Raw genomic sequence first — 132,893 nt, 5'->3', positions numbered from 1 at the left:
AAGGCTAGTTTGGGGGCACTTGACTATGGGGGTCCGCATCCCTAGTTTGGTGGGGGGCACTGAGTCTAGAGATACAGAATTTTGTTTTGGGGTGGGGGCTATATTTGTTTCCTGTGGTTTAGAACAGCAGAAACGTATTCTCTCGGAGTTCTGGAGGCCAGAAGTCCAAAGTCAAGGTGTCAGCAGGGTCACACTCCCTCTGAAGGCTCTAGGGGAGGATCCTTCTTTGCCTCATCCAGCTCCTTTGGCTGCTGGCCCTCCTGGGCTCACGGCCGCAAGCCCTCCTGCCTCAGTCTTTGCCTGCCATCTCTTCTTTCCGTCCATGTTTCCTCTTCTGTTCCCCACCCCCCTCTTGTTTATTTTTGAGAGAGAGAGCAGGGGAGGTGCAGAGAGAGAGGGGGACAGAGGATTCAAAGCAGGGGTGGCAGCAGGGAGCCCAATTTGGGGCTCGAACTCACAAACCATGAGATCATGACCCAAGCCAAAGTTGGACGCTCAACCAACTGAGCCTCTTCTGTCTCTTAATAAGGACATTCATCATTGGATTTAGGACCCACCCAGGTAATCCAGGATGATCTCATCTCAAGATCTTTCACATAATCACATCTGCAAAGACCCTTTTCCCCCGGTAAGGTCACATTAGCAGGTTCTGGGGTTAGAACATGGACCTATCTTTGTCTGGGGGGGTGGGGAGCTACCATCAACCCACTACAGGGGTGCTTGAGACAGGCACCCTAAAGTCTGAGTTTGAGTCGCTCTGATTGTGGGGTTCCTAGAGTTTGGTTTAGGATGATGGACCTTGAGGGTCAGCTCCAGATAACTGATTTGGGGATTCTTGACTTGATTTGCCTACTTTGGAAGGATAAGAGTCTATGAGGTTCTAATGGTTAGTAAAGGGATAACTGAAATTTGGGGTCCAAAGGTGTAATTTGGGGATCGCTAAGCTTCAGTGTCACAGAGTCTATCATTGGGGTGTCTGAGGTTGGGGGGCTAGCTGACTAGTTGGTGGCTTAACTTACTGAAACATTCCTAACCCTTATAAATGGGGGTGAGCCCTGAAGGGAAGAAACTTAGGTGTGTATTTTAAGGGCAGCTGATACCAAGTTGGTAAGCATCTGGAACTCTGGATAGTTGTTCAAATGGCTGGTTGTTCGAATGTCTAGGTCAGGGTCACCAATGACTGGGTCCAATGCAACATTTGGGGTGATGGTAGAGACCTGAATGACTAACATCCAGGTGATTTACTGGGGGGGGGGGGGGTCCTCATCCTGGGGTAACGGAAATGAGTCTGGGGAGCCAGATGCCTGGTGTGGGGCAGTCTTAAGCTGGCAGCCCAGATCCCAAGTTGGGATTGATTGAGTCGGGGATCAAGATGGGGGTTGCTCGGTTTAGGGGTGACTGTCAGTCTCATTTCCTAGTTTGTGTTGAGAATGGGGGAGGGTCACATGCTGAACGTTGTAGCAGCAGCTGAAGGCCCATGTGTCCAGATCATGATTTATCTTGGGTCCTCACGTTTGCTTAGGGTTCAGTAAGGAAAGTCTAGTTTAGGTGTGCCAACTTTGGGGCTTCTGATGCCTAACTTTGGGGTACTGAGTCTGGGAGAATATTTATTTTGGGGGTGACTTGAGTTACTGGTGCTCACTTTGGGGTGACTGAGCTAAGGCCCATCTCCTTTATCCTATCATTTTCTTGGGCTGGAGGTTTGGGGTGAATGGGACTGGGGCCCAGAATCCTCATTTTGGGGTGTTTGGGGCTAGGTTAGTACAGTCCTTGTTGTTTCGGAGTCTGGGTTACTATTCATGAGGCCCGGGGTGACTCAGCTCAAAGTAGAGGTCTGCTCGGAGGGGTCTTCAGCCTGCATGGGGATTTCTGAAGGAGGGTGGGGTTCACATACCCGGTCTGTGGGTATCTAGGGGAATCTGAGACCGGGGCCCAGAAATGCTAAAGACTTGGCCACTGTCTCTAGGGTCTCCAGCCCCAGTGCTGACGCCAACGCCGGGTCCCTCCTGTGGGTGTTCAAGGGGACAGTCCATTTTGGGGGTGACCGATTTGGGGGTGACACGCCTGGAATACGTGGGCTAAGAGGCTCCGGCGGGGTGGGAGCGGGGGGCGCTGCGGCGCAGAGCCCGGCTGCGGGCCCCCGGGGCTGGCTGCGGCGGGGGGTTCCCGCGGGAAGCGGAGCGCGGCGGGGCAGCCGGCGGCGGGAGGGCGAGCGCCGGAGTGACAGGAGAGGAAGAAAAATGGGCCGAGAAATCAGAGTGGACGCGCGGGGGGCGCGAGTCCGGGAGCGGGCGGTGGCGGCGGCGGGCGGGGGCCGCGCCTCTGCCTCGAGGGACGCCGCCCGCGCGCCTTGCTGCGCCCCCCGCCCTGGAGGCCGGGGCCGGAGAGCCGACCCTCTCCCCTGATTCCAATCCTGCCCGCTCCCCCCCCGCCCCCACCTTGTTCCCGCCCACCCTTCCCGCATTCCAGGTCCCCCCTCCACAGTTCCTCCCTCCTCCAGGGAGTTGTATTTACTTTCTCCTCGTGCTAACCCACCCCACAGCCTTCTTCTCCCCCCTCCGCCTGCTTTCTATCTCGGTCGCCCGCGTTCTAAAGTCTGCCTCAGCTACCGATCCCCCTTCCCCTCCGCGTCCCGGCCCCCTCCTCCATTTCTAACTCAGTCCCTACATTCCAACTCCCTCTTGCTTCAGGGCCCCCCCCACCCCCAGGATTCCCCCCCCCCCCCACTCCCTGCAAAGGTTTGGAGCGGAAATGGGGCGCGCGGCGGCGGCGGGGGAGGGGCGGCGGGGGAGGGGCGGGGCGGGGGCGGCGGCCAATGGAGCGGGAAGCAGGACAAATGAGGCCCGGCCCGCGCGGCCGACAGGCCCCTCCATCTTCCCATTAGCGCCTAATGGCCCCCCCGCCGCCGCCTGATGAAGATTTATCGGCCCCGGAGCCCCCGCCCCCTCCGCCCCTCCGCCCTCCGGCCTCCCCTCGCCCGCCCGGCCTCCCCCCGCCCGCCGCCCAGACACCTGATGAAGCCGTCAGCGGGGCGGGCGGGGCTGCGGGAGCCTGACCCCGGGACCGCCGGGCAGGGGGCTGGACCAGGCGGCCCCGAGAAAGTTGCGGAGACGCGGAGTCAGGGACCCGGGGAGGGAGCCGAGGGAAGGGTCCCACCACAGCCCCGGGAACCCCCACCCCACCCCCAGCAGTGAATCAGCCCCTAGATCTCCGCCCGAGAGCCGGGGAGGGTGTGGGAGCCGAGGCTTCAGCAGTCAAGGTCTTCAGGAGGATGGAGCTGGGGTGGGGGGCGCAGAAGCAGGGCTCCGAGGGAGAGGTGGGCTCGAGATTCGAACTTCTGGGTCCTGAGAGAGGAGAAGGTTGGGGACCAGGACTCCTGGGTCCCGCGAGGCAGCGGGGGCTGGGAGCCCGGACTCCTGGGCCCTAGGCTGGGAGCTTGGCACTGGGGTGGGGTGGGTGGGGTGGGGGGGGGCTGGGTTGGGAGGCCCCTGATTGATTTCTGTTTACCGGCTGTCCCCGCGGGCGGAAGAGCGAATCGCGCCCCATCCATCAACAGGCTCGCAGCCTCCCTAATAAAAACATTTTACTCCTAAATGATCTCGAACTAATTAACTCAAAGTGTTAATTAAAGTTTGCGCAGACAGCATTGTCATCAGGGAGGGCGGTGGATCCATCTTCCTGAGAGAGAGACAGGGTTTTGGGGGGGGGGCGCATCTGGAGAAGAAGGGAGAGCCCCCCATCCCCCTCCCACACTCCTCTCGGTCCACTGGCCGTCCCCACCTGTCCTGGCAGCCTCCACCCCCCCCCCCCCACCCCCCCGCTCCATCCTGTGCATCTCTGGCTCTGCTCTCTGAGTTTTTCTCTGTTGCTCTCTTTACCTGCCTGAGACTCCCCCACCTCTGTCACTATGTCGGTCTCTGTCCCTGAGTGTTTATGTCTTTTTGTTCCGGTCTCTTGCTCCTTCCCCAGAACAGGGTCGCCCATGTTGCTCCTACTTCCCATGAATGTGTCACCTTTATCATGTGTCTGTATGTGCCTTGGGGTTACGTGTGTGTGTCAGAATCTGTATGCGGACACGCCTATGTCAGAGGATACACGTGTGGATGTGTGTATCAGAGCGTGTGTGTGTGCGTGCACATGTGTGTTGGAGCCCAGAGGCGTGTGGGTGGACGCGTGAATGTTCATGTCCGGGCAGGCACAGGTATGCACGAACCCAGGGCTTGTGTGTGTATCTGGATGTGTGTGACCGGTGCCAGGCTGTGGGACTCCAGCAGGGAGTCCCTGAGACCGCGCTTGAGGAGCTCTGTGGGTCCCTTGGGACAGGGCCTGGGTCTCCTTCCTGTTTCCCTCCAACACGGGCAGGAAGGAGCAGAGCCGCAGGTAGACTAGGTAAGCGGGTGGCCAGGTGCGAATTCCACCGTGAACTCGTGCACGCGTGCATGGGCAGCCCCTCCCTCTGCCTCCGGGACGGCCCATCTCCCCTTCCCCCTCTTCCATAGCCGGCAGCTGGCGGGGCCAGGGAGCTGGGGCCAGGACAGGCCACTAGGCCATGGGCATCCGTGGGGTGGCTGGCTGGGCGGCCCCGGTGTGAGCTCATACATCAGGGCTGACAGGCTCCGAAAGCCCCGGAATTAAAACCTAAATCGAATATTGATCACCCGCTCCGGCCGTGGCGCCCACTACGCCCCCCCCCCAGCTCCCCGCGCTTGCTCCCTGCTCCCCTGCTCTCAAGCGGCACCACTGTCCTGTCTTTCTCTCTGTCTTTTTTTTTTTTTTTTTGCCTCTTCTCTCCCCTGCTTCTCCTCACCCCAGCCCTGCTCCTTCTGGTGACTGGTCTCTGCCCCCAGCAGGTGCCCTCGCAACCAGAGACAGGGAAGGAAATACGCAGAGACTGAGAGAGCTAGAGAGATACGGGGATGCACAGAACAGACCTGGATACGAAACAGTTAAATGCAGACCCCAAGTCAGACCCAGAGCAAACAACACATAGACACAAATCCAGGCAGACAGACAGACAGACACAGGCACACACGGGCACCCGCAGATAAAGTCACACATAGTCCCACCCTTAAAATCACACAGACACTTGCACATAGAGAAAGTTACACTCAGACACAGACAGGCAGACAGACATCCGCAGGCCCATGGAGTTACAGCCACACACTCCCTGCCCCCCTATTTCTATCCATCCTGACATAACAGCCACCCCCTTGGACTCACCCAGCCCAGATGCCACCCCATTCCTGGATCTAGAACCCACACAGAGAGGAGGCTCTCAGACCTCACCCCTCCTGCCCCAAACCAACACTGAGCAGCCCCTCCATGCCCCAGGGTCCTGAGCTGGTCCAAGAAGGGAACTGGAGAGACGGACCCCAGAGGGGGCAAAAAGGGCTCCCCCCCCCCCCCACCGGAGAGTGACAGGGACAGAGCCAAGGTCATGCTGCTTGGGCCGGTCGAGGGATCTGAAGTCCCGTCTCAGACCACCTGTGGGATGGAGGCTGGACAGGGGGAAGAACTTCGCTGGGCCATGTGGGCTGGGGCCCCACCGAGTGGGCAGGGGCGCTGCCCCAGCCCCCACCCCCACCCTCAAGGCTTCCCAGCTGGGGCGGGCGGCGGTGGAGGCGGGCGGGCGGTGGCGGCTGCCGGGGAGAAGATGAATCTTTCATGAGTGATTTGCGGCCGCCTCTTCTCGTCCCGTGTTGTTTAATGTTTCAATTTGGGCGAAAGCAAAACATTCAATCAGGCGGATTAAGTGCGTAATGCGTCTCATCGCTCAATCTGTCGCCTCCGCCGGGCAGCCCGCCGGGTGGGGGGGGGGATTAGGAGGGGGTGGCGGGCAAAGACCCTGGCCAGGGGAGCCCCTTCCCCAGCTTCACTCCTAAGCTGTGCCTTGGGAAGCCCCTCAGCCTGGAACCCCCACTGGGCCACAGTCTCCCCCAATCCCGGGTTCAGCCTCACCCCCCCCCTACATCCCACTTTCTGTTCCATCTCAGGGTGTCCAGTTGGCTTTGGGGGGCCTGGCTTCTCTGTACCTCTCTGTCCACCTGCCTCACTCTGACTGTCTCTCCATGAGTGTCTGCCTGTCTCTATCTGTGTCTGGACCTCCTTATCTGTCTATCTACCTGTCTTCTCTCTGCCTGTTCCTTGGGTTCCCTTTTCCTTACATCTCCATTCTCTAGAGCTATCTGCCATCCCCCGTCAGTCACACTGTCCTATCCAAATGGCTCCTGTCTGTCTCTCCTACTATCTGCACCCAAGTCTCCACACCAGCCCAGCTTTTTTCTCTGTCCAGCATTGGTCTGTACCTCCTCTGTCCCCACCCCTGATTCTGCCAGTCTCCACGTCGTCTCTCTCTCCCTTTCATCCGAGATCTCAATCTTCTGCCTGCCCAACCCTTGCTCCTCTGTCTGCCTACACCTCTGTCCCCTGTTCGTCTCTGTCCCTGTGTTCAACTCTCTCTCCATATCTCTCTGTCCCTGTCTCTCTGTCTCTGCTCCCCTGTGGATCTGTCCCTCTGCTTCCCTTGACCTTGTCGGCTCCCTGTCCCTGGCCGGCCCCATCTCCACGTCCACTAGGGGGCAGCAGGCACAGGCTTTTCTGGTGGGGAGGCTGACAGGAGGGCTGAGGACCTTCCCAGCCAGTCCCACTACCTCTGTGGGGACCGTCCTGTTCGGCAGTGTCCATGCCAACCGGCCCCTCCTCCTCAGGCCCAAAAGTCTGGGCCCCCAGCCCCTCCTCCCTCAGACTCAGAAGTCGGGGTCCCCAGCCATCTTCTCTCTCAGAACCCAGGGGTCCTATTTTCCAGCCCCTTCTCTCCTCTCTTCAGGCAGCCTGTGAGCTGCTGGGGGAGGGGTTGGGGGGGGATGGAGACTTCAGCTGAGGGACTGGCAGGCACTAGCCAGAAATGTTGTCACCACCGCCTGCCGCTGAGACCCATGGGGCTGCAAGGCCAGGGACTCACAGTGTGTGCAGGCACAGAGATAGGGACACACACAGACGGGTCCCGGGAAACACACAAATCATCAGATCCAGTCACAGCAAGGGCACACACACCCCCGACCCGAAACACAACCCCAGGCCCAGGCCGACCCCAGGAGCCTGGATCACACCTCAGGGAAGCTCATGGACGCATAACACACACTCACACTCTGCCTCAACCAGCAGTTTGGGACGGAGACGCACACACCATTCAGAGTGACTTGGGGGGACAGCACAGGCTGGGCAGCAGGCTCTACCCATCTCGGCATGCGTCCTCAGCCCTGGGACCTCTGCCCCACCCCTTCTCATCTGGTCCCTTGTCCCTAACATCAGTGGAGCTCCCCCCCACCCCCCACGCCCGGCTCCGGCTCCCTAACTTCCCCTTCCCGGCTCTCACTTTCTGTGTCTCTTCCCTCTCTGTTTCCCCTGCCTCTCTTGCCATTTTCCCCTTTCTCTGAATTTGTCTTTGTCCACGTCTTCGCGCCTCTGTGGCAAGTCTCTAACATCTGGGCTTCTCTCAGAGACACTCTGTCTCTCTGTCATGCTTTCCCGGCCCCCCTCTCTCTGAGTCTCTCTCGGAACGTCTCTCTCAGTCTCTGTCGCCCCCTGGTAACTGTGGGCTTTCCGGCCTCTCGGTTTGTCTCCGTGTCTCTGCACATCTCTCTGCCCCCGTCTCTCCGGGGGCCCCCCCGCGCCGTCTGTCCTCTCCCTATGTCTCTGTCTCTCTGTCCATCCGTCTCTCCCCCCCCCCCCCCGCCCCTCCCGCCCTCCCCCCTCTCCCTCTGTCTCACTCTTCGCCTCTCTCTTTTCTCTCTCAAGTGTTTTCAATTTTATTCTGAGTGGAATTAACTACCCCTGATGTCAAATTGCCGCCGAAATCGATAATAATATCTTTACAAAAGAGGATATTCTTCTCTCGGAGAACGGCCTCTGAAAAATGGAAAATTTAGTCGAAATTGATTCATTACTTGACACTTTATAGAACGGCTGCGTATTGATCGCACCTGTCATGTCCCATCTCCCCTAATCGAAGCTGAAGGCCGGCTCCGATGCCTGCTATTTTTCATAATTCCACCGCAGCCGACAGCTCCACAAACACCGCCGCTCGCCCGGCCTCCGCCTCCCCGCGCCGGCCGCCACCGCGCGCGCCCTCGGCCTGGCCCCGGCCTCGCGGGCCGCGCCTGCAGGCCGGCCCTCCGCACCCATCTGTCCGCCGGTCGCTGCCGCCCTCCGTCGGTCCGCCCCTCCCGCGGCCCCTCTCCTGCTGTCTGTCCGTCCTCTCCGCCCAACCCCAAGCCCCAAGCCTGCCAGTCCTTCTTCAGGGACCACCCCCCTCCTGCCCCATCTGTCCTTCTGTCTCCTCGACACCCCGCTCCTGTCCGTCCGTCTGACCCCCCACCCCCGGCCCCCTATGACCACGCCCTGGCTGGCTGCTTCCCTCTGCTCTCCGGCCGGCCTCCTGCGTGGTGGTCTGTCCGTCCTCCCCCATCCCCTGCCGGCATTCCTCTACCACCATCCAGGGGGTGGGGGTGGGGAGCGGTGGGGGAGGGGCGGGGATGCTGTCTGCTCCCCTCCCCCCCCAGCAGACTTGCCTCCCCTGGGCTCTGGATTCCTTCCCACTCCCCAACACCTCCGGTGAGGCCTGGCCCAGTTTCAGTCCCCCTCCCCCGCCCTCCTTTCCACACCCCTCTTTACCGCCTTTCTCCTCCTCCCTTCCCTCCCTCCCTGGGTCTCCCCAGGTCCCTGAGCGACAGGCTCTGCCCTCACTGGGGACCCAGAGAGGAATCGGACACAGGTCCTGCCCTCAGGGAGCCTCGAGCCTGGGTTTGCGGGTGGGGACGTCAGCCTGCGCAGAGAAAGTGCTGGCAGACCGGGCGGGGCTGTGTCCTTCAAAGCTGGGGACCGGAGTCTAATACGTGCAGGTGGAGTGGGGGTGTATACAGCAGGTGATGTAGCCAGCTTGGTGGTTAGGAAAACAGGCTCCCCCTCCCCCAACTCCCCCCACCTCCGGCCAGGCTCCACTGGCTCGGGTCCCACTTCCAACACTGACTAGCTGTATAACAGGGGACAAGTGACTTCTGTGCCTCGGTTTCCTCATCAGTAAAATGGAGAGAATGCTAGTGACCGCAGCCACCTCACAGGGTTGTTATTGACCGAAGTCAACGAGTTCATCTCTGTGCAGAGTTTGGTCCCGTGCCTGGCCCCAAGCAATCACCATTGTCATTGTAATTATGCACGGACCCTGTTCAGTCCACCCTGCTCTTGAACTCCTGAGGTTCAGGGAGAGCCGTGCAGGGGGAGGGTCAGGAGGTGGATTCTTGAGGCGGGTGATCCGCTGAAACCCATCCCGGCTCCACTCTCGGTCGCCTTTAGTGGGTATTTCCTGTACCCAGAGACCCCCTCGCAAGCGTTAGTCCCGACAGAGGGGCCTTCTCACTCCTTGGGGGGTTCAAAAGAGTCTAATGGATGTTACAGACCCCAGAGGTGTCCTCGCCTTCACGGGTAATAGATTCAGTCCACTGGCTGTTGCAGGCTGGCGAGGGTGTCCTCTCTCTCTTTTCCAGGGGGCATTAAACACCCTGAGGGTGTTCTCTCTCAGTAGGGTGTTAACTACAGTCGTCTGCTATTGCAGCCTCCCTGGGGATGTTAACTACAGCTTAATGGTCCCCCTCCTGCGAGACGCTTCCTTCGGTCCGGTAGGTGTTGGCAATACTGCTAACGAGCGATGGTGAGCCTTGGTGGCTGTCACGCCCCTCCCTGGGAAGGCTGTCCGGTCAGAACTCTCCCTTCGATTGGGTTCCCCCGTGCCTACAGGACGCGGCACACTCACTCCGGCATCCTCCTCACGGATCCCCGCCAACCGCCTGGGGCTCAGAGAGGGAACGCAGACTGTCCAAAGATGCACAGCCCAAAAGGTGTCACAGAAATCAGGAAGGTGTTCTCCCGGGCTGGGGGGGAGGGGGGTGATTCTGAGCGGTCAGACAGGTGTGTGCGTGCCTGCCTCTGGGCATGACTGTTCAGCCTATCTGGTCCTGGTCACCAAGGGCATCAGAGCTCTCCTGGGGGTGGGGTGGGGGTGGGGGTGGGGGGTGGCGGTCAGCCATAACCTCCGATTGGGCAATGCGAGCCCCTCACAGGTGTTACCTACAGTGGGAGGCCCTGGGTTGCCCTCGCCAATCCCAGAGGCCGGGATTAGAGACAAAGAGATATTTAGAGATAAAGAGTATGAAAGCCCTCTTGGCTGGTGCTCTTTGCTGTCTTATGGGTGGCTGTCACTAACATTCCAAGGATGTTCTACTATTTTCCAGAAGGGTGCTGCGTGCAGTGTAATAAGTGTTGCCTCCCCACAGCGGTGGGCTCTCTAACTGAAGGGTGTAACATACAGTTAATTGAGTTCTTGCTGCTCAGGTGTCCCTTCTCTCTTCCCAGGTGTTCCCTCGTGCATTTAATGGTCATTAAGTACGTTCCAGTAGGTGTTCTCGATGTCCTGACAGTGTTCTAGCTTTCCTGAAACACCTGGAGGGTGTTGTTTCTCCCCTGAATGGCATCACGTGCAGAGGAGGAGTCCTACCTCCCAGGGGGTGTTCTGGAACCTCCTCCTTGGCATTCAGAGCCACGGACCACGAAGGTGCTGGGTGGGTGTTCTCCTCAGTCCGCTGGAGGTCACAGACACCCCAGAGGTTCAAGTCCGGCCGGTGAGCTATCTTCAGGGATGCTGTACACAGTCCAGAGTGGTTCTAGACACTCGGGAGGACCGGTGGCTTTCCAGAGGGGTCTCCGGAATGGCCTAATGAAGGGGTGGAGACACCCAGTGCAGGGGCTTCCTGCTGGCTCCCTGGAAGAGCGTGGGTCCACGTGCAAACAAATGAGGGGATTCTCGTTTTCTAGAGGAACGTTTAGTATTTTTAATATGATCATTCCAAAGTAGTGACGTTCATGGCAAGTGGTTTATTTCGTGCTTGACCCAGGGGGAAGCGGTCCCCCCCCCACCCCGTCCTGCTGTTCCCCTCCCTCGGAGGTAGCGGTCGTGATCGCCCTGCATCTCAGCTGGGCCGAGTGAGGCTCACGCTTACTAGCTCACGTTGAGATGCTGAGTAACTTGCCCAAGTGCCTGGCGAGCGGTGGTGGGGCTGGAGCCTGCTGAAGTTCTCTCAGACCCTCTCGCTCCATCCTTCCGTCTCACTCCCAGCCCCCACCCCCCCTGGCGTCCCTGCCCAGGGGTCACTGGGGCTGGTGAGATCTTGCACAGCTGCCCTGGCCGGGGCATATTCATCTGGGGACTGTTGTTTTGCCCCGAGACCCTCTCCCTCTTGAGGCAGGTGACTCCAAGGGCTGCTGTTCCCCTGAGAAAGGGTCACTGGTGCTTGGGGGTGGGGCAGAGCCTGACCTGAGAATGGGAGAGAAAAGTGGGGGGGGGGCGCAGAAGCAGTGAGGGGAAGGAGGGGAAGGGGAGAGTGGATGACGAAGGCCATGGTCAGGCTAGGCCAGGGAGTCTGGAGGGGAGCTGAACTCTGGGGCTGGGGGCTGCTGCTCTCGGAGCCCTGAGGCCATGGCTCTTGTTATTTCAGCGGGAGCAGATCCGGCCCTTCCCTGTCCCTGCAGGTGTGAGTGAGCTCCTGACAAGGCGTGGGGCGTGTGAAGGGGAGTGTCAGCCTGCCTGCCCCGGGGTTCTGTGCTTGTCAGTGTGTCTGTCCAGATGCCCTGGGCCTGTGTGTCACCCAAGCTTTGTGCGTTCAGAGGTGGAGTGTGACCGTGTGTCGCCATGCTTCTGTGTGTGTCTGTGTGTCCGGTTTGTGGGTCAGTGATTCAGGGTCCATCTGTTTGTGTATGTACTTCTCTGTGTGTGTCTGAGGGTCCAAGTGCCCACTAGGCTGTGTATCCTGCGTGTGTTTGCACCGTGTTACTGTCTCCGCGCGTCCCCATGTCCGGGTGCCTGTGTGTCTGTGTGTCCGGGTCCGTTTCGAGTGTCCAGCAGGGGTCCTGGCCGCGTAGTTGCTCCCTCCACCTCCTGCCCGCCAGTCGGTTCGTCCGCGCGTCCTCCTCGGGAGGGGCGGGGCGGGGAGGGGAGAGAAAGGGGGGGGGGTCTCTCCACCCACCCCGCCCCCACCCCCACTCCCTCAGTCCCGGGATCGAACCTTATTTAGAGTCGCGATTCGACATCTGTTTTCAAATTTGATCAGCTCTGAACTTTATTTTCCGAGTTTGAGGAAAATTATATTCCATCGATCGCGCTCCCGCCCCCTCCCCCGCAGCGCCCGCCGCCGCCGCCTCCATATATCTGCGCGCCGAGCCGGCCGGGCGGCCGCGAGGGCGGAGGCGCGCGGCGCGCCGCGGAGGAGCAGAGGGAGGAGAAGGAGGAGGAGGAGGAGGAGGAGGAAGCGCAGGAGGCTCAGGAGGACGGCCGGCCGCCCGCGCCCCCGCGCCCCCGCCGCCGCCCCGTCCCCGGCGGCCCGCGTCTCCGGCTCTCGGCGCGCCTCTCTCCCGCGCGTCTCTCTCCGCGTCTCGCGGTCTCTGCTCGGCCCCCCTCTCCGTGTCCCCGGCTGTCCCTCCGTCTCCGGGTCTCTCCGTCCGGGTCTCGCAGTGACTCTCGCTCCCGCTCCGTCCCCCGGGGCCCCCGGGCCCCGCCCCCCGCCCCGGAGCCCGCTCCCCAGGACGCCGCCGGGGCCATGGCTGCGGGATCCGAACTTTAAACACTTCTCGCCGGACCGGAGCGGAGGCGCAAACCCCGGAAAGTGAGTGAGCGCCGCGGGCCGGCGCGGGGGCGGGGATGGGGGGCGGGGCGCGGGAGGTGCTCCCGAGGGACCGTCGGAGCCCGGCCGCCGAGCCCGGGGCGGGGAAGACGGGAGGGGTCGGCGGCCCGGGGTGGGGGTGGGGGCAGCGCCCAGCTCTGGGGGTGGGGGGGTGGGGGAGAGGGCTGGAGGTGCGCGCACGGGACAGGGGCTCCGGAGGCGGGGGGGGGGGGGGCGGAGGAGTGTGTGAGAGCGCTAGAGATGGGGGCCGGCAGAGACTGGGGTCTATTTGGGAACCGGGGCCGACGGGCACACCTGAGGGGGTTCTGGACGTGCGGGGCTAGAATCCTGGGAGGTTTTAGAGACCAGGACTGAGGGCTTGAAATTTGGGACCCGGGGGTTCAGAGCCAAGAGACTGGCTATTTGGGGTTGAGAGCTGACAGTTTGAGGCTGGAGTCAGTATGGGGTGTGGACCTTTGGGGCTGTGGTCAGTGTGAAGGTTTAGCTGGGGGTGGTGGTGGTGCTGGGAGGTCTGGATTTGGAGCTGGAGTTCAAGGCTGAGGGTCTGCACACTTAGCTCTGGATATTTGGGGTCTGGATATTTGGTGGAAGGGGGTCATCCGGGCCAATAAATGGGTCTGCACACTTTGGGGCTGGGAGCTCCTGACCTTCCAGGGACTGTGTCCTTCTGGGGACAGGTGGCCAGTATGCTGCATGCCTTTGCTGTCTGTCATTCCACCACCGTCCCAGGGCCATGCTGGGCCACCTCTGCCATCTCCTCCGTGGCTGGGTCTCTCCTTACTGTGTCTCTGTCTCTTCCAGCATCTCTGGCTCCACCTCTAACTCCAAGAATCTGTCTCTGACTCTTTATCTCTGTCTTTTGGAGCATCTCTCTCTTCCTCTTTGGGTCCAACTCTCGGACGATCTCAGAATCTCTGTGCCTCTTTCTCCCCAGGTCTTTCTCAGTGTCTCTCTGTCTCTGCCTTTCTCTGTCTCTTGCTATCTCTCTGTCTCTGCCTCTCCCAGCATCTCTGTCTCTGTCTCCCCCTCGCTGGTTTCCGCTCAGATTAAGCCGGGGACCTAATTCCAGGCCCAGGATCGAATTTTCTGGCAACAAAGGGAAATAGCGAATCGATCGGTCGCTCCGGAGATTAAGAGACAAGCGGCGCGCGGATCTATCACGGCTAAACGGCCCCCCCGCCCGCTCCCCCTGCCCGGCCGGCCCGCCGAGGCCCAGACGCGCTCCGCATCGCCAAGCAGCCTCAGGAGCCCGGCTGCCCGGCAGGCCCGGCCGGCCTCGCTGAGCCCAGAGCTGACTGCGTGAGCTAACTGCGCGCCCTGCCAGGGGCCGAAGCCGCGGGAGGGTTCCCAGCGCCAGCACTGGCCCCTGGGGAGGGGAGGAGAGGGAAGGAGGTGAAACCAAGGCAGTGAATCACCCAGAAGAACCATGCTGCACGCACCTGTGGCCGCAGGTAACACCTTTCACTCACACCTGTGTATCAACACACCCGTCACGTTAGCGTGTCCCCTTCATTTCCCCACATCTGGACCTCCAGGTAACATTAGTCTTCTTATACCTGTCCCCTGCAGGTAACCTGTTCTCTTCATCTGTCCCTGTAGGTGTCACCTATTTCCTGTCACCTGCTTTTACAGGTAACACGTGTCCCTTGCAACCTGCCCCACAGATGCCTATGATCTCTCGGTGACACGTGTCCTCTCTTACCTGCTTCTCCAGGTAACACCTGTTCTCCAAAATCGGCCCCTTCCATTCGAATCCCTGCCTCTGTCCCACGCATGCCACATCGTCCCTTTCCTACCTGCACCCCCCCATTCCCTGAAGCTCTAAACACACTTATTAAACACACTTCTCACACATTCCTGTTCACTTCTGTGTCTCAAACAGTACCTGTCCACCATATCTTCTCTCTCCGCCCCCCGCCACACACACACACACACACACACACACACACACACACACACACACACACTCACTCCGTCCTTCGCACGTAAGCACTCATCCTCTTAACCTGCCCCCTCCCACCTCTCCCGTCCCATACTCCTCCCTTCCAATGCTAACCTTGTCCACCCTCGTACCTGTCCTTCCAGAAGCACTTCCCACTCATGTGTCACCCGAGAACACACCTGCTTCCCACCACGCTCCCTGCCTGCACCTACCGCCCCCACACTCCGTCTCCCATCCTTTGGCCCAAAGATACCTACTTCCCGCTGTCTTTTCCACTTGTCAGTTCAGGTGACTCACCCCAGACGGCAGGTGCACCCACCTACCCGCACCTGTCTCCTAATCGGCACGGCTTGATCGCTCACACGTGCAGTGGGCCCTGGGCACCCTTCCTCGTGTGCCTCCCCCCCGCCATGATGTCTCCTAGAGCCCTTGTCCTGAAAGTCACCCCTCCCCGCTCCACCCTTGAGCTGCTCACGTTGTATCTGGTTCCTTCTATCTCTCTGTCTCTGCTTCTCTTTTGTCTCTCACACCACCACCTTATTCGTACACAGGTTTGGACGGGGAATCTGACCTTGGCCTCAGGTTAGCTACCTGTTGCCCCACACCGTCCCTCAGGCACTACCTACTTCTTTTCCTCCCCCACAGAACTAATTCCCCATGTTTCCCACATCTCCCCTTCCTTGCTGCACGCGGTCACCCCAGCGTCTCTCCATACCTGCCCCTTTCTCACCTGTCTGCCAGAGCATCACCGGCTCCAATGTCCTGTCCACTCACTCCTGCAGCAAACACGTACCGAGGCTTCCACACCTGTCGCCTCCCTGATCTCTCTCTGCTTTTCATCTCTTCAAGTGGGTCTCTGCCATACCCCTGGCATCCCCAGCCTGTCCACAAAGGGAATGCCTGCTCCTGGCCACACTGTTGCCCCACAGACGTGAACCAGCTTCGAGTCCCCTTCTCTCCTTCCCTCTCACTGACGTCCACGTAGCTCTTGTCCCCTCACAGCTTTTTCTTTTTTTATTCTTTTTTTATTTAAATAAACATTTTATTTATTTTTGAGAGAGACCGAGCATGAGTGGGGGAGGGGCAGAGAGAGAGGGAGACACAGAATCCGAAGCAGGCTCCGGGCTCTGAGCGGTCAGCACAGAGCCCGACGCGGGGCTCGAACTCACGAACCGTGAGATCATGACCTGAGCCGAAGTTGGACGCTTAACTGACTGAGCCACCCAAGCGCCCTGCTTTTTCTTTAAAAAAAAAAAAAAAATTTTTTTTTAAGTAAGCTCCATGCCCAGTGTGGGGCTTGAACTCATGACCTTGAGATCAAGAGTCTTATGCTGTGCCGACTGAGCCAGCCAGGCCACCCCCCTTCACGACTTTTACAGACATTGGGTACATACCCCAACACCTCTCAGCCGCCTTGTCTCGGCTGTGCTCGTCTTCACTACCTGCTCGTGCGGCCTGTCACCCCCCCACCCCCATCCCACCCCGGCACCTTGAGAGCCTAACCTTCAGATCCCTCACATCTGTCTCCAGCCTGCTCCCCTCTGGAGATACCTGTCCCTTTTCACAGGACATGTCACCAGCCATCTAGCCCCTCAGGGAACACCTTCCTTGATGAGCTTAAGTAACACCTGTAGCATTTGCTGACCACATAACACTGTTCCCAGGGGTCCCCACACCTGCCCTCTGCATCGTACAGACTCCCTTAAGCCAGAGGCTCTCTGACTTCAGTGTGCAGGGGAAACTCGTGGAGGGGCCGCTGGCACATACCGCTCCGGGCCTCGCCCCAGAGACCCTGGTGTGGCAGGTCTGGGGTGGAGCCTGAGACTGCATTTCTAGCAAGCTCCAGGTGCTCCTGGCCCGCGGACGGCTCCTTGAGTAGCACCTGCCTACTCGGAACGTGTTCCCAGCTCCTGCCCGGTTTCTTTGCGTTTTGGTTTTGTTTTAGATTTTAATCTCTGCACCCAACACGGGGCTCGAACCCACAACCCTGAGATCAAGACTTGCACGCTCTGCTGACTGAGGCAGCCAGGAGCCCCAGCCAGCCGCTTATTCAGGCTTATTCAGCCTTATTCAGCCTGTCTCGGTGACTGGCAGTGTTCTCAGTTCTTTCGAACCACGGTCTCGTTTCCTCCTCACGAGGCCCCCGGGGAGGCAGGTCCTTATTCTTATCCCCAATTTACGGAGAAGGAAACTGAGCCCCGAGAAACGGAGTCGTTTCTCTGAGGTCTCAGAAACTGGCATTCTTGGAGGCCATCTGACTTCAGTCATCCAGGTGTCCTTACCTCTCCCACCTGCCTATCAGGTGACCTGCTTCCTCCACAGAGGCACCTGTCCGCCCTGTCCCTTGGGCAACACTTGTTCCTCCATGACCCAGCAGCCCTCCTGCTCCCCAGCCTCGCGTTCTCCCCCCACTCCTGCCATCGGTCGTGTCCCATCTCCCTGCTCGTACACCTGTCTCTTGGACACCCACTCCCCGGGGCCGAGCTGGTCACTCACATCCTCACTCCCTCCCACCGTCCAACAACACGCTCCTGTCTCCTCAGACACCCCTTGCCCTGCAGAACTACCCATCTCTGCACACCCGGCTTCCCCAGCCTGGTGCCTCTCTGCCCGCCCGCCCTCTGTGTGCTTCCTCTACTCCATCTCTGTCTCCCGAATCTGAGTCTCTGTCTCTCTCTTCCTCCCTCCCTGTCTCTTTGTTCGCTGTGTTTCTCCACCTCCGTCTGTCTCTGTGTCTCTGTGTCTCTGTATCTTCTCTCTTTATAGGGTCTGATTCTTGTTCTCTGTGTCCTGCATTCTCTGTCTCTTTCTCATTCTCTGTCTCCTCCCACCTCTTCTTTCCGTCTCCTTTGTTCTCTCCTCCAAAAGTACAGGTTTTGGGGGCTTGAAGTCCTGACCCACGTTTGAGTCCAGGCCTCCCCACTCACCCTTGTGGGACTCTGGCCAAGTTACTTTTCCTATCTGAGCCTCAGTTTCCGCATCTGTGAAATGGGCATCACGGCACTTGCTACCTCCCAGGTCGTGTGGTGAGGATGGGGTGGTGAGGGAGGCAAGAGGACCTGGGCCAGATGGGGGCTGATCTTCCCTCCGTGGCTTCCTCTCTGCTCCCATCTCTTCCCAAGGGCTGCTGGCCCCACCTGGATGTTGGTGGGAGTATGTGTGGTGGGGGAACGGAGAGAGAGGTGGGCAGAGGCGTCCGGGCCAGGGCTTGGGCATGGGACCCGGTGTGGGGCTGGGGACAGGGATCGATCCGCCTCGGCGGCAGTGCGCGGGCCAGGATTGCATCTTGTCACAATAATTTATTGCTCTCATCCCGTCTGATCGATGGAGTGTGCGATGCCCCTGGAGCCCCGAGCCTCCCCCAGCCTGGCCGGACCCCGGCCCTTCTCTGGCCCTCGTGGGATCCCCTGCAGCCCAGGCACCCAGCTCCCATGGGCCCAGGACCTGCACTTGGCCCCAGGCTCTGGGGCCCTGCCCTCTGTTTCCTGGTTGCCTGTCCCCCTGTGCCTCTCTTCCCTTTTTTGCCTCTATGTTTGCCTTCCTGGGTCTTTGACCCCATTTATCTGTTCCTCATTTTCTCTGACCCTCAGTCACTCACTCCTCCCCCATTTTTGTTCCTCATCTGTTTCTCTGTCCCCCTGTTCTTGTGTCTCAGTCCCCCATCTGTCTGTCCCCCTGCTTCATCCCTCAGTCTTCCTGTCCCCCCCCCCCCCGTGCCCCTGACCCCACGTCTCGCTTTACCACCTTCATCACTGCCCCTTGGTCTCTGGCTTTCTGTCCCTTTGACTCCCTGTCTGTCCCTCTGTTTCTCTGCCTCCTTTTAATATGAGTTTCACTTAAGCCCCGTTTCCTGAGCACATACTTGGTGCCAAGCCCCATGAACAGGACACAGGGTGCCCCCGCCCCTGGCTCTTGGCCATCACGGTCCAGAGGGGCCCTCTTGGACTTCGGCCACAGGGATTAGCTGGCTACACTTGCCTTCAGCTTTCTGTTCCTCCACCCCTCCGGCACTGCCAGATCACAGTCCTTGCCCCTGCACCTCTGTCACTGTCTCTGATACAAGGCAGTTGGCGGGGGGGGGGGGGGGGGGGGGGGGCGGGGGAGGGTGGTGCTGGGGTGTAGGGATGAGACAGGGGAGGGAGCTGGAACTGAGGAGTCTAGGGAAGAGGTTGGGGTTCAGGATGAGGCAGGAGGTGTGACCTGGCCAGGTGGAGGTGAGGAGGAGGGGCAGGGTGGGTTTTGGAGTTGGGGTGGTAGCCAGGAGCTGGGTCAGCCCCCGGGGACACTGACACCCCCCCCAAAGACCACAGCTGGGCATTGTGCTGGCCATGAGCCCACACTTGTGCCTTCCCCTTGCTCCCGCCTCCTCTGCCCCTGTAGCCCCTACAGCCTCTGCCCTCCTTGCCCACTCCTTTGCCTCCGTCCTAATCCCTCAATTTTCCGCATCTCTGCCCCTCCTCTCCTTTCTCCCTGACGGGGTCCCTCCTTGGAACAGCTCTCTTCCCGACCTCTGTCTCCCTAATTCACTTTGTCCAAGCGGCTCTGACTCACTCCCCTTTTCCAGGTTTCCCTAACTCGTCCCCTTCTGTCCCCCTCTGTCTCCCGGTAGGTGTTGCTTTCTGCTTGTCTCTGTCCCCCACCCTCCCTCTCTGGGTGTCTTCTCCCTCCCTCTACCCGCCCCCCACGCTTCCTCCATCTCTTGGGGTCTCTGAAGGGGAAGGCAGGGGGTAGGGAAGCAGCCTGAGCTCTGGGTCCACATCCGCGGTGGCGCCTCCCGCCCTCCCCTCCCCCAGTGCTGTTTGGTAGGCGGGGTGCGTGGCACTGCGGCTCCCACCTCCCCGGGGACGCTCCCCCCCCCCAACTGACACGGTTCCGCGTGCTGGCCACAGCCCCAGGGATGTTCGTGCAGAGACTGGGACTCAGGGAACGAGAGAGACGGAGACAGAGAGATAGACCCAGAGACACCAGCGAGAGGGAGAGAGGGGGAGAGGGTGGGTGTGAGGTCTCTGGTGCTGCCATGGCTTGGTGCCTCTCGCCTTCCCCAAATCGCATCTCAGACACACCTTCTCCGGGCCGGGAGGCCGGTGCCTCATCTGTCTGCCCGCCCGTCCTCCTGTCTCACACAGAGAGTCCGGTGTGTGTGCATGTGTGTGTGCACACACGCAAGCTACTGTAACTCTGTGTGTGTGTGACACTGCGGGGGGGGGTGGGGGCGGGCTTGACGGTTCATGTGGCTGTGACTTGTGTTGCAGCGCTTGCAGACGTGACCTGCGGAGACCTGTGCGTTCCAGGGCAGTGGGGACTAAGCGTGGGAGCGTGAGCCCGTGGGGGCTGGGAGACACCGTCTGAGCCGTGTCTGTGAGCCTGTGCGTGCCTTGTGCGTGTGACGCTCCTCTGCGGGCATCTGGTGTGACTGCCCACGGTTCTGGAGTTGTACGGAGTCTGGACTTTCCAAGTCTGCTGGCCTGTCTCAGTGACCGGGACGGCCCACGCCGCTGCAGGCGAGGAGACCAGAAGGCTTAGTCCAAGGGAGGCATGGGGGGGGGGGGGGGGGGGCTGAGCGGGCACCACCCCAGGAGCCGGGCTGGCGAGTGTGGGCGTGGGACACCGTGAAGGAGCAGCTGTGGGCTGTGGTCACAGCTCCTGCTCGCCCCCCCCACCCCCACCCCCACCCCCACCCGCGTCAAAACCAGCCATGTGAGCCTGGGTGGCGGTACGTTTTGTGTTAAGGAGGTGCCGTCGTGTCTCCGAGCCTGTGGGATTGTGTCCGAGTCAAGGCTGGACGTGAAACGATCCTGCGTGTGCCCCGAAGAGTGTTGAAGGCCCTGTGCACTTGTGGTCGTGTGTCTGCGTGTGCTCTCCACGTGGGAGCTGACGCCCCAGCACGCGTGAGGCCGTGTGTGTGATGACGCGCGGGCACAGACGTGTGTTCCGCGCTGCCCTGTGTGTGTCGCGTGTATTCCGTGGGTCTCTGTCATGGGGGCCTGTGTGCTTCTGTCCCTGCGTTTTTGGGGTTTTTTTAAACTTTTATTTTTATTTTTTTGGATATTTATTTTTGAAAGACAGAGAGACAGAGTGCAAGCAGGGGAGAGGCATCGTGAGAGAGGGAGACACTGAATCCAAAGCAGGCTCCAGGCTCTGAGCTGTCAGCACAGAGCCCGACGCGGGGCTTGAACCCACAGACCGTGAGATCATGACCTGAGCCAAAGTCAGATGCTTAACCGACCGAGCCGCTCAGGCGCCCCGTCTGTCCCTGCGCGTTTCGTGTGCCCGTGTGGAGATGCGCTAGCTCTCAGATGAGCCAGCCTGTTGTGGGGATGATGGCGTGTGGCCTGGAGAGAAGCAGCGAGCGGCGTGTTTGTGTGCCAACGTACGTACACGTGCGCTCACGCACCCCAGACGCAGAGACGCCCCCGCCCGGGGGCAGGCTGAAGCATTTGGTTGATCAGGCAGGGGTGGGAGTGGGGGTGACCTTGGGGGTGGGGGGGGGCGGGCAAGTCCAGGCAGGAAAGCCCCCGTCCCCTTCCTGGCCCAGTCCTCCTCGGGACAGCCGCAGAGGCCCCCTTGGTGCCTGCGGTGAGACCGCCTTCGGGCCTGTGTGCACACAGATGTGGGCAGGCGCGTGTGCGAGCACGTGCACAGGTAGCGTGCGACAGCGGGCGGCTGGGCCGTGTGCGGCCGGAGGGGACAGGGCGCACGGTGCACGACGCGTGCCTACCGGTGGGGGCCTGGAGAGGGTGGTGCGAGAGTCTGCCGTGTGTCCGCGTGTGCACAGATGTGTCCTGCGTGGGTGTGTGGCCTAGGGAGGGGCGTGTCCCCGGCGCGGGTGCAGACGGAGGGTCAGGGTGTATACGCGTGTGTGTCTAGGTGTGAGGTGTGTGCCTGTTGGCGTGTGTGTGCGTGTGTGAGTGCAGGGGCGGCAGCGGGAGAAGGGTCTTGGGCCGCGTCTCTCTCCTCTTTAGACAGAGCCCCGGAGAAGATATGAAATTTAAAAAAAAAATCAATTTTCATTCCACTTGTGCAGATTGTGTTAAGGGGAGGGGGTGCTGGGTGAGGGATGAAGGGGCTGTGGGGGGGGGGGGGGGTGAGGCCCGAGGCGGCTCCCGAGGCGGCCGGAGCAGCTTAGAGAAATCAAAACAACTGGTTAAACCCCAGCCCGGGGGGCCGGGGTGCTGGGGGGGGGGGTGAGGAGACCAGAGGCGAGGAGAGATGTGGAGAGACAGAGACGCCCAGAGACAGGGAGAGACAGAGACGCCCTAAGACAGAGACAAGAAACGCAGACCCTGAGAGTCTTGGAGCTCCAGGCGGAGAGAGGGATGGAACAACAAAGACCTCTGTGAGACGGACCCCGCCAGCCCGTGGGCCTGAGGCCGGGAGCCCCATCTCTAGAGAGACAGAGGCAGACGTAGGCCTGAGACGGTGCCCGCTTTATACACGCAGACACGCGCTGGAGAAGTGCGGGGGGGCGGGTGGACAGACAGTCGGACAGACGGCGGCTTGACCTCCGAGTGCCCGCCTTGCCGCGACACAGCCCGTCACCCACTTGGCCTCTGGGCGTGAGCGTGCTGCTGGGCGGGCTGGTCCGTGTGCGTGTGTGTGTGTGCGTGTGCGTGCGTGCGGTCTCGTGGTGGCTGTATCGGTGCCGCGTGTGCGTCTGTGTCGCCGTGTGTGTGACGCAGGGTCTCTGGTGCTGGTGCGTGTGGCACCATGTGCAGCTGTTGCGTCCCTCGTGTGTGTCCCCTGTGTCCCCGGCTTGGCTGTGCTGGTGTGTGTGTCCGGGTGGGTGTGGCGCCGTGTCGGTGCGCGCTCGTAGGTCCGCGTGTCTGTGTGTGATTGTGTCAGTGTGTGTTTCTGTCCACGGTTGTGTGTCTCCACTTCCAGGTGGGATCAAGGTGGTGTGTGTATCCCTAGACAACCGTGTGTTCCTCTGTGAATATCTGTGAGCGTCGTGGTGTGTGTGTGTGTGTGTGTGTGTGTGTGTGTGTGGGTCACGGGGCGTGTGGCTGTTTTGACCTGCGTGTCTGTGTGTTGCGTATGACACGGGTGGGGGGGGGGTGCCGAGGGTGCCGTGTGGGTCTGTGTGAAGTGTGCCTGGGCCGGATTGTGGGTCTGTGTGACTGCTTGGCGAGGAGGGGAGAGGCAGCGTCTTGCCTGCCCAGCCCCTCTCCCCACACTGCTGCACGCACACGCACAAGCACACACACATTCAGTGCCGTGGCTGCAGGCGGTGGAGATGGGGGGCGGCGGGGGGGGGTGGAGGAAGCAAAATAAAATTAAAAATTAAAGCTGGCCCGGGGTCCCCATCCGCACGGCGCGGACCGGCGGGGCGGGGCGGGGGTTTGCAGCGGCTCCCCCTCCACAGCTACCGGGTCTGGGGCCGGCTGTCCGTCTGTCCAGCGTCCTAACCGGGCCCCTGCCTGGCCCCGCAGCCCCAGCCCCGCAGGCCCCGCTCCTTCCACCGGTCGATCGGCGATCAATGGGGCCAGGGGGGCGCCAGGGGCAGGGCGAGATCAAAGGGACCCCAAGAGACGGACAGTGGGACGGAAACAGAGATGCGGAGACAGAGATGGAGACAGAGACGGAGACGGAGAGACAAGGATGTGGGGAGGAGAGACGTGGAGAGACGTGGGGACCCAGAGAGAGACACGGGGACCCTGAGACGTGGTGCTGTGGACCCTGTCAGTCAGGGCAGGGACCCAGTCCCTGTGGGCCTGACCGGACAGAGACGGGGACAGAGAAGGGGCAGGCAGAGATGGCGAGACGGCAGAGACGCGTGAGAGATGCGGGGGGGAGCGTGGGAGCAGGGCCCGGAGCGCCGATCCCACGGCTCCTCGTTATAACGTGTCCGGAGGAGGCGGCGGGGAGTTGAAAGCGTCGGGAAGAGAAATCAAAACCAACACGGAAATGAGAGGGGCCAGTGGGGGTGGGGGCGGGGGCGGAGGCAGGAGGGAGGGGGACCCGGAGAGGCAGAGCGAGCGGGAGGTGGGAGAGAGGTGGCCGGCGAGGTGCGGAGCCGGAGCCGGGAGGGAGATGGGGAGACTGAGGCGGGACGGGCTGGGGGCCGAGCAGGGGTGGTGGCACAGCTGGGGAGAGGGGAGAGCCGGCGGAAGAAGGGACGGAGGGGATGGGGTGCGGGGAAGCCAGAGATGGGAGAGACCCGAGGGAGGTTGGGGGGGGGGCACAGGGGTTGGGGAGAGGGGGTGGGAAAGGATGGGAGGAGACCCCCTGGGTTGAGGAAGACAAGGAAAGAGAGAAGAGAGATGAAAAAAAGGAAAAGAGATGAGGAGGAGGCAGAGAAGGGGAGAGAGAGAGAGAAGAGTGTGGGAGGGGGGATGGGGGGGGGAAGAGACAGGGAGGGAGAGCAACAGAGAAAGTTGGGGAGATTGGATGGGAGACAGGGGACATGGGGGTGTGGGGGCAAAGTGGCCGCAGGAAGGGGGGACCCTGAAGAGGCAGATGAGGTGGCCGGGGGCCTGAGTGATGGAGAGGACTGTGTGGGAGAGACGCAGTGGACACCGGGTGGCGGGGGGGCCGCCTGGGTGCCCGTGGGGACCCGGCAGGTCTGGAGGGAATGGGCCATCTGCCAACTCTTGTCTGCCGTCCAAGGGGTGAGGTGGGGCTTGTGGGGAGCAGAGCGGCCGTGCGGGGTCTTTGGGGAGAGCGGTGTCTGCGGGGAAGGCTGTCTTATAAGAGCACGTCGTGGGGGTGGGGTATTTGAGGGGGGTGTCTGAACGAGGAGGTCTGAGAAAAGTGCTCTCTCTGAAAGGTGGGGTCTCAAAGGGAGGAGCGGTGAGGGGCTGAAAAGTATCTAAGGGGGAGGATGTGCCCGAGGGCTGGGTGTCTGAGAGGAACAGATGTCCAAGGGTCTGGGGGCGCGTGGGGGGGTGTCTGTGTAGTGGGGTATCCGCGGGGGAGAGGCTGTCAGAAGGGTAAAGGTTCTGAGAGACGGGTGAGGAGGGGGGAGGGGGTATTTGAGGAGAGGGGTATCTGAAGGAGTAAGGGGGTCTGAGAGAGAGGACCTGAGAGGGGAGGCATGTCCAAGGATGAAGGGGTGTCTGAAAGAGGAGGCATATTTAAGGGGGAAAATATGTCTGAGGGAGGAGGCAGATAGGAGCACAGGTGTCTGAGGGGGAGGCATATCCATGGAGGAAGTGGTATCTGAGGGGTGCTGTTTGGGAGAGGCAGATCTTAGGGGAAGGAGTGTCTAAGGGGGTTGTTTCGAGGGGAGGCATATGGGAGGAAGAAGGGTATCTGAGGGGGGGCCTCCCGGAGGGAGGCAGATCTAAGAGGAAGGGGTGTCTGGGGGGGCGGCTGGGGGGTGAGGGGAAGCAGATCTAAGGGGAAGGGGTGTCTGGGGGGGCTGTGGGGTGAGGGGAGGCAGATCTAAGGGGAAGGGGTGTCTGGGGGGCTGTGGGGTGAGGGGAGGCAGATCTAAGGGGAAGGGGTATCTGGGGGGGCTGTCCGGGGGAAGGGGATCTGAGGGGGGCTGTGGGGTGGGGGAGGCAGATCTAAGGGGAAGGGGTGTCTGGGGGGGCTGTGGGGTGAGGGGAGGCAGATCTAAGGGGAAGGGGTGTCTGTGGGGGGCTGTGGGGTGAGGGGAGGCAGATCTAAGGGGAAGGGGTGTCTGGGGGGGCTGTGGGGTGAGGGGAGGCAGATCTAAGGGGAAGGGGTGTCTGGGGGGCTGTGGGGTGAGGGGAGGCAGATCTAAGGGGAAGGGGTGTCTGGGGGGCTGTGGGGTGAGGGGAGGCAGATCTAAGGGGAAGGGGTGTCTGGGGGGGCTGTGGGGTGAGGGGAGGCAGATCTAAGGGGAAGGGGTGTCTGGGGGGGCTGTGGGGTGAGGGGAGGCAGATCTAAGGGGAAGGGGTGTCTGGGGGGCTGTGGGGTGAGGGGAGGCAGATCTAAGGGGAAGGGGTGTCTGGGGGGCTGTGGGGTGAGGGGAGGCAGATCTAAGGGGAAGGGGTGTCTGGGGGGGCTGTGGGGTGAGGGGAGGCAGATCTAAGGGGAAGGGGTGTCTGGGGGGGCTGTGGGGTGGGGGAGGCAGATCTAAGAGGAAGGGGTGTCTGTGGGGGGCTGTGGGGTGAGGGGAGGCAGATCTAAGGGGAAGGGGTGTCTGGGGGGGCTGTGGGGTGGGGGAGGCAGATCTAAGGGGAAGGGGTGTCTGGGGGGGCTGTGGGGTGAGGGGAGGCAGATCTAAGGGGAAGGGGTGTCTGTGGGGGGCTGTGGGGTGAGGGGAGGCAGATCTAAGGGGAAGGGGTGTCTGTGGGGGGCTGTGGGGTGAGGGGAGGCAGATCTAAGGGGAAGGGGTGTCTGGGGGGGCTGTGGGGTGGGGGAGGCAGATCTAAGGGGAAGGGGTGTCTCAGGGGGCTGTCCAGGTTGGGGGAGGCAGGTGCAAGTGGTAGGGGTCTGAGGTCAGGGAGGCGCATCTGTGGGATCCCTCCTTCAGGGTGCTGGGGTCTGTTCTGCGGCGGGGGGTGGGGGGCCCTCTCTGGGCCGGCGGGTGAAAGCTGGGGACTGCTTGGGAGCTAGATGAGCCAGCCCGGGGGGAGGGGGGTCCACTGGGCGGGCCAGGGGGTGGGGGCGAGGTTCAGAGCGAGACAAATCTGGGGCGGCCAGATAGACAGAGACCCAGAGACGCTGAGACGGATGAGAGGTCGGGCACGAGCCGGCCGGAGAGGCGGCGGCGGCGGCAAAGCTGTTGCGGGGCGGGCGGGTGGCGCGGCCAGCCAGCGAGTGTGAGTGAGCCAGCGAGTGGGAGCAGCGCGGAGGGAGGCTGGGGGCGACGTGGGTAGTGACTGAGGCACAGGGTGAGGGCGAGGCTGCGGGAGGAGAGGCTGGGAGGCAGGGTCCATGGGACGTGGGTGGAGAGGGTGGCGGGTGGCGGGCCGGGAGGGCCCGTGGGGAGCGCCCGCCCCACTGACCCCTGTCTGTCTCTCCTGCCTGTCCCCGCCTGTCCCCGTGTGTCTGTCCCGGCCTCTCTGCAGGGCTGGCTCCACCATGGACTGTAGCTGCGTCTCCGACCTTCTCTTCGCCCCGCCCGCCCTGCCGGCTCTCTGGACCCCCGGTAACTGGCCCGGACCTCCTGCCCCTCCCAGCCAGCTGGCTCCTCCTTTCTGCACCTCTTCCTGTCCTCCCTCCTCTGTCCGGGTCTGTCACGGTCCCCTGAATGCAACCCCCTAATGAGAAACTTGGCTAAAAACTTCACAGCCAGATGTCCCTGCCACCTGCCTACTGGGACGTGAGGGTCTTTGGAGGGTAGGGGAGGTGCTGGGGTCCGAGAGGGGTAGGCTCCTGGGATCCGAGGTGCTGGGGTCTCGGCCTGCTCCCACCGGGGACCTTGGGCAGAGAGGCAGGTACTGGAGACGCCCGGGCAGTGATGGAGCAGGGCGGGGACCAGAGGGGGCACCAGGCCAGGCGCGGGTGTGCAAACGGACAGGGGCCGCCTGGCCAGGGGGACATGGAGCACGGTCCAGCCAGCCGGAGCCCTGGGACAGAGGACGGCCTGCTCAGAAGCGGACACTCAGAGCTGGGGATGTGGACAGTAAGACCGGCTTGGACGCGCATTTAAGCCCAAGTCACACGCCCCACAGATGGGGAATGCGCGTGTGCGCGCGTGTAGACTGGGACTCTGTGCCTGCTAGTTTGGGGGCTCGGAGTGTGTCCTTGCGTCACACGTCAGTGCTTCTGGAAGAAGTGGTCGCACTGGGAGGGTGTATGTGCAACGTCTGTCTTTGTGTGAGCTGGCGAGCCTGCTCGTGCACGTGCGCGCACACACACACACACACACACACACACACACACACCCCTACCTGAGCGTGTCTGGGCTGGGTGGGGGGGTTTCTTCGGGACATCGGGCAGAGCATGTCTGCGTTTTAGGATTGGGGGTGTCTGTGGGCTTGCCAAGCACGTACCTGCCTCGGGGGTGAGGAGCTCTCGACCATTACTTCCCGGTGCGTGTCATGGTCCGGGACGGAGGTCTCGGTGCACTTCGGGCTGCGTGGGCGGGTGGGTGCCCCCCAGGCCTCTGTGTCGGTGTGTGCGCGGTGGGGGGAGGGGTCCTTGCATCCGTGGGTCACTGTGACTGAACTTGGGGGGGGGGCGGTCTGTCACAGTGTGTCTGCGGGCTGAAGTTGCGGGTCCTCTCTAGTTGTGCGTTGTGGGTCCCGGCAGACCCAGTCCGTCTGAGGAAATGTGTTTGAGGGCACGTGGTGGTTCCGGACTGGGTCGTGTATCTGCAGGTGTGGGGCAGTTGTGCACTGTTCTCTCGGGGTCGCGTGTGCGCGCGCGCGTGTGTGTGTGTGTGATGCAGTAGCGGGTGTGGAATGGGCCGGAGCTCACGAGCTGATTGAGCCCCATCACCCGAAGTAAGAAAGACCCAGAACGGGGTTGAGAGAAAAATTCTCCCTTCGGGGAGGAAACCGCCTGGCCTCCTGAGCCCTCGGCGGAAAGGCATTAGCACCGATTCTCACGCACCAGCACCAGGCAGCCTGGGTGGGACCCCGCTGCTCCTTGCCTCCTACCGCTGAAATTCTATTAAGCCAGAGAGGGCAAGGACCTACCCTGGGGCCACACAGCAAGTAGGTAGCTTAGCGTTGTCTTCCTCCCCAACCTTGGTTCTTTGTAGGCTGATCCTGCCTGCTGTTCTCAGGCCTGGGCCCCGGGGTCTCTGAGGAGGGAGGGAGGACAGAGGATGTGGCCCAGGATTGAGCACAGAAGTGGGCCCGGGGCCTTGTGGCTGGGAGGGGAGATTCAGGGGTGGGCGAGAGACCCTCCCCTTTCCATCCGGCTTATTCGGCACATTTGGACAGTAGGGTGCAGGCCACTCGTGTGTGTGAAGCGTGTGCCGAGGGGCGAGCCGTGGGTGTTACAGAGCGCAGGTGCCTGCGTCTCGTGGGTTTGGGAGGCCGTTCTGCAGGCGTGGTCTCAGCCCGCGTGCGCCTGTCAGGCTGACACCCGCGTCCCGATGCCGCACCCGCCAGTTCTGCCACACTGTGTGTGATTTGGGCCTTTGGCGTCCTGTGCGTCTCCCGTCATGGCTGCGTTGTTGTGGGTCTTGGTTCCGAGGGGCCAGAGATGTACGATTGTGTGTTGGGACGGACGTGTGATGCCGGGTATCTGGTGTGTCCGCCGTGGTGGCACGTCGTGGGCGAGGTGTCGTGCCCCAGCAGGAGCGCCGCCCTCGGGGCCGCCTGTGTCCCACGGTGTAGCTGGGCATCCCTGGAGCGTGAGGGGACGGCTGTGTGCGTGCTGCAGGTTTACGCTTATGCACACTGCTCTAGGACCGACAGAGCCAGGTGTGGGAGGGGATGTGGCACGTGAGAGTATAAGTACACGGACCGGTGCAAAGACACACGGGCCTGGCCGCCCCAGGGTGGGGTCAGCGGAGGGCTTCAGGGAGAGATGGAGCAGGGGGCAAGGGACAGGGAGGGGGCCATGCAGCAAGGGGTCAGGGGTGTTCCAGAGAGCAGGAGCGACCGGGGGCTTCTCAGGGCAGGGCTGGAGGGGGCAGCGGGAGGAGGGCTGTCCCCGTGTCGGGGGTGCCCTTCCCCTGCAAGCTGCCCCCTCCATTTCCTCCCCACGGTTTGAGGCCGCAGGAAACTGATCTCTCCCACCTCCACCCCGGGGGCGCTGAACCTGGCAGACTTGTGCCAAGGTCGAGGATGAGGCCGGAGGTGCCACCCCGGGGTCCCCGGACAACGGAGTTCTTGCCTCTTTGGCCAGATGGGGGACTAGACACCAGCTGGGGTAGAGAGTAGGAATTGGGTCCCTAAAGACATCAAGGGGCGGGTAGCTAGCTGTTCATCAGAGGCTGGGAGTCGGGGGAAGACCGGATGCCTCTCGGTTCCGGAGTCCAAGTAGGACCGGGAGCCCTGGCCTCGGTGTCCTGACCCGGGGCCACTCCCCTGCCTCCTGTCCCCAGGGTTTGCCTTCCCAGATTGGGCCTACAAGCCAGAGTCGTCCCCTGGCTCGAGGCAGATCCAGCTGTGGCACTTCATCCTGGAGCTGCTGCAGAAGGAGGAATACCAGGGTGTCATCGCCTGGCAGGGGGACTACGGGGAATTCGTCATCAAGGACCCTGACGAGGTGGCTCGGCTCTGGGGCATCCGCAAGTGCAAGCCCCACATGAATTATGACAAGCTGAGCCGGGCCCTGCGGTGAGGAGGGGTGGGGAGAGGCCGGCTGGCACCTTGCCCCTTCTCCCCTCCCTGTCCCTCTCGACCCCCACCCCCTGGGGCTTGCCCTCAGTCTCCTGGGGCAGAGTCCCTCGGATCCCAGCGCACAGTAGCTACCGTGACTACTTGTGAGCGGACGGGAAGCAAGGAGGAAGGCCGGAAGCCAGCGTCCCAGCCTGCTTCACCCTTTCCTTGCCTTGTGACCTTGCTGAAGGGACTTCTGTGAGCCTCCGTTCCCCCAAACTACAGTGCTCTGTGCACCGTGCCTGGCACAGAACGTGAGTTAGGGGCCCTGCCCAGCATTCCCTCATTCTCTCTCTAGCTACTACTACAACAAGCGGATTCTCCACAAGACCAAAGGGAAGAGGTTCACCTACAAGTTCAACTTCAGCAAAGTCGTGCTGGTCAACTACCCGCTGTTGGATGTGGCAGCAGCCACCACGGGCTCCCCACTCTTGCTGACCCCTGGTCCCTTTGGGGGGACCCCTGGGCCAGATGCTCCTCCCCTTACCCCTGAGGTGAGTTAGGGACACTGAGGTCCCAGCACTGGGTGTCTGGTGCCCCCCTCGCCAGCCATCAACCCCTGGGGAATGGGGCAGCCACTCTGAGCGGTGCTGCCTCCCCCCTCCCCCTCTAGACCTTGCAGACCCTGTTCTCTGCCCCTCGCCTGGGAGAGCCAGGGGCCCGGGCGCCCCTGTTCACCCCTGAGACAGACAAACTGCGTCTGGACAGCCCTTTCCCGTTTCTGGGCTCCGGTAAGAGCCTGCGGGTGCTGGGGGAGGGTGGGGGCATGCTGCACGTGTTTGAGGGGAAAGGATGGGCAAAGATGGGGAGAGACAGGATGCAGGAAGGAGGCCCGGGGCGAGGTTGTGTGTGTGCACGTTTTAAAAGCCACAGGAGGATTCGTGGAAGGCAGGGAGGAGGGAAACTAGAGAGGGAACAGCCTGGGAGAAGGGCTTTCAGGGCGCCAAAGGAATGGGGAGACCCGGGGAGAGCTGGGGGCAACCACAGGGTAGGGGGCGGCAGATGTCACGTGGGAGAGAGGGGGAGAACTGGGTGGAACACTGCAGGCAGCCCCGGCAGTGGAGGTGTGCCCGGCCTGATCTTCTGTCCCCTGTACTCACCAGGTGCCACCGGCTATTCCAAGCCCCCTGGCCTGCTGGGTCCGTATGGCCGCGCCTTCCCAGAGTACCCCTGGAACTTTAACCCGTACCTCACCGGCCCCTTCCCCAAGCTGCCCCCCTCTCTCTACCCCCCACACTTCTACCCCAACCCTCTGGCCGGTCCCCTGGGCCACCTGCCCTCAGCAGGGGCAGGGGGAGGCCCCGCAGCTTCACCCCTGCTGGCTGCGACAGGGGAGGGCCTGGGCCCTGAGCGCCCCTCGGGCCTGGCAGCCACCCCTCGCCTGGCACTGCCCGGAGCTGGGGGTCCAGAGGCTGCGCTGGGCGGGAAGGAGGACAGCGACTCGGAGCTGGAGATCACGGATGTCAGCGGCTGCAGCTCTGACAGCGAGGGCGACGAGGGCCTCCCTGTGCCCCCCAAGGCCAAGGCGAGCAAAGGGGGGATCGGCAGCTGAACCATTGTGGGGTAAAGGATTCTGCCAGGGTGGGGGCTCGGGGGGGGGGGGGGGGGGGGGGCAGCCTCTGCCCTGGTCCAGTGTGCCCTCCATGTCCCGCCCAAGGCCAAGGCCCTGCCCTCGGCCCCTCCTAGGACCGGCCACACGGTCACCCACCTTCTTTCCTAACCCTGGGTTGGGGTCTCACCTCCCCCTTCAGAGGGGGAGGGGACACAATGGTCTCCAGCCTCTTTCCCAGGCTCCGGTTTGAGGGGGCTCCCCGCCTGGCCCCACTCTGAAAGTGCAATATGGCGCCCAGCCTCTCCTGCCCACCCACCCACCCACCCCTGTGCTGTGACCTGCGTGTTTGTTCGGCCATGTCTGCTCTTGTGCCAGCCCCAGTCCTGACACCCTCCCCACACAGGCCCCCTGGGGACAGGGAGCTCAGAGCAATAACCCCGCCCCCAGCCCCTGCCCAGGAGGGCCCCCTCCCCACAACCCCCAACAGCCACCTCCAGAGAGTTTACTACAAAAATAAAGAACGGAAAGGAGTGTGAGATGTGGGGGAGCCCAGTGTCATGGGTGACGGCGGGGGCTCAGGGTGTGGGAGGAGTGGCCTTGGGAGTCTCTGTTAAAGCACAGGAATCAATGAAGAACTGGAGAAGAAGGGGATGTCAGACAACCCAGGAGGGTCCAGAAGCCACTCCAGAGCCCCCACCCCACCCTCACACACACAGACCTCTCCTTAGGTAATATATATTAAAAAATAAACCTCCAATTCAGGGTATAAAAACAGAGCAAAGGCACTTGGGGGTGGGGGGATGGAGGGGTGGCCCAACCCCAGGCAATACAGAGCTGGCCCGGGGAATGGGAGGTCACTGTGGGTCCGCCCTGGAATGAAGCCCTGAGTCCCCCAAGCAGAAGGCAGGAGGGAGAGAAGGCCAAGGCCAATGGGAGGTTGGGGGGAGGCAGTGATCCCAGCTGAGCCCCCCAGGCACGCCTGGCTCCCTCTCCTCAGGCCCTTGGGGTTGGAGATGCTGCGGCAGCTGTGCGGTGGGGGCGGGTGGCCCTCAGTCTTGCAGAAGGCCTGGGGGCTGGAGGAGAAGGGAAGCGGAGAGATGAAGACAGCAGCAGAGAAAAGGCGGGGAGATGGCGGGGGAGAGGGTGTGGAGTTGGGAGGACAGAGGTGGGGGGCAAAGAGGAGGGAGGGAAGGGAGAGGATGGGCAGGGAGGGGACAGAAGAGCCCGAGAAGCAGAAACTGATGGCCAGGAGGTGGCACGGGGAGATGCAGCGAGACCAAGGGAGAGAGATGGACGGGGCTGTGGACAAGGGAGCCCTGAAATGCCCACTCTGGTCCCTCCCCTCTGGGCAGTGTTGGGGCCTCCGGTTCCCCCACTCACCTGCCTGGGACAGGGAGCCTCAGGTACAGCCAGGCTGGGGGACAGGGTTTTCCCCAAGCTGAGATAGGAGGAGTCGTAGGCGACAGAATTCCTCTTCCACCTCCTGGTTGGGGGGGGGACGGGGGCAGAGAGGTCATCAATGAGTGAGGTCCCTCCACCGAGCCCCATCCTCCCCCAACTCTGACCCTCCCCCCAGGCCACCACCTCCAGCTGTTTAATGGTCTCCTCCAGGCTGAGCAGCTTCTCCTGAATGTCCTGGGTCTGGGTCTGTGTCGGGCTCGGGGGGCCGCCCCCCGGGACCCCATCCCCTTCACGGGGAGGCCCCGCCCCACTATCTTCCTCCGAGGGAAACAGGAGTTGCTTCAGGGACAGCACTGGCCAGGGACAAGAGGACAGAGTCAGAGGCAGGACTGGCAAAGAGGGGAGGTGGGGTGCAGAGGTGAGCCTGTGGCTGGAGCTGGGGCAGGGTGGGAGGGCATGGAAGATGGCGTCCTGGGAGAGGTTGAATTGAAAGGTCAAGGAAGGGACAGAGGCTGCAGAAGGAGGGGCTCGGCCCCCTGAGGGTGGCGGTACAGGCCTGGCATGCAGGCCCGGGCAGGAGGCAAGCTGGAAAGCCGGGCTGGCAGCAGGACGGGACGGGACGGCACGGCACAGGGCTACCTTTCTCAAGGGCCTTGGCCGCCAGCTGGCCTTCAGGGCCAGGTCTGCAGTAGGGCAGGAGGGTGCTGAAGATTCTCTCCATGCGGCCTGGGTGGGGGAGCAGGGAGGGTGCTCAGTTCCGGCCGGGTGTCCTCGGCAACCCTGCCCCCTTCCAGCACCCCCCGAAAAGGCTCACCGTCAGCTGGGGGCATCTCTCGGCCACCACAGTTGCCATTGTCCGAGCTGCTGAGCAGGGGTTCCCGGGTGCTGTGGGGAGGAAGTACTGGGTGACCCCACAGCCCTGGGGGGCAGCAGGGAGACAACAGCAGGAGGCAAGGAGGTTCAGAGACAAAGAGAAATTGAGGCTGGAAGATGGAGACAGAGGGACCTGGAGAGGAGCCAGATGGGCTGTGACGGGGTGGTGGGTGTGCATGCACGTGCACACACATGCACACACACACACACACACACAGGGCCAGAGCTCAGGTTCTGGGGCACAGAAAGAGGTCTCCCCCGGCTCCTCAGCCCTCCAATTTCCTCCCAGGCCCCTCACCTGCTTGGGCTGGGCCGGGGTTTGGGGCGAGAGGCAGGGGCAGGGACCTTCAAGGATCCAGCGGTCTCCGTGATGAGGGCACACCAGCTGGGGAGACAGGCCCCGGGGCAGTCAGAGCCCCCCAGACCCTGTGTCAGGGCCTCCCACCGCCAGCCCTGCCCCTGGAGACCCGGGGCCTGGACCTCCTCTTCCACCCAAGCTTAGAACCCAGACCCCCTCACTTCTTCCGTTCCGACACGGTCTGGGCCACCAGCTCGTAGATCTGAGCCTCTTGGTCCCAGGTAAAAATGACATAGAAGGCTTTGTGATCTGCAGGAAGAGGGAGGGGGGTTTTGGAGCCAGGGTCATCCCACCTTGTGCCTCCCCTGAGCCTGGGCAAGCCCCTGACTGCGGTGGCCTCAGACGCCCCAGCTCAGTCCGTCCCTCCCTCTCACTCCCCCTAATCCATCAGGCAGCCAGTCCCCAGTCTGGCTCCACACACAAGCCCCTGGAGCCCCTGGTGCAGCTTCCCGGCAGCACACGTGCAAAGCCCTCCTCACTGGGCTCCCGCCCCCACCGCTGCTCCCCCACCATCCCCAAGAAGCAGCCACGGTGTCTTTTCGAACGCCGGTCAGAGCTGGCTGCTCCTGTGCGGGCACGTGTAGCCCTAAGATCTACAACCCGGCCCGGCCCCCCGCCATGGCGAGCTGGGGGCCTCTCACACCGCCCCCTTCTCAACCTCCGCAGCGGCCTCCCAAGTGCTAGAACGTGCGTTCCCCAGCTCTCTAGAGGGTCACCTCCCGTTCCACGGGCGGGTGTGCCCGGGGCCGCCGGGCCAGGCCTCACCGGTGGCCACCTCGCGGGTCATGGCGGACGTGAGCCGCAGCACGGGCCGCAGCATGGTCTTGCCGTCGGGGGTGGGCGTCAGCGTCCGGCTGTGTGACTTGAGCAGCAGCCGCTCGTCCTGGCGCTGGAGCAGTAGCAGCAGGTCGTCCAGCAGGAGCACGTGGACCTCTGCAGGGCAAGGCCGGAGCTCAGCGGCCTCCCCGCTCTGAGTGCCCCGCCCCTGGGCCCCACTCGGCGCCAGCACCCACCTACAGCCTTGTCCTTCGTCACCCGCCACGTCAGCGGGCCCTCGTGGACCAGCTTCCTCTTGGTGATATCTAGGTTCTGGAGGCAGGAAGGCGTCATGGTCGATGCAGGCGAGGGCAGGGGAGGGTCGGGATGATTCACAGGGCCAGGGTCATAGTCGGGGATCATCAGGAGGGGCAACCCGCTGGGAATGAGGAGGGGTGCAGGGCACAGGGGTGGCTCTCACTCCCTGGGTGCATTATGGGAGACTCCCTGGGGCCAGAGGGTCAGGGCTGGCTGAGGGCAGGGGAAGGCAAGGGAGAGGAGAGGAGGGGAGGCCAGGGCAGGCAGAGCCACCTTGAACTCGTTCAGCATGGGGTCGCTGCTCTGCCGCAGGTGGGACAAATCCAGGCGCTTCTGATAATCCTTGAGCCGCTGGGGCAGGGAAGGGAGAGTCACGGGGACAACCCAAGGGCTGGGGCTGACCGACAGTGACCCCGAGGGGGACAAGCCAAGGGCTGGGCCCGACCTCCCAAGAAGTGGCCCCGGGAGGACGAGACAAAGGCCGGGCCAACCTCTGCACACATTCGTCCCAGTGCCCTGGGCCCAGGGCCACACGCGGGCTCACCAGCAGGTCCTCCATGTCGCGCACAGCTTGGTTGACGTGGTGCAGAATTTCCCGGCAGCACTCAGCCGCCCGCTCCACTTTCTCCCGTTCGGCCAGCTCTTCTGTGGCAGAGGAGACACCGGCCCCGGTGAGCTCCAGCCCCGGAAGCTCAGGTCCCACAGCCACGCGGGAGATGGGAGAGCGGGGCCCGCGGTACCTGTGTTCTGCCCGATGCTCTGCAGGAGCAGGGGGTACTTGGTCAGGCGCTGCATCTCCGTGGGGATCATGTCCTTCAGCTGCAGGCGGCGGCACCGCGGGCGGCTCTCGGCCTCCTGAGGGGAGAGTTGCGTGGAGGCGGCTCACCTCGGGGACTGGGACACCAGCCCCCTCCGGGGCCCCGGGGTCCAGGCTTCCCCCTTACCTGCACAAAGGCGCAGAACCGAGGCTCCTTGCGCTGTTTGGCTTTGAGCTGCTCTAAGGCAAATGACTGGTGGCTGCAGAAGCGGGAGGAGATTTTCTGGAACCAGGAGCCTTCGGCACCATCAAACTATAGTGAGATTCAGGCCAGGGAGGGTGTCTCAGGTAGGATTGGAGAGAGCAGGGCCTCACGTGGGAATAGCGGCCTAGACAGGAGGACAGGGCTAGGGGCCCAGACCCCCGGGTCTTGATGGAGGGGAGGCTTGAGAGCTGGCCTCCTCGGGCCTGGATTCCAGGTCCCTGGCTGGGAGGAGGGGCTCCCAGGGGGGGCAGGGGCTGGGCACCCTCACCCGGGCCAGCAGTACATCTCCGATCTCCTCAATGAGGTAGCCACTATCCTGCCTCCGCTTCATCAGTTGATCGAGGAACTGGGCTGTGGAGCACGGTGAGGAAAGGGGGTGCTCTGTCAGGGCCCTGTGAGGACCTCCGTCAGGGTGCAAGGTTGTATGCAGAGCCGGTCAGGAGACGGTGGTGGCTGGGCTGCAGGGTGTCTGCCTGATCCTTGGGGCCAACGGGCTGTCCCCCACCCCACCCCCACACTTATTGATGTGCCCCATGGAATGTGAGCTCTGGGGGTCTGGGGCTGTCCCCACTGCTAGAAAAGAAGCTGGCCGGGGTAGGGACTCAGGGAGACGTGCTAGGCTCCAGGTCTAGCTGCCAAGGCCTTGAAGGAGGGGGCCCATGGTGGGGCGCACTGTGGGGCCGCTGCCCTGCACTCACAATGCACCTCGATGAGCTCGTCCAGGCTGGGGAAGATGTACTGTAGCTCCTCCAGGGGGAAGAAGCCTCCTTCCGCCATGGGCTGGTAGAAGAGGTCGTGCAGCACCCGGAGCATGCGCACATGGGCCGCCTCGGTCACCAGCAGCTCTGGTGGGGGGCAAAGAACAGGCAGCATGGCTGGGGAGAGTGCAAACTACAGGGTGCAGTCTCAAGGGCAGGTTGGGAGAGGGGGACGAGGACGACTCTCTCTGGACAGTCATTTGCCCCTGAAATAGCCACTGAGGGTTCCTTAGCCCATCACGGCTTTTCCTCGGCCGCAGCAGCCAGCCAGGCTGTGGCCACGGCTCCCAGTTTGCCTGGCACCGATGCATTTCCCGGCACGTGAGATTTTCATTGCCAAAGCCAGGAAACTCCCAGGCAAACTGGGATGATACGGTCACACCACCACCAGCAAGCCTGCAGCTGTGTTTCGTGTCTAAAGGTCCAGTGAGTCTCTCAGCCTTGGTTTCTGGAACAACAACAACCCCTCAAACACACGCTGATAGCCTTGGATTCAGGGACCCCGCCCCCAGAGGGACCATATGCTTGGATTTCAGGGGCCCCAGGAGTTCCTGGAGACCGAATGTACAATTCCACATTATTCGTATTTTTCTGACTAGAGAAAGTGCTGTGCTGTCTGCTACGGTAGCCACTAGCCACATACGGGCCTTCAAAATTTAATTAAAATGAGATGAAATACAAAATTCACTTCTCAGTTGAACTGGTCACATTTCAAGGGCTTAAGAGCCATTATGTGGCTGGTGGTAACCATGCTGGACAGCACAGATGTTGCGTGTTTTCATGATTCCGGAAAATGCTATCAGATGGCGTTGCTTTATGTTTGGATCACGTCCCTAGGAGGGTAACACAAAAAGGATTCACCTAACTGCCCTAAAAATTCCAAACGAGTACCCTTCTTACTAAGTAACTTGTAAATGAACTTCCAAACCAGAGCTTCCAAAAAGGTCTTCTACTTTTGCCAAACCCCCCTCCGCACAATTTGAAATCACAGAAAAGAATCGAGACAGAAATGATACTCCCATCATCTCTCTGCCCAGAAGCAAGCACTGATATATTATCTTCTGAAACTTGCCCATTTCGCCCCTAAACGGTTAAGATCACAGTAATAACCGTCACATCGGAACGTTCTTACCCAGCCCCACACCCACGCTAAACATCACGTGAAACATCTCAGCTTCGTGACAGTCTTTTGGGGTAGGACCATTACTATCCGTGTTTCCCAAATAAGGAAGCAAGGATTTGCGCTAGAAATACAACTTTCTGTACCATTTCCAGCTCCTGCCTGCACTGTCCCGCACTACCAAAAACTCTCTGCGGACGTCAGTTCGACGGGCTGACAGCCACAGTCCTGTTCCACGAGTGGCTGTTCTACAATTTACATAATGAATGGCCCTCAATGGGAACAGGCCAGCTTGCAGTCCGGCCTGTTGTCATTGACCCCCGGGGGGACATCTCCCCGCACCTGTCTCTTCGGCAGAACTGGGCTGTGTGGCTGGCCACAGGGGGTGCAGGGAGGGGTACTCACCGCTGATAACCTCCTGCCGCTTCACCTGGCTCTTGGGCAGGCTGTGCAGGGTGCCTGGGGGGACGAGCTCCCGCCAGCCAGGGGGCTCTTCTGGTTCCAGCTCTAGTCCAGACCGACCTGGGTCCCCTTCATCTCCAGGCTCAGGGCTGTGGGACAGAGGCTTTGTTAGGGCCCTGGCTTGGGGCATCCCAGGGAGAAGACCTCCATTCCTAGTGTCCAACCCCCCTCTGTGGCCTTGGCATTCAATGCCTCCAAAGTAGCCCATATGCCCCCAGATCTCTAGAAAGAAGAGTCCCACACCTTTCCTGTGACCTTGGTGACCTTAGCATCCAAAACCCAGGTCTCTGTCACTCTGGCAACAACCCCGCCCCCACCATCCTTCTGACTCTCCAGGCTGCCTCAGTGGATGGGGGGAGGAATGACCTACGTGGCTCGTCGGGCAGGGCCAAGCACGGCCGTGGCAGAGCTGGGGTCCATGTCCACGTCACTCCGGGAGCGGCCCCCACCCCGGCCCTTAGCCCCGAGGCTGCCCCGGGAAGGCCGGCGGCGGTCACTCACCCGCAGGCTCTCCGAGCGCCCCAGACGCCCCGATAGCCTGGACCCCGAGGCCAAGGACAGAGTCAGCCAGAGGCCAGTACAGAGACAGGGAGAGACCAAGACAGGGACAGAGATGGGGAGAGACCAAGACAGGGACAGACGGGGAGAGGCCAGGACAGGGACAGAGGTGGGGAAATACCAGGTCAGGGACAGACAGACCAGGACAGGGACAGACGGAGACGGGGGTAGGGGAGACCAGGACAGAGATTGAACATGCAACAGAAGAGAGGAGAGAGTCAGAAGGAGCAGTGGGACTTCGGGGTGCTGGGGCAGTGGGGGTGGTCAGGAGGGGTAGGGAGGGAAACCCGGTATGGAGCACAGGACTGACCCCTCCCTTCCCTGAGGCAGGGGGATGGTGGGGGCAGAGCTGGGAGTGAGGTGGGGAAGGGGATTTTAATACTTAGCTCTTCTGCTGGGAGGGTGATGTCCCCACCCACCCCTTGCAGGGTGAAGGGGAGGGGGTGGCCCATGGGGAGAGGGGAGGGGCTGGGAGAAGTGGGGGAGGGGCTAGCCCTCCCCCAACCCAGGGCCCAGGCACCCACCTCTTCCACTTTCTGGGGAGAGAGGGGCACAGGGTCAGAGGTGGACCCAAATGGAACCCAACTGACCTCCCCCACCCACCAAAGGGTCCCCAAAGCAGCGGCACAAGGACAGGCAGGGGGCAGAGCCTGCCCCCCAACTGTGAGGGGGACAGGGCCCCCAGGCATGGAGCACACAGGGTGGGGGATGGAGGACAGGGCACGGGGAGGCAGGAGCAAGGCGCTGGGCGGTGGCTTAGAAGAGGAGGGAAGGGCTGAAAACCTGAAGGGGCTTGGAGCGCAAGAAGAGGAAGTGGGAGGAGGAGATGAGAAAAGAGGAAGCCGGAGAAGGAAAGAGAAGGCGGAAAATGGAAAAAAGGAGGAGCAGGGCAGAGTGGAGATGGTTCGGGGACAGCAGGTGCAGATGGCAGCGCGACCCGGCACACGGCACACGCCTCCCCAGCCTGGTAAGCCTGGTCCTGCTCCCAGCAACCCCTCCCCCCGCACCCGGCCCCGGGCACCTCTCTGTCTCAGCACCCTCCTCCGTGTTCTCCGGGGGCACCACGGGCTCCAGGCTGGCCGGGCCCTGCGGGGGAGGGTCCCCCAGCTCTGGTGGGGCATCAACACCTGTGCGGGCAGCGGGGGAGAGCGAGGCTGGCTGCCAGGCCCTCGTGGCAAGACCCATGCTCTGGGGGGCCTCCATGACCCCCGGGGAATGGGGGATGGGGGCTAAAACTACCCAACGCCGGCCAGACACCAGAGGCTGCCCTGTGCTTCAGCGGGGGACGGACAGATGGAAATGGAAAGGCCTCTAAGAACACGGCTGTGGGCAGCTGGGGCCGGCGGGGGGGGGGGGGGGGGGGGGGGGGGGGGGGGGGCGGAGGCGGTGAAGAAAACACTGAAGCAGGGGAGACCGGGTGCTCTGCATGATGCCTCCGCGTCCATTCCCTCTCCCGAGCCTCAGCCGGGACTTACGGGAAGTGGGGGGGGGGGGGGGGTCCCATTTAGGAACGAGGAGCCTGAGTCTCAGACAGAGGAGTGACTCCCGAGATACAACACAACTAAGCCGCAGAGCCAGGATCTGAACCCAGGCCCAGCCAAGCAGCTGTCTCAGACCCATGGGGGTGACTGACAGTGTACTGAGAGGGTCCTGGGAAATGCCGCTGTGGGGGGCTGACGGGAAACGTAGTCCAAACAGGTGGGAAACGCATCACCTGGAGAGCAGCGGGAGCCTGAGAGGAAAGCTGTGGAATGGGTGAACTGAGGGAAGGGGGTGGTTTTATTAACAAGACTGGTGACCAGGAGCAGGGAGGGGCGGTCTCTCTGAGAGACCCAGGAAACTCACCTGGCTCCCGGTCAGGGCTGTCCCCAGACAGAGGGTGCAGAGAAACTCCAGGGATGTCCTGCCCGGCAGCTCCAGTGTTCCGGTCCCGGGAGGGCACCCCCAGGCCTCCCTTCCTTTCTGTAAGGCCTGGCTTCTCAGCTGGGGAAACATCCAGAAGAAAGTGGAAATGAGAGCCCAGTGGCTCTAACCCACACAGCAGCCTGTGCTCCAGCTCCATCCTCCTGCCCCCCACCCCCTCCCCGAGGCCCCCAGCTAGCTTCAGGACCATTACCATCAGCCTCGACTTTGAGGTGTCGGAAATCTGGAGCTGAAATGAAAAGACGGGACCATGAGGCGGGGGCGGTGTGGGGGAAGTCAGGGAGGGCCGGGGCCAGCCACCTCACCCTGAGGCTCTCCCCGATTCCAGCGGGCAGCATCCAGGAAGATGCTCAGGCCTTTCTTCGTCTTGGTTGGCTCATCTGACCGCCGATTCCCTATCATCTAAGGGAAGGAGGAGAGTGGAGAGGGGGCTATGCATTTCTGAGACCCCAACAAAGCTGAACCAGACCCCAGGAGGCCAGAGTCACGGGGCTCCCCAGGAGTCCCTGGGGAGAAAGGGCCAGGTTTGGGCGCTCAGGGAAGCACCTTTTTTCGGAAGAAATTCCTCCCTGACTTCTTGTCCCCGCTCTTGGTCCGCACCCCAAGGTGGCGCATGTACAGGCTGATGGCGTTGACCACAGCGGCACTGTGGGAAGGGGATGGTGAGGGCCCCGACACGTGCACAGATGCGCACACGCCCATGGCCACAGGGACACCGCTATCCCCAAGCCTTCCCCTCCACGTTCGCTCCCCACCCCAACCCCACAACAGCTTCCAAGTGAGTGTCTGAGGAAGGGGGAGAGGGCTCCGGAGGGCAGGGCCAGGGATGCCGTTCCATGCCCAGGCCCCCAGACCCCTGGTCCTCCTCCCTGGGTCCCAGGGGGCTAAATGCCTCTCCTGCTGTCCTCTCTGCTTCCATCACCTCTTTTCCTCATCAGTCGAGATGGTGTGTCTGTAAAAAAGAAGAAAGAAGTTTGTGATAAACTTGCTGGGACAGGAGAGAAAGAAGAGGCAGAGAGGGAGAGTGCCAAGGCTGAGGGGAAGGAGGATCACAGCAGGGAGGAGTGTCTCTTTCGAGGGCACCAAGGGCAGCCGGGAGCTGCAAGGACAGGACCCAGGCGCCAGGCCCACATGCAAGGCTGTGGAAAGACCTGGAAACTGGGAGGGTGCCCCAAAGCTGGGAAGAGAGGACACAAAACCAGACAACCAGACGGATTAAAATGCCAGGGCCAGGGGACCCAGAGCCCAAACGTTAAGGAACGAACCGTGAAGTTGCAAGGACCACCCCCCCCCCCCCCACCAGGCTGGACAGGGCACGGGCCCCACTCACTGCATCTCTTCCAGGTGGGTCAGCAGCCGCTCGGCCAGGTGCCGCTCCCGGGCCTCAAAGCTGGCACGGTCCCGCCCCACCCAGGCCTCCAGCTGGGTCAGGTCGTGCTCCCAGGGCGTCATGCCCATGAGCCGCTTGGAGCGGAAGTCCTCCAGCAGCTGGCTGACGGTGGCCTGCTGGCTCTGCACCACCTCCTGCACAAACTGCCGCTGGAGGTCCTCGGAGAGGAGGTCGGGCCGTGTGCGGTCTGTGTAGGGACACAGGCAGGGGGCTGGAGGCCAGTTCCACCCATCCTTGGGCTGCAGTGACCAGGGGGAAGGGGAGGAGGAATCTCTACTGTCCCCGTGAGCAGAAAGGGTGGCCTCCCTCCCTGAGACTCCCCGGATACCCCAGCCCCCCGGCTAGCAACCTCTCCCCCACCCACAGTCCCCTTTTCTCTCCTTACCAAGTTCAAAGGCGACAGTGGGAGGGACTGGCACCCGCAAAACCTGCTCGGGACAGAGAACAGAGAACGGAATGAAGGAGAGGACTGGGCAGTGGTGGGGTCACGGGACCGCAGCCCAGGAGCCCACTGGGAATGACGGTCTGAGGGGAGGGAGCGGCGGAGGGTGGGCCAGGGTGGCCCAGAGTCTCCCCAGGACCAAGGAATGGTGGGGGGAGGGGCTGGGGTCCCCCGAAGGTGTTTCTCACCGCGGTCTTTTCCAGGAAGCTGTGGCAGAAGTCGAGGAAGGCCTTTCTGGCCTCCTTAGGGCCCAGTGAACCCAGCATGTCCGCGTGCAGGCAGCAGAGCTGGGGAGACAGACTGTCACTCGTCTTCCCCCTCCCCAAACCATATTCTCCCTCAAAAAGCCTGGGGCTCAAACCTTCTGCTAGTGCTCCCTGATTTCCATCATCCCCCCCCCACCCCAACCCGGCCACCCAGGCCCTTGCCTCTCTTGGCCTCCCTGGGGCCACCAAGAGCATTTGCTAATTTTCTGTCCCGTGAAATGGCTCTCTCCGATTCTGTCTCCTGGCGTCACCTGCTACACTAAGACAGCTAGGGGCGCGTACCAGATGCTGCTCTAAACCCTTTAACCACGTTAACCTGGTCAACGTTATCCCATTTTACAGATAAGAAAACTGAGCTGAAGAAGCTTGCTCGAGGTCACACAGCTAGTAAGTGGCAAAGTTGGGATCAGAATCCAGGCAGCCTATTCCACTATACCCCACTGCCTAGGAACACCGTGAGCAGGGCGCCCGGGGGGCTTAGTGAGTTAAGCATCCGGCTCTTGATTTCAGCTCAGGTCATGATCCTCAGAGTCGTGAGATTGAGCCCAGAGCTGGGCTCCGTGAGCTGGGGGTGGAGCACGCTTGAGATTCTCTCCCTCTCACTCTGCCCCTCCCCCTGCTCTGCTGGTGGGTGCTCTTGCTCTAAAAAAAAAAAGCCACAATACCACGAGAGACTTGAGGATGCGTGTGCGCGTGTGTGTGTGTGTGTGTGTGTGAGGTTCTGACTCGTCTGTGCCCCAGACAAGGCCCAGTGCACAGTGGGGGCTGAGTAAATAAACAGGTGGACAAGTGGGCTCTCTCATTCATTTACCGCTCTTTTCCTGAGGCTGGCTGTGTGTCAGCCCCATGCTGGGTGATGCTGGCAGGGCACTGGAAATTCCAACCCGGCTCCTGGGGTCTCTCGTCCGGTAAGGGACATGGTCTCTGCGCTAAGGACTTGCCCCAGCAGGGGCAAGAATCTATTTCTCTGCTGTAACCATTTCCAACAAATCTGCGTCTGCACACCCCCAAACTCCAGGAGAGGCCAACAGGAAGCAGCCCACGGGACCGCAACTCTTTCTTGGCCGCTTTCCCAGCTGATGAGGTGAGGGAGCAGCAGGAGGACAGATTCCAAATGCTGGGGTGCGGGGAAGGGGGGCATCTGGGTCACCTCAGCCAAGCCCCCGGCCCTCGCCAGGCCTTAGTTTCCACATCTGTAAAAGGCCATGGCAGTCAGCACCACCCTGGGCTGAGTTCCAAGAGCTCAGGTTCTAGAAACCTCAGGTTCAGTAGGGGGACCCCCTCGCCCGGAGGGCCAGAGCCTCCATTCACAGGCAAGGGGCAGCTACTTTTCTGGAGAGAAGGCACCTTCCCGATTCCTGCCGATCTCGGAAGCCACAGGATCAGTCAATGCGCCCTCCCTTCTGCATCCCCCAGGCATCCTGCCCTGGCATTTCTATCAATCTCTGGTTTCCAGAGGGACCTACTATGCATTTCCAGTGCAGTCCAGTGCTCTAGGCTACCCCCTAACTGCAGCCTGTGCTGGGTTGCCCTGGGTCATCTTGGGAGGAGATCCTTGCCTGGAACCCCCTCCAGCCCGAGCGGTGGCCTCTTCCTTTCTAAATCACCCACTGGGTTCTCTGGACTCTGCATGTTTCCAGACGGCATGGCTCTCTGGGCATCCACCACTGCCCAGGTAATTTCTGTCTGATATCTGTGGATCATCAACTGCATTCTCTCTGCCTTGTGGGCTGCTTGTGGTGGCTTCTTATTTCTGGACCGGGACCTCCTGTGCCACCTGGACCTGGGAAGGCTAGTGGCTTTCTCCCGTGCACCAGCCCTGAATGACCGGTGGCACCTGCCGAGGCCACAGAGGGGGATCCACTTGCAGGGTCAGTGGGAAAGGTCGCTGTCACTGCCACGGGCTGGGAAGGCAGGGGTGGGGCACGGTCTCTGCCAGCTTCAGGATTCCCTGCTGCCCTCTGGGTGCCCCTGCTGGGTGTACTCTCCCGCCTGCACCTGCTGCTCACGGAGACGGACACGGGGCACCTGCAATCTTGTCGGGATCATGCGGCTAGTTCTCTGGCTCTCTGTTTCTAGATCTTGTGCTGTGTATTCTGGATCTGTTTTCCAAACCCTCCCAGCTCATCTTCACTAGTCCATCTCTCTGAGTGCTGTGGCCTGTCCCGGCCCCACCCCTCCCTCTGCCCACCCGGCCTTGCCCTCACCAGGGGTCCCGGCTCAAACTGCAGGGCGACGTGCTGCAAGAAGGCCATGAGGTGGGCAGGCCGCCGCTTCACCTGCTCCAGACTCTGGAACTGGCTGTTTTGCTCCTCTGCATTCTGAGGGTGGGGATGGGGGTGAGAAGGTGGGGAGAAGGGGAGCCTTGGGCTTGACCCGTCCCCCACCCACACCACCATGGGCAGTGGTGTCTACGTTGTAAGGGTGGTGGCCAGCGCTGGTGTCGGGGACAGGGGATGAGATCTAATGTTATGCATGTGGGTGACAAGGACAGGCATTAGGAGACAGAGTAGGGGTCTGTGCCGCAATTAAGGAAGACGGTGACAAAAACCAGGGTGAGAGTAAAAAGGGTGAAAGTCTGTGCTCTAATGGGGCATCAGGGATGGGGTAGTAGGGGATGGCAAAGTGGTACCCAGAAGATTAGAGAAAGAGGGGCGAGCGGCAAGAGGAGGCAGGGGGCAGCATCCAACGATGGACCTAAGGAGGGAGGGGACCCTGAAGATGGGACTTGAGGGCTGGGGCCTAGGGAGACTGGGACAGAAGCTTTTCCACCCCTCACCGTCTCCAGCTCATTCTCAAAATCTTCGTCTTCAGCCCCGATGATGCTGACTGGCACCAGGCCAGGCCGCGGTGGTCCCGGGGCCTGTGGAAGAGGGATGGCTTCAGCTCACAGTGCTCCTCACTTCAGTCCCCCAGTCCTCTCACCCCAGGCTCTCTCCACTCACCAGCCCGCGGGCAATGTCGTCTGCCTCCATGGGCTCCACAGGGCTGAGGAAGAGGAGGGGCCACGGTTAGGGGGGGCAGGAGGCAGCGGCACAGGCACAGGGCGGTTACTCACAGATTCCTGGCCCAGGTGTGAAGGTGAGTAAACAGCACCCCCCCCCCCAATCCCGGCCTCCGCAGCTCAATGGGGCCTCTGTGTGGCGACAAAGAGCCCTTCAGAGGCCAGCCAGGGCGGGGAGCCCAAGGACAGGGAGCCTTGGAATGGGGGGAGAGATGGGGGCCCAGGAGCCTGGGTCCATGAGAGAGCTGTGGACATGAGAGCCTGTAATTTGGGGTCCCTAATGGAGGAGGGGCCGGGGGGCCTGGACTCCTGGGTCTGAGGGAGGAGGGGGCTGCAGGCTGGGTCCTAGGGAGGCAGGGCCTGGAGCCAAGCAGAGTTGGGAAGGTTGAAAGGGAGGTAGAAGGGAGATAACTGGGGTGTGGGGGGCTCTCCTCCATCTGACAGGCTTGGGGCAGGATGTTGCCTCTGAACCCACCAGCCCCACTTCCTGTGACAGGAAACCTAATGGCAGATCCCCCAACCCCCAACTCGCTCTACATTAGAAAACAAAACTGAACCTCCTTCCCCAAACCCAGCAGTTTCTTTCCCTCGGGGACCCGGTATCTTCGCCAGCTTCCAATCCCAAAAAACAAGGGACAGTCCTCAGCCAGTCCATCCCCAAGGGGTGTCGGTCTCCCTCACCCTGCATCAGTCTGTCTGGTCGGCCCTCCTGCCCCAGCCAGCTCTCCCTGGCTGTCTGTCCCATGAATGTGCCTCAGGTCTTTGCCTCTCTTCTCCCTGTCTCCCTTTCCTCCCTCCCTTCCGGCCCGTCTCACTTCCCCACCATCTCTGCCTCCCTTCCGAGTCAGGAACCTCCCCCTAACACTGCTTCTGCTGCTCCCTGCCTGTCCCCTGTGTCTCTGCCTGTCTTCCCCTGTCTGGCTCTGCAGCCACCTCTCCAAGTCCTCTCTGAGTCACTGTGTCAGATGCTGTCTCTCATCTCTCTCTCTCCCATCTCTTGCTGTCTCTCCCATCTTGTCTCCCTTAGAGTCTCCACTTTCCCCTGTGCCTTCCCACCGCCATCTTCTGTGTCCTTAATTAGGCTGACTAATGCCACTCGAGCCCGTGTCAGGCGGGAAGGAGCTGTGGAAACAGGGTGGGGTGGACCAGCAGGGCTGTGGGGGGGGCCTCTCCCAAAGCTATTTATAACCCCGGTCGCCTCAGACCCAGCCTTCTCCCTCCTCCACAGGCCTCCTCCCTGGCACTCAATAAACGGTGGCTATGATTTTGATTAGGCTCATCAGACAGCGACGCTTTCTGGAGTCTTCAAGTGCTGTCCTGTGGGTTCCCCAGGGCACGCATTGTTTTTATTCTTTTCCATAGAGTGTATCTGTCCAACTTCAAGTTTGGGTTAACTTAAGATTTGAGCACCGTTTAAACTTCACTTAAATAAATTTGTAAACCAAGGCAAAAAGAAAAAAAAAATAGTGCTTATTTATGACAAAAGCTAAACTTACCTAGCACTTACAGTGTGCTAGGCATCGCTCTCAGTGCTTCTCACATACGAACTCAACGCTCACAACCACAAGCACCCCATGCGATTAGTATTCCCGTTCGAGATGGAAAACCTTCACCAGGCCACCAGCTGCAACTTCTGGGCTGGAAAACATGACCACGCACATGGAACGTCCGTGCTCATCCCACTTGGGGGGGGAAGGGGCGGGGCGAGGGAAGGTTCAACAGAGGCAGGGAGGTTCCAAAAGGGCAAAGGAAAGGACCCACATTATGTGAGCAAATGCTCAGTGCCAGGCAGACCTGGAATCATGCACTAGATGCTCGTGACCTGCTTCATTCCTCATCACGCTAATACGAAATAATAGCTAACACCTGATCTGCGCTTAAGGGCCACTGAGTATGTGCCGGGTACAACGTAACTGTTTTATAGGTATTAACTCATTGAATCCTCTAAATGAACCCTGGAGTTCAGTTTTATAACTATCCCCCTTTTACAGAAGAGGAAACTGAGGCACAGCTCATAAGGGACAGCGCCAGGATTCAGACCCACGTAGTCTGGCTCCAGAGTTTATGCATTTATCAGAATGTGCTGCTTCAGAGCATGGGGAAACCCCACCCCAACCTTAAGAAACTAAAATCTGAACCGAAGCTGAGACCTATAGGGTCTCTTTATGGTGTCTGGGGACGTCAGAGGTATGTGGGCACTGTGACCTGGGCAGGAGTGCAGGCTGCTGCTGAGGCTGCTTCACAGGGACTTAGGGCTCAGAGAGGATGCTGGCAGGGAAGGTGAGGGGTTGGCTGCTTAGGAGATACAGGGTGAGGGGCTGCCACGAAGGGCAATTATAGGTTGAAGCCGTCAGATGGATCTCTAGGCAACTGACAAGGCCTAAGGTCCAGCAGGGGGGACGCTGTGTGCATGGGACTGGGGGTGGTGCTGGCTGGGGAAGGTTTAGAAGGTTCTTAGAGATAAGGGTCCTAAAGCAAAGCAGACACGGGTCGGGGACTACATGGGCGCCTGGATTCTGTGCAAGGTTTGGGGTCTATAAGACATTGCATGGATGACCCTGGTCTCCAAGAACCTCTGGGAGGGAGCCTTTAAGAACCTAAAATAGAGTATTCAAATTAAGTCCATGAAGGGCCCTTGGAATGTATAAGGCCCCAGATTCTATTTGACACACGGTGGGTCTACACGGATCTGGGGATCACACAGAATCATGATTCCATATGTAAAATAGCCAGTTCCTGGGACCTATGTAAGGTAAAAAGGGAACCAGGATTCTATAGGAGCCTGTGGTAGTCCCAAGACCTAGGATCTACAGGGCCCAGGATTCTAGGAGGTACTAATGACTGATCTATTAAGAAGCCTGCCTCTATTAAGAAGCCGAGTTTCCATGGGGGGCTAGCAGAAAGCTGGTGAGCCTGTAGGGCCTTGTAATTTATATGGAACGTGGCGGATCCATAACAGCCCCAAATCCTATGTGGGACGTGGCGGGTCTATACGGGCCCCAAATCCTACAGGGGACGTGGCGGTTTGCACGGCCAGGGATGCTGGGGCGGACCTGCGGAGTCAGGGTTTGACGCCTGACAGGGGCCGCGTCCCTCACCTGCTCCTGGTCGTTGGAGTATCCACCGCAGCCGCCAGAACCGAAGTCTCGGCGCGCCGGTCCCCCACCCCCAACTCCGAGTCGCTCTAGCTGTCCCCAAATCTACCTTTGCTTCCAGCTCCACTCCTCCCGCCAGCCACTCTAGCCCAGCTCCTGCCAGGCTACTGCCCAGGCGACTCTACTCCTCCCGCCGGCCGCTCTAGCTCTTCACTGCGCCACGCTGGCCAGACAGGGCCGCTCTGGCCTGCCTTGGAGGACTGGCGTTTCCGTATCTCGACTGCTCCTGTCACTCTACCCTGCCCCGCCCCCAGGCCGACTAGAAAGTGGTTCCAGCCCCCTGGCCAAGGCTCAATTCGAGAGCTCCGAGTCACCCGTGGCCCTTAGTCTCCGGACTGGGCTCCCCACCCTATCTTGCCTTCCTAACTCCGGAACCAGCTGAATTCCCAAGGTGTACGTTAATTTTTCCCCGCATCCCCCACTCCCCACCCCCCGCCCCGGCCGCACGCTTTCTGCTGGGGCTGTAATGCAAAAATCCTGTGTGCCAGCGTACCTTTCCCGCAGATACCTTTCCAGTGTAACCTGGAAAAAGTAATTACCTCTTTCCGAGCCTCAGTCTTCCCACCTGTACAATGGGGGGAAGGTCTCTAGCTCTGTCCCCTACAACCCATGTCTCAGGGTATAACCAATGGCCCAGAAAAAGAGCTTTCCAAAACTGCTTTCAAACGGCGCTCTGCAACTTTCAGCTTCACCGCGGCCTACGGCGTGGTTACGGACGTTTTTCTTTTTAAGTGGCCCTAAAGCATGTGGAGTCGGAGGAAGGTGCTTGAAACACCTGCAAGTTCAAATCCCAACTCCACTCGGTCTCACGGTGTGTGTACCCTGGGATGAGTCGGTTCCGCTCCCCGAGCCTCAGTTTCCCCAGCAGTACAATGGGAGTGGTCATCCGTCCTCGGCTACACAATTGGGAGGCCTTGACCCCGGCCTCGCACCCCTCACCCCCACTTACGGGGCATTCGGCAGGCATGAGCTCTCTCTCCTCTTTGCCCCTTTGACAGATGGGAAAACTGAGGCCCGGGGAGGGGCGGCCGCTGGCTCTGTGGGGCGCAGCGAAGGCCCCTCCACTGACGGCAGCGCCCCGGCCCCCTCCCTCCTCCTCCCCACTTCCCCGGGCAGCCGAGGGGCGGGAGGCCGGGCGGGGCCAGGGACGGTGTACCTGGTGTCCGCGCGGGGAGGCGACCGGCGGGGCGCCCGAGGTCGGGCTCGGCGATCCCGGGCCCTGTGTCCCGGCTCCCGCTTCCTGACTCTGGCGGGGCAGGAAGTTGGGGCGTTTTTCCGGAGGCCCCCGCCCCGCCGCCCCTCCCCGCTTCCTGCCCGCGCCCCGCGCCCGCCCGGCACCTCCGCTTCCTTCCCCTTCTTGCCGCTCGCCCGGCCCCTCCTTCCCCCCCTCGGCAGGGGACCCGTGGGCCCCAACCCCGCCCCGGCCCCGCCCGGCCCCTCCCGGCTTTGTCCGTCTGTCCATCCGCAGGGCGTCGGCCCCACGTTTCTCGCCCCTGCCGGGTGTCCGCCATCGCCTCCCTTGCTTTCCGTCCGGGTCTCTCGGTCTTCCTCTCTTTTATTTGCCTCGCTGTGCGTGTTTCTTTACGTGCCCCTCTCTGCCACTTTCTCTCCGTTGGGGTCTTTTCCTCCCGCTCCCTCCTGCCCCCCCCCCCCCACCGCTTCCCCTCGTTGTCCCTCCCCTCTGTCACTTCTCCCTCAAAGCCCTTCTCTTCCCACCTCCGGGGCTCTGTATCTCTCTGCATCGCCACCTCAGTCATTTCCCCGACTGTTGCTTTCCTTAGAGTCTCGGGGGGTCAGCCTCTCCGTGTCCATTTTTTCATGGACCTTTCCTTTCTCTCTCTTCCTGCTTTCCCTCTGTCCCAGTACCTCTGCCTCTCCCTGATTCCCTGTCCATTCCTTGTTTTTCTCTTCACTTGCTCTCTCTCCATCACTATCTCTCTGTGTCTTGGCCTGTCTCTCCTCTCCCAGAAACCCTGTGTCCCTCTGCTTCTGTCACTCGCACCCCCCCCCCCCCCCCCGGGGCTCCCTACCATCCCCAAGTCAGAGCCACAGATTACAAATCCCTCTGCTTGGACTCCACTGCCAGAGAACAGGTATGGCCTGGCTGTGATCAGGGTCCGAGTCTGGTACCGGCCCCACCAGACAGGCCCCTGTGTTTGTGAGACTTAAATATGCAGAAATGGATATGGTCACCTGGCTCCTTCCTGTGTCTCTTCCCTGCTCTGGGATGTAGCCTGGGCAAGATGCTCCCCCAGACACTTCCTGTTTCTCTCACCTGGCAGCCAAGGCTGGCTACCTGGTCCCAGGTGTGGACAATGGGTAGGGGCTGGGGGCCCAGGATCCTGGGTCTGAGGAAGGAGGAGGCCAGAGGCCTGGACTCCTGGGTCCCACCAGGGGAGGGGGGCATCCCCATGAGATCCATGACTCCTGCCAAGGTCTGCAGTTGGGAAGGATTTATTATCACTAAGTGGCCATGACAGAGCAGGGAGGGGGAGGTGACACTAACGAGGCTCTACAATCAGCTCCCCTGGAGGCAGCGATTAAGGGCTCATTACCCGCTGGGTGTAGGGGGAGGCTGGGGCGGGCAGCGGGAGAACTGAATTGGGGTGTGGGGAGGGGATGAGGACAGTCGAGAGAGAAGAAGAGTGGATACCCCCAAGGGGGAAGTTGAGTCAGGACACTCCCAGGGAAGATTTTGTGAAAAGAGAACAGGAAGGGGTGGGGTAGGGGGCACAGGGGCTGGCAGCACAGCCGGTTGGGGCAGCCTTCAGGGTCAAGGCTTCTCCAGCTGGACGTCCCCGTCTCCGATGTGGAGGCTGCCCACATCCTGGTAGGTGCCCTGGAGGCCCCGGGAGATGTCCTCGTACATGGAGCAGTCATCAAGGTTCAGGCCCTGGGGTGGACACATGGTGGCGGGCCTCAGCGCCCTGATGGCCGAGCCCCTGCCCCCGGATGACCCTAGGGAGGACCCCACGAGAACCCCCAGGCGCCTGCCCCTAACTTGTCCCCACCCACCACTCACCTCATAAAGGTTTTCGTCTTCATAGTCATCCTGGACGTCCACCCCGAACTTCAAATTCTGCCATCGTTTCTGGGGGTGGGGGTGGATAATTGGGAGCCTCAGTGAGGGGGGTTGTGGGAGAATGTTTTCAGACCCTCCTGGGTGCCAGGAGGGGGTAAGGGGCACGCCAAAACCACATAGCGGGGGAGTGGCAGGTGTCCCGGCTGTCTCCACTGTCCTTCCACAAATAACAGCAATCACAGTAAATGGCAGTGGCCGCCGTGGCCTCAAGAGGGGCTGGTGCAGGTCAGAGGCCCCTGGGGGAACACGCAGCCCCCATCTTCCCTGGAGGGAGGGCCACTGCACTCCCGGTTGGGGGTGGGGGTAGAGTGAGACACCATGACTGGGGGGGGGGCGGGGAGAGGGAGGTACATCTGGGGAGGTGGTGGGGGGAGGGGGGTTGAGAATGTCCTGGGGTAGGGAGGTTGAGGACAGCCCTGAGGGGAGACTGAGGCAAGATACCCCTCTTGGCCCCCGCACTCTTTAAACTCCCGTCATGGTACTAATTCATTTACCCCCTCAGCACTGTGAGGGTGCTGTCAGTCTCCCATTTTAGCAGGTGACCTCAGACTCAGAGGGCCCTGATCCCCAGGGGGCTCACCCTGAACAGCAGCAGTGTCCCAGGTACCACAGCACAGAACAGCAGGATGATGCCCTCGGCCGTGATGATATTGTTCTTGGTGCCCTCTCCCATGTCCAGGAAAGGTCTGGAGAGTGGCTCTGTGAGGAGGGGTGTTGCTCAGAGCGCTGCTGCCCCCTGCCCCCACACCCCTGGCCTCCCAGCCCCCCCCCCCTCCCCGCAACGCCAGACCACTGAAGCCCCCACTCCACAGATGAGGAGATCTGGCAGTGCGGACCAGGATATGCCCATGGTGGGGGCACTGGCTCCGTCCGCCACCTCCCAGGCAGGGTGGCAGCGGTGGGGGGGGGAGGGGAGACCCCCGGAGCCCAGCCAGGGCTGCCACTCACCGCGCACGCGGAGGTAGGTGCCGCAGGACTTCAGGATGTTGGGGGATTTGCTGTTGGGGACTTTCTCCTCCACCTGGCACCTATACATGCCCATGTGGCTCTTGTTCACGGTGCTGATGGTCAGCTCGCCGTTGGGGCCTTCACCGCGGCTCCATAATATATCGGGCCACGTGGCATTGCCTTGGAGGACACGCCACCACGTGATGTTGAGGGTGCTGTCCGACCCGCTGCCATTGTGCAGACACTGGAGGTGGACGGTGTCCCCCAGGCTGACGGTCACTGATGGTGGGCCCCCATCCACCCACAGGGCCTGGCATCCGGGGCCTGTGGAGAGGCGGAGGAGTCAGGGACTGTGGATGGGGACACAGGCCCCAGCCCCGGCCCCTGCGGGCAGCTGCCTGTGTGTGTGTGTGTGTGTGTGTGTCGGTGTCGTGGGGCTTGAGGACACTCCAGCAGGGCGGGGGTGGGGTGGGGTGGGGTGGGGTGGGAAGAGGGCACATGGTGTTGTCATTGGAGTAAGGCTGCGGGTTAGAGTGAATACGCTTGCTGGGGGACTGAGGCTGTACCTAGGGCAGCGGAGGGAGGGCACACCTGTGGAGGATGAGGACACCCTGGGGGAGGAGGGGAGGACACACCCCTGCGGGTCCCCCTCACTTCTCCAGCACTCCCTCTTGCCCCCCTCCCCATGCTCTGTGCTTTGGCCCCACTGAATTCACTGGCATTTGGATATTTGGTTCCCTAATGGCAGAGGTGCCCCTGCCCAGGCAGCTCCCTCCAGAATCAGTTTGGGCGTCACCTCCTCCTGAAGGCCCTCCTGGTCCTCCTTCCACCCCCGCCCCCAGCCCTGCCCCGCCCCTGCCACTTTATCTTGTGTAATCTTCACAAAACCCTCAGAGGTAGGTTCTCTCATCCCAGTTTACAGGTGGGACAGCTGAGGCCCGGGGAGGGCAAATCTGTTGCCTGGCATCATCAGGGCAGGGGGAGTGGCTGGGGTTTTTAAAGCCTGAGCCTCCCGGGCCTCTTCCTGCCAGTCTTTGGGCCTGCCTTGCCCTGCACCCTCACGCCCACCCGTTATTCTCTGTAACTTTCATGTGTCAACCTGAGAGGTTCAGGAGCGAGTTCAGTTGATGGCTGGGCTGGGGATTAGGGTAGGGACTCAGCACGGTGGTTGTCAAAAGGAAGCCAGCCCACAGCCCTCTTCTGAAGGGAGGAGGTGGGAGGTGAGGAAGAGAGGAGGGGGAAGAGGGGGGGAAAGAGGCAGCCACCTCAGGGTCATGGGCTACATTCCCCAGCCCGGCTCCCAGTGTAACCTGGGTGGTCACAGCCCCACTAGCTGGCATTGCCGGGATGGGGTTGGGGGGGGCAGTACAGCTGGGAGGACAGTGTCAACGAGGAACCCCTCCCCCAGCATTGAAAAGGGGCTCCAGCCCATCGGGGTGACCGAGACTCAAGGCAGAGAAGGAGAAAGCTGTTTCTCCCCCCTGAAGCTGAGCCCTACCCCCAAGTGCTCTTCCTGCCCCCAGCTCTGGAGCTCAGTCAAGGGCGACCTTAGTTCCTTATTTTGACCTGTGAGGGGAGATGAGGGGGTGGGGAAGTCATCTCGCGCCCCTGTCTCCTTCCATGTGGCCGTGGACGGCCCTTCAACTTCACCGAGCCCCCTCCGGCCTCCCCTCGGACCTGCGGCCTGCTTGGGACAGTCAAGCAGACAGATGCAGTTTCTTTAGGGGCCTTCCCAGCACTGCCCCCCCCCCCCCCACCTGCCGGTTCCTCTCCCCCCACTCCTAGTGCCCTTCTCTCTGCCCAAGCCCTCTCTCCAGCCTCCAGTCCTCCCCCGGCCCCCCAGCACCAGCCTGTTAGCCACGTACCCAGACCAACAGCGGAGATTAGGAAGAGGAGAAAGATAGTAGCACACGGCACTTGGGGGACTCCGGGACCCCCAGGCATCTCTCCCAGCGGGTTGGTTAGTCTGGGCTGCAGCAGTCCTGGGGTACCAGATTCCACCTCACTGGCCCCAAGCCCCGCCCCACTTCCTGCCCAGCCCCACCGGAGATGGGCTCCAATGGCCCCACTGCTGGGCCCTTCGGCTGTGGGCCCAGGGGCAGCCCCTGCCAGTGTGCTTCAGGCCCTGAGTGGAGAGAAACCGCTCCCTGCACCTGTGGCCGCAATTCCCCCGAGGGGAGGCTGCTGGGTTGGGGAAAGAAACCAGTTCACAGCCTGGCTCGGCCACTGGCCAGCCCTGGGAAGGAAGCCTGAGGGAGTCAGAGTTTGAGGTGCCTGCTGCGTGCAGGCGGTCTGTCCTGTCTGGGTGGTGGTTCTGAGCCCGGTCTCCGTTCAGTCACTGACCTTAGGCAAAGCTGAGCCTCTCTCTGAGCCTCCACGTCTTCACCTCTTGAGGTTGGAATCCAGGATTTAAAGGGGTTGTGCATGCACAGCTCTGAACATAGGGCCTGGCCCATAGCAGGTGCTCAGTAGATGTTGGTTGCTCTTTTTTTTTTAAATTTTTTTTTTCAACGTTTTTTATTTATTTTTGGGACAGAGAGAGACAGAGCATGAACGGGGGAGGGGCAGAGAGAGAGGGAGACACAGAATCGGAAACAGGCTCCAGGCTCCGAGCCATCAGCCCAGAGCCCGACGCGGGGCTCGAACTCACGGACCGCGAGATCGTGACCTGGCTGAAGTCGGACGCTTAACCGACTGCGCCACCCAGGCGCCCCTGTTGGTTGCTCTTAATGTTCATGAAAATAAATGGGGGCAGGCTGATCGGCTCTATGACTAGGTGGTGGCTTTCTAAGCCTTGGCATTAAAAGCAAAAAAAAAAAAAAATTTTAATGGTTATTTATTTTTGAGAGAGAGAGAGAGTCAGAGCTCGAGCAGGGAAGAGGCAGAGAGAGAGGGAGGCACAGAATATGAAGCAGGCTCCAGGCTCTGAGCTGTCAGCACAGAGCCCGATGTGGGGCCCCAACCCCCAAACTACAAGATAATGACCTGAGCTGAAGTCGGATGTTTAACCGACTGAGCCAGCCAGGTGCCCCGTGGGCCTTGGCGTTTAAAAAAAATTTTTTTTTAAATAATCTCTACATCCAACTTGATGGGGCTCGAACTCACAACCCTGAGATCAAGAGTTGCATGCTCTATTGACAGAGCCAGCCGAGAGCCCCAGCCTTGGCGTTTTTAATCTCAGCAATGAGAACAAGAATATCTCCCTGCTGTTGTGAGATGAGCTGATGTCCCCAGCACCCTAGGAGTTAGAGCCATGATGGGCTCTCGACATGAGTCAGCCTCCCCACAAGTAGGTAAGGTAGGTCACCCCCCCCCCCCATTTTACAGAGGAGAAAACTGAGGCCCAGAGAGGAGATGCCATCACTTACCCAGTGTAGTACAATTTGGGAGTAGTGGAGCAGAGATTCAAAGTCACTTACGTGGGCCCACATACCTTTGAGCATCATTTTAGGTCACGTGGAAGGAAAATGAGGTCTGAGGAGTGGGGGTGGGGAATTACATGAGGTTGTTGAGATGTTTGTGAGCCGTTAGGGGACAGTCACACATGCACCTAAGAAGACACATAGGGAAAAACATTTATTGCAGAGAGATTTTTGGTAGCAGAAGCTGGGAAACAGAAAGCCCATTTACAGGAGAATGGGACGCATACATTGTGGTGTAGGCAGCCGGTAGAGTAATACTCAGCAGGAGAAAAGGCAGAGCTCTGCTTGTCAACAGGGCTGCGTCTCAGAAATGACATGAAAATGACGTGTAGCATGAAACAGTTGACTTGTTTTCAAAAGGCGAAGCAACACTGGGTGCTGTTAGGGACACATGCATCTGTAGTCAATTAGGGAACCCATGCAGGTGAGCGACACCCAGTTCCTGAGAGGGGGTTCCCTTTGGGGCAAGCGAGGAGGGCTGTGACCTCAGAGGGCTGGTACAGAGGCTTTGTCTGTGCCAGTTTTAGGTCTTGTGTTACTTCTTAAGCTGGGTAGGGGGTACATGGGTCTTTCTTACACTAATAGGTATACTGTTTTGATTGCTTGAAGCATTTCATGACTTATAAATGAAAATGCAATTGTCACCCACACAGAGCATGGGCCTCCGGAGTTCATGTTTGAATGTCAGTTCTGTTTCAATCTCAGCTCTGCCAACTGACTGGTGGTCTGAACCTCAGTTTCTTCTCCTGTAATCACCCCGCTTGTCCCCCTTGTGAGGCTACAAGAATACTACAGTGAGCTTATCACAGTTCCTAGGACACAGTTCCGCTTCTCTGGCCTGGGGCCCTCCCCCTTCCCTCCAGGGACCCAGGTGTTCTGCTGTGACCCTTGTTGTGTAGCAGGTCACCAGCCCCTCTCTGCTTTAGCTCCTCCTTATGATCCTCGCCCCCCCCCCCCCCCGCCCTCCCCCGCCTCAAGAAACCTGGGCAGACGCTGCAGCCCTATAATTCACCTCCTGCATCTGCTGAGGCTGTTTCCAGGCCCTCGACTGCCCCCCAGCGGCTGGAGAGGCGCAGCTGCTGGATTGCAGGCCTTTGAGGCCGAACTGGACTGTTTGGGCACGTCCACACCCCGCTTACCTCGTTGCCCCATTTCCTGTACTTCTGAGGCGGGCAATGCACCGTAGTGGCTGGAGCCCAGCTGCCCGGGTCCAAATTCCGGCTTTGCCACCCCCCTATAGTACATAGGCAAATTACCCACCCTGTGACTTACTCTCACTACATCTAAAATGTGGGGGCTTTTGGGCACCTTCAGCAGGTTGCCTTGTGTTAGGTGATACAAAGTGCCTTTGCATGTGGTAGGCTGTTTATTCAGTACAAGTCTTCCAGCACTTTTTTTAACGTTTGTTTATTATTGAAAGAGAGAGACAGAGCGTGAGCAGAGGAGGGACAGAGAGAGAGGGAGACACGGAATCTGAAGCAGGCTCCAGGCCCTGAGCTGTCAGCACAGAGCCCGACGCGGGGCTCGAACTCACAGACCGTGAGACAGGACCTGAGCTGAAGTCGGACGCTTAACCGAGCCCCCCAGGCACCCTCAGCACTGACTTCTAAGCTGGGAGAGAGGCCAGCTTCATTTCCAACCAGGTGAGGGACTCTGCTGTTCTCTGGTAACTGGTTGTCTGCTTGGTGTGATGTCCTGAGCCATGGCACAATCTACCTATATGGTACTTCCCCAGATCCCTCAAGAATAAGAAACTAAGTTGGGGCACCGGGATGGCTCAGTCTGTTGGGTGTCCAACTTCGACTCAGGTCATGAACTTGTGGCCTGTGAGATGGAGCCCGCATTGGTCTCTGTGTTGACAGTTTGGAGCCTGCTTCCAAAGGTCTCCCTCTCTCTGCCCCTTCCCCATTCGCACGGTCTCTTCCAAAGCCAGCTCAGGCTCAGCATCTTAGCACTCCCCAGGTAGGAGGTGGGTTTGGTCCCACAGGGGCCACTTTTCCAGGCTGTTTTCTGGGGCCTGGCACATACCCACTTGGTGCCCTTCGTATCCCCTGCCCCTACCAGGGGCCCAATCATACGCAGGCTCCTGCCCCATTCATGCCTGAGAGCCAATCACCTCACAGGACTGAAGAGGCAGTGCCCCTCTACCTCTGCTCAGGTGCCTCTCGCACCTCTCCACTAGGAGGATGGTGGGTGTGGGTGGGAAAGGGCACTGGGTCCCAACTCTGGGGCAGGTACAACCAGCTCCAGAAGGGCCCAAGGCAATAGATCTCTAGAGAGCAAAGGTTCAGGCAGGGTCAGTGGTCTGTTTGCCAACAAATGATGCACACCAAGTCACCTTGGCCTGGAGGCACTCAAGGAGTCACCAGAAATGAAGGCCGGCTGCCCCAGCCCTGCTTTGTTGCAGGAAGGGACAGAATGCGGTCTCTGTAGCCCAGGCCCCAGCTGGGGCCACTGCCTGAAAGCCACTCCTTTTCAGTTTCTCATCTTACTGAGAACTGCAAAGGCAGGATGTGGGGGAGGTGCAAGGGCCTCTTGTCCTGGCCCCACCCAACCACCAGTCCAGCTAGGGCACCAGGCCCACTGGGGGTGGAACTGCTTGAACCGGGAAGGCTGGGCCTTAGGCTTTAGTGGCTGCTGGTATCAGTCACTAGGGATCCCTAGTCCCCCTCTTTCACGAGGAAAGGGAAGCTCAAGGCGCCTCCTTCATGCCCCCAAAGGGAAGAGCAACAGCAGCCAATCAAGAGACTCGGACCAGGATTACGAATGAGGCAATTTATTAACCCAGCATTTGTTCTAATGCTTCTTGTTGGCAGCTGCCACCTGTGGGAAAAGACGGGAGAGTAATTAAGATCGGCCGTGGGGTCTGTGTTCTGGAGCTTTGGAGCAGCTACCCGCCACCCGAGGGACGCCGGGCACCTGGATTTGTGGTCTGACCGGTGTTCATCCAATCTAATCCTTATAGCCTCGGGCATTTCCCCATTTTACAGAAGTGTCAACGGGGACTAAAAGAAAGGGAGTGGCGGAGCAGGATTCCAACACCTGCCCACTGCTCTGCTATCCACACTGTCTATGCCCTGCCCTGCGCAGAAGAGATCACCGGCTCCTTCCAGGCAACCCTCGGACTCCCAGGGGGCTGACACCTTCTACTCTTTTTTGACACTTGACTAAGTGATTGAGCCCTCCAAGGCTCCTAGGAGACCTGAGTCAATGATACAGAAAGAAAAAACCCAACAATGGGTTCATGCCTGGCCCTGGGGGCTCCCACTGCTGTAGCCCACTGAGCCCTCACCACTACCCTATGGAGGCTGGCAAGAGTAGACCATTCTACAGATGGGACTGGCTCCAGGCAAACAGACTCTGCCCCAAGGTGTCCAGCCAGTCAGGGATCTGGATGGAGACCCTTGTTCTCAGCTGGCTTGCCTCCCCCACTCTCTCCACAGCCATCCCGGCTGATGTCAGTGAGCATGAAGAATGAGAAAACACTGCAGCTAGAGTCCTGAGAAGGCTGATTGGGCAAAGGGGAGTTGTGTGCAGAAACCTGTCCTGCACGAGAAACAATTCCAGCTGCACGCCAGGCCTGGGGTCCCGGCACCCACATTTCTAACCAGCTCTAGCAGGAAGTTAGTCAGAAACGTTCTTTCTCCTGCCCCTGACCCCACCAGCCTGGGCTGTGCCCTCCAGGGTAGGAAATTCTGACCTGACAAATCCCAGGCAGTGACTAAGAGACCCAGTCCCGGCCCACACCCAGGCCTCACCTGTCCGGCGATTCTGTCCAGATCTCTCTGTCCCTGAGGTGTCAGTTTGCGTCCCCTGCGGGAGAAGGGTCATGCAGCCCCCCATGAGTGGAGGCTCTCAACCATGTCACTGCCAGGCCCACCCTGGATGTAAGCCAGGCTTCCCAAGAAGGCACCTGGCCATGGGACCACATGACACCAGCCAAGTCCCACTGAGGGCCCCAGTCAGCTGCATTCTAACGAGCTGGGGGCAGGAGTGGGAGCCCCCCTGGGAGCTGCCAGGGTGTCGTTTGTGCAAGCATTAGATCAAAAGCCCCGAAAAATCAATTGGGAAAAGTTAACGAGCAGGCTAATGAAAGCGGACAGTCGCTAAATTACCTTCTTGGAGCTTGGGGTAGTCAGCCAGAGAGGTCGGGGTGAGGCCCCTCACTGTTCACTTTTCTGCAGAATCCCCTGCCCGCCTGAGGGGCAGGTGCAGACAGCAGGACAGACCTGGCACCTCTCCACACGGGGGAAGGATGGCTCTAGACAACTTCATTACAGGTGATCTGACCCCAAGTGTCCTCCATCACCCCTGTCCCAGCCATTCCCCCCAACCCCGCTTACCCATCTTGGTCCTTTTCCACCATTTTCAGCCCCTCTAGGGCTTGGAGGACCCTGCGGGCCACGCTCTTGGAGCCTCTGCTAAAGTGGCTGGGCATGACCCCATTTCTCTGACGTCCTCCATAGATCTTGGTCATGGAGCCGACTCCAGCGCCGCCCCGGAGGTACAGGTGCCGTGCTGTGGAAGCTGGGTGGGGTGTGCGTGAGATGTGAGGATCCTTCTCAAGCAAAGTAGAGTCCTCTCTATAGCTGACGCAGGCTGAGGGAAGGGCCTCGCTCAAGGTCACACACATAACTGTGTGCATAGCAGCTAATTCCTCCCATTGTATAGCCCGGAAAACTGAGAATACACAGACTAAGGACTGGGCCCCCACCCCAGCTATCCCACAGCCAAGCTGCCCTACACCCCGGGCCCAGCTGAGGAGACTGGACGGCCTGCCACAGCTGAGCTGCCGTGAGCCTGGGCCCAGGGTCCTATGGGCAGAGCCTGGCAAATGCTTAAGCCGTTGACTTTCCACCTCCAGGTCCAGGCCTGAGGGGCAGGAGTACGAGCAGGGATATGTCACCTGAGCGCAGCTCCCTAAGCCCCTTGGCCCTGGAGAACTCAGGGTCAGAGCCGACACCCCATGCAGTGACGTTCCCAACCCTGAACGGGCATCACCCCTTCCGCAACCACAGGATTCTTATCCGGCTTGGACAAGTCCCCCATCCCTCACTGTTCTGTTCAACAGGGCCATTTGCCCACCAGGCCCTGTGCCATCTGCTTTTCATGCTCCCCCATGAGGCAGTAAGATGGTTTTACGACCTGGCCTGATGGTGTGCGGCCTCGGTAAGTCACCCACCCTCACCTGAGAGCTGCACGGGTGTCCAGTGCTATTCTCCTTCACAGAAAAGCAAACAGGCTCCAGAAGGCACTCACTGGCCTCATGTCACATAGCACGGAGGGACAGACTGTTCTGGCTTTCTATCTCAGGGGGCCACTGAAATTTGAGGGAACTAGGGCTTGAGATGCAAGGACTCCAGGTCATTCCAGGGCTGCCAGCGATCAGTACATAAGGTTTTGCCCAAGTGACTACTTTTAGTCCCTACAGATCAGAGGGGAAAAATCAGGATTCCTTCCTCCAGTAACTACTTACTCCTAACAACCAGGTGCCAGGCCACATCCATGACCTTGTGGGGTTCTGAGCTGGGGGTGGGTGGAACTTACCACCTAAAGTGGGCTACTCCTCCCAAAGAAGTTCTTCCACACCACTTGTCCCCACCCAGACCCCTCCTGCCCTGTAAGATGGTCTTCAGATACAGTCATGGGCTTCTGGGGGCCTCGGCATGGCTGAAACCCTCACCACCTTTATCAGGACCACTGTACAACCTCTCCCTGGTTTCACTGCTTCCAGCTTTTGCTCACTTTAAAACTATTCTCCTTGGGGGGCGCCTGGGTGGCTCAGTCAGTTGAGCATCTGACTTCGGCTCAGGTCATGATCTCACAGCCTGTGAGTTCGAGCCCCGCATCGGGCTCTGTGCTGACAGCTCAGAGCCTGGAGGCTGCTTCGGATTCTGTGTCTCCCTCTCTCTGCCCCTCCCCCACTCATGCTCTCGCATGCTCTCTCTCAAAAATAAACAAACATTAAAAAAAAATTTTTTTAAACAGTTCTCCTTGGTTCTTCCTACCTCCACACCACCTCCAGCATCAAAACTCCCCTTCCAGTGATATCACTGGAAAAGTCCAGACTTCCAGACCAGCTCACATGCCCAACAGCTACCACCATTCCTCCCGTGCCTGTGCCAAGCCATGCTTTGGCCTGGGTGGAGATGTGCTCTCCCACCTGGGCTCTACCCAGGGCTGAGGAAAGCAGAATGGCCTCAGGAAGGGGTCAGTGGAATACTCCCAAGCACACAGATGCCCAGGAGAAGCCTGGCCAGGCTGGGACCAACGCTCAGCCTAGCCCCAATCCGGGCTCTGTATAAAAAGAGATGGCCAACCCCTGAGCCGTCTGGCAACACAGGGTGTGAATCCCGACACTGCTCCTCTCAGCCGAGTCCACCCCCTGTTTGGGCGGTCTGGGCCTGGGCCACGGGACTCAAGGGGAAGCCTACTCAAATCCTGAGGACTGAGTGGCAGACAATAAGCTCCAGTAAAGTCCAACTATTAGTTTCTTCAAGGAGGAGGTGGAGGGCCTGCTGTAAATTTTTCCTTAAGCTGCAAAAAACTAGCTGGTGTGGTGTCAGATAGAGGGTACCCCCCACCCCAGTTCTTGGTAATTATTTTCCTGACCTATTAAAAGGGAAAGAATATTAATGCTACAAGTCGGAAAGCATTACAGTCAAAATAACAGAATTCTACAAAATAATTGGCCTTTTCTCACCCCCACCCTGCTGAGACCCAGGCCCCGATCCTTCTGAAGTGGAGCTGTAACATCACAAATCAGGCCATCCTAGGTGCTGCTTAGGAGGTGACAGCAAGCCAGGTGTGGTCACAAATGGCTTCTCAAGTCCCTGTAAGACTTTCTGCTCCTCTTGGAAATCCTGTCCCAAGTGTCCAGGAGTCACTCCCCACCTCAGAGTATAAAGGAGGGACCAGTAGCATCCTCCCACCCAAGGGGCCACCAGGCGGAGAGGGTCACAATGCTCTTGAACACCTGGTATACCAAAGTTTCACAAATGTCTTTGCAGCGCAGCATTTTTTTTTTTTTAAGTTTATTTATATTGTGGGGGGGGGGGGGCAGGGGAGGGGGAGGGGGAGAGGGAGAGGGGGAGAGGGGGAGGGAGGGAGGGAGGGAGGGGGAGGGGGAGAGAGAGGGAGAGAGGGAGAGAGAGGGGAGAGAGAGAGAGAGGGAGAGAGAGAGAGAGAGGGAGAGAGAGAGATAAAGAGAATCCCAGGCAGGCTCTGCACTGTCAGCATGCAGGGCCTGAACTCACTGTGAAAACATGACCTGAGCTGAAGTTGGATGCTCAACTGAGCCACCCAGGTGCCCCTACAGCTCAGCATCTTAATAACTGTTCTTTGCCAAGCTTCTAAGGAAAGAATCCGGACATTGTCACCCCTTAACTTGTTCCTGAAATGTCTCCAAGGCCTTGACCTTTCCAATAACAGCATATGTGACTGCCCAGCCCTATGCACTGATCAGAGAAGACCAGGTCCCATCCACAATGATTTCATTTGGGACATTCAGATGTCCCAATTTAGGAGTCACTCACTGCTGGACAAGACACAATGGATTCCCACCTCCCTCCCAAGCAAGACCTTCTGACAATGAAGAAACCAGGGGGCTTGTCCAAGGCCACACGGCAACACCCCCTCCCCTCACAAACCCTACAGTGGTCTTTCCTTGACATCACAATGCAGGGAAGGAGAAAATGCAAACACAGCACAGACTCGGGTCTGCCAAGCTTGGAGTCAGCGTGTCATGCTCTCCTAAGGTCACTTCACCTGTCTGTACCTGTTTCCTCTTTGGTAACTGAGTATCTCCAGTGACTTGCCCAGAGTATGAGCTAACCCCAACTAGGTGGGAGCACTCTAGGCTGGTAAACTTCTCCAGTAAAGGGTCAGAATAAATATTTTTGGCTTTGGACGCCACCAGTCCGTCACAATTGCAACTCTGCCTCAGGTGTACATGTAAACAAATGGGCGTGGCAGTGTCCCAACAAAAATGTGCACAACAGACCTTGGTCTAGAGTCACTATGCTATGCCACTAAGGCAGCTGGGGAAATGAGGTCAAAAAGGGAGTTTTGGAAACCTTGAGTAAGGGAGATCAGGATGGCAGGTAGAGGATGCACACTCCGTGTGAGTTGTCAGAGAAGGGGCCAGGAAACAGTCTAAGGCTCATCTAGGTGTACTGCCCAGGGTGGTCTCGATCTCATTTCACATTAATCTCTCCCCATCTACAAAAATACAACAAGCATAAAACAGAAAACCACCAGTACTATGTGGGAAGTTTTCAACAGGGCAGATTAAACAAAATATGTAGATTTACCTGACCACATAGGAAAAGCCAGTAGACTTTCTCCTCATCTTAGATCCAAAACTGCCTTGACCAACTGATTCTTGGGGCGTTGCCAAAGAACATTCAGGACCAGGCAGCCTTGCTTCCCAAGATGGGTGGATGGGGTGGTGGTCTCATCCAGGCCCCATCACTAATGTGTGCCTGGGGAAATCAAGCCAGCTTCCCTTCCCCAACCCTTTTTTCTTCCTAACAGCAGAGTGGGGATCCCCGCTATATGCTACCCACCCTACCCACCTGAGAGTTGACCTTTTAATCCTCAGGGGTCTGAGGCTGTGGCCAAGTCATGTTGGCCTCTGCCCGTCCAGGGCCTGAAACAGAGTGGACCTCATGGACATCTGATGCACAAGAGCAACACCAATCTACAAAATACATCATATTCCAAAGTGCCAAAGGGACTTGGTACCAAGGCCAACTCTTCTCAAAGTCACCCTGAAGCTTTCTTTATTTCTAAACTGTGCTTCCCACCTACTTCCTGTCTGGAGACAGTCTTTGGCCAGGATGGAGCCCCTAGGTCAGAGATTGAAGGTTAAAAGATTGCAGAAGCTGAGGGTCCTTAATGAAGGCCCGTGCAGAGGTTGCTGCCTTGAACAACCTAGCACTGACCACCCCTCCATCCCTAAGTTAGGCCTTCATGGAGTGACAGCTGGGAGAAACTTGAAATGTCAAGGACAGGTGAAAATTAGCACTGTGCCATTGGGCACTACACTGAAGTCACTCCTTCGAACTTATCACTGGTAGACTAATAAGAGAGGGGACTGGCAAATGGTTACAGGGTGATCATAAGGCTTTGTTTTGGGTACTTGGGACTTACCAAGATTTAGAGCAAGGAGTGACCCGGCCAGATCCCAACCACTTAAAAGAAATGGTCTCTCTAGAGAGACAAGGAGAAAACCAGCCTATGGATCTGAACGATAAAAATGGGACACCTGACTTTTCTTGAAGGACTACTCTGCCACAGGGGTATTGTACAGAGGTTTTAACTGTCATAAGCTCATTTGATTCCCACTACAATCCTGTGTTGTTAACAATCGTTAACCTCATTTCAGAGAGGACACAAAGAGGAACAGGCAGATGGAGGCCACACAGTTAAGTGGCAGAGAGAAATCTGAACTGGGGAGAGTCTTGACTCCACGAACATGGAAGCGTCAGTAAACGCTTTCCTCTAAAACAAACTACCTCTAAGTAAACGATGAACATTCACTTGACCCTGGGTTTCCCTAGAGTTTCAGAGGAAGCCACAGGTCCTCACATCAATCGCTTACAAACGAAAACAGACTCAGAAATGAAGTTACTGAGCGTCACACAAGCACGCAGCGATAGCCTAGTGCTTCTCACACTGTAGATCAACTATAATTTAAAGAGTTTCTCTCCTCTTGCAATCTTGGGAGAGCTCACAGAGGGAACAGGGAGGTATGGTTTGTGCCAGGGGTCACCCAGCACCCCCCCCCCCATTACCCAGAGGCCCCAGTTCCTCACCAGCTCGTGTGTAGAACCAGTTCTCATCGTAGGGAGCAAGCTCTTTATGCTTGGCCAGCTTGACAGTGTCCACCCATTCAGGGACTTTCAGCTTCCCAGACCTGGGACCAACGGTGAGAAAGTGACGATCCAGGAGTCTCCCCAAACTCCAGCCCCCAAATCCCCTCTGCTCAACCCAAAATGCATAGGTTACCAGGAGCTCCACGTGTCCCAGAATATAAAAAAACCAGAAACGCGGCCACAACCCAAACCCAGGCCTCAGGCAGAAAAGCAGACTCCACACGGAGACCTCACACAAGCCTCCCGGTACCCGAGAAGAGAAACAACGTCCGCGGAGGAGTCAGGCAAAGACCACAGCCCCCATCCACCGAGCCCGAAGCCCCACACTCACTTTTTGAGGAAGGCTGCCAGAGCTCTGACGAACTCCTGCTGGTTCACGTCTTTTACAGTAACTCCAGGCATCTACGAGAAAAAGAGCAAGCATGTGAACTTGGCACTGGTGGAGACGGCTGACAGGGGCCAGGGCCTTGCCCCCACGCGACCGCAGCCGCCGCACTCCCGTTCCTTCCCGAGGCCCTACTTCAGATACGGGCCCTAAAGGCCCCGGCGCCTGTGGGTGCTAGACTTCACCGCCGCTCACGGTCTCTGCGCGTCGCACGAGCACGGCCTGGCGCCGTGATGGAGACGCCAGATGACCCCAGCCCCTGATTCTGGGGACCCCCTCCTTGCATCCCCGCCGCCCGCCTGGCCCAGTCTCGGTCCCCGGACCTCGCAGACCGGGCATGTCCGGGCCTGCCGCTCGCACGTGGCTGCGGCTCCAGGGGGCGGGGCGGCCCCACACAGTCTCCCCGGGGGCCCCAGGCACGCACTCCCGCCTGGGGAGTCGGGCCCCTGACGCCCCGCGCCCAGCCCGAGCAGGAGCGCCCGTCTTACCGTGCGGCCTCCGCGCTGCCAGCCAGGGGAAAGGGAGCAACGGGGTTTCCCGGGCGCACAAGTCGGGCGTCGGGTATCGCGAGAAGTGCGAGCTCTCGCGAGAGCGAGGCCAGAAGAGCCGCCCCGCCTCTCTGAGGGCGAATGCGGCTTCGAGCTGGGAGGGCGTGTGGTGTGGGGGCGGGCAGGCAAAGGAGAAAGCCTAGGGGACGGGGGTGGAAGCCTGGGTCCTGCCCGCCCTTTCCTCTCCCGGAGTGTAATCGAGCGCCCGTCCTGAGCTGTGGGGTGGGACGGCTTCGTTTGCGTCGATCGCGGCGGAGGAGACTGTGGCGGCGGAAGTTGGGCTTTGGATGGGCAGGAAAGAGGGACCCGGCCACGGCCCGTGCCCCCGCGGGACGACCCCCTTTGGGGGTGGAAGTGGCTTTTCGGGCCGGAAGTAGGGGGTAGTAAGGGCGGAACTGTGATGGGGAACCCTGCGGTAGTGCAAAGAGGAAATGTGTTCGATCACCAGTCCTCGCGAGAGCAGAAGGAGAAGCACCACCCTTCTTAGGGCGGAAACTGCTTCATCACGGCCCAGGCGACCGCAGTGGGATGGAGGAACTACAGGCGGGGAGGAGATTAGGGCAGGGACAAAGAGGTGGAGGCGGGACGTTCGGAGAAGTTAGTGCAGCTCTGCCTCCTAGTGCTTGAGTCTGTTCGCTCAGCACTTTAGGTTTCTTTTGCTCACTTGCCTCACTGACCCGTGTGGCTTTAGGCAGTCCACTTGCCCTTTCAAGGCTTCAGACTCTCAGTTAAAAAGAAAATACAGGGGCGCCTGGGTGGCTCAGCCGGTTAAGCGTCTGACTTCAGTTCAGGTCATATCTCACAGTCCGTGAGTTCGAGCCCCACGTGGGTGCTCTGTGCTGACCCCTCGGAGCCTGGACCCTGCTTCAGATTCTGTGTCTCGGTCACTCTCTGTCCCTCCCCTGCTCATGCTCTCTCTGTCTCAAAAATAAAAACATTTTTAAAAAATATTTAAAAAAAGAAAAAGCAAACACAATTTAGATGGAAACACCAAAATCCTGGCGTTTTGCGCCTTTTAAGTGACTGTTCTTGTACATGGTGTTATCACGTTAATTCCATCAACAAATATTTTTTGTGTGCCTACTCTGGGCCAGGCACAGGTAAACGTTATGTAGTGTTACATGCGTGGTTTGGTTCAATCCTTGAAAGGTCCAACGACCAAGAACAGGAGGGACACACTTGTCTGATAAAATGGTTAACTTGCTGCAAAAGGAAACATTTAAATGCGTGTTGCTATTTTCTTATGTTGAAAAGAGTTTAAAAATCAGAGCGAATAATATTATTTTTTTCACAGTGATATACTGTGTACACAAAATGCCTTAGTTATTAGTAAGCCAATGTGTTACACCGATACCTGTTAAAAAAAATAAAAGTTAAAACCAAATATCTTAGTTGATTCAGACTGCTATAACAAAATACCATGGATGGTGACTCATAAACAACAGAAATTTATTTCTCATAGTTTTGGAGGCTGGGAGAAGTCCAAAATCAAGGTGCCAGGCGATCCCGTGTCTGGTGAGGGCCCACTTCCAGGTCCATAGACAATTATTTTTTGCATGCCCTTACTTGAGTGAGGGAGCTCTTTGGGGAATTTTTTATTAGGACACTAATCCCATTCATGAGGGCTCCGCCCTCATGATGTGAATCACCTTCCAAAGGCACACCTCCAAATACCATCACAAGTGGAAACTAGGTTTCAAGATAGGAAATTGGGGGGAGGGGCGACATAAGCACTAAGTCTATAACACAAACCCTGTTTCTAGCATGATAACATCTGGTGTTTACATTAGGAGCTTCACCGTTCAGGTAGCGAACGTTCAATGGTGTCGAAACCTATCTTACACTGTCTTGAAAACTTAAGAATAGTTTTAGTATCTCAAATTCCATGCCCCCCACCCCGAATCAAAACATGTATGTATGAATATGTAGTTGTATGTAGGTGTAACTATAAGTGTCCATATACTTAGGTAACTTATGTTCTCCTTTTATACACTTTTGATGTACATTTCTAATATCAGTGCTGAATCATTTAAGGTTAGTCCACTTGAGTCAATTTACTAAAGAGTTCTTTAAAAAAAGCTTTCCAGAACCACTGTAGGTAAAATTTATATTAAGCAGAGGTTTGAGGGACTCAAGGCAAAGCAGGTCCTATGTAATGGAGTCAACATCATACCTTGGCTGAGAAGCAGACACAGGGTCCTGTTTGTTTGGAAATTATAGGGTTAAGATAAATGTGCAATGTTATCTCCAGAAATCCCTCCTCTGAAGCCCCGCACCTGGGTGAAAATCATGGCTACGTCTCTGTGTCAAAGTGATCCCCCAGGCAAGAGTGAGATGTCCCCTTCTCACTATTGCTATGATTTCAAAGAGCAAACTTTCTGACGGTCTATGATTTTACAGAACATGGTTTCTCAGTACTGTGTCCTTGGTGTTAATTTTTACAGGTTCATAACCTTAACAACTCTGTAAGGTGGTTGGTAGGCAACTGGATTTTCGAGCATCAAGTAGTTTGGCCAAGCTCACGTAAATGTAAAGCCCAAACTGGATTTGAATCCATAACTGGTGACTGCTTAACCTCTTTCAATAACTCTATAGACAGAAAATTTAAAAATGATTCAAAGTTGTGGTGCATTCGGACAATAGAATGCCATTCAGTGCTAAAAAGAAAGGAACTATCAGGCCATGCAAAGGCATGGAGCAAACTTGGATTCACATTACTAAGTGAAAGAAGGCAATCTGAAAAGGCAAACTGTATGATTCCAACTATACAACATTCTGGGGAAAAAAGCAAAATTATGGAAACAGTAAAAAGATCATTGGTTGCCAGGGGTCGACAGGGATAAGGACGATGGGAATAAGGATAGGTGGAGTACAGAGAAATTTTAGGGCAGTGAAACAATTGTTTGATACTATAATGGTGGATACGGGTCATTATACATTTGTCCAACCCATAAAGTGTACAATACCAAGAACAAACCATAATGTAAACTATGCACCTTGGGTGATACTGACATGTCAATGTAGGCTCCTCAGTTTTAACAAATGTACCACTCTGGTGTGGGATGGTGATAGTGGGGGAGGCTGTGCTTGTACGGGGGCAGGGAGACCACAGGAACACTTACAGTCTGCTCAATTTTGCTGTGAACGTAAAACTGCTCTAAAAAAACTCTCTTAAAAAAAAATTGGTTTGAGGACAGGAAGTTGTTCATATTGTGGTGAGGGGAGAGGCAACATTAGAGTTTATCAACTTTGTAGGAAAAAAAAATTCGTAAGGAATCAGACAGAATGTATTTAGTTATTTATTCTGAGTTCCCAGAGAGGAACTCCCTGAGAGTTCCTGAGAATAAGTACTGCTCCCTGAGAGTACTAAGAGGGGGAGACATAGAGGCACAAAGCCAGACGCAGCTCAGGGTGATCAGGTCTGTGGGTGTAGGAATGTAGGGAATTTGGCCTGATCTGTTTATAGGAGACATTAAGTCAGATGAAAAGGAGGAATCTTGCTTTTGGGGAGAGCTCAGGATGTCATTAGGGCCCAGGCAGGGTATGGGTTATAGGACTGTGTTTCTGAGAACATATGTTGGGGGCTGCAGAGCCAGCTACACAAGGGGCTGGGAGAGCAGAATGAGGCCTGCATGGACCAGGTAATGAGGGTCTGAGTAGAAACTGGATGGGGTGGGTGATAAGATGTCGGTTCTACACTGAACAAGGACTGTGGTCACGTGTGGACCAGGTTCACGTAGGGCTGAAGTGAAGGGAGGAGCATCGATTCTCAAAAGGCAGAATGTGAAATGAACTTCTGAAGTAATACGTGGGTGACTGGTGGGATGGGGCAATCTTGTTTGGACAGAGGGATGGCGCCTCAGATTTGGAACCTCATTGGTTATTTCTGTAGAACGTCAGGGTGGTACACAAAAGGCGCTTAGAAGGGGGATGAATTATGCATTACCCTATTGGACCTGGGTGGCACCTTTCCTCGCCTTGCCCTGGGAAGTGGGAAAGTGGCAGCACATGGAACAGTGCTCACAGCCCACTGACTCTAATCTCTAAGGGCTGCTCACAGGCCAGGAACCCACTGGCTCCCTACAACCACAGCAGATGAAGACGGCTGCACCCAGAGAGGCAGTGACAGAGAGGAGCAGGAACAATTCTGAAATCTGCCCTTTTCCCCAGGGCTCGCTCCTGCAGAGTCTCCACCCTCTCCCTCAGGCACCAATGGGGAAGCCCTGACAATGTGATAGACAAAGTAGGCCTAGCCAATGGCGTGAAAAGCCCTAAGGATCTGGCTGGGAGGGGAGGTGGACTGCAGAGAAATAAGAAGGGCCAGGGAAGAGTGGCCTGCCCCTAGCTCCTTCGCCCAGTCCTCTCTTTCCCCACCTTCTCATGTCATCCCTTAACCCCACATTGTACTTTCTCATTTACTCTTCCCAGCTGTGTGACCTTGGTGTACTGGGACCTTTGGTCAGCCCTGAGTAGCAGGGTCTCAGGCATCTTTCCTGTTGCAACGCTTCCCTTCTCCGCGACTATGTGGGCTTGGTCATCTGTCACTTGAGAGAGCAGGGCCCAGCAAGGCTTAGGCAGGTCTATTAAGGAGCAATCATATATCTAAGTTATAACAAGGGGAGGGAAGGAAAGTGTAAAGCAGGCTTTCCTCCTTTGATTATCTTGTGTTGAGTCCTGAGAAGTGTCGCAGATTTGTTACCCTGTAATGTTAGGCAGTAGAAGCAGCCCATCTTTTCAAGGCTCCAGACACAAAAGAACAAACAGTGACTGAATGCCATCACCAGCAATCATCTTGGATAAAAAGAGGAGTGTAAGTGGCCTCAGGAAAAAGAATCAGTGATCAGGCCTGTCCCTTGCGCTTTCTGTCTGCTGCTTCTACGAGTGGAAATGGGGATGGGGATCTCCAGGTGTTCATATCTTTGGAATAGCTCAAGAGGTCTTCATGTGTGGAATGGTTCGAGGAGAAGGACTTGACAGCAGCGGACAAAGAAACATGCAGGTACGACCTGCTTATTATCTAAGGATACCTTGAGTAGAAAAATCAAAGACTTTCTGAAAAACCCTTGGGCTCATGCCTGTCTGCTGGAGTCCTGAATCTTTCACTCTGTTTTATAAAAATTACCTAATTGATTTAGGGCTTGGCAAGGAGAAGGAAACTTTTTCCTTTATTTGCCTAGAAATTTTCCCTAAAATAGTTGGGCAAGTTACTTTCTCTCTTTAAACTTGTTCTTGGGGCACCTGGGTAGCTCAGTTGGTTAAGCGTCCAACTCTTGATTTCGGCTCAGGTCATGATCTCATAGTTTGTGAGTTCAAGCCCTGCATCAGACTGTGTGCTGACATCACTGAGCCTGCTTGGGATTCTCTGTCTCCCTCTCTCTCTCTCTGCCTCTCCCCTGCTCATGCTCTATTTCTCTCTCTCAAAATAAACTTAAAAAAAAAAAAATAAAATAAACGTGTTCTTTATTTGTAAAATGGGAGTAATCATGCATGGCTTACAGAGTTGCTGTGAGCATGTATGTGAATCACATACAGTGGGGTACTTAATAAATGGTAATAATGTTCTCTTACCTTTCATAGGTCCTTCAAAATGTAGACACATGAATCTCCCTAGTTCAGATAAAGCCCTTGAAAAAGGCTAACTTGATTCTTCCTATTCTCATTGGCCTCAGTTTCCCCATTTAAAAAATGTTACATTATGTTAGCATTATAGGTATTCCATTTGGCCAAAACTGGCCTGAAGATATGTTTTGTTCAGCTCACCTAGAATTTAAAGAAGAAAACTGAGCCAACTCTTGAAAATTAATATGTTTTATATAGAAATTCAGTTTTCCAGCTTCTCTTAAGGAATCAGAAATTGTGGCAATAGTCACATTCCTGCCTGGCAACAATCCACTAAGGCCCAAAGGAGGCTGCCCTCTCTGGTATGGCATGTATTCTGTTTTCTAGGGCTCATCTAGCTTTCTGTACTCACTTAAATTTAAAAAAAAATTTTTTTTGAGAGAGAAAAGCAGCATGAGCCGGGGAGGGGCAGGGAGAGGGAGACACAGAATCCGAAGCAGGCTCCAGGCTCTGAGCTGTCAGCACAGAGCCTGACGCGAGGCTTGAACTCACAAACCATGGATCATGACCTGAGCTGAAGTTGGACACTTAACTCACTGAGCCACCCAAGCACCCCTCTTTACTCATTTAAATGATGGGCTTGGCCTTGTATGCATTTCAATTTTTAGCCCTCTGGACAGCTGGAAAGTGTCTATGCCCGGCACAGGGCAGACACTTAATTGTTGAGTCACTGAATCTCCCATCTCCCTCTACCAATCTGTCTTATCGAGCCATAATAAGAAATCCAAGTTTGTATTTATTTATGGTAGTTACTGGATAACTATTTTCAATTTGAAAAGTGAACTGAACAAGTCCTTTATGTCAATGAGAATAGACTAGGTTAGGCTTTGGCAACAAACACTCCCTAAGTCTCAGTGGCGTAAAACAACAAAGGTTTATTTTTCGGTTACTCAGCCAAACGTAGACACAAAATGAAAATACCCTCCTGTTTTTGCACGCATGGAGACAGACATAAGTGCACAAGTACGTACAGAATCACATGTCAAATATTCTGGAACATGAACTCATGCAAAAACCTATTTAGATACTTGTTAGCTTAAATTGCATAACTCTCACTTTGTTGGGTATTTAAAAAGGTCCCCGGACCCAAGTGGGTAAGAGGATATCCACTTTCAGTCAAGGAAATACCCACACTACAAAAGGAACCAAAAGCTAACAAAGCACAATAAAGCTTAAAAAAAAAAAAAAAAAAAAGCCGGAAGCTCGCACTATATTATATTCCATGCATAAATCCAGAGGCAAAATACCAAATATGCGGTGACTGCAGGCTCTTGCCCCTTGCTCAAGTGAGGTCTCAACCTCTGGGCTTCTAGCTTAGGAGGGAGATGGAGCCCAGATGCCCAATATGCAGAGCTACGGAGGGGGCTGGGCTGGGGCGGAGAGAGGGGCCAACAGGCTGGAATCCTCTTCCTCCAGCAGGAGCTATAAGCAAGAAGGAAGGGGGTGGGACTAAGTCACATCCATTTCCTTTCCCAGCAATCCCCTCTTTCTACCCCACCCAATCCAGGCCTCATCCTTGTTCACCTGGCTCATCGCAAACACTTCCTCCTCCCCGATTTTCCCACCTTGTCTCTCAATCCCTCCATCAAGCCACCAGACTTGTCTTTCAAAGCTCAGGGTATCTAAATATGTCCCTGCCTAGCTCAGAAACATACCCTGGCTCCCCTTCATGCACAGTGGCTGCTCTAGCCTAAGCCTGGCATGCCACACCTCCATGATCAGAAGTCTCTCCAGCTTCATCTCCTTCATTCCAGCAGTTCTTCCATGCAGGTTTCCTCACTCGTACCCATGCCTAATTCAACATTTTGGACAGGAAGATCTTCAGCCTTCCCTCTCTGTCCCCGTAAGTCTCATTCCTCAAGATTTTTCTAGTTCTTTCCAGGTTTGTCACTGATTTTAAGTTTTACTTATTTAAGTGATCTCTATACCCAACATGGGGCTTGAACTCATGACCCCGAGATCAAGAGTCGGACGCTCTACCAACTGAGCCATCTGCTCTGTCACTGAGCTTTGTGAAGGCATCCAGTTTCCCCAAGTAAAACGGAAGCTCCTTGAAGGCAGTGATCAGATCTCCTTCCAGGCCAGACCCTTGTTACTTCTTCAGCCCTCTCGAGACAACAGCAGGCAGCATAGGTCTAGAGAGTGAGCCTTGGGCTGGAGTCTGCCACTGTCTTGCCGCATGCCCTTGGGCAAGTCCCTGCCTCTCTCAGGGCCTCATTTTCCTTGACATCAGGGCACTGGACATTTGCTTTTGAGCACGAAACTAATAAAACTAATCCACTGAACAACTCTCAACTGCAATTCCAGGAGCTAGGTTGAGAAGCTTGGGGCCTGAGTCTGAAGATGTTCAACCTGCTGACCCCCCTGATCTCCTTGGTTAGTCCCTACTTAATTCTGGTACCTCCATTTCCCAATATCTCTATCCCATCGTCTCCTTTCAGGGAACAGGTTACCTGGTGGGCCACAGGGGTGGAGCAGGGAGATCCAGGCAGGGTTGGGAGGAACAGAAGAGGTCAGGCGGGGAGCCTGGGAAGAATCTTTCAGACCCACAAGAGCCTCAGCTGCCTCCCGCTGCAGCTGCCGCTCTGAGGGGGCAGAGGTCCAGGCTAGGCGAGAGGCTGCAGGCGCCTGCAAAAGAAAGGGAGAGAAACAGACTGGGAACCCCCACTTCTGCCCACCCTCCAAGTGCTCTCTCAGCCCCTGGTTACTTCACTAACCCCCATGTTTCCTTCCCCTGGCTCAACTTCCTCCCAGGGTCCTGGATCCCACTTTGGTCCCAGGACCTGTGGCTGCAGCAGAAGAGGGTCTGGGGTGCCACAGGGCTGGAGTATCAGAGTCGAGCATCTAGAAAGAAGAAGAGAAGATGCCAAGGGGATTAAACACATGGACAGACATGTACACATGGGAGAAAGGGCAGGATTTTGCCATATGCTGATCTGGGAGTCTGAGTGCCTGCTGGGTCATTAGGCTTTGTGGACTTGGGCAAGTCCTTTCCCCTGGCTTGGCCTTCTTGGTTTTCTATGAAATGAAAATATCTGCCAGCTTCTTTCCTCCAGCGCTACTGTGCCGATTATGGGAAATCAATGATGTCAGTTTTTAAAAACATACCAAACATTGGGAGGGACTGGGATGACTGTTCCTGCCCTACTAGAGTCTAGTTTCCCTCCCCAATCCCCATGGAATTTGAGGAACAGGTTGGGACCCCTTGAAGAAGCCTTCCCTAATGGTCTCTGGCCTCTATCTCAGGCCTCTAAGGCTCTCACCATCATGCCCCACCCATTTCAGCGGGCAATTCGACTCCATCTTATCTGTTTAAAAGGACTCAATAGCCCCTATTTGTCCAAGGCCAGGGCTTGTGCTAGGTGCATTCCATACATTATCACTAATGCTCATGACAACCCACAAAGAAAATAATTGTGTCTCCGACTTCCTGATAGAAAACCAGGTTCAGGGAGAGTAAAGATACTTGTACAAAGGTTCATAGTAAGGCAATGGCAGAGCTAGGAGAGCTCCTCTTCACAAGGTCTAAGACCTTATCTTCTATATCATCTACTGTGACGTCCAGAACAGGGTCAAGCATATGATAAACGCGTGTTCTTCCCTCCCTACTCACGTGCGGGGCAAGGCAGAGGGCCCTTGGGATTCTCTGGAAAGAGGAGCCATCAGTATCGGGCAAGATCCTGGGCAGGTTGGGTGGGGTCCATGAGTGGGCAGCCGGAGGGAAGTGCCAGGGTCAAAGTCTAATGAGGGTAAGAGAATGCAGGAGGGTACAGGGGTTAAAGGTCATGGCTTCTAGCTTCCTTCCTACCCTGTCCTCTTCTCTTTCTGATACAGTGGTACAATGGCATTTAAACATCTGTTGAATGTTGAATTCGTCTTACCAGAAAAGGGATGCAGAGGGACAGTAGGTTCTTGGCATAGCAAGCGGTACACCACCGGGGGTGGCATGGAAAGGCCTGGAGGAAGCCAGTGTCCAGGAGCCCAAGGGCCTGGGGGCATTGGAGTCCAGGACAAAGGCAAGGCTTCCGGGGGACGGCTGAGCAGCAGAGGCCCCTGGGAGTTATCCTGCAAGGGCAGAGAGCACAGGTTGGATTCAGGTACAAGCCTGGGGAAAGAATGAGTATGTTCTAGGATGGGGGCAGGACCTCAAAACTTTAGACTTGGAGGGCTGTAAAATCCCACTCTCTCATTTTTTGCCCACAGAAGAGAAGTGATTTGCCCGGAGTTGATATTACAAGTCAGGGCTAAATCTAGAACCCAAGTGTTGAGGGCACAGAGGAAAGGGCCTGGGCAGGGGCTAGTGTAGGAGTCACTCCCCCCACGGCCCAGGTTCTCCTTACCTTCCCAGGGGGTGTCAGTGCCAGTGGGACTGCCCCATGGGGCGTCTGAGGCTGGGGTGCTATGTTCTCCTTTCCAGCTATAAAGGACCAGAGGGAGTTTTGATGAGCCCTTTTTCCTGACCCCCATCCCACTCCAACTGCAAACTGAGTTTTTATCTCCCCATGACCCTCTCTGTGACACTTTTCTATCCACAGATCTCACTACATACTCCCAATGATCACATTTTAAAGTTGGAGAGACTGAGGCCCAGAGAGTAGAAACGCTTTGCCCAAGGTCACACACTAATCCAATGGCAGGTCTGGGACTGTTTTCCACCCCAAACCCTGCCCCATCCCTGGCCAGACACTCACAGGGGACCCCTGGTCGAGTGGCTCCCTTCTTGGCACGGCTAGGAGCTTTAGGAGGGGCCGCCCCTCTCCTCATGAGTCCCTGAGCCAGGTGCCTCTTTAGCTGTGCCTCCTGTTGCCTACGCAAGGCCACCTGGGCAGCCATGACCCTTCGGCGCTCCCTAAAATGGGGGGTGCGAGTCAAAAGTTAGCCTCCCTTTAGATGAGGCCCATCATCTTCCCTTCCCTGGATCTCCTTCATGCTTACAAGATGAGGACACATTTGTGACACTCGCAAGTCTGAAAGAGGCACAGGCGCTTGTGGCCCTTGAGGTGCGCAGTGACGCCGTGGTTTCGGCAGCGGGCGCAGGTTGGAGAGCGACTGACAGCTCTCCTGGGGATAAGCTCTGTGCCCGGGAGGGCTCTGGGCTCATCCCCAGTGGCAGAGTCTGCGGCGCAGTGGTGGGCAGCAGGCACTTCCTTGGCTTCCATGGATCTAGAGGCAGGAATGGAAGGTCAGGGTGGCCACATGGGCCCTCTCCCCACCAGCCCTCCTGCCCCTGGGAGGCCACACCTGAAGGGGTTTCCATTGCTACCCGTCTGTGGACTCAGCTTTCACCTTGCTTCCTCCCTGGCTTTCTCCCTTCTTCACCCACTGCCTTCCTCGAGCATCCTCCTTCCCAGAAGGCTCACCGTCTTGCCAGGCGCCCCTCTTCTCACTCCCTTCTTACATATTCCTTCAACGCAAACAGTACTCTATGCTGCTCGCCTGTGCTTTCCCCGCGCCCAAGTCCCACGTTCATTCTCATTCAGGGCCCCTTCTCTCCCCCCCACCCCCGGGGATTCTATACCCCCTTCCCCCCACTGCCCCGATCCGATGATGTTTCCTGCCATCATCTTCGGCAACTATCATCCTTCCCTCGTGCATTTATCCAGTTCCTGCAAATGTTTGTGCTCCCCGTTCAATTCTCAGCCTCACGTATGTCCTGCGAGGCAACGTTCGCCTTGCCCCCCTTTTACATCAGAACACTCTCTTGATCCCACCCCCACCCCGCGATTACTTTCTTCTTAGAGATTCCTCGCGCCCCACCCCCCCCCCCACCCCCCCCCACCCCGCTTTCAGGAATGATTGTCATCCACTCCACAAACGTTTACTGAGCCCCTTCCAGGTGCCAGGCCCTGATCTCGGTCGCAGGCCCCCTCCTCCCGGCACGGAGTCCCCTCTTGCACCCACAGGCGTCCAAAGTCGGACGCCAACCCTGCGATCGCTGCCCCGGCGCTTGGGGCGCCTTTGACCGTTCCCAGCAACCGGATCTCATGGACCGCCCCCCCGCCCCAGCCCACCTCCCCGCATGCACCACCGCCTCGAGCGCCTGCTGCCCGCGTGCACCCCCTTTCAGAAGCTGGGCCTTCGGCCTGTCCTCGCTCCAGGCTCCCAGGAAGAGGGCAGGGCACGGGGAGCGCGCCGAGGGGCCCCGTGAGGTGGGGGAGGGGAGGAGAGGGGAGCGAGGAGCGCGAGGGGGAGGCGGGGGAGGGGGCCCAGCGCCAGAGACAGGGCGGAGAAGGGGCAGGGAGGGGCGGGGTCGTGTTCGCGTCCTCGCCCCGCGGTTACCACAGCCTCGAGCGAGCGAGCAAAGTCGGACTCAGTCAGGAGGACGCGAAAGGACGCGGTGAGGAAGCGGCGTGAGGAACGGCTGCGCTCGCGCCGGTTTTCCCGCCCCTTCTCACAAGGACCAATGAGCGTCAAGCGTCGCCTCACGCCACCGAGGCAAGCGACCAGTGCGCTTCAAGATCCTGCACTGACGGCCCGCCCCTTACCTCCAGGCCTCTTCTCCCCGCGCCAGACTGTGAGGCCAGCCAATAGCGCGTCGAGTTGAGTCTCGGCACCCCCCCCCCCCCCAATTCCCCCGCCCCTTGTGGCTTGCCTTCCCGGATTGTTATTCCCCTTTTCGGAGAGGTGGCCAATGGGGCGTCGAGTACGGCTCCCAGGATGAGGCTGGCCCTGCCCCCCAAGAAACGGCTATCTGGGTCCCATTCCCAGGCGTTGACTGGGACCTGCCTGCGCTTGCGCAGTCTCGCCCTCTAGGCTGCACAGTGCGGCCTTCCTTTTGGCGTTCCTGGCTTCGACAGGGCATTTCCTCTTCGCTGTGTGGACGCTCGTGTTTCTTTCACTTTTCTCCCTGTGCCCCAACTCCCGATCTACCCTTCTCTTTTTTATGTGTTCCCCCTCCTGTCATTTTCCCGCTTCCTTCCCTTATCCCACCCCTTTCTGTGTCTCTCGTACCGTCCGTTTCGGTGTTGATTTTCCTAACTCCTACTTTCCCCATTCTCTTGGAGTTTCTCTCTGCCTGTCTGTCCTGCTGATTTTCGGGCCCCCTTCCTCCACGTTCTTAATTTCCAAATAGCCTGGCCCAGTTCCCCACCCCCACCTCCCCCGCCCATCCTTCGCTTTCTTTCTGAGACGCCTACTGTAGTTTTTCTATGTCTTCATAGACATAGACACCCTCTCCACCCCCCACCCGCACCCCCCCATGTGCATCTCGCTCCCTGATTTCACCAGAATTCATCAGTTTCATCTGGGCTCCACTCTGTAATCATCGCCTGCCTTCTCGGTGTGTCTCACAATTTCCCTCCCACCCTCTGTTTTGTCCCCTTCTCCCTGCGCATCCCGCCCTGTCTCCTTCCCCCCCACCCCCTCACCCCCCCCCCCCCCCGCCCCCAGAACCACATCTTTGTGCCCCAGGCCTCATTTTCCTGCCTCTCCTCTTGTGCTTTCTCTGCTGCACCTCTTGACTCCCTTGCACGGTTCCAGTCCATCAATTTACCCTTCCTCCTCTGCATGGTTTCTCTTTTGTAGGGATAGTATCTCCTCTGACTACCTCTCTATCCTCTCCATCCTTTTTCCCTGAGGATTTCATTCCACTCTTTTTTCAGTGTGTCTCCACCTGTGCTCAGATTTTTGGGTCCTGTCGTTTTGCATTCCAGGCTGGTGTGTGCCATCTTTTCTGATTGGCCCAACCCCTGTGTGTGCTCCTTCATCAGCCTTCATTGCCCCTTCCTGTGTCCCATCTTTTCTGTGAGTCTTAGTCCCTTTGTTTGCCACAGACTCCTGTGTTACAGAGCCTGTATGCCAGGCATTCTGGACAGAAAAGTGTTGCTGATGTGACCTCTAGCTGGACTGCTGTTGCAGGGGAGCCGTACTAGACAAAGTTGCAAAGATTGTTTGGGGCCAGTCTGGGGTGGGGAATGTGGGGTGCGGGAGGCTTGAATGCCAGCTAGTGAGGTTGGCCTTGTTCCTTTACATAGTGGAGAGACAGGGAAAGACCGGGGAATGGACATTTATGGAAAGCTTAGTTCTTGCCTGGCACTTTATGTTAATAATCTTACTAATTTTCTTTTTTTTTTTTTTAATTTTTTTCAACGTTTTTTATTTATTTTTGGGACAGAGAGAGACAGAGCATGAACGGGGGAGGGGCAGAGAGAGAGGGAGACACAGAATCGGAAACAGGCTCCAGGCTCCGAGCCATCAGCCCAGAGCCTGACGCGGGGCTCGAACTCACAGACCGCGAGATCGTGACCTGGCTGAAGTCGGACGCTTAACCGACTGCGCCACCCAGGCGCCCCAATCTTACTAATTTTCAACCGTACCTTATGAGAGGTATTATTAATCCAGTTTATGGATGAGTTCAACAACTTGCGCAAGATCGCACAGCTAGTCAGTGCAGGGGTAAAGATTCTAACCTTGCTCTACCTTTGAGTCCAAAGCCTATGAACTTTGTACCACCTACATTGTTTTCGTTAGTTTTTCCAGTAATCATCATTCTCCGCTTTCATCCCCTAACCCTCCTGTGGGCACTCCCTTCAGGTGGCTACTGGGTATCTTTTGGTTCACGTGTGTGCTTGCAATATGTGCAGTGTCTTATGTGCACGTGTTTTTTAAAGTGTGTGTGTGTATGTGTATGTATGTAGTTTCTACACCCATTGTGGGGCTCGAATTCACAACCCCGAGATCAAGAGTTGCATGCTCTCCTTTTCTAACTGGGCCAGCCAATGCCCCTCTGCATGTGGTTTTAGCTTACGCAAGCGATATTGTGTTATTATGTAAGATAATCAGCACTGTGCTTTTTTGATCCATCCACGTACCTATTACGTGTACATCTCATCAGTTTCTTTTAATTGCTGCATGATATTCCACGGTTGGCATCCCCTGCAGGTTGCGTGTTCACTAAGTCTCAGGGAGGGATGCCCACAGTGCTCTCGACTCACCATCTCCCTGATAATGCTGCATCCTTGTATATATTCCTTTGTAGATGAAGGTGGAGCTCTTTATTACGTCATACCTAGGATATAGTAGTAATGGGTATTTGTAAACCTAATTTGACTCAGTATTGCCAGACTCCTCCCCACAACACTGCTTTGGGGCTGAAACATCGATCAGAACTCTCAACTCCTTTATTCCTCACGGTCCAGAAGAAGGTCCTGTCCCCCTCCCAACGACCCCACGAGCAGCAGTACACAAAAGTCCCTGTATCCCCACATTGCTGCCAACACTTAATCTTTTTCCGGCTTTCCGGTTCTTTGCCAGCCTGATAGATGTACAGTTTGATAGACTGCATTTCTCTGGTTATTGTTAAGCTCGGGTGTCTTCACGTACTTCTTAGCCTCTCTGGTTTGCTCTTCTGAGAATTGTCTCTTCCTATGCTTGGCCCATATTCCTACTGGGGTTACTCTCTTTTTCTTTTCAATTTGCCAGAGATCCTTGGCCATTTTCATTGCTTTAAGGCATTGCGTATACTCTTCATATGCCAGTCTTGACATTTCATATTATTTTAAAAATTAATCCACTTCCTCTGGGTGTTCTAAAGATTTTATTTTATTTTTTAAGTAATCTCTGTACCCAATGTGGGGCTCGAACTCACAATCCCAATGACAAGAGTCATGTGATCTACCGACTGAGCCATCCAGGCACTCCCGACTTCATCTCGGTTTTCAAATTTATAAATGTAGAGTTCTTAATGATACTTTTATTTTTTAAAAACATCCTGTCTGTTACTTCCTATTTTTCATTTTGTATTTTGTTTGCATCGTCTCTTTTTCTCCTAATTAGATTTGCTGGAGAATTATCTTGTGGATCTTGTCAAAGAATGTTAGTTTCCTGCAATAATTTTTATTGTTGCTGCTGTTTTCTAATTCACTGGTTTCTGCCGTTATCTTAATTTCTATCCTTTTTTTTGGGGGGGGGGAGCAGGGGATGCTTTGTTGCTCCTTATACAACTTCTTAAGTTAACTCATGATCATATTTTTTAACGATCCTGTTTCCTGATAAAGGTATTGAAACTATAAATTTACTTCTAAATACTGCTTCAGTTGTGTCCCAAATTTTGACTTGTAGTTGAAAAAAAAAAAAAAACCCAGTTGATTTTGAAATGATTATTGGCTCACAAGAAGTTGCAAAAGTTGTAAACCCGTAAATACTTCCTCTCACTTCCCCACAGGGACATCTTCTAGAACTGTAGGATGCAAACGTGAAATTGACATTGGTATAACACTCTTAACTAGACTGTAGACCTGATTAGGTTTCACCAGGTTTTACATGCACTTGTGTGTGTGTGTGTGTGTGTGATATGTACTAGGTTCATTATTACTCACTCCTGAATACTTATAAATATCCTTTTCAAACCCAAATCTATTTAGTGGTATTTCAGTGAGCTTCCGTACACACCTTTGCTGTTCTGGTCTCACTGTCTCTGGCTGGAGAGCAGCCTGTGTAACAGTGACTCTGATTAAGTCAGCATCTTTGCTCAGCCTCCAATGGGAAGACCTAAGCAGGGGAGAGTCATAACTTGAGAAGCTAATGTGGTGGGTTCGGGGCAGGTTGGAGGGGAGACTATGGAGATGGGAAGACCTGTGTCCCTGAAGGTCTCAGGGAGCCTATGTCACAAAAACTGACAATCAACTTTATGCTCTCGAAACAGTGACCCAGAGGCAAGTGAACAGAGGATTCAGAAGCTAACTAGAACTGACCTTGATTGATACCTGGATTGAAATTGGTTCCAGATTGACCTCTAGCATCCGGGGACCCAGACCCAGGACCATGGGACCCCAGCACTTGAGCCCTGTGCATCTGCTCTGCCTCCTAGGGGCCATCTCCACTCTGCCTCGTATGTCCTGCAGGGCTAGATGCTTTGGGGGCCCCCAGAGGGTGGGGGGCTGGATTCACATAACTAGGGGGCGGAGGGCAGGATATCTGGGTTCCTCGGGGGGACAGGATCTGTGGAGGCTGAGATCTTGGTTGGCAGTTTGGGGGCTGAGAAAGCAACGTGAGTGGCACACGACTGGAAGGACATTCTCTCCTTAGGGGCTGGGGCTCTTTTGTGCTACGAAGCAACATCCTCGCTCTTCAGAGCTGTTTCTCTCCATAACTGGAAATGGCTTCTGATGAGGAGCATGGTGTGTAAGCTGAGTGAGGGCTGTGAGGAGACGCTGGTATTCATCGAGACAGCTGAAGGGAAGTGGCTCTGGGCTCAAGTTCTGAATATTTACACCATTACATCTTTGGGAACAATGTCAAGACCCTGGCAGGAGAGAGGCAGGACCCAGTGGGGTGTGGTGTGGGCTGGATAAGAGGGCAGGAAGGAGGTGGGCAGATCCCAGGAGGAGAGGGGCAATCTGGGAGAGGAGAAAAGGAAGGGACACAGGGGAGAGAGGAGCAGAGGGGCTCCTGTGGGGAGGGTGGGTTGAGGAGACACAGATGGAGACCCCGGGACCTGAGCCCCGTGCGGCTGAACACCTCAGCACAGCTGGTGATGGGACAGAATGAGCCAGAAGAGCGGGGTGCAGGGTGGGAGGGGGAACTCTGGGTGTGACCAACGACACTGATCAGAGCTCTCTAATCTGCTCCTCAGGGTCCAGAAGGGGAGTTGTGGGTTTTAAGGGCTGCAGCCCAGCCTCCTCTTACCCCCAGCAAGTCTCTTACCTCGTTTCACCGCCTGGACTGTCCGTTGCCTCCTACAGCCGCGTCTGCCGGTCATATCTCTGCAACAACCTCACCAGCTTGGATCCTTTTGTGAAACTCAAGGCCAACACTCCAAGGTCTACAGCATTTTCTTCCCATGGTTGCCCAACCTGTGTGGGCGAACACTCTAAGGACTGCCTCCCAAGTTTTGTCACCACTGATTCTTGCCCCTATGACGCCTCTCAGTGCTACAGTTCCACCTTAAAATTTCAGGCAGGTGAGAAAAGAGAAACTTGTGTTAGTGCCTTCTCATCTCTCAGAGGGGCTGGAGGACTGAGAGGGGGTTGGGGCTGTGGGGACCAGGCACGTGAATTCCAAGGGGGAAGGAATACGGTGCCTGGTACCCAAGTTTTTGGTGGAAGAACGGGTGTTCTGGTTTGTGAGGCGTGTCTGGAAGGAGGGGTGGGGCACTTGCATCTTGAAAGTGTCCCTAACTGCTCTGTCTTCCTTACAGGGCTCCTCAATACCACCTTCCTCCTCATGGGCTGTGCTCGTGGACATCACAAACTTTTAGCAGATTTTCACCATATTGGGAGCATCAGAGTGACCGAGGTCCTCAACGTCTTAGAGAAGGCCCAGATTGCTGGTGTCGAGCCCTCCAGTCGGGGTCCTGCTTGGGGCATCCTCTCAGGGCTTCTGCTTGCCTTCAGGGACTGACAGTCTGGCTGGACTGGACAAACCCCTTCCCATAACCCAGTAAAGTCACAGAGTTGCCTTTCTGCTTTGTCCTGTGGTCCATGAGGGTTGTGGAGACATGGGAGGTGTGTGTGTGGGGGGAGGGGCACGTGGTGGGCAGTGTGCACGGTGAAGTGAGCAGGGGATGGGTGGGGGTGGGGAGCATCACTGCCAAAGTGACCATGTCATGCCCAGCAGCCAGAGAGAGAGGACGTGAGCGGGGAAGGGGCAGAGAGAGGAAGATACAGAATCCAAAGAAGGAACCAGGCTCTGAGCGGTCAGCACAGAGCCCGATGCGGGGCTCGAACCCACGAACGGCAGGAACATGACCCGAGTCAAAGTCGGACGCTTAACCGACAGCCACTCAGGCCCTCCCCAAGTTTACTTTTTTAAGTGTGCCTTTTTAGTAGTCTCTATGTCCAAAGTGGGGCTTGAACTCATAACCCTGAGATCAAGAGTCTCACACTCCAATGACTGAACCAGACAGGCACCCCCATATTTCCAATATTCCAGTGTATGCTTTTGTCCTTCCGTTTTTACTGGTGTATCACCTCCTACTGTATCACCATGCATTTGTCATCAATCATCCTTGGATTCCCGTCTCCCTCCCCTGCAGTGTTTTGATCCAGCAGTGGCTGCTTATGGATATTCTTTTACATGCCCCCTTATGCTTATGTGTAAGTGTTTTTCCTGGGTACACACCCAGGAGCGGTATGGCTGGGCTGTAAGGTCTGTTCAGCTTTAGGGGACAATGCCAAATTGTTTTCCAAAGTGGTGGTAGCAGTTATACATTACTAGTGACAAAGTAAAGAATTCTTTTTGATCCGCATCCCTCCGACTTTTCTGACTTTTTAATTCTTGCCAGTCTGGCGGCTGCAAAATGGCATCTCCCTGCAGTCTGAATTTGTGTCTCCCCGAATACTCAGCAGGCTGGGCTTCCTTTCATGGGAGTATTGGCTGTGCTTCTTTTGTAAAATGCCTATTTTATGGGGTTTTTTTTTTTTGTCTGTTTTTCTATAGGGTTATTTATCTTTTTCTTAAATTTATTTTTTTAAGTTTATTTATTTTGAGAGAGAGAGAGAGAGAGAGAGCAGGGGAGGGGCAGAGAGACAGGGAGAGTGAGAATCGCAGGCAGGCTCCATGTTGTCAGCACAGAACACGATGTGGGGCTCGAATTCATGAACCATGAGATCATGACTTGAACCAAAACCAAGAGTCGGACACTTAACTGACTGAGCCACCCAGGTGCCCCTTATCTTTTCCTCATTGATATATAGGAGTTCCTTATGTATGCTTATATATTAAGTGCTAATAGTCTGTCAGTTGGATGATTTGTCTTCATTTCTTATGGTATCTTTTCAAGAACAGAATTTCAGTGTTGAATTTCTCAGTCTTCCAGTTTTACGGTTAAATCTTCTCGTGCCTTGCTTAAGAGATACTCTCTTTTCTCCAAAAAGTTAAGTTTGGCTTTTCACATTTCAGTTCTTTTTTTTTTTTTTTTTTTTTTAAGAAGACGAAAATCATACCAACTATATTTGCCAACCACGATGGCACAAAGCTAAAGATCAACAATAAAACAAAGCTGGGGGGTGCCTGGGTGGCTCAGCCAGTTAAGTGTCCAACTTCGGCTCAGGCTCATCTCACCGTTTCTGAGTCTGCGTCCTGCGTTGGGCTCTCTGCTCCCAGTGCAGAGTCTGCTTCAGATCCTCTGTCTGTCTGTCTGTCTCTCTCTCTCTCTGCCCTTCCCCTGCTCTCAAAAGTAAATAAACATTGAAAAAAAAACATAGCTGAAAAATCTACAATGTAAATATTAAATATTCAATATGCAAATACCAAGCAACACACAACAGCACAGCCAACGGGCCGAATAAGAAATCAAGCGGCAAGTCAAAGCATGTCTCAAAAGGAAAGAAGAAGAAAAGACAATATTCCATTCACATTTAGATTCTTAATCGATTTAGAATTGATTTTTGTGCTCCTTTGGGGTAGGAATCTACTTTCATTTTTAAAAATATGGGTAACTAATTACCCTCCTTTATTAAATAATTCTCCACCTCCTTTATTAAATAATTCCACCTTTCCTCATTTATCTGCACCGGCATCTTGGTTGTATATCAGAGTTCCACATCTGCATGAGTCTGTTTCTGGGCTCCCTGTTTTTTCCGGGGATCAATTTATCTACTCCTGTGCCAGCCCTACACTGTCTTAACTTTTATAACTTTTTACTAAATCTTTCCACCTGAGAACGCAAGTCATTTCCCCCTTACACTTGTTCATCTTCAGGAGAATCTTGGCTTTCCATATTAACTTAGGTTCAGCTTGTAAGTTCCATAAAAACCCTGTCGGGATTTTGGTTGGAACTTCATTGAATAATAGCCAATTTAGGGGACACTTTATGTATTTATGAAGCTGACCCTTTCTATCCATGAACATGTGTCGTCTCTCCATTTAAGTCTTCCCTAATATTTTTCGGTAAAGTTTTTTTTTTTTTTTTAATTTTATGCATAAGAGTCTGCACATCTTTTGTTAATTTATTCCAAAATGATCTATAGTGTTCGTTATTATTAATGGTTTCTTTTCATTTTTTATTATTTTTTAAGGTTTATTTTTGAGCGAGAAAGCGAGAGAGTAGGGGAGGGGCAGAGAGAGGGAGAGAGAGAATCCCAGGCCGGCTCTACACCATTAGCGCCCCCCACTGGGCTCAATCTCAGGAACAGAGAGATAATGACCTGAACTGAGATCATGAGTCCAACGCTCAACGGACTGAGCCCCCAAGGCACTCCGATGGTGAGCCACCTGTGTGGCTCAGTTGGTTAAGCGTCTGAGTCTTGCTTTTGTCTCAAGTCATGATCTCTCGGTTCCCGAGATGGAGCCCTGCATGGGGCTCTGTGCTGACTGTGAGAAGCCTGCTTGGGATTCTCTCTCTCCCTCTCTCTCTCTCTGCCCCTCCCCTGTTCGCTTGCCCTCTCTGTCTCCCTCTCCAAATAAATAAATAAATAAATATTTTTAAGAAAGGAAAAAAAGGACATTTTCTATTTGTTTCTAATTTATAGAAATGCAATAAATTTTGTACACTATGTTGATCTTAAAGTCAAACATCTTGCTATACTCTTTTATTATTTCTACCAATATGTTTACAGGCTTTGGGGGCTTCTCTGTATAGACAATAATCACCTATGAGTGATGACAGTTGATCTGTGCTGTCTGGGACATCCCAGGAGGACACTGACAATGCTGGACATCTTTGAGTTGATTTTAAATGTAATTCTGCCATTTCCCTATCAACAATATTTGCTGGGGTGCCTGGGTGGCTTAGTCGGTTAAGCCTCTGGTTCTTGATTACGGCCCAGGTTATGATCTCATGGCTTGTGAGATCGAGCCCCGCCTCCAGCTCTGTGCTGGCAGCGCGGAGCCTGCTTGGGATTCTGCCTCCCTCTCTCTGCACCTTCCCTGCTTGCTCTCTCTCTTAAAAAATAAATAGAAACTTTTTTAAAAGGAAAAAAAAACCACCCCACAATATTTGCTGTTTTTTGTTTGTTTACTTGCTTTTTTTTGGTAGTTCTTTCAAGTTTTTTCCCAGATTTACTGAAATATAATTGACATACAATTGACGTACAACATAAGCTGTACAATGTGATGATCTGATTCATCTATGTGTTGCAAAATGATTATTACCGCAGCGTTAGCTAACACCTCCATCACATCACATAATTATCATTCTTTGTTGGTGGTGCGGTCATTTATGATCTACCCTCTTAACAATTTCAAATATACAATACAGTATCGTTGACTAAAATCACCATGCTGTACATAAGATTCTCAGAACTTATCCAACTTATATAGTAGTCCCCCCTTATCCATGGGGAATATATTCAGGCATCTCCAGTAGATGCCTGAATCCATGATCGTACTGAGCCCTATGTATGCTATGTTTTTTCCTATGCATACATATCCAAATTAAGTTTAATTTATAAATTAGGCACAGTAAGCTGTATAGATGTAAATATGTGCACACGTGTACCCACACATTTTATTATATATATATATACACACATATATATGTATATATATATATATATATATATATATATATGATTTTTTGATGAATCATTTGAAAGTTATAGATACCATAATACTTCACCCTAACTACCTCAGCCTGTATCTCATCAGAACCAGGACTTCCTCCTATACATCCACAGTCCTATTATCAAGCCCCCCAAATTTAATATTAATGCAAAAATGTAAACTAATATGACATCTATATTAGTGCCCTATTACTGTTGTAACAAATTACCAGAAGCACAGTGGCTTAAAACAACACATTTGTTACCTTACAATTCTGGAGGTCGGAAGTCTGGCATGGATCTTGCTGGGCTAAAATAAATATATTGGCAGGGCCACATTCCTTTCTCTGGGTTCTAGGGGTGGATCAGTTTTCTTGCCTTTACCACTTTCTGGAGTCTGCTGAAAACTGCTTCACTTGTGGCCTCCTTCCATCTTCAAAGTCCAGAACAATTGACCAAGTTTTTCTCACATCAGCTCACTCTGACATTGATCCTTCTGTCTTCTTCTTTCACATTTAAGGACTCATGACGACGTTAGATAATCGAGGATAGTGTCCTCGATTAGATAATCGAGGATAGTGTCCATTTTTTTAAGGGCAGCAGATTAACAACCTTAATTCCATTGGTTACATTAATTCCCCTTCAGCATGTAATGTAGTATATTTACAGGCTCCAGGAATAAGGATTTGGATATCTTTGGGAGGACATTATTCTGCTCACCATAGACTGCACATTGAATCCCAGAGATGGATGTAGAGACAGGAAGTAGATTAGTGGTTGCCTAAGACTGTGGGCATCTGGGGAAAGAGGGCATGACTGCTAATGGCTGTAAAGTATAAAAATAGTTCACAATTGATTCTGCTGATAGTTGAACAATTCTGTGAATTATATACTAGAAACCATTGAATTGTACACTTAAAAATTTTTAAATTTTTTAACCTTTATTTATTTTTGAGACAGAGAGAGACAGAGCATGAACGGGGGAGGGTCAGAGACGGAGGGAGACACAGAATCTGAAACAGGCTCCAGGTTCTGAGCTGTCAGCACAGAGCCCGACGCAGGGCTCGAACTCATGGACTGTGAGACCATGACCCGAGCTGAAGTCGGACGCTTAACCAACTGAGCAAACCAGGAGCCTCTATTATTACTTTTTTAAATGTTTGTATTATTTTTGAGAGACAGAGATAGGGAGAGAGCACGGGGTAGGGGGAGAGAGAGAGGGAGACAGAGGATCTGAAGTGGGCTCCGCACTGACAGCAGAGAGCCCACGTGAGCTTGGACTCACAAACCCTGAGATCATGATCTGAGCCGAGGTCAATCAACAGATCCATCCAGGCGCCCCTCATTACATCTTTCTTACAGAGAATAGACATGGGCAGCTTCTTCAGCCCCAGGCTGAGACACTGTCCAAGGTGCTGATGTCTCCCAACTATGCCCAGGGCTTAGTTTGAGAGAGAGAGAGAGGGAGAGAGGCAGGGAAAGAAAGACACAAAATCCAAAGCAGGCTCCAGGCTCCCTAGCTGTCAGCACAGAGTCTGACACAGGGCTGAAACTTGTGATATCATGACCTGAGCTGAAGTTGGACACATAACTGACTAAGCCACCCAGGCATGAGAGAGGGAGTGACAGAAGGAGGCAGGAGAGGCAGAACCAGAGAAGAGGTGATGTGGAAGTAGGACACAGAGACACTTCAAGATGTTGAACTGCTGGATTTGAAGGTGAAGGAAGGGGCCACATCCATGGAACTTGGGAAGCCTCCAACGGCACAGCTTGAAAAACAAGGAAACAGACTGTCTCCTAAGCCTCCAGAAGAGACAGCCAGGTGGGCACCTTGATTTGTGTTGACATCCACCACTAGGCTTACAATAATTTGCTAGAGCAGCAAGACGAAACTAACAAGAGGCGTCACCCTGTCTAATCCAACATAGTGTGCATTGCGATAGGAGCATCACAGAGCTAAACATGACGTGATACTTTGCAGCTTGTTTTCCTTACCTCTCATCTCATGACTAAGAAACAAGTGGGTGATGGCAAACCCACCTGTGAAACGTGGGTGCGGTGCCTTGGTGCTTGGACCGCTTTTGTGTGAACAGGGCACCTTGATGCGAGCGAATCCACATGGGCACCCAACCGGGGGCCTCAGGGAAGGACTGAGAGCCGCTGGCCCAGGTGTGTGGAGGAGGCTGCAGGTGGGACAGTAGGACGAGGCCTGTGGACCAGGTGGAAGAGACACTTTGTCCCATCACCATGGGAGCCTGGGTGAGTTAGGTGGGGGAAGCCCTCTGCCTCTGACCTGCATGCTTATTTATGGGGAGGAGGTGTGTTTCAAGATAAGATCCCGTTCAGGGAGAAAAGTGGACACTGCTGGGAGGTACTGGGCTAGACGTCATGGGCAGTGTCCGGGAAGGCTATGTTCAGAGCATGAATTCTGGGTCCCAAACCCTGGGGTTCCTCTGACAACCTGCCTTTATGTCACCCCAGCAGGAAGGACATCCCGAAGGCTGGAGAAACCTTCAGACAGGTCTCAGTGCCCTGGATCCTGGATTTGGGGACAGGGCAAGTTTATTGGTGAAGGACACCAGTCAGGGCCACTGGGGATGGGTGAGGAGGACCAAAGGGCTCAGGACACCAAAAGGCTATGAAGGGGTCCCACCTGGGATGTGTGCCTGACTATGGCTGCTCCTTCCAAGCTCATCCTCCTGTGGTCATCAGAGGCCCCATGTTCTGTGCTCCTGAGAACCCCGTGCACATTTGCAAACACTGGAGGTGTCTCCAGCCTTGGTCCCTGAACAGGGTGAGGACCGCTGAGTGCTGTCATAGTTTGGCCACAGCTCTGGTGATCTCTCCTTTTCTAGTTAACGTGGTCCCAGCATGTCAACACCCCTCGCCCCTCCTCTATCTCAGGGGACTAAGGTGGGGGCTTGGTGAACTCAGAGGGAACATTTCCCTGTGTGACCCAGGAGAGAAGGGCCCCAGAGGTTCAGGTGAATGTCTGCTCAGAGAAATCACCATTCACCAAAAAAGGGCCAAGGAGGGGGAAGAGTCCTGTTTAATCAGATCCCCTCATGTTGTCCCTGGTGGGTCAGGGCCCAGGACACTTTCCCTGGGAAACCCCACTTCCTGGGACATGGGGGCCTTTGTCCTGGCCCATCTGGGGTTTGTGGCAGCCTGTCAGGGCTTCCAGAAATCAGGAAGGCCCAGACCCTGGGTCCATGTCCCTGAATATCCTCTGGGCTCAGAGCTGGTTCTCTGGCTCAGGCGGCGGCACCTGACCCCACCCAGGGTCTGGGGTCTCAGGAAGGCCCCTGGAAGGAGTAGCTCCCAGGGGAAGGGGAAACTAAGAAGACACTTGTCCTTTGTGGTTGATCTGGCAGTAAATGTTCCTGTCAGGGTGTTGTAACTCCTGTAAAAGAAAAAGAGGCCTCTGAACCCCGCAAGCTTCTCAGAACATGTCTGGGTGACTTTCAGGTCCTGCGTCCACCTCTCTGGGAACCTGGCTGGGTGGCAGGTTTCTGCTCCAGGCCCCTCCTTCCTCCCACTAGCCCCTGTGCCCTTTTGCCCTGCTGTGTCCTAAACCTGAAAGCACAGGCAGGGCAGGCTGGGGACAGATCCTCAGTCCCCTTGGGCTTGGGGGACCTGAACATTCATTGCCCACACTCACCTGGTAGATGGGAACGGCTATCCTCGGGCTGGGTAGGGTGTTCTGAACAGGGGGAGAGAATGGGTGTCAGTGGACAGAGGGAGAGTCATTTCTCTGCAGGGGTGACCCGTTCTGCCTCTTGAGCAGTGTTCGCCAAGCCTGTTGACCCACACCCCAGACCCAGACCGGTCTCTCCTTAACTCCCTGCCCCACTCCTATTAGCCCAGGACCCCTGGCTGATGTTCCCAGTGCTCTGTCCTTGGCCAGACTCCAGGGTTCCCCTTGGGCCAGCTCAGAGTGGCAGGAGAGACTCAGGACGGGGTGGGGAGTGGTCCTGTCCCTGAAGACGGTCCAAATCCTGGGCAGAACGGGCCCTGCCTTGTCCTGGCTCTCTGGGGGAAGCTGGGTATGTGCGGTGCTGCTGAATTCGTTGGTTCTCTGCCTTGCGCCCGCACAACCTAGACCCCAGTGGGGAGGGGGCGGGCTTACCGGGGATGTGGAGCTGCTGACTGGACCATGACCTGGGGACAGAAACAGGAATTAGCACCCAGGATCCACCCTCCCAGGAGGTACCGGGTCATCGGCTCTCGGAGAACCAGGGAAGGAGCACCTCCCACAGGGAGACCCACTGGTGCTGGTCTGTGAGGTGCTGACCCGTGACCTAGATTCCATAGTCAGGGAGTATGGCCAGTTGGGGTCCCCTGTACTGAAGCCCCAGGGACGTGGTCAGAGGCCCCAGGGTGTACTGGCAGGAGTGGACACTGGGGGACAGGTCGAGTGGCTCCCTGTGCTGCCTGGGCTGAAGGGATACTCACCAGGGGTGCAGGCTGGGTGCCCCATCTCTCTGTGATTACGTTGGCCACTGGCCCTAGGAAAGATCAGGCTTATTTGTGAGGTGGGCAGGGAGAGGTCACAGCTCTGGTGTCAGAACAGGGGACAGGGAGGGTCCTCATTCCAAGCAGCCCTTAGAGACCCCATCTCTCCACCAGTCTATTTAGGAGGGGAAGGGCCCAGGAGAGGGATAAAAAAAGGCCTTCGGAGCACATGTATCCTCGGACCAGAGAGGAAGCTGGGCAGCGGACGGACACCTAGGAGAAGGTGTCCTGAAAAGGGATCAAGGGCCCAGGAAAGGAATCACACATGAGGGTCTGAGTGAGTGGAAGGGTCAAGGTGGCCAGCTGCGTGTGCAGGACGCTTGGGGAGCTCCAGGTATGTCAGATCCCTGAATGCGGTGCCCCTGCTGTGGCCAGACCCTCGAGTCCTCAGGCCAGAAGACGCTGAAAACTGACATTGGCTCGTGCTCTATCTCCATCTGCCTGGACGAGGGGCTTCGTCCCAGGACCTCTACCTGACGGGGCCCAGGGTCTGCGGTGTCACACATCAGGCGCCGTGGTTCCCGCATGTGCCACTTTGGGGGTCGACCCCACCCGGCCTGTCAGGGTCTTCCACTCTCCCTTGCGTGACCTTGGCCAGGACCACCCTCGGTCCTGAGGCTGCAAATCCCCGTCCCAGGGCATGTGGACTGACAAACCACGGGAGGTACCGGTCACTGTGCACTTAGTACCGAGCACTGCTGTAGGGTTGCCGAGCGAACCAGGACAACCCTGAGGGGCTGTTCTGTGATTGTCCCTAATTTAGCACAGAGGCAGCTGTGGAGGAAGGGCCCCGGGCAGCAGCTGGTGAGGAAGGAGCCAGGTGTGATCAGAGGAGAAATCCAGGGGGCAGTTGGGAGGTCTGGGACACCCAGCCCAGAATCCCGGGTCAGGACGGCATCTGCCTGCTGGTGAGGTCGATGGGGTGGGGGAGGGGTGGTGGACAGGATCGTGTGTGGGAAATGCCATCGTACCTTCCCGACTTCACCCAGAGCAGGACATACCCCAGGGCGGCCACGAGTGCCACCCCAACCAGGACCCCAATTGCAATGCCAACACTGGTCCCCACAGGGAGGCCCGTGGGGCTTCTTCCATCTGAAATAAGAAGCAAAAGGGAGGAGGAATGAGTCCCAAGTCATATCTGCTGAAGCCATGAGGGGCTTGGGGGCGGGGGGAAGGGCCTGGTTAAGGAGGAAGGAAAGACCTTTCAGGTCTGGGTGGTGTGTGTTATCCCTACAGCATCCCCACCCGCTTGGTGCTGTGTCATTTAGTTTTTTTATTTATTATTGAGAGATAGAGATAGAGAGAGAGAGAGAGAGCAAGAAGGGGGAGGGGATGAGAGAGCGAGAGACAGAATCCCAACCAGGGTGTCCGCTTTCAGTGCAGGCTCCAACGAGGGGCTCTAACCCACGAACCAGGGGATCATCACCTGAGCTGAGATCAAGAGTTGGATGCTTGGGGCACTTGGGTGGCTCAGTTGGTTAAGCATGTGTCTTTGGCTCAGGCCATGACCTCATGGGTCATGGGTTCTGGCCCCACATTGGATGCTGTGCTGATAGTACAGAGCTTGCTTGGGATTCTTTCTGCCTCTCTGTCTGCATCTCCCTAACTCCATCTCTCTCTCTCTCTCTCAAAATAAATAAATAAGCTTAAAAAAACTTTAAAAAACCCACAAGAATTGCCAGCTTAACCAACTGAGCCACCCAGGTGTCCCCTGCTGTGTTCTTTCTACTCCTCATAGTGAAACCTTGGACTTGAATCTTCATGTTGCCCTCCTCTGCCCAAAACTGTGGTAGGTGCCAACATCCTGTTTATTTTCCTCCTAAGGCCTCTCTCTCTTCCTCTCACATTATGCCTCTTCCCCCATTTCTTCTTTTCCATCACTATCGATGGTCTTAGAGGGAGGCCCCTACTTGTCCATTCAACAAGGATTAGTGAAAATAACACTAGCTGACTGCTTTCAAGGTCAGCGCTGGGCCAGGCACATGGAAAATACTTTGTGTTTATCTCATCTGCTGCTTCCATGAGGCGGCCAGGTGTCAACCCCACTCTGCAAATTACGGTCTAAGAGTGTCAAGGGCTTCAGTAAAGTAGTGAAGGTCACAGAACTGGACCGAGTTGAGACAACACTTAAGCCCAGCTCCACGGGACATTACGGCTAATAACAACAACGTCAATGACAAAAGAACAAGAACTGCTAAATTTGATTGAGCCTTGAACCTGTGTAGGATGCTGTCTCAGGATTTAAGATCTCATTAACCTCATAGTGACAACCCTCAGAACAGCCCTAAGACCCAGCCGTTCTTTCCAGTTTTACAGATGAGGAAACTTAGGTTCTGGAGGTTGAGTGTCTTGTCTGAGGTCCACAGCTGGTATAAAGCAGAACCAAGATGTTAACAAGATTAGTCTAATTCTGGGGATCTCATCCACATTGCTGTAGAGGCTGTGAAGGAGGCTCCCACCTCCCCTAGACCTGTATTCTATTTCACACACACCCCCTCCCCATGAAATATACAGAGAGGAAGGGGGAGAAGTTGAGGGTTAGTCAAGCTCACAGCCAGCCTGACGGGGTCACTTTTGCTGAAACTGACTGGGTTGGAGACTTCACACTGATAATTCCCGGCATGCCCCACCCTGACAGGGCTTATGGTGAGGATGCTGTTGTCCGGGGACAGCTTCATCCTCTCTGAGCTTTAGACTATGGTTATTGAAGAACCACCAGATGGAGACCCCTGTGTTATTTGTAGAGCAAGTCAGGACCACAGAGTCCTTATGTCCTGTGGCTGTGGTGTTGATGATGTTGATGGAGGGCTGGGACACTGGCTCTGTGGAGAAACAGAGGAGGTGACAGAATGAGAGGGGGCCTGGGGCCATGCTCCTTCTTCCAAGATATCAGCCACTCCGAGGGCCCCACTGAGCTCTGTAAAGGTGCCCCAGAGGATGGCCCTGATGTCTGCAGAAGGATGAGTGTCTTTGTTCAGGTGGCGATCTGTAAGGAGGGGGCTGTGCCTCTTCCTCTGACCCTCAGGTCCCCCTCTGGCCCTCGGTCATCTGCCTGGTCTGCCTGAACATCTCTGTAGTATCAGCACCACACACCTCTTAGCCCATGTCCAGCATCCTCATCAGCAGGTGGAATTTTTCCCATGGGCTCCTGTGTGGTTCCTTTCTTGAACTTCTATGACTTTAATAGATCAAGCCTCACTCCTTATATACCTTTTCGTGTATGGTGGGGAGGAAGGCTTGCAGGCCTTCTATCTCTGCGTCCCCAGCAGCTTTGTGTAAAGTAGGGAAGGTATTTGCACGGTTATAATTTATTAGGAAATGAGAGCAGCCCACCCAGTCTTCATCACCTTAGGAATTAAAGAGTTTCAATCTACAGGATTTCTCAGGCTGAAGAAGGCTTTTACATCCACCACTGTGGACTGACTCTCATGGTGAAAAACTTCTGTAAAGAAGCGGTTACTGTATACAGAATACTGGCACCCTTATAAATAGAAGGAAATGATTGCAACAGAATCAAGGCCTTATAGGAAACACCCCCAGCTAGCATCATACTCTATGGTGAAACACGGAAAGTGTTTCCTCTAAGATCAGATAGTCCATAAACATGCCTCTTTCACCACCCATGTTCAACAGAGGAAAGGAGTCCAGGCCAAAATAATTAGGAGAAAAACAATAGAATGCAATCAAATTGGAAAGGAATAAGTACAATGAGGTCTGGTTGTAGATGATGGAAATTATATGTACAAAACTCTAAAGATTCTGCAAAAATTGTGGAACTAATAAACAATTTCAACAAACTTGCAGGATACAAAATCAACAGGCAAAAATCAATTGTGTTGCTGTACACTAAAAATACCTTCCTCCCAAAATCAAGGAAGAAATTCATTTACAATAACATTAAAAAGAATAAAATACTTAGGAATGAAAGAATGAGGCAATAGAGTATACATGGAAATCTATAAAACGTTGCTGAAAGAAATTACAGAAGACACAAATGAAGGGAAAGACATCCCATGTTCATGGATGATGAGACTTAATATTGTTAAGATGACAATACTACCCAAAGAGATCCACAGATTCAATGTAATCCGTAACAAATGCTTTTCTTTTAAGATTTTATTTTATTTATTTTTTTTTTTTATTTTTTTTTTCAACGTTTTTTTTTTTATTTATTTTTGGGACAGAGAGAGACAGAGCATGAACGGGGGAGGGGCAGAGAGAGAGGGAGACACAGAATCGGAAACAGGCTCCAGGCTCCGAGCCATCGGCCCAGAGCCTGACGCGGGGCTCGAACTCACGGACCGCGAGATCGTGACCTGGCTGAAGTCGGAGGCTTAACCGACTGCGCCACCCAGGCGCCCCTAAGATTTTATTTTTAAGTAATCTCTGTACCCAACGTGGGACTTGGACATACAACCCCGAGATCAAGAGTCGCATGATCCACTGTACTCAGTCAGTCAGGTGCCCCCCCTGTTAAATTCTTAAGGGAATATTTTGCAGAAATAGAAATTTCCAAAAAGTCACATGGAATCTCAGGGGCCTCAAATAGCCAAAATTATTTTGAAAAAGAACAAAGTTGGAGGACTCCTACTTCCTCACTACAAAGCTACAGTCACCAAAATAATGTGGGCCTGCTATATAGATAGACATAGAGACCGATGGGATACAACAGGCACCCCAGATACAAATCCTGATACATAGGGTCCAATGATTTTCAGTACGGTTGTCATGACCATTCAATGGAGAAAAACTTCTATTCAAGAAATGGTCTTGGGAACACTGGATACCCATGCAAATAATGAAGTTGGATCCTGACCTTACATCATGCACAAAAACTAACTTAAAACAGATCAAACATCTAAACGTAAGAGTCAAAACTGTGAAAGTCTTAGAAGAAAACATAAAGCAAAAGCTTATTGAAACCGCATTTCCCGATGATTTCTTAGATATGACACCCAAAGCAAAGACAACAAAAGAAAAAACAGATGAACTGGATTGCACTGAAATAGAAAACTTCTGTGCACCAAAAGGCACAATCAAGAAAGTGATGGTAGCACTTAAGGAATAAACAGGACTCAGGAAGGAAATAGACAGCATAGGAAATATAGTCAATGGCATTTTATTATTTTAATTTTTTAAAGATTTTGTTAAGATTAAATAAGCTCTACACCCAATGTGGGGCGTGAACTCACAACCCCGAGATCAAGAGTCACATACTCTACCTACTGAGCCAGCCAGGTGCCCCTAGTCAATGGTATTTTAATAGCATTGCATGGTGACAGATGGTAGCTACACTGTGGTAGGCATAGCATAACACAGAGTTGTCCAATCTCTATGTTGTGCACATGAAACTAGTGTTACCTTGTGTGTCAACTAAAGTTCCCTAACCAACAAAAAAACAACAACAACAAAGTGATGGCAACCCACAGACTGGAAGAAAACATTTGCAAATCATAGCTGGTAAGAGATTAATATCCAGAATATATAAAGCACTTCTGCAATTCAACAACAACAAAAAGCAACTTGACCCTGAGGACCCTTCTTTTTTCCCCATCTACAAAGGCGCCTTATATGTGTGGGGGTTTTGGGAACTGACAGAATCCTCTCCCCACATTGCAGACTGGACTGGGAGATCTCAGATCTCAGATCTCAAGATCTGCCATGAGAAATCAGACAGCACAGGGAGGAAGCATCTGCAGACATGTGATGGGAGAGTTCAAGGACAGATCTGAGTCACAAGCAAATGCAAAATAACTTCTTCTAGGCTCTTTTCCGGAAACCAGGAAGATCGCCACCACAGTGCTTGATGTAAATGTTTCAGGGATCCACTTACCAGAGACTGTGATAGTCTTGACCGTGAACTTATTGAGGCGAGTGCCAGGGTTATAAACAAGGCAGGCATAGGATCCATTATCATTCACAGTGATGTTGGGGATAAAGAGCTCCTGTGAGGATGGCTGGGGGCTCCCATTGATAAGCCAAGAATACTGTGCAGGCGGGTTAGAGGCTGAGTGGCAGGAGAGACTGAGGTTTGCCCCTGGACAGTAATAGGAGTCTGAGGGGGAAATGGTGGGGGCATCCGGGCCATCTGGAGCAAACAGAATAAAGCCACATGTGATGTAATCCAAGGGAAGGGGAAGAGGAAGATCTGGGTGTGTATAGGGGCCACAGTGTCCATCTAAGTTGGGTCAGAAGCCATGGCCAGCCTGGGTGTCTAGGTGAGAGTCAGGTACTCAGACCCCAGAAGGACAGATGTGGCCTGACCTCTGGCAGCGTGGATTTGGGCTGGCAGCCCGGGGCCAGGTAGGAATACAAGTTACTCACAGAGAACATTCAGGGTGAATGGGTCACTACGACTGGCACTGACTAGGTTCCAAGTCTCACACTCATAAGGTCCTGTGTCGTTCCTTGTGACACCATGTAAAGTGAGAGTCCTGTTGTCCAGGGACAGCTCCAGCCTGGCGCTGTCCGGGAGGCTCTTACTGTTTACTGACCACAGGTAGCTTGTGTTCTGAGTCTGAGGTTCACACGTTAATACTACAGAGTCCACGTTCTCCACGGGGTCCGAGTTGTTGCTTGTGATGTTGGGTTTGGGTAACTCCGCTGTGTAGACAACAGAGAGAACATTGCCCTGTGTGGTACCTGTGATTCCTCCAAAGGCATCTTCAATCAGAGCTGCCTTCTCTCATCTGTCTGCCAACCCGAGTCCTTAAGAATAACGCAGATCTGTGAATCTCAAGACAAATGCGAGAGGATCTGAGGACTCACAGAAGGAAAAGCCCCCTGCTCTGTGTGTCTGAGAGCAAGCACAGAGTTTCTCAAATGTCAATCACAGAGCAGAGTTTTGTCGTGGAAGACGCGGGACAGAGTCAGAGACAGCCCCCAACCCCCCAACACGGCACCTCTCCTGGTTCTTCACAGACCTGATGGCTTGGCCAGGGGGTGAGGATCTCAGCAGAAATGACACCCAGGGACACCAGAAGCAAGCCCAGAGGTCAGTTCAGTACTTGGGCCCCAGGGCCTGAAGGGGCTTTGATAATGACTGCCGTGAGACAGTGATCCCATACGTGGCAGAGCAGAGTCCAAAATCAAGCAAAGAGAGAATGAGCAGGAAGGAGGGGTGCTGAGCGAATGACCACATCTCTTCAGAAAGGCATCCTGGTGCAGGATCCTAGGAGGCCTGCTACACAGGACCCCTGCCCTCCTCCAGCAACAGAGGCACCCACACTGTTCACTCCATCCCTCCTATTTTTTTTAAATAATTTTTTTAGGGCTCATTTATTGTTGAGAGACAGAGACAGAGAGAGACACAGAGAGAGGGGTGGGAGGGGCATAGAAGGAGAGAGGACAGAGGATCCAAAAGGTTTGCCCTGACAGGAGGGAGCCCAATGTAGAGCTTGATCTCAGCAGATATGGACCTGAGCCGAAGTTGGACACTCAGCCACCTGACCCACCCAGGCGCCCCTCATGCCTTCCCTCCTAAACAAAAGCAAGTGAGTTGGTTACACGTGGACCCTGTGCTGGTTTCAGGTGCAGAGTCAGAAGGAGAAGGCAATTCCACCCCAGTGGGAGGGACACCAACACACCAGGAAACACTCAGTGATTTCAAGTCCAGCACCGGGAGGTGAGGATGGGCCACCTAAGGGGCGGCCGGGGCATGCTGACTCAGGTTGCTGCTGGGGGTCATTAGTTGTAGAGTAAACACAGAATGAGCCTCTCTATTTGCTCTCACTGCCCACACCAGGACCCTTCCCTCTGATGGAGGAGAGGACAGGGCTGTGCTGCCCAGCAGCCTGTGTGACCCTGATTCAGTGACTATACCTCCCTGGGCCTCAGTTTCCCCCTAATACAACAGGAATAATGGTAAATGATCTCCACCTGCCATGCCTGTGAAGTAACCTTTAACCATCCTTAAATACCTGGCCCTAAAATGGTATATCGCGGCCGGCCAATCAAATGGCCTCTCTTACTCTTGCCTCCACAAGACAAGGCTCCCTCCCTGGGCCTCCTTCTTGGGAAAGGAAGAGCCGTCAAGAGCATCTCTCTGCTCTGTTCCTCCCTGGGGGTGCTGACCCTCCGCTGGAGTCTCCTAAGTCCCCCACAGCAGTTGGCTAATGGACTGGAGCCTTTTTATGTCTGTGCTGCGCATGCCTCTCTCCAGATGTAGATCTGGAGACCGAGCCCAGGCTGGCGACCAGCTCAGAGGCTCAGGACTCGGGTAGCTGGGAAATCATTGCTCCCAGTCAGCCCTGCCCAGGACCCCTACCCCACCCTGGCACAGAGTCCCCGGGGTCACGAGACTCAGGAGCCCCAAGGCACTGTTTAGGGCAAGGGCCCCTGGGCTCAGCTCTAGTGAGGATCAGGGCCCCTTCGGGCCTGGCCTTGACCGTGACCTGCATGGTCTTTTTCAGATGGTCATAGAGTCTGGATTCCAGGAAAGGAGTTGCAATCTTAGGAAATTCATCTCTACTGTGTGTGTCCTGCACTAAATGCTCAAACACCATTTGGAGCAAAATGCAGAAGGGGAGGGAGGCACAGTCCAGGCCTGTCAATCCTGTGTGTGTGAACTAGAATTCATTCCACCCGACACCAGAGGTTAGAGACGAATTACTCACGATATACACGGAGCTGTCCAGTTACTCTTTCAACTTGAACATTCCTCTTTATGACTTGTAGGGTGTAGTATCCTGTGTCCTCCAGGTTGATGTTCTGGAACAGCAGGGATCCGTTGTGATATAATGTCTCTCTGCCGCTGTGTGCAAATCCTGGGGTAATTTGTTGTGAGTCTGCTGCATATGATACAATTTCCCTACGGGGATTTATAGTTGTCCCTTTGAACCAGCCAAAGCCTAGAAGATTGGCAGGCAGATTGTGGACACGCAGAAGAACGTCCTTCCCTTCGGCAGCATTGGGCGGCACCGATTCAACAGTGACTTGGGCAGTGGTGGGAGGGTTCCAGAAGGTTAGGAGTGAGACTAGGAGGGAAGAGAGAAGACCTGGATCAATATTTGGCCTATGTATTGGGACGGAAAGATGTGGCCCTGGAGACTGAGCAGGTCCTAATCGCTCAGCCTTGGGCCCAGGGGTGAGCGTGTGTGTGTGTGTGTGTGTGTGTGTCCTACCGGTCAAGGTCAGTGGCACGACCGCCATGGCTTCAGTGCTTCTGAACTTGTGATTTCCTCTGTTTCCAGTACTCTCCCTCAGATGTCTGTGGGCTCACTCCCTCACTGCCCTCAGGTACCTGCTCACACTCAGGGGTCCTTGGGAGAGGCCTGCCCACACCGCCTCCTCTAAAGACCCTCTGTCTTCACATTCTGACCTTTCCCGCTCTGTTCCCTTCATGGCCTGTCAATGCCCAACCTCCCATTCTGTGTCTTTGCTGGTCTGTCTTCCTCCCCCGGGGAAGTGTGCTCAGGGAGGGCAGGGACTCTGATCTGGGTTGTGCCCTAGGGTGGGGCCGGCTGCAAATACCTGTGGATGAATGAATGAGTGTTCCCAGGGCCCAGCATTGATCTGTCAATATCTCAGGTTGGTGGGAGGCGCAGCGTTTAGGGTCCCTGGTTGCTCACATCGTTCCCAAAATTCAATCCTCAGTGATGAGTAACTTGGGACACAGCACGTCGCTCGCTCGCCTCTTCCAGATCATGAGATTTTCCTGTTGCTGAGCAGGAACCCCTTGTCCTGCCCTGCCCTGCCCTGTTCCCATGTCCCCTCTCGGCGCCCAGTCCTCCCCTGGGAGACCACAGCCAGTCTCTGTCTTCCCTTCACCCTTAACCCAGGGGATCGTCCCTCTCACCTGCCAGCAGGAGCTCCTGCCAGGGAACACGCCCTCCTCGGGGAAGGGCCGAGGGGGGCTCCATGCCGCCTGCTGCCTGCTCTGTCCTTCTCTCTGTGCGGAGAGCTTCGGCTCCAGAAATGCTCAGGAGCACTGCTGTCACGACAAGTAGGCTCTGTGGTCCTTCCTCCCTCTGGGCTGAGCCGCCTCTGGGGGCAGGAGCGCTTGGCCAGGTCACGTGGGCAGGGGCGGGGTCTCTGCCCGGTCCCTCCCCCTCCGCTCCCCTCCCCTCCCCTCCCCTGCCCTCCCCTCCCCTCACTCCTGCCCTCTTGGTCTCCTTCCCCTTTCATTTCGTCTACGTTTGGGTTCCCTGTGAACTGCTGAGGCCTCTCCCTCTTCAGCTGGGATTTCCCACCATATGCAAGTGCGCACAATGCCCTTGTGTGGACAAGCACAAGCCTGTGGCCTTGGTGTCCTGGGCGCTCCCCACAGTTCAGGGTCGGGGCGCACAGTCAGCCCCCCGCAGCCCTCTCTCCTCCCCACGTGGCTTTTCTCTTCAGAGCAGGAGCCTGAGGGGCTACCCCAGGAACTCTCGTCACAGGGATGGTACCCCCACCGGGCATCGGAATCACCTGTGGAACTTTCTAAAGATCGCAAATGCCCTGGTGACCCCTAGAAATGCTGCTTCAGCAGATGGCCAGCCAGGCTGAGACCCCAGGATGTGGGAATGGGGCCACCTCCTTCTTTCCTGCACCCACAGAGGGTCTGCAGATCCCGTAAAATGCACATTCTGACTCAGCAGTGTGGTGTGGACCTGAGAGTCCGCATCTAACAAGCTCTCAGGTGATGCTGGTTGTCCTGGGCCAGGCACACGTTGAATAGCCAGGCTGACGGGGACCTGGTTCTCTCAGAGGACGAGCCTCCTCCCTACTCCGAGTTGGCCTCTGCTGAGTCCTGGCCTCGAGTCTGTCAGCACCGCACACAGAGCCCCAGAGGCCCCAAACCCAGGGGATTCTTTCCACCTGTATCAGAGAAGCCCAGCGGGGCACGGGGTCCCCCCAGTGTTCTCAAATGCTCTGGGGAAGTTGCATTGACTCCTGGCAGCAAGGTCACAATAACGTTCTGAGGGTGAGAAGAGGGCAAGCAGGGTGATGACTGGTGAGGGACCCACTCTCCATCCCTGGGTGTCCCCAGCCCGGCCTCTGCTTCCAGGGACCGAGACCCGGGACCAAGTGTCTCCGGAGCTCAGGTTCCAGGTGTGCAGGCAGTGTCCTGTGTGTCCTGGGAAGAGAAGAGGTGGGGGGAGGTCCCGTGGCAGGAGGTTCCCTGATCCTGGAGGGAAGATCGTAAGGAGACCCTTCCTCTCCGTGTCTGCTAGCTGCACTGTGGCCGAGAGGCTGGCCGTGTGCTCCTGAGCATCCTGGGCAGCCCGTGTGCTCTGCCTGAGGGACTTTCCTGTGGTCACCCTGTCTCCCCCGTGGCTGGTGCCAGGCAAGGAGTGGGGGCTGCACAGGGACCCCTGACAGATCAGGGTGCTCCTCGGCCCCACTCATCCTAGTGGGCAGGACAGAACAGCCACATGGGAGGGACTCAGAAGGGTCTCTTGGAGAAAGAGACGGAAATCAGGCTCCTCTACCTCCTTAGGCAAACAAAGCCAGCTTCACGTTTTAATTCCCTGTGTGTTGCCTGTGTGTCCCTATGTCGCCCCCTGGAGGCGATCCTGGGCTTTACCAGGGACCCTGACTGGGCTCCAAAGGATGCGTGGGCCCTGAGCCCTGGGCAGCCTGTGGGTCCCTGTGGGTCCTGGGTTGCCTGACTCCATTCCAGGGTAGGGTGAGCCCAGGGGTGGACAGGCACCGTCCAGAAGATTCCTGATCGTGAGTCAGGAGAATTGTCCACCCAGAGAGATGTGATCCCTTAGGAGGAACTCTCTGTCCTTGAGGTTTCAAGGAATGACCCAATAGAGTCTCTTGAGACTTTGGAAGAGGCACTGGCTTGGGGGGAGGGGGCTGGACACCGCAATGCCCTGTTTCCTCAACACAGCACGGGGCGGGAGAGGGGGGGAATGCATCCGTGTCATCTGTGTCCCTGCTTTTGCTCTAGGCCTCCCCACAGAGCCCACCTGGAGACTCAGCTGAGGCTTCCCAGGGCTTCCTGTGTTACAGGGGAGGAGACCCTCAGCCCCTCTGAGATGGAAACAAACGTAGATCCTGGGTTCTCCTGTCCCATCCTGCACAGTGTCAGGCAAGGGGCACGGGGCTGGGTCCTGGGGACTCCAAAGAGAACAGGACAGACCCGAATCCTGAAACAGGGCCACAGGCACCCAGAGAAAATCATGGCTTTGAGGACACACTTAAAATGGAGGGAAGGTGGGGAGCCTCGGTCGCTCAGTTGATTTAATGTCCGACTCCTGATTTTGGCTCAGGTCATGATCTCTCTGCGGTGAGATTGAGCCTCTTGTCGGCTGCCTGCTGAGTGTGGAGCCTGTTTAGGATTCTCTCTCTCTTTCTCTCTCTCTCTCTCTCTCTCTCTCTCTCTGTAAAGTGGAAAAAGGGGCGCCTGGTTGGCTCAGTTGAGTAAAGTGTTCCACTTTGGCTCAGGTCTTGATCTCATGGTGCGTGGGTTCGAGCCCTGCGTCAGGTTCTGTGCTGACAGCTCAGAGCCTGGAGCCTGCTTTGGAGTCTGTGTCTCCCTGTCTCTCTGCCCCTCCCCTGCTCACGGCTGTCTTTCTCTTAAATGAACATCAAAAACATTTTTTTTTAAATAAGATTGAAAATAAAGTACAATAATGGAGAAAAGAGCCGTGAAGGGAAAGCGTCTAGTGTGACAGGAGCAAGTAACGGGGTCTCAGCTGGCCTGGGGGTCAGGTCAACACCCCTGACAAAGTGATCTTTTGGCTGAGACCGGAAGTGTGAGTGGGCCTTTGCCCCTGGAAGGACAGAGGGTGTGGAGGGCTGAGCTGCCTACAGAGGGACCTGTCTCAGCCGGCAGACACCCGACTGGCCGGAGGGGCTGACGGAGGTCAGTGTGGGGAGCCTGGAGAGCGAGGAGGACTGTGACTGGGTGACACTGGGGAGGGTCAGACCCTGCTGGGGAGTGGGCAGCCAAGGGGCATCAGCAGCGCCGCCGCCCCCCCCCCTGCCCCCACCCTACCCAAGCCTCCAGGCTGCCAAGTTTCTCTGCCGCCCTCTGCTGGACCATGCGGAAAATGTGGAAGAAAACGTACTGCTCTGCATTTTTTAAGAGTTCTATAGTTCTAAAGTATACTTTAAGTAATATTTCATGTATGCAGATATAATTTTTAGCGACCTTATTGTGTTATAGTTGACATATAAGAAAATCCACATGTTGAAAGTATAAGAAAAAGGGCGGGGGGCGCCTGGTGTCTCAGTTCCTTGTGTGTCGGACTTGGGCTGGCCCTGAGTTTGAGCCCCGGGGTTGGGCTGTGTGCTGACAGCTCAGAGCCTGGAACCTGCTTCTGGTTCTGTGTCTCCTTCTCTCTGCCCCTCCCCCCACACTCACTCTGTCTCTCAAAATAAAATAAAGACATAAAAAATTTTTTTCATGAACATTTAAATATTATCGAATCTACTAACCCAATAACAAAATATCCAGGATACAATAAAAAAAATCACTCATCATACCAAGAGCCAGGAGAACCACGATTTGACTGAGCAAAGATCATTACTGACTCCAATTCCAATGACTGTGGAAGTATCCAACGAAGATTTAACAAGTAAATATCATTAAAAGAACACTTCAATAACCGATAATAAATTTTTTAACGAAATTGAGAGACGCCTAGCTGACTCAGTTGGTAGGGCACATGATTCTTGATCAAGGGGTTACGAGTTCAAGTGCCACACTGGTGTCAAGGTTGCTCAAAAAATAAATTGAAAACCACAGCAAAAAATGAAAGTTATAGAAAGGAACCAAACAGGGGCACCTGGGTGACTCAATTGGTTAAGTGTCCAAGTCGATTTCTGCTCAGGTCATGATATCAGGGTTGTGAGATCAGGCCCCAAGTCGAGCTCCACCCTGGGCATGGAGCCTGCTTGAGATTCTCCCTCTCTCTCCCTCTCTCTTCCTCTCTCTCTCTCTCTCTCTCCCTCTCTCTCCCTCTCTCTCCCTCTGCCCCTCCTCCACTCCCACACCCATGCACTCCCTGTCTCTGTCTTCAAGAAAAATAGAAAAGAAACATAGAAATGATGAAACTGAAAACTACAGTAACCAATATTTAAAAAAACAAAACCAAACCCTCACTGGTGAACTTCATAGTAACATGACGATGCACAAGGTAGAATCGATGAACTGGAGGACAAATCCATAGAATTTATTCCTCCTGAAAAATAGAGAGGAAAGAGACAGAAAAATGAGCAGAGTCCCGAGTTCTGTTCCGTAAAAAAAGGATGGAACCTCGGTGCCACTGGGTACCAGAAGTGGAAGGGAAACGTGCGGACTGAAAAGGTATCTGAGGAAATGACAACCCAAGAGGCTGAGTAGAACCCCAAACACGGTGAGCAGTCACACTAAGGCACATAACAAACTTCTGAAAATAAAAGACAAGAGAACAAAAATCCTAAAGACACCCAGAGAAACCACCCTTGCGCATTAAGGAACACTAATTTAAGTGACAGTAGGTTTTGTATCTGAAAGCATGGAGGCCAGAAGGAAGTGGTACATGTTTCAAATTGTGTGCCTGCGAAAATTAGCTTCAGGAGTGAAGGGGAAAGAAGGAAATTCCCTGATGAAGGGAGAGTATGAAAATTTATTGCCAGCTGACCTACTATTAAAGAATGGCCAAAGGAGATGTATAATTCATCATTCTCTGTAGCTCATGTTTGGTATCATATCTAAAATCTAGCCAAATTTCCTTTGTTTTTTTTTTAATATTTATTCATTTTTGAGAGAGGGAGGAAGAGAGTGAGAGGGAGAAAGAGAGAGAGAGGCAGAGAGACAGGGTGACAGAGGATCCAAAGCAGGCTCTGCATGACGGCAGGAAGCCCAACGTGGGGCTTGAACTCACGACCCTGAGATCGAGTCACATGTTCTCCCAACTGAGCCAGCCAGGCGCCCCACACCAAATTTAAAATACTGAAATCTGGGGTGCCTGGGTGGCTCAGTCGGTTTGGCGTCTGACTGCGTCTCAGGCCACGATCTCACGCTTCGTGGGTTCAACCCCTCATCGGGCTCTGTGCGAACAGTTCAGAGTCTGGAGCCTGCTAAGGATTCTGTGTCTCCCTCTCTCTCTCTGCCACTCCCTTGCACATGCTCTTTCTCTGTCTCTCAAAAATGAATAAATGTAAAATACTGAAATCAGAGTATGTTCTCGGAAAATGGTAGTGAATCTAGAAATTAATAATAGACAACTGAAAAAAATCCCTAAAAGATTTGGAAAGTAAGCTACATATTTGTAAACAATTTATGGGTCAAAAAGCAAGTTTCAAAGGAAATTTTAAAAACACACAGAATTGGGATGCCTGAGTGGCTTGGTCAGTTGAGCATCTGACTCTTGATCTCAGGCAGGTCATGATCCCAGGGTCGTGGGACTGAGTCCCAAGGCAGGCTCTGCGCTGAGAGTAGAGGCTGCTTGGGGTTCTCTCTCTCTCTCTATCTCTCTCTCTCACTCGGCCTCTCTCCCCTCCCCATGGTCTCTCTTTCTCTCTCTCTCAAAATAAAAAAAAATTTAAACACAGAATTAAATTAAATATACTAAAAAAAACCCTCCTCTGCTTATGGGATGCAGCTTATGCCACACTGAGAGGGGAATTTCTAGCACAAAATGCTTACATTACAAGAAAGGAAATATCTCAAATCAATAATGTAAGTTCCTACTACAAGAACCAGAAAAATAAGAGCAAAATGAACCCAACTAAAAGCAGAAAGAAAGAAATAATAGAGACCAGACCACCCAGCTGACCTTCTATTGAACACTGTGAGTGGACAGAATGGACCCGAGCCCACGGAAGGGCAAGACTGGGTCTGTAGCATCAGAGTTGGTTCTGCAGGTGGGACGTGAATGGGGAAAAAGGAAGATGGGGGTGACTGTGAGCGCCCTTGTCTTATCTCTTCCCCTGAGGGGTCACAGGCAGATGCAGAAACCCTCAGATGTTGGATTCTCCCCTGGGAGATCTTCAGGTCCCCCCTCATCCCCTGGGTGAAATGTTTGCTCTGCTGGGAAGGGCGGGCAGATGGCATAGGACTCTGACACCATGCACACGGCTCAGCAAGGAGGAGCTGGAGAAGAGCCCAGGGGCTCTGCTCAGCCCTGCTGCCTGTGGGGTTCAGCTGGGGCTTGGAAACAGGATGCTGTGCTTAGGGGACGCTCCAGGCCAGGTGATGAGTGTGTTTCCAAGGTCAGGCACTAAGGGTCAGAAGCTAATCATGAAACATTCCTTCCTTTTATTTTCCATTTTTTTCTTTTACTGAGGAAACTCTACCCCCAGTGCTCCTATTCACGACCCTGAGGTCAAGGGTCTCATTCTGTACTGACTGAGCCAGCCAGGCGCCCCCATTCCTTCCTTATTGTATGCAAGACAGTGGCCTGACTCTCGGGGGGTGGGGCAGGAGGTTCCCCAAGAGGCTGGAGCAGCCTCCCAGACTCCCCAAGGCCACCCTCTGGATGCAGCTAACAGCCACGCAGGGAATTGTAATCAACGTGCCAACAGTACCATCCAGACATGTGCAAAGGGCTTATGACTGATACATTAGAGCAGAAGCAGCTCATCCCCCTGATAGCATTCTGCCTCATTACATCTTTCTTATGTAGAAAAGCAATAGGCAGCTTCTCCAGAGTCTCTTTTTCTTGCCTCCTCCCTGCTCAACGCCTGGGAGGAGGCTGGCTGCGGCACCTGTCCATGGTGCTGATGCTCACCGAACTATTCCCAAGGCTTGGGAGCTGTGATCTTCCAGTTGTGTCCACTCTCTTTGCATTCTTAACAAGGAGCATTACTAACAAGGAAGAGGTGGAGAAGGCTGCAGGGAGTGTGGACTGGCCTTCATCACTGGCTCAGGGCAGTGATGGTGTTGTGGACATCCCTGCAGGCAGTGACTCCATGGTCAGATGACCAAGTCCAGGCTGCCCACCAGCAGTTTGTCATGAACGATTGTGGTGAATATGGCCTTGGGGGTGCAGTAGACAGAACAGAGGCCTCTCAGACACTCCCACATCCCTTGTGTCAAGAATCTGTGATTATTTCAATGATAAAGGGACTAACAGATTAAGTTAAGGACCATGTGATTGTGACATTATGGTAATTTACCCAGGTGGGCCAATACAATCCAAGAGTTCTTTCTTTTTTTTTTTAATTTTTAAAAAATGTTTATTCATTTTTGACACAGAGAGAGGTAGAGAGAGAGAGGGAGACACAGAATCACAGGCTCCAGGCTCTGAGCTGTCAGCACAGAGCCCAACACAGGGCTCGACCTTCTGAGATCACGACGTGAGCCAAAGTTGGAAGTCTAACCCACTGAGCCATCCAGGCACACACGAGGGTCCTTATATAAGTGACAGGTGGAGGCAGGAGAGGCAGAACCAGAGAAGAAGAGGTGATGTGGAAACAGGACACAGAGAGACTTCAAGATGTTGCACTGCTGGTTTTGAAGGTGAAGGAAGGGGCCACATCCATGGAACTTGGGAAGCCTCCAACGGCACAGCTTGAAAAACAAGGAAACAGACTGTCTCCTAAGCCTCCAGAAGAGACAGCCAGGTGGGCACCTTGATTTGTGTTGACATCCACCACTAGGCTTACAATAATTTGCTAGAGCAGCAAGACGAAACTAACAAGAGGCGTCACCCTGTCTAATCCAACATAGTGTGCATTGCGATAGGAGCATCACAGAGCTAAAAATGACGTGATACTTTGCAGCTTGTTTTCCTTACCTCTCATCTCATGACTAAGAAACAAGTGGGTGATGGCAAACCCACCTGTGAAACGTGGGTGTGGTGCCTTGGTGCTTGCACCGCTTTTGTGTGAACAGGGCACCTTGACGCGAGCGAATCCATATGGGCACCCAACCGGGGGCCTCAGGGAAGGACTGAGAGCCGCTGGCCCAGGTGTGTGGAGGAGGCTGCAGGTGGGACAGTAGGACGAGGCCTGTGGACCAGGTGGAAGAGACACTTTGTCCCAACACCATGGGAGCCTGGGTGAGTTAGGTGGGGGAAGCCCTCTGCCTCTGACCTGCATGCCTATTTATGGGGAGGAGGTGTGTTTCAAGATAAGATCCCGTTCAGGGAGAAAAGTGGACACTGCTGGGAGGTACTGGGCTAGACGTCATGGGCAGTGTCCGGGAAGGCTATGCTCAGAGCATGAATTCTGGGTCCCAAACCCTGGGGTTCCTCTGACAACCTGCCTTTATGTCACCCCAGCAGGAAGGACATCCCGAAGGCCAGAGAAACCTTCAGACAGGTCTCAGTGCCCTGGATCCTGGATTTGGGGACAGGGCAAGTTTATTGGTGAAGGACACCAGTCAGGGCCACTGGGGATGGGTGAGGAGGACCAAAGGGCTCAGGACACCAAAAGGCTATGAAGGGGTCCCACCTGGGATGTGTGCCTGACTATGGCTGCTCCTTCCAAGCTCATCCTCCTGTGGTCATCAGAGGCCCCATGTTCTGTGCTCCTGAGAACCCCGTGCACATTTGCAAACACTGGAGGTGTCTCCAGCCTTGGTCCCTGAGCAGGGTGAGGACCGCTGAGTGCTGTCATAGTTTGGCCACAGCTCTGGTGATCTCTCCTTTTCTAGTTAACGTGGTCCCAGCATGTCAACACCCCTCACCCCTCCTCTATCTCAGGGGACTAAGGTGGGGGCTTGGTGAACTCAGAGGGAACATTTCCCTGTGTGACCCAGGAGAGAAGGGCCCCAGAGGTTCAGGTGAATGTCTGCTCAGAGAAATCACCATTCACCAAAAAAGGGCCAAGGAGGGGGAAGAGTCCTGTTTAATCAGATCCCCTCATGTTGTCCCTGGTGGGTCAGGGCCCAGGACACTTTCCCTGGGAAACCCCACTTCCTGGGACATGGGGGCCTTTGTCCTGGCCCATCCGGGGTTCGTGGCAGCCTGTCAGGGCTTCCAGAAATCAGGAAGGCCCGGACCCTGGGTCCATGTCCCTGAATATCCTCTGGGCTTAGAGCTGGTTCTCTGGCTCAGGCGGCGGCACCTGACCCCACCCAGGGTCTGGGGTCTCAGGAAGGCCCCTGGAAGGAGTAGCTCCCAGGGGAAGGGGAAACTAAGAAGACACTTGTCCTTTGTGGTTGATCTGGCAGTAAATGTTCCTGTCAGGGTGTTGTAACTCCTGTAAAAGAAAAAGAGGCCTCTGAACCCCGCAAGCTTCTCAGAACATGTCTGGGTGACTTTCAGGTCCTGCGTCCACCTCTCTGGGAACCTGGCTGGGTGGCAGGTTTCTGCCCCAGGCCCCTCCTTCCTCCCACTAGCCCCTGTGCCCTTTTGCCCTGCTGTGTCCTAAACCTGAAAGCACAGGCAGGGCAGGCTGGGGACAGATCCTCAGTCCCCTTGGGCTTGGGGGACCTGAACATTCATTGCCCACACTCACCTGGTAGATGGGAACGGCTGTCCCCGGGCTGGGTAGGGCGTTCTGAACAGGGGGAGAGAATGGGTGTCAGTGGACAGAGGGAGAGTCATTTCTCTGCAGGGGTGACCCGTTCTGCCTCTTGAGCAGCGTTCGCCAAGCCTGTTGACCCACACCCCAGACCCAAACCGGACTCTCCTTAACTCCCTGCCCCACTCCTATTAGCCCAGGACCCCTGGCTGATGTTCCCAGTGCTCTGTCCTTGGCCAGACTCCAGGGTTCCCCTTGGGCCAGCTCAGAGTGGCAGGAGAGACTCAGGACGGGGTGGGGAGTGGTCCTGTCCCTGAAGACGGTCCAAATCCTGGGCAGAACGGGCCCTGCCTTGTCCTGGCTCTCTGGGGGAAGCTGGGTATGTGCGGTGCTGCTGAATTCGTTGGTTCTCTGCCTTGCGCCCGCACAACCTAGACCCCAGTGGGGAGGGGGCGGGCTTACCGGGGATGTGGAGCTGCTGACTGGACCATGACCTGGGGACAGAAACAGGAATTAGCACCCAGGATCCACCCTCCCAGGAGGTACCGGGTCATCGGCTCTCGGAGAACCAGGGAAGGAGCACCTCCCACAGGGAGACCCACTGGTGCTGGTCTGTGAGGTGCTGACCCGTGACCTAGATTCCATAGTCAGGGAGTATGGCCAGTTGGGGTCCCCTGTACTGAAGCCCCAGGGACGTGGTCAGAGGCCCCAGGGTGTACTGGCAGGAGTGGACACTGGGGGACAGGTCGAGTGGCTCCCTGTGCTGCCTGGGCTGAAGGGATACTCACCAGGGGTGCAGGCTGGGTGCCCCATCTCTCTGTGATTACGTTGGCCACTGGCCCTAGGAAAGATCAGGCTTATTTGTGAGGTGGGCAGGGAGAGGTCACAGCTCTGGTGTCAGAACAGGGGACAGGGAGGGTCCTCATTCCAAGCAGCCCTTAGAGACCCCATCTCTCCACCAGTCTGTTTAGGAGGGGAAGGGCCCAGGAGAGGGATAAAAAAAGGCCTTCGGAGCACATGTATCCTCGGACCAGAGAGGAAGCTGGGCAGCGGACGGACACCTAGGAGAAGGTGTCCTGAAAAGGGATCAAGGGCCCAGGAAAGGAATCACACATGAGGGTCTGAGTGAGTGGAAGGGTCAAGGCAGCCAGCTGCGTGTGCAGGACGCTTGGGGAGCTCCAGGTATGTCAGATCCCTGAATGCGGTGCCCCTGCTGTGGCCAGACCCTCGAGTCCTCAGGCCAGAAGACGCTGAAAACTGACATTGGCTCGTGCTCTATCTCCATCTGCCTGGACGAGGGGCTTCATCCCAGGACCTCTACCTGACGGGGCCCAGGGTCTGCGGTGTCACACATCAGGCGCCGTGGTTCCCGCAGGTGCCACTTTGGGGGTCGACCCCACCCGGCCTGTCAGGGTCTTCCACTCTCCCTTGCGTGACCTTGGCCAGGACCACCCTCGGTCCTGAGGCTGCAAATCCCCGTCCCAGGGCATGTGGACTGACAAACCACGGGAGGTACCGGTCACTGTGCACTTAGTACCGAGCACTGCTGTAGGGTTGCCGAGCGAACCAGGACAACCCTGAGGGGCTGTTCTGTGATTGTCCCTAATTTGGCACAGAGGCAGCTGTGGAGGAAGGGCCCCGGGCAGCAGCTGGTGAGGAAGGAGCCAGGTGTGATCAGAGGAGAAATCCAGGGGGCAGTTGGGAGGTCTGGGACACCCAGCCCAGAATCCCGGGTCAGGACGGCATCTGCCTGCTGGTGAGGTCGATGGGGTGGGGGAGGGGTGGTGGACAGGATCGTGTGTGGGAAATGCCATCGTACCTTCCCGACTTCACCCAGAGCAGGACATACCCCAGGGCGGCCACGAGTGCCACCCCAACCAGGACCCCAATTGCAATGCCAACACTGGTCCCCACAGGGAGGCCCGTGGGGCTTCTTCCATCTGAAATAAGAAGCAAAAGGGAGGAGGAATGAGTCCCAAGTCATATCTGCTGAAGCCATGAGGGGCTTGGGGGCGGGGGGAAGGGCCTGGTTAAGGAGGAAGGAAAGACCTTTCAGGTCTGGGTGGTGTGTGTTATCCCTACAGCATCCCCACCCGCTTGGCTGCTGTGTCATTTAGTTTTTTTATATATTATTGAGAGATAGAGAGAGAGAGAGAGAGAGAGCAAGAAGGGGGAGGGGATGAGAGAGCGAGAGACAGAATCCCAACCAGGGTGTCCGCTTTCAGTGCAGGCCCCAACGAGGGGCTCTAACCCACGAACCAGGGGATCATCACCTGAGCTGAGATCAAGAGTTGGATGCTTGGGGCACTTGGGTGGCTCAGTTGGTTAAGCATGTGTCTTTGGCTCAGGCCATGACCTCATGGGTCATGGGTTCTGGCCCCACATTGGATGCTGTGCTGATAGTACAGAGCTTGCTTGGGATTCTTTCTGCCTCTCTGTCTGCATCTCCCTAACTCCATCTCTCTCTCTCTCTCTCTCAAAATAAATAAATAAGCTTAAAAAAACTTTAAAAAACCCACAAGAATTGCCAGCTTAACCAACTGAGCCACCCAGGTGTCCCCTGCTGTGTCGTTTGTACTCCTCATAGTGAAACCTTGGACTTGAATCTTCATGTTGCCCTCCTCTGCCCAAAACTGTGGTAGGTGCCAACATCCTGTTTATTTTCCTCCTAAGGCCTCTCTCTCTTCCTCTCACATTATGCCTCTTCCCCCATTTCTTCTTTTCCATCACTATCGATGGTCTTAGAGGGAGGCCCCTACTTGTCCACTCAACACGGATTAGTGAAAATAACACTAGCTGACTGCTTTCAAGGTCAGCGCTGGGCCAGGCACATGGAAAATACTTTGTGTTTATCTCATCTGCTGCTTCCATGAGGCGGCCAGGTGTCAACCCCACTCTGCAAATTACGGTCTAAGAGTGTCAAGGGCTTCAGTAAAGTAGTGAAGGTCACAGAACTGGACCGAGTTGAGACAACACTTAAGCCCAGCTCCACGGGACATTACGGCTAATAACAACAACGTCAATGACAAAAGAACAAGAACTGCTAAATTTGATTGAGCCTTGAACCTGTGTAGGATGCTGTCTCAGGATTTAAGATCTCATTAACCTCATAGTGACAACCCTCAGAACAGCCCTAAGACCCAGCCGTTCTTTCCAGTTTTACAGATGAGGAAACTTAGGTTCTGGAGGTTGAGTGTCTTGTCTGAGGTGCACAGCTGGTATAAAGCAGAACCAAGATGTTAACAAGATTAGTCTAATTCTGGGGATCTCATCCACATTGCTGTAGAGGCTGTGAAGGAGGCTCCCACCTCCCCTAGACCTGTATTCTATTTCACACACACCCCCTGCCCATGAAATATACAGAGAGGAAGGGGGAGAAGTTGAGGGTTACTCACAGCTCACAGCCAGCCTGACGGGGTCACTTTTGCTGGAACTGACTGGGTTGGAGACTTCACACTGATAATTCCCGGCATGCCCCACCCTGACAGGGCTTATGGTGAGGATGCTGTTGTCCGGGGACAGCTTCATCCTCTCTGTGACCTTTAGACTCTGGTTATTGAAGAACCACCAGATGGAGACCCCTGTGTTATTTGTAGAGCAGGTCAGGACCACAGAGTCCTTATGTTCTGTGGCTGTGGTGTTGCTGATGTTGATGGAGGGCTGGGACACTGGCTCTGTGGAGAAACAGAGGAGGTGACAGAATGAGAGGGGGCCTGGGGCCATGCTCCTTCTTCCAAGATATCAGCCACTCCGAGGGCCCCACTGAGCTCTGTAAAGGTGCCCCAGAGGATGGCCCTGATGTCTGCAGAAGGATGAGTGTCTTTGTTCAGGTGGCGATCTGTAAGGAGGGGGCTGTACCTCTCCCTCTGACCCTCAGGTCCCCCTCTGGCCCTCAGTCATCTGCCTGGTCTGCCTGAACATCTCTGTAGTATCAGCACCACACACCCCTTAGCCCATTTCCAGCATCCTCATCAGCAGGTGGAATTTTTCCCATGGACTCCTGTGTGGTTCCTTTCTTGAACTTCTATGACTTTAATAGATCAAGCCTCACTCCTTATATACCTTTTCGTGTATGGTGGGGAGGAAGGCTTGCAGGCCTTCTATCTCTGTGTCCCCAGAAGCTTTGTGTAAAGTAGGGAAGGTATTTGCACGGTTATAATTTATTAGGAAATGAGAGCAGCCCACCCAGTCTTCATCACCTTAGGAATTAAAGAGTTTCAATCTACAGGATTTCTCAGGCTGAAGAAGGCTTTTACATCCACCACTGTGGACTGACTCTCATGGTGAAAAACTTCTGTAAAGAAGCGGTTACTGTATACAGAATACTGGCACCCTTATAAATAGAAGGAAATGATTGCAACAGAATCAAGGCCTTATAGGAAACACCCCCAGCTAGCATCATACTCTATGGTGAAACACGGAAAGTGTTTCCTCTAAGATCAGATAGTCCATAAACATGCCTCTTTCACCACCCATGTTCAACAGAGGAAAGGAGTCCAGGCCAAAATAATTAGGAGAAAAACAATAGAATGCAATCAAATTGGAAAGGAATAAGTACAATGAGGTCTGGTTGTAGATGATGGAAATTATATGTACAAAACTCTAAAGATTCTGCAAAAATTGTGGAACTAATAAACAATTTCAACAAACTTGCAGGATACAAAATCAACAGGCAAAAATCAATTGTGTTGCTATACACTAAAAATACCTTCCTCTCAAAATCAAGGTAGAAATTCATTTACAATAACATTAAAAAGAATAAAATACTTAGGAATGAAAGAATGAGGCAATAGAGTATACATGGAAATCTATAAAACGTTGCTGAAAGAAATTACAGAAGACACAAATGAAGGGAAAGACATCCCATGTTCATGGATGATGAGACTTAATATTGTTAAGATGACAATACTACCCAAAGAGATCCACAGATTCAGTGTAATCCGTAACAAATGCTTTTCTTTTAAGATTTTATTTTTAAGTAATCTCTATACCCAACGTGGGACTTGGACATACAACCCCGAGATCAAGAGTCGCATGATCCACTGTACTCAGTCAGTCAGGTGCCCCCCCACCCCGTTAAATTCTTAAGGGAATATTTTGCAGAAATAGAAATTTCCAAAAAGTCACATGGAATCTCAGGGGCCTCAAATAGCCAAAATTATTTTGAAAAAGAACAAAGTTGGAGGACTCCTACTTCCTCACTACAAAGCTACAGTCACCAAAATAATGTGGGCCTGCTATATAGATAGACATAGAGACCAATGGGATACAACAGGCACCCCAGATACAAATCCTGATACATAGGGTCCAATGATTTTCAGTACGGTTGTCATGACCATTCAATGGAGAAAAACTTCTATTCAAGAAATGGTCTTGGGAACACTGGATACCCATGCAAATGAATGAAGTTGGATCCTGACCTTACATCATGCACAAAAACTAACTTAAAACAGATCAAACATCTAAACGTAAGAGTCAAAACTGTGAAAGTCTTAGAAGAAAACATAAAGCAAAAGCTTATTGAAACCGCATTTCCCGATGATTTCTTAGATATGACACCCAAAGCAAAGACAACAAAAGAAAAAACAGATGAACTGGATTGCACTGAAATAGAAAACTTCTGTGCACCAAAAGGCACAATCAAGAAAGTGATGGTAGCACTTAAGGAATAAACAGGACTCAGGAAGGAAATAGACAGCATAGGAAATATAGTCAATGGCATTTTATTATTTTAATTTTTTAAAGATTTTGTTAAGATTAAATAAGCTCTACACCCAATGTGGGGTGTGAACTCACAACCCCGAGATCAAGAGTCACATACTCTACCTACTGAGCCAGCCAGGTGCCCCTAGTCAATGGTATTTTAATAACATTGCATGGTGACAGATGGTAGCTACACTGTGGTAGGCAGAGCATAACACAGAGTTGTCCAATCTCTATGTTGTGCACATGAAACTAGTGTTACCTTGTGTGTCAACTAAAGTTCCCAAACCACCACCACCACCACCACCACCACCAACAACAACAACAAAGTGATGGCAACCCACAGACTGGAAGAAAACATTTGCAAATCATAGCTGGTAAGAGATTAATATCCAGAATATATAAAGCACTTCTGCAATTCAACAACAAAAAAAAAGCAACTTGACCCTGAGGACCCTTCTTTTTTCCCCATCTGCAAAGGCCCTTTATATGTGTGGGGGTTTTGGGAACTGACAGAATCCCCTCCCCACATTGCAGACTGGACTGGGAGATCTCAGATCTCAGATCTCAAGATCTGCCATGAGAAATCAGACAGCACAGGGAGGAAGCATCTGCAGACATGTGATGGGAGAGTTCAAGGACAGATCTGAGTCACAAGCAAATGCAAAATAACTTCTTCTAGGCTCTTTTCCGGAAACCAGGAAGATCGCCACCACAGTGCTTGGTGTAAATGCTTCAGGGATCCACTTACCAGAGACTGTGATAGTCTTGACTGTGAACTTATTGAGGCGAGTGCCAGGGTTATAAACAAGGCAGGCATAGGATCCATTATCATTCACAGTGATGTTGGGGATAAAGAGCTCCTGTGAGGATGGCTGGGGGCTCCCATTGATAAGCCAAGAATACTGTGCAGGCGGGTTAGAGGCTGAGTGGCAGGAGAGACTGAGGTTTGCCCCTGGACAGTAATAGGAGTCTGAGGGGGAAATGGTGGGGGCATCCGGGCCATCTGGAGCAAACAGAATAAAGCCACATGTGATGTAATCCAAGGGAAGGGGAAGAGGAAGATCTGGGTGTGTATAGGGGCCACAGTGTCCATCTAAGTTGGGTCAGAAGCCATGGCCAGCCTGGGTGTCTAGGTGAGAGTCAGGTACTCAGACCCCAGAAGGACAGATGTGGCCTGACCTCTGGCAGCGTGGATTTGGGCTGGCAGCCCGGGGCCAGGTAGGAATACAAGTTACTCACAGAGAACATTCAGGGTGAATGGGTCACTACGACTGGCACTGACTAGGTTCCAAGTCTCACACTCATAAGGTCCTGTGTCGTTCCTTGTGACACCATGTAAAGTGAGAGTCCTGTTGTCCAGGGACAGCTCCAGCCTGGCGCTGTCCGGGAGGCTCTTACTGTTTACTGACCACAGGTAGCTTGTGTTCTGAGTCTGAGGTTCACACGTTAATACTACAGAGTCCACGTTCTCCACGGGGTCCGAGTTGTTGCTTGTGATGTTGGGTTTGGGTAACTCCGCTGTGTAGACAACAGAGAGAACATTGCCCTGTGTGGTACCTGTGATTCCTCCAAAGGCATCTTCAATCAGAGCTGCCTTCTCTCATCTGTCTGCCAACCCAAGTCCTTAAGAATAACGCAGATCTGTGAATCTCAAGACAAATGCGAGAGGATCTGAGGACTCACAGAAGGAAAAGCCCCCTGCTCTGTGTGTCTGAGAGCAAGCACAGAGCTTCTCAAATGTCAATCACAGAGCAGAGTTTTGTCGTGGAAGACGCGGGACAGAGTCAGAGACAGCCCCCAACCCCCCAACACGGCACCTCTCCTGGTTCTTCACAGACCTGATGGCTTGGCCAGGGGGTGAGGATCTCAGCAGAAATGACACCCAGGGACACCAGAAGCAAGCCCAGAGGTCAGTTCAGTACTTGGGCCCCAGGGCCTGAAGGGGCTTTGATAATGACTGCCGTGAGACAGTGATCCCATACATGGCAGAGCAGAGTCCAAAATCAAGCAAAGAGTCAGAGAATGAGCAGGAAGGAGGGGTGCTGAGCGAATGAATGACCACATCTCTTCAGAAAGGCATCCTGGTGCAGGATCCTAGGAGGCCTGCTACACAGGACCCCTGCCCTCCTCCAGCAACAGAGGCACCCACACTGTTCACTCCATCCCTCCTATTTTTTTTTTAATAATTTTTTTAGGGCTCATTTATTGTTGAGAGACAGAGACAGAGAGAGACACAGAGAGAGACACAGAGAGAGGGGTGGGAGGGGCATAGAAGGAGAGAGGACAGAGGATCCAAAAGGTTTGCCCTGACAGGAGGGAGCCCAATGTAGAGCTTGATCTCAGCAGATCTGGAACTGAGCCGAAGTTGGACACTCAACCAACTGATCCACCCAGGCGTCCCTCACGCCTTCCCTCCTAAACAAAAGCAAGTGAGTTGGTTACACGTGGACCCTGTGCTGGTTTCAGGTGCAGAGTCAGAAGGAGAAGGCAATTCCACCCAGTGGGAGGGACACCAACACACCAGGAAACACTCAGTGATTTCAAGTCCAGCACAAGGAGGTGAGGATGGGCCACCTGAGGGGCGGCCGGGGCATGCTGACTCAGGTTGCTGCTGGGGGTCATTAGTTGTAGAGTAAACACAGAAATGAGCCTCTCTATTTGCTCTCACTGCTCACACCAGCACCCTTCCCTCTGACGGAGGAGAGGACGGGGCTGTGCTGCCCAGCAGCCCATCAGCCTGTGTGACCCTGATTCAGTGACTATACCTCCCTGGGCCTCAGTTTCCCCCTAATACAACAGGAATAATGGTAAATGATCTCCACCTGCCATGCCTGTGAAGTAACCTTTAACCATCCTTAAATACCTGGCCCTAAAATGGTATATGGCGGCCATCAATCAAATGGCCTCTCTTACTCTTGCCTCCACAAGACAAGGCTCCCTCCCTGGGCCTCCTTCTTGGGAGAGGAAGAGCCATCAAGAGCATCTCTCTCAGGGCGCCTGGGTGGCTCAGTTGGTTAAGTGTCCAACTTCGGCTCAGGTTGATCTCACAGTCTGTGGGTTCGAGCCCTGCATCGGGCTCTGTGCTGACAGCTCAGAGCCTGGAGCCTGCTTCCGATTCTGTGTCTCCCTCTCTCTCTGCCCCTCCCCTGATCATGCTCTGTCTCTCTCTCTGTTCAAAAATAAATAAAAACATTTAAAAAATTAAAAAAAAAAAAAGAGCATCTCTCTGCTCTGTTCCTCCCTGGGGGTGCTGACCCTCCGCTGGAGTCTCCTAAGTCCCCCACAGCAGTTGGCTAATGGACTGGAGCTTTTTATGTCTGTGCTGCCCATGCCTCTCTCCAGATGTAGATCTTGAGACCGAGCCCTGGCTGGCGACCAGCTCAGAGGCTCAGGACTCGGGCAGCTGGGAAATCATTGCTCCCTGTCAGCCCTGCCCAGGAGCCCTACCCCACCCTGGCACAGAGTCCCTGGGGTCACGAGACTCAGGAGCCCCAAGGCATTGTTCTGGGCAAGGGTCTTCTGGGCTGAGTTCTAGTGAGGATCAGGGCCCCTTCGGGCCTGGCCTTGACCGTGACCTGCATGGTCTTTTTCAGATGGTCATAGAGTCTGGATGCCAGGAAAGGAGTTGCAATCTTAGGAAATTCATCTCTACTGTGTGTGTCCTGCACTAAATGCTCAAACACCATTTGGAACAAAATGCAGAAGGGAAGGGAGGCACAGTCCAGGCCTGTCAATCCTGTGTGTACGAAGTAGAATTCACTCCACCTGACATCAGAGGTGACAGGAATTACTCACGATATACACGGAGCTGTCTAATTACTCTTTCAACTTGAACATTCCTCTTTATGATTTGTAGGGCGTAGTATCCTGTGTCCTCCAGGCTGATGTTCTGGAACAGCAGGGATCCGTTGTGATATAACGTCTCTCTGCCGCTGTGTGCAAATCCTGGGGTAATTTGTTGTGAGTCTGCTGCATATGATACAATTTCCCTACGGGGATTTATAGTTGTCCCTTTGAACCAGCCAAAGCCTAGAAGATTGGCAGGCAGATTGTGGACACGCAGAAGAACGTCCTTCCCTTCGGCAGCATTGGGCGGCACCAATTCAATAGTGACTTGGGCAGTGGTGGGAGGGTTCCAGAAGGTTAGGAGTGAGACTAGGAGGGAAGAGAGAAGACCTGGGTCAATATTTGGCCTATGTATTGGGACGGAAAGATGTGGCCCTGGAGACTGAGCAGGTCCTAATCGCTCAGCCTTGGGCCCAGGGGTGAGCGTGTGTGTGTGTGTGTGTGTGTGTGTGTGTCCTACTGGTCAAGGTCAGCGGCACAACCGGCATGGCTTCAGTGCTTCTGAACTTGTGATTTCCTCTGTTTCCAGTACTCTCCCTCAGATGTCTGTGGGCTCACTCCCTCACTGCCCTCAGGTACCTGCTCACACTCAGGGGTCCTTGGGAGAGGCCTGCCCACACCGCCTCCTCTAAAGACCCTCTGTCTTCACATTCTGACCTTTCCCGCTCTGTTCCCTTCATGGCCTGTCAATGCCCGACCTCCCATTCTGTGTCTTTGCTGGTCTGTCTTCCTCCCCAGAGAAGTGTGCTCAGGGAGGGCAGGGACTCTGATCTGTGTTGTGCCCTAGGGTGGGGCCGGCTGCAAATACCTGTGGATGAATGAATGAGTGTTCCCAGGGCCCAGCATTGATCTGTCAATATCTCAGGTTGGTGGGAGGCGCAGCGTTTAGGGTCCCTGGTTGCTCACATCGTTCCCAAAATTCAATCCTCAGTGATGAGTAACTTGGGACACAGCACGTCGCTCGCTCGCCTCTTCCAGATCATGAGATTTTCCTGTTGCTGAGCCGGGAACCCCCTGTCCTGCCCTGCCCTGCCCTGCCCTGTTCCCATGTCCCCTCTCGGCGCCCAGTCCTCCCCTGGGAGACCGCAGCCAGTCTCTCTCTTCCCTTCACCCTTAACCCAGGGGATCGTCCCTCTCACCTGCCAGCAGGAGCTCCTGCCAGGGAACACGCCCTGCTCGAGAAAGGGCCGAGGGGGGCTCCATGCCGCCTGCTGCCTGCTCTGTCCTTCCCTCTGTGAGGAGAGCTTCGGCTCCAGAAATGCTCAGGAGCACCGCTGTCACGACAAGTTGGCTCTGTGGTCCTTCCTCCCTCTGCGCTGAGCCGCCTCTGGGGGCAGGAGCGCTTGGCCCGGTCACGTGGGCAGGGGCGGGGTCTCTGCCAGGTCCCTCCCCCTCCCCTCTCCTCCCCTCCCCTCACTCCTGCCCTCATGGTCTCCTTCCCCTTTCATTTCGTCTACGTTTGGGTTCCCTGCGAACTGCTGAGGCCTCTCCCTCTTCAGCTAGGATTTCCCACCATATGCGAGTGCGCACACAATGCCCTTGTGTGGACAAGCACAAGCCTGTGGCCTTGGTGTCCTGGGCGCTCCCCACAGCTCAGGGTCAGGGCGCACAGTCAGCCCCCTGCAGCCCTCTCTCCTCCCCATGTGGCTTTTCTCTTCAGAGCAGGAGCCCGAGGGGCTACCCCAGGAACTCTCCTCACAGGGATGGTACCCCCACCGGGCATCAGAATCACCTGTGGAACTTTCTAAAGATCGCGAATGCCCTGGTGACCCCTAGAAATGCTGCTTCAGCAGATGGCCAGCCAGGCTGAGACCCCAGGATGTGGGAGTGGGGCCACCTCCTTTCCTGCACCCACAGAGGGTCTGCAGATCCTGTAAAATGCACATTCTGACTCAGCAGTGTGGTGTGGACCTGAGAGTCCGCATCTAACAAGCTCTCAGGTGATGCTGGTTGTCCTGGGCCAGGCACACGTTGAATAGCCAGGCTGACGGGGACCTGGTTCTCTCAGAGGACGAGGCTCCTCCCTACTCCGAGTTGGCCTCTGCTGAGTCCTGGCCTCGAGTCTGTCAGCACCGCACACAGAGCCCCAGAGGCCCCAAACCCAGGGGATTCTTTCCACCTGTATCAGAGAAGCCCAGCGGGGCACGGGGTCCCCCCAGTGTTCTCAAATGCTCTGGGGAAGTTGCATTGACTCCTGGCAGCAAGGTCACAATAACGTTCTGAGGGTGAGAAGAGGGCAAGCAGGGTGATGACTGGTGAGGGACCCACTCTCCATCCCTGGGTGTCCCCAGCCTGGCCTCTGCTTCCAGGGACCGAGACCCGGGACCAAGTGTCTCCGGAGCTCAGGTTCCAGGTGTGCAGGCAGTGTCCTGTGTGTCCCGGGAAGAGAAGAGGTGGGGGAAGGTCCGGTGGCGGGAGGTTCCCTGATCCTCGAGGGAAGATCGTAAGGAGACCCTTCCTCTCCGTGTCTGCTGGCTGCACTGTGGCCGAGAGGCTGACCATGTGCTCCTGAGCGTCCTGGGCAGCCCGTGTGCTCTGCCTGAGGGACTTTCCTGTGGTCACCCTGTCTCCCCCGTGGCTGGTGCCAGGCAAGGAGTGGGGGCTGCACAGGGACCCCTGACAGATCAGGGTGCTCCTCGGCCCCACTCGTCCTAGTGGGCAGGACAGAACAGCCACATGGGAGGGACTCAGAAGGGTCTCTTGGAGAAAGAGACGGAAATCAGGCTCCTCTACCTCCTTAGGCAAACAAACCAGCTTCACATTTTAATTCCCTGTGTGTTGCCCGCGTGTCCCTATGTCGCCCCCTGGAGGCGATGCTGGGGCTGCACCAGGGACGCTGACCGGGCTCCAAAGGCTGCGTGGGCCCTGAGCCCTGGGCAGCCTGGGTCCTGGTCCCTGTGGGTCCTGGGTTGCCTGACTCCATTTCAGGGTATGGTGAGCCCAGGGAGTGGACAGGCACCGTCCAGAAGATTCCAGATCCTGAGTCAGGAGAATTGTCCACCCAGAGAGACGTGCTCCCTTAGGAGGAACTCTCTGTCCTTGAGGTTTCAAGGAATGACCCAGTAGAGTCTCTTGAGACTTTGGAAGAGGCACTGGCTTGGGGGGAGGGGGCTGGACACCGCAATGCCCTGTTTCCTCAACACAGCACGGGGCGGGAGAGGGGGGGAATGCATCCGTGTCATCTGTGTCCCTGCTTTTGCTCTAGGCCTCCCCACAGAGCCCACCTGGAGACTCAGCTGAGGCTTCCCAGGGCTTCCTGTGTTACAGGGGAGGAGACCCTCAGCCCCTCTGAGATGGAAACAAACGTAGATCCTGGGTTCTCCTGTCCCATCCTGCACAGGGTCAGGCAAGGGGCACGGGGCTGGGTCCTGGGGGCTCCAAAGAGAACAGGACAGACAGGATCCTGAAACAGGGCCACAGGCACTCAGAGAAAATCATGGCTTTGAGGACACACTTAAAATGGAGGGAAGGTGGGGAGCCTCGGTCGCTCAGTTGATTTAATGTCCGACTCTTGATTTTGGCTCAGGTCATGATCTCTCTGCGGTGAGATTGAGCCTCTTGTCGGCTGCCCGCTGAGTGTGGAGCTTGCTTGGATTCTCTCTCTCTCCCTCTGCCTCTCTACCACTTTCTCTCTCTCTCTCTCTCTCTCTCTCTCTCTCTCTCTCTCTGTAAAGTGGAAAAAGGGGCGCCTGGTTGGCTCAGTTGAGTAAAGTGTTCCACTTTGGCTCAGGTCTTGATCTCATGGTGCGTGGGTTCGAGCCCTGCGTCAGGTTCTGTGCTGACAGCTCAGAGCCTGGAGCCTGCTTTGGAGTCTGTGTCTCCCCGTCTCTCTGCCCCTCCCCTGCTCACGACTGTCTTTCTCTTAAATGAACATCAAAAAACATTTTTTTTTAAATAAGATTGAAAATAAAGTACAATAAAATGGAGAAAAGAGCCGTGAAGGGAAAGCGTCTAGTGTGACAGGAGCAAGTAACGGGGTCTCAGCTGGCCTGGGGGTCAGGTCAACACGCCTGACAAAGTGATCTTTTGGCTGAGACCGGAAGTGTGAGTGGGCCTTGGCCCCTGGAAGGACAGAGGGTGTGGAGGGCTGAGCTGCCTACAGAGGGACCTGTCTCAGCGGGCAGACACCCGACTGGCCGGAGGGGCTGACGGAGGTCAGTGTGGGGAGCCTGGAGAGCGAGGAGGACTGTCACTGAGTGAGGCTGGGGAGGATCAGACCCTGCTGGGGAGTGGGCGCGCCAAGGGGCATCAGCAGCGCCCCCCCCCCCCCCCCGCCCCCACCCTACCCAAAGCTCCAGGCTGCGGAGTTTCTCTGCCGCCCTCTGCTGGACCATGCGGAAAACGTGGAAGAAAACGTCCTGCTTGAGTTCTGTATTTTTTAAGTATACTTTAAGTAATATTTCATATATGTAGATACAATTTTTAGCGACCTTATTGTGTTATAGTTGACATATAAGAAACTCCACATATTGAAAGTATAAGAAAAAGGGAGGGGGGGGCGCCTGGTGTCTCAGTTCCTTGTGTGTCGGGCTTGGGCTGGCCCTGAGTTTGAGCCCCGGGGTAGGGCTGTGTGCTGACAGCTCAGAGCCTGGACCCTGCTTCTGATTCTGTGTTTCCCTGTCTCCCCGTCCCTCCCCCACCCCGTGCGCTCTATCTTAAAAAAAAAATTAAAGTATGCAACTTCATAAGCTTTGCCATACGTATGCACCAGAGAAATCCCTCTTACATGCACATAGTGAATGTGTCCCTTACTCTGAAAAATCTCCTCATGCCCTCTTTATTCTCTTCATTCAGACCCTCTCTCTCCCTCCTTCCCCATGTCCCATGAAACCTTATGCTGGCTTTTGTTGTTATAAATTAGTTGGCATGTTTTAGAACTTTTAAAAGTTGAATCATACAATATGATTTGGGGCAGGGGTTTGTTTCTTTACTCAGCGTGGGCTTCTTAAAGTAGTTTTTCAAAATGTTTATCTATCCAGTGGAATAAAGACAGTCTCTTCAGCAAATGGCGCTGGGAAAACCAGACAGCGAGACATGCAGAAGAATGAACCTGGACCACTTTCTTACACCATATACAAAAATAAACTCAAAATGGATGAAAGACCTAAATGTAAGACAGGAAGCCATCAAAACCCTTGAGGAGAGAGCAGCCAAAAACCTCTTTGACATTGGCCGCAGCAACTTCTTACTCAACACGTCTCCAGAGGCAAGGGAAACAAAAGCAAAAATGAACTATTGGGACCTCATCAAAATAAAAGACTTATGCACAGTGAAGGAAACAATCAGCAAAACTAAAAGGCAACCGATGGAATGGGAGAAGATATTTGCAAACGACATATCAGATAAAGGGTTAGTATCCAAAATCTATAAAGAACTTATCAAACTCAACACTCAAAAAATGAATAATCCAGTGAAGAAATGGGCAAAAGACGTGAATAGACACTTCTCCAAAGAAGACATCCAGATGGCAAACAGACACCTGAAAAAATGCTCCACATCATTCATCGTCAGGGAAATACAAATTAAAACCACAATGAGATACCACCTCACACCAGTCAGAATGGCTAAAATTAACAACTCAGGCAACAACAGATGTTGGTGAGGATGTGGAGAACCAGGAACCCTCTTGCACGGTGGTGCAGCCATTCTGGAAAACAGTACGGAGGTGCCTCAAAACATTAAAAATAGAACTACCCTACAAGCCAGCAATTGCTCTGCTAGGTATATACCCAAGGGATCCAGGTGTGTTGTTTCAAAGGGGCACATGCACCCCAATGTTTATCGCAGCGCTATCAACAATAGCCAAAGTATGGAAAGAGCCCAAATGCCCATTGACAGATGAATGGATAAAGAAGATGTGGGGTGTGTGTGTGTGTGTGTGTGTGTGTGTGTGTATAGTGTATATATATATAGTGTGTATATATATATGTGTGTGTGTATATATATATATATATATATATATATATATATAGGAGTATTATTTGGCAATCAAAAAGAATAAAATCTTGCCATTGGCAACAGCGTGGATGGAACTAGAGTGTATTATGCTAAGCGAAATTAGTCAGTCAGAGAAAGACAAGTATCATATGACTTTACTCATATGTGGAATTTAAAATACAAAACCAATGAACAAAATGGAAGGAAGCAATAATAATATAAACACAGGGAGGGGGAGGGGGACAAAACATAAGATATTCTTAAATACAGAGAACAAACTGAGGGTTGCTGGAGGGGTTGTGGGTGGGGGGTGGGCTAAAATGGGCGAGGGGCATTAAGGAGGACACTTGTTGGGATGAGCACTGGGTGTCATACATAGGGGATGAATCACTGGAGTCTACTCCTGAAATCATTATTGCCCTATATGCTAACTAACTTGGATGTAAATTTAAAAAAGAGAGAGAGAGAAGTCACAACTAGCCAATATGAAAACATCAGACATTTAAAGGTAACGACAGAATGTTATAAACAACTATATGCCAAATTTGAAATGGACAGATCACTAGAAAAATGCAACTTACAAAGCTAAATTCCAAGAGAAAATCTGATAATCCTATAAATCCTTTAGTTAACCATTCTACTGTTTTGCTAACTTTTCTCTTTAAACTTTTTGTCACTATTTTGCATTTTCAACCATACTTTAAGCAAAATATGTGTGTGTCTATAAATAGTTTATGTAATTCTACATGTAATGAAAAAATAAGGGTAAAGAGTAAACATACATAAATTAAAAAAAATAAAATAAAATGTTTATTTTTGAGAGGGAGGGGGGAGGGGCAGGGAGAGAGGGGGAGGGGTGGTCTGAAGTGGGCTCTGTGCTGACAGCAGACAGCCGGACCTGGGGCTCGAACTCATGAACCGTAAGATCGTGATCTGAGCCGAAGTATGAGGCTCAAAGCCATCCCGATGTCCTTGAAATGGGCGTGTGCTTCCATTTCTCTTCTTTAGAGATCCACCTAGGGGTGCGGGGGGTGATCACGTGTTTAATTTTTTAAGGAATGTGGCACACTGTTTTCCAAAGTAGTTGCTTTTACTTTTTAATTTTGCTGTCTTGCTTTTATTTATTTAAAAAAAAATTTCTTTAATGTTTATTTATTTTTGAGACAGAGGGAGACAGAGCGTGAGTGGGGGAGGGGCAGAGAGAGAGGGAGACACAGAATCTGAAACAGGCTCCCGGCTCTGAGCCATCAGCACAGAGCCCGATGCAGCGCTCGAACCCACGAACCGTGAGATCATGACCTAAGCCGAGGTCGGACGCTTAACCGACTGAGCCACCGAGGCGCCCCTGCTGTCTTATTTTTAATTTTTACTTCTTACTTTTCATTGTACTTTAATTTTACTTTCTCACTTAGCAGTGAGTGAGAGGTCCAGGTGCCCCATATCCTCAGCAACACTTGGCGTGGACAGTCTAATTTTCTCAGCCCGTCTAACGTGTGTGAAGTGGCATCTCGGTGTGGTGTTAGTTTTGGTTTTGACTGTGAAAACGTTTTTCATTTTCTTTTATCTTTATTCTCTTTTTTTTACACTCCCTATGAGCTCTAGCCTCTTAGTAGCGTTCCATTATATGTATGCGCTACATTTTCCTCAACCATTCATCTGTCGATGGACACCCAGGTTGTTTCCACGGCTTGGCTATTGTGAAGAGGGCTGCAAGGAGCGCAGGTGTGCTAATAGCTTCTCGAGATCTCGATTTCAGTTCTTTTGGAGAAATACCCAGAAGTGGGATTGCTGGATCGTATGATAGTTCTATGCTTAATTTTCTGAGGACCCTTCATACGGGTTTCCATAGTGGCCGCACCATTCTGCATTCCCACGAACAGTGTGCAAGGGTTCCAATTTCTCAACAGTCCTCACCAACGCTTGTCTTTTTTTAAACAGAGATTTCTTACGTTTATTTATTTGAGAGAGAGAGAGAGAGCTGGGGAGAGGGGCAGAGGGGGAGAGAGAAAAAGAGAGAGAGCTCGGGAGAGGGGCAGAGGGGGAGAGAGAGAGAGAGGGAGAGAGAGAGAATCCTAAACAGGCTTCACATCTAGCACAGAACCCAAGGGGCTCGATCTCACAACCCTGAAATCATGACCTGAGCTGAAATCAAGAGTTGGACGCTCAACTGACTGAGTCACCCAGGTGCCCCGACTTTTTTTTTTTTTTTTAAATAATAGCCATTCTAACAAGTGTGTAGTAACATCTTATTGTGGTTTTGATTTGCATTTCACTTTTTTCTTATACCCTCTCGCCATTGGAGAAAGGTCTATTCAAGCCTTCAGCCCATTTAAAATCAAGTTATTTGTTTGTTTGCTTGTTTGTTTGTTTGTCTTTACCATCTGGTTGTAGGAGTTCCTTATATATGTTGCATATTAACCCCTTATCTGATACATGGTTTGAAAATATTGTCTCCCTTTGGGTAAGTTGCCTTTCCATTTTGTTGACGGTTTCCTTTGCTGGGCAGAAGCTTCTTAGTTTGATGTAGTCCCACTCGTTGATTTTCATTTCTGTTGCCTGTGCTTTTGGTGTCACATTCATGAAGTCATTGCCGAGACCAATGTCATCAAGTTTTCCCCTATGTTTTCTTTAGGAACTGTGTGGTTTTGGGTCTTGCGTTTAAGTCGCTCATCCATTTTGAGTTGATTTGTGTGTGTGTGTGTGTAAAGTAAGTGTGCAATCTCATTCTTTTGCATGTGGATATCCACTTTTCCCAACATCATTTGAAGAGATGATCCTTTCCCACTGTGTATTTTTTTAAATGTTTTCTTTTTGAGAGAGAGAGGATCCAAAGTGGGATCTGGGCTGATGGCAGAGAGCCTGGTGCAGTGCTCGAACTCACGAACTGTGAGCTGAAGTCAGACCCTCAACTGACTGAGCCACTCAGTGCCCCAAGGCTATAGTTTTTAAAAGGCACAAATAGGGGTGCCTGGGTGGCTCAGTCAGTGAAGCACCTGACTTCAGCTCAGGTCATGATCTCATGGTTCATGGGTTCGAGCCCCCGTGGGGGTCTGTGCTGACAGCTCAGAGCCTGGAGCCTGCTTTGTTTTGGATTCTGTGTCTCCCTCTCTCTCTGCCCCTCCCCCGCTCATGCTCTGTCTCTGTCTCTCTCAAAAATAAATAAACATTAAAAAAATAATAATAAAAAAGAACTCTTAAAAAAATCAGTTGACTGACAGAAAATGCATGGATTTATTTCAGAATCCTCTGTTCCATTCCATTGTTCTGTCTTTCTGTCAATACTATGACTGGAATGATTACCGGTTCCGAACTCACATTTGGCTGCTTGCCCCTCAAAAATCGACACTTGCGAGACAAGCGATGATGCGTAAAGAAAGGTTGCTTTATTCGGGAAGCTGGCAACCTGGGAAGACGGCGGACGAATGTCCCAAAGACCATCCCCCCTTCCAGGGGGAGTGGGGTGCAGGGCGGTCGAAAAGAGAAGGCGCGGCAAAGAGGGGAGGGCTGCATGCAGAAGAAGCAGGTGCCCAGGCGGTGAGTCGTAGGTCGATGTGACCCTGAACGGACTTGCTAGCATCACGGGCACCTGTTTCAGCTGTAGGCAGGTCTTGTCTCCTGGGAGGGTCTGGTCCTTCCCTCCTCAAGGTTCTCACAGAGAGTAGGTTAGTTCTGCTAAAGGTCAAGTTAATAACGTATTGTACCCCTTCAGTTTACCCAGGGTTACAGGGCCAATGTATTCAATAAAAAAAGGTTGGGGGGGGGGGAGAAGAAACACAAAGTCTCTTCTCAATCCAGAAAACCTCTCCACACAGGTGGAAGAGGAAAAAAAATAAAAGCTTTAAAACGTTTATTTATTTATTTTGAGAGAGAGAGAGAGAGAGAGAGAGAGAGACTCTCAATTAAGCCCCACACTCAGCATAGAGCCTGTGACAGGACTCGATCCCATGAACTGTGAGGTTATGACCGGAGCTGAAATCAGAGTCGGACGCTTAACCGACTGAGTCACCAAGGTGCCCTCAAAATAACCGTTTTACA

At 55.1% G+C, this 132,893-nt stretch overlaps 7 protein-coding genes across 43 annotated transcripts; 2 read left to right on the top strand and 5 right to left on the bottom strand.

The window, feature by feature from the left end:
- The first annotated feature begins 12,631 nt into the window (after positions 1–12,631).
- On the top strand, positions 12,632–31,450 carry ERFL (ETS repressor factor like). 3 transcript variants are annotated; one of them, XM_042918299.1, is made up of 5 exons: positions 12,632–12,710; positions 26,652–26,731; positions 29,588–29,822; positions 30,163–30,358; positions 30,478–31,450. In XM_042918299.1, the coding sequence occupies exons 2-5, from the start codon at positions 26,665–26,667 to the stop codon at positions 31,414–31,416; spliced, it is 1,437 nt and encodes a 478-aa protein (XP_042774233.1). In that variant the 5' UTR covers positions 12,632–12,710; positions 26,652–26,664; the 3' UTR covers positions 31,417–31,450. The 3 variants fall into 3 exon arrangements, with proteins under 3 accessions (XP_042774233.1, XP_042774234.1, XP_042774232.1); XM_042918300.1 differs by lacking the exon at positions 12,632–12,710 and having other exon boundaries at positions 26,255–26,731; positions 30,478–30,595; positions 30,968–31,450; XM_042918298.1 differs by lacking the exon at positions 12,632–12,710 and having other exon boundaries at positions 26,255–26,731.
- A 685-nt stretch (positions 31,451–32,135) lies between these two features.
- Positions 32,136–50,560, bottom strand: ARHGEF1 (Rho guanine nucleotide exchange factor 1). Of its 8 annotated transcripts, none has more exons than XM_042918293.1 (32): positions 50,379–50,516; positions 47,564–47,705; positions 46,009–46,051; positions 45,843–45,926; positions 45,271–45,384; positions 42,986–43,084; positions 42,741–42,783; positions 42,296–42,542; positions 41,888–41,917; positions 41,512–41,611; positions 41,271–41,367; positions 41,159–41,194; positions 40,888–41,025; positions 40,064–40,169; positions 39,567–39,578; positions 38,855–39,022; positions 38,428–38,573; positions 36,843–36,989; positions 36,413–36,495; positions 36,067–36,192; positions 35,863–35,977; positions 35,667–35,767; positions 35,396–35,473; positions 35,062–35,137; positions 34,814–34,981; positions 34,210–34,297; positions 33,989–34,075; positions 33,632–33,702; positions 33,457–33,543; positions 33,001–33,170; positions 32,797–32,899; positions 32,136–32,489 (listed from the first exon to the last, which is right to left on the bottom strand). In XM_042918293.1, exons 3-31 carry the CDS (start codon positions 46,036–46,038, stop codon positions 32,816–32,818), a joined length of 2,931 nt encoding a protein of 976 aa, XP_042774227.1. In that variant the 5' UTR covers positions 46,039–46,051; positions 47,564–47,705; positions 50,379–50,516; the 3' UTR covers positions 32,136–32,489; positions 32,797–32,815. The 8 variants fall into 8 exon arrangements, with proteins under 8 accessions (XP_042774227.1, XP_042774223.1, XP_042774224.1 ...); XM_042918289.1 differs by having other exon boundaries at positions 47,575–47,705; XM_042918290.1 differs by lacking the exon at positions 50,379–50,516 and adding an exon at positions 49,166–49,593 and having other exon boundaries at positions 47,575–47,705.
- A 1,100-nt stretch (positions 50,561–51,660) lies between these two features.
- On the bottom strand, positions 51,661–55,271 carry CD79A (CD79a molecule). The gene is made up of 5 exons (XM_042918657.1): positions 55,118–55,271; positions 53,253–53,576; positions 52,885–53,003; positions 52,245–52,313; positions 51,661–52,115 (listed from the first exon to the last, which is right to left on the bottom strand). The coding sequence occupies exons 1-5, from the start codon at positions 55,194–55,196 to the stop codon at positions 51,996–51,998; spliced, it is 711 nt and encodes a 236-aa protein (XP_042774591.1). The 5' UTR covers positions 55,197–55,271; the 3' UTR covers positions 51,661–51,995.
- Positions 55,272–59,434: 4,163 nt separating this feature from the next.
- RPS19 (ribosomal protein S19) lies at positions 59,435–67,524 on the bottom strand. Its single transcript, XM_042919709.1, has 6 exons — positions 67,426–67,524; positions 66,884–66,954; positions 66,493–66,593; positions 61,018–61,201; positions 60,433–60,487; positions 59,435–59,497 (listed from the first exon to the last, which is right to left on the bottom strand). The coding sequence occupies exons 2-6, from the start codon at positions 66,952–66,954 to the stop codon at positions 59,471–59,473; spliced, it is 438 nt and encodes a 145-aa protein (XP_042775643.1). The 5' UTR covers positions 67,426–67,524; the 3' UTR covers positions 59,435–59,470.
- Positions 67,525–73,959: 6,435 nt separating this feature from the next.
- Positions 73,960–84,836, bottom strand: DMRTC2 (DMRT like family C2). Of its 22 annotated transcripts, none has more exons than XM_042919527.1 (10): positions 84,748–84,833; positions 83,494–83,592; positions 82,038–82,111; positions 78,040–78,267; positions 77,445–77,521; positions 76,986–77,169; positions 76,718–76,844; positions 75,822–75,948; positions 75,558–75,732; positions 73,960–74,526 (listed from the first exon to the last, which is right to left on the bottom strand). In XM_042919527.1, exons 3-10 carry the CDS (start codon positions 82,057–82,059, stop codon positions 74,414–74,416), a joined length of 1,053 nt encoding a protein of 350 aa, XP_042775461.1. In that variant the 5' UTR covers positions 82,060–82,111; positions 83,494–83,592; positions 84,748–84,833; the 3' UTR covers positions 73,960–74,413. The 22 variants fall into 22 exon arrangements, with proteins under 22 accessions (XP_042775461.1, XP_042775454.1, XP_042775453.1 ...); XM_042919520.1 differs by lacking the exon at positions 82,038–82,111 and adding an exon at positions 77,796–77,953; XM_042919519.1 differs by lacking the exons at positions 82,038–82,111; positions 83,494–83,592 and adding an exon at positions 77,796–77,953 and having other exon boundaries at positions 84,748–84,836.
- LYPD4 (LY6/PLAUR domain containing 4) lies at positions 79,422–85,505 on the top strand. 7 transcript variants are annotated; one of them, XM_042919540.1, is made up of 6 exons: positions 79,702–80,383; positions 83,020–83,099; positions 83,747–83,932; positions 84,130–84,279; positions 84,677–85,003; positions 85,241–85,505. In XM_042919540.1, the coding sequence occupies exons 3-6, from the start codon at positions 83,866–83,868 to the stop codon at positions 85,441–85,443; spliced, it is 747 nt and encodes a 248-aa protein (XP_042775474.1). In that variant the 5' UTR covers positions 79,702–80,383; positions 83,020–83,099; positions 83,747–83,865; the 3' UTR covers positions 85,444–85,505. The 7 variants fall into 7 exon arrangements, with proteins under 7 accessions (XP_042775476.1, XP_042775473.1, XP_042775474.1 ...); XM_042919536.1 differs by lacking the exon at positions 83,020–83,099 and adding an exon at positions 80,757–80,847; XM_042919542.1 differs by lacking the exons at positions 79,702–80,383; positions 83,020–83,099 and adding an exon at positions 79,422–79,441.
- A 7,051-nt stretch (positions 85,506–92,556) lies between these two features.
- Positions 92,557–124,266, bottom strand: LOC122208910 (hemicentin-2-like). The gene is made up of 19 exons (XM_042920358.1): positions 124,061–124,266; positions 122,871–123,230; positions 120,315–120,593; positions 119,824–120,078; positions 116,765–117,043; positions 114,158–114,210; positions 113,832–113,863; positions 113,364–113,405; positions 112,906–113,105; positions 103,837–104,094; positions 102,656–103,015; positions 100,365–100,643; positions 99,874–100,128; positions 96,858–96,860; positions 95,012–95,132; positions 93,981–94,033; positions 93,655–93,686; positions 93,187–93,228; positions 92,557–92,928 (listed from the first exon to the last, which is right to left on the bottom strand). Exons 1-19 carry the CDS (start codon positions 124,122–124,124, stop codon positions 92,863–92,865), a joined length of 3,033 nt encoding a protein of 1,010 aa, XP_042776292.1. The 5' UTR covers positions 124,125–124,266; the 3' UTR covers positions 92,557–92,862.
- Positions 124,267–132,893: the final 8,627 nt, after the last annotated feature.

This window comes from Panthera leo, chromosome E2, assembly GCF_018350215.1.
Source record: "Panthera leo isolate Ple1 chromosome E2, P.leo_Ple1_pat1.1, whole genome shotgun sequence".
Lineage (NCBI taxonomy): Eukaryota > Metazoa > Chordata > Mammalia > Carnivora > Felidae > Panthera > Panthera leo.
Note: the sequence above shows the minus strand (reverse complement) of the source record. Positions and strands in the feature narration are given on the sequence as shown.

Bases quoted from the DNA above. Each gene is read 5' to 3' on its own strand.
- ERFL (XM_042918298.1), top strand. From the start codon at position 26,518: ATGGGACGTGGGTGGAGAGGGTGGCGGGTGGCGGGCCGGGAGGGCCCG. The intron at 26,732-29,587 runs GTAACTGGCCCG...TCCTGTCCCCAG, and splicing joins GCCGGCTCTCTGGACCCCCG to GGTTTGCCTTCCCAGATTGG. The intron at 29,823-30,162 runs GTGAGGAGGGGT...TTCTCTCTCTAG, and splicing joins AAGCTGAGCCGGGCCCTGCG to CTACTACTACAACAAGCGGA.
- CD79A (XM_042918657.1), bottom strand. From the start codon at position 55,196: ATGCCTGGGGGTCCCGGAGTCCCCCAAGTGCCGTGTGCTACTATCTTT. The intron at 53,577-55,117 runs GTACGTGGCTAA...GCCTCTCCACAG, and splicing joins AATCTCCGCTGTTGGTCTGG to GCCCCGGATGCCAGGCCCTG. The intron at 52,116-52,244 runs GTGAGTGGTGGG...TGTCCACCCCAG, and splicing joins AAGACGAAAACCTTTATGAG to GGCCTGAACCTTGATGACTG.
- RPS19 (XM_042919709.1), bottom strand. From the start codon at position 66,954: ATGCCTGGAGTTACTGTAAAAGACGTGAACCAGCAGGAGTTCGTCAGA. The intron at 61,202-66,492 runs GTGAGGAACTGG...CACCCCACCCAG, and splicing joins CTGGTTCTACACACGAGCTG to CTTCCACAGCACGGCACCTG. The intron at 59,498-60,432 runs GTGAGGCCTGGG...CTTTTCCCACAG, and splicing joins TGGACAGAATCGCCGGACAG to GTGGCAGCTGCCAACAAGAA.
- LYPD4 (XM_042919542.1), top strand. From the start codon at position 83,866: ATGGGACCCCAGCACTTGAGCCCTGTGCATCTGCTCTGCCTCCTAGGG. The intron at 83,933-84,129 runs GTATGTCCTGCA...TTCTCTCCTTAG, and splicing joins GGCCATCTCCACTCTGCCTC to GGGCTGGGGCTCTTTTGTGC. The intron at 84,280-84,676 runs GGAAGTGGCTCT...TCTGCTCCTCAG, and splicing joins ATTCATCGAGACAGCTGAAG to GGTCCAGAAGGGGAGTTGTG.
- DMRTC2 (XM_042919513.1), bottom strand. From the start codon at position 81,934: ATGAGATGTACACGTAATAG. The intron at 77,954-78,039 runs GTAAGCATGAAG...CCCCCATTTTAG, and splicing joins CACAAATGTGTCCTCATCTT to GGAGCGCCGAAGGGTCATGG. The intron at 74,527-75,557 runs GTAACCTGTTCC...TCTTGCTTATAG, and splicing joins CCACCCCTGTGGCCCACCAG to CTCCTGCTGGAGGAAGAGGA.
- ARHGEF1 (XM_042918289.1), bottom strand. The intron at 41,612-41,887 runs GTGATGGAAGCA...CCCTTCCCACAG, and splicing joins TCGACTGATGAGGAAAAGAG to TGCCGCTGTGGTCAACGCCA. The intron at 41,195-41,270 runs GTGAGGTGGCTG...TTTTCATTTCAG, and splicing joins GAATCGGGGAGAGCCTCAGG to CTCCAGATTTCCGACACCTC.
- LOC122208910 (XM_042920358.1), bottom strand. From the start codon at position 124,124: ATGGAGCCCCCCTCGGCCCTTTCTCGAGCAGGGCGTGTTCCCTGGCAG. The intron at 113,864-114,157 runs GTGAGTATCCCT...TTCTGTCCCCAG, and splicing joins GCACCCAGCCTGCACCCCTG to GTCATGGTCCAGTCAGCAGC. The intron at 92,929-93,186 runs GTGAGTGTGGGC...TTTCTTTTACAG, and splicing joins TAGCCGTTCCCATCTACCAG to GAGTTACAACACCCTGACAG.